Genomic DNA, 121896 nt, shown 5'->3' with positions numbered 1-121896 from the left:
CACTCTCTCCCCTGCGGGGTCCTCTCCCTGACCGGGGGTCCAGGAGGGCCGACCGCCAAAAGGCCATCTGGCCACTTAGACTGGGGTCACATTCCTATCAGCTTGGACTTCTCCCTTCCTCAGTTTCTCTCCACCTGACAGAGGAGGACAGTCCGTAGAGCTACCTTAAGATTTCAGGGGTATCCACTAGGCTCCCTTGTGACGCAGACGCCAGGCCCAGGTGGTTTCAATGCCCAGAAGTGCTTTATTGGTAAGTGCAGCTCAGAGTTAAGGCACGACGTGGCTGCCTCCAGGAACCGGAGGGACAGGCGTGGAGCCAAGCAGCAAGCCCTCCGTGGGGCCGGGCTTGCCGGCCGCTGTCTGGGCCTGGGGCTGGCCCTCAGACCCCACCCCTAGCAGCCCTAAGGCTGTGTTGAAGAGGTTGATGGGCGTGGAGCCATCGGTGATGAGGGCCGACTTCAGGCCCAGGCTCTGGAGCAGTTTTACCTGGAAGCGCAAGAGGGGAGCGGGAGGGGGACTCAGGCCCTTGTCCCTTCTCTGCCCTCGGCCCCACCCACATCCCTCTGCCACCAGGGCTGCCACCCAAGCCAGCCTCCCAGGAGGAGTCTGGGGTAAGGGGCGAGGAGGGGGAGCGGGGAACCTGAGGTTTCTTCCTGGGGCGTAGGAGGCCGAGAAGACCCAGCCACCCCTGTCCTGCCTTCAGCCTCTCACCGCTCACCCTGGGTTACGGCCATGTGGTCCTTTCGGGTCCTAAACACACTGGGTTTTGTCCTCTGGGTCTCTGTCCTTGGACGGTCTCCCAGGAGGCTCCCATCAACTCTACACTGACCTCAAGTACCCCCTCCTCAGAGCCGCTCTCCCTAAGCCATCCAGCAGCACCCACCTGACTTCCTTCAAAGCACTGACCACAGACTGGTGGCTCAGCTGCTTCCTGTCCATCCCGGACGGAGCTAGTGCAGTGCCCAACAGAGGACACCGGGCATGGGTATAGGCCTGTCCCATCTCCGCCTCCCCCAACCCCCCTGCCCCCAGCGCTGCCTTCTGGGTTCCAAGTATGGTCCCGAGTGACACACACTCTCCTGCTCCCTCCTCAGTCTCACCTGCATCTCTGGCCCGGCCACTGCAAGATCCCGGATGGTGCTGGGGCCCAGGGCCTCGGTCATCTGCTTGAATTTATTCACCTCCACCTCAGCCAGCTGCTGCGCCTTGCTCACCTCCAGCTCCAGCTGGGACCGGGCGTAGGCTAGTTCCAGCTCTCGCACTTTCTGCACCCGCTGGAGCTCAGCCTCCTGGAAGAGAGGGAGACGCAGCATTCTTTCCCTTGTGGGGCCCCTGGGACCGGTCCAGCAAGTCCCCCTAAGCAGCAGGCCTGATGGACCAGAGGCCAAGGGCTGGAACTGCAAACTGCTGTCGACTAGCTATGGATCCTGGCTGGGCTACCTTTTAAGCTAGTGAGCAGCGGGAGTCCTTAATCTAAGCCGTGGTTTCCTCATCTGTCCTATGGATATACTACCTACCCCTTAGTGGGATTTCAAGCATTAAGTAAGACCATGTGTGTAAGACAATGCAAAGGTTGTCACAAAAATGGCCAACATTTGCACGAGTGTGAAGGACTTCATAAACCACGCAATATTTAAACAGGGCTTTCAGAGGGGCGCCTGGGTGGCTCAGGTGGTTAAGCATCTGACTCTCTCTTTCAGCTCAGGTCATGATCTCTGGGTTGTGAGATCAAGCCCTGTGTGGGGCTCCAAGCCAGGCCTGGAGCCTGCTTGTTAAGCTTCTCTCTCTTTTTCTCTGAGGATGAGCTAGAGGCGAAGAGGGGAAGAGAAGAAAGAGAAAACGAAAGCAGAGAGGCGACAACCCATAAGAGAAACCAACTGAGGGGTGCTGGGGTGCAGTGATGGGGAACCCCAAGTCCCTGCCCTCCCACGGGCATCGCCCCCACTCACCGTCTCAATGGCCAAGGCCTCCGCTTTCAGCTTGGCCTGCAGCACGGAGCCCTCCCCCTCGATGCGCAGGGCCTCTGCGCGGGACTCAGCCTCTGCCTTGGCGGTCCCCGTGCTCTCCACGGCGGTGCTAGGGGTGTGGGGAGGGCGGGGAGGAGTCAGGGGACACCCCGGAGAACGCCCGGCCCGGCCCGGCCCGGCCCTCCCCAGCCCTGACTTCCGCCAGAGCAGTGTCCCTCGCGCCCACCCCGCTCCCGCCGCTGCCGCAGAGGCCCAGCCTTCTCGCCTCCAGTCCTCAACCCACCTCAGAGCCTCCAGCTCCAAGAGCTCCCTGCGAGCCTTCTCAGCCTCCGACTGGTCCAGGATCTTCTGTCTCTCGAGCCGGCCGCGGGCTTCTTGCTCAAGCCTCTGAGCCTCGTGCCTGGACGGGAGAGGGGACAGGGCCAGGGAAGCCGCTGGCATGGGCCCGAGCTCCCGCCGAACGCCACAGGCAGGGCCCACGGACGTGCGGGGCCCACGGACGTGCGGGGCGCGCGGGCGGCACTCCGCACGCCAACAGAAGCCGGCTGCGCACGGGCCAGCCTGGCGCGATTCTAAGCACGGGGGATGCGGCCGCGACCGAGGCCCTTGCTCCCAGGCAACTGACCCTCCAGGCAGGAGAACCAAATGAATGTGGGTGATTTCTGACAGCGACAAGTTCCCTGAAAACGGGTTTAGTGGCAGCAGGGCCAGGCAGAGAGGGTGCTTTTCAGAAGAAAGAGGCCGTCCAAGGAGCGCTCTAGGGTGGAAAAGCATCGCAGGCCCAGGGAACAGCCAGGGCAGAGGGCCCTACCGTGGGAACCCCGCTGCGCCCTCAAGGGGCAGAAAGGAGCGGGAGGGGTGGGGATCCGAGCCCGTGAGCCGGGGAGAGGCCGGAAGTGGATTTTGGGTTCTAGCCCAAGCAAGACAGGACGCCACTGGCGCAGGTCGGCACAGGGTCGTACTTGAAGTGGCCCACGCTATCTGCCAAGGGGGCCGGCCGGCCGACTGGGGCGGGGATGCCCCGTCTCCCAGGTCCTGGCCGAGGGCTGAGGGCGAGGGAGGAGCGTGGACAGGTCCAGCGCACGGCGGGCAGTGTCAGCAGCGGGCGCCCCTCCCCCAGGCCGCACTCACTTCGCAGCCGCCTCCTGGGAGTTGGTGGTGATCTCGATGGCCAGCTGGACGCTGCGCTGCAGGGCATCCCGGGTCCGCTGGTCCACGGGCTCCACCGACTGCACGTCCACGCTGCTGACCACCAGTCCGTTCTGGGGGAAGACCGCCCGGTCCCGGGGCTGGGGCAGGCTCCTTCCCTCGGGCCCCTTGGTTTCCAGGGTCTCAAAGCCGAAGACAGCCGTGCGGATGATGCGGGCGGAGTTCTTGTGGAAGTCGTCGAAGGTGACGGAGGCCACGGCCCCCCGCACCCGGGACGCGATGGCCTTGCAGGCGTCACCCACGAAGTCAGGCACCGAGAAGAGCTTGGTTGTCTCTTTAGGGTCCTTCCGGTCACTCACCTCGAAGTGCCTGTGAGCAAAGAGGCCCAGAATGGGGACATTGTTTTCTTCCAGGACACAGCAAGGGTCTCGTCTCTGAAAGGGACTCGGACGTCCACCCTCTATGACCGGCCAGGGTCTCTCAATGGAGAGGGTGAGCTCCTGCCTGCCACGCGCCCAGGTGGGTCCCACCTCATTCTCTCAGCCACCCTAGGAGGCAGGGATGGGCATCATTCCCTCCCACAGACGAGGAAATAGAGGCTCAGGGAGGTCAAGGGACAGGCCCGAAGTCACAGGGTTGCGGCACGGTGGAGAGCTGAACTCGGGGAGCGGGACTCTGGTCTGCGCTCTTAGCGGTCACGCTCCCAAGACGGCCACACCCATCTGCCCCGTCACAGTCCTGGCCAAGAGGGGGTGGAGGTGGAGCCCAGCTTCCAGATGGGACCCCCGCCCCTGCGCCCCAGCTCCAGGCGCTGCTACTAACTACATGTGGGGTGTGGGGCGCTGCTCTGGTCCTCACAACAGCCCCGGGAGGTGGACGGTGGCCGTTCTCATTTTATGGATCGGGAAACTGAGGAAAGTGCCGAGTCCCTTGCCCACGTCCACAGCTAGCAGGCAGCAGGGCTGGGACCCAGGCAGCGAGCCCCTGAGTGTGTGCTTGTGACAACGGCCCACACAGGTCCCCTCCGATGGGAACCTTGCCCTTCCGTGGTTGGCTGGACACCTCTAGCTGGGGAGGTTCCCCCCAACCACGTCCACCAAATGCTACTCCTGGGAGGGGGAGCCTGCACCTTCCCGTCACCCGCCTTGGGCATCGGGCTGGGTTTCCTTCTCGGCCACGGCATGGAGTTGGGCGTCCTGCCCCACGGCGAGCGCGGCACCACAGACCGCGCGCTCCCTCCCTGCCGCTCACCAGTTGTAGGCGAGCTGGAGCTGCAGCCTCGCGTGGTCTGCGGTCTCGATGGTGATGACATCTGTGAAGAAGTCAGGCCCGAGCAGCAGGCAGAGCGCACGGCGAGCGTGGGGACGCTTAGGCCTCCCGGCCGAGAGGGACAACACGGTGAACTGCTCTTCAGGACCCAGCGACACCAGCTCGGGCCCAAAGACCACACTGGAGAAGGAGCATGGAGTCAGACACACGGAGAACCCCTCCCCCTCCCCCCGCCAGTCCCCTTACCCCCCATCCCCCAGCCAGCCCCTCCCCCCAGTCACCGGTCCCACCTCGCCACCAGCCCCCCGCGGCCCGCCCGCCCCCCCACCGAGTCACCCGTACCACTTCGCCCCCCCACTCCCCAGCCGGCCCCTCACCGAGCCTTCTTCTCCCTGTAGTCATACACCTGCACAGCCGCATTGTGGGGGACCCGGTAGCTGACCACACGGGTCTTGTTCCGGACAGCAGCGGGCTGAGGGGTCTTGGACGTCTCCCTCTCCCCCCTGTCGGCCAGAGGGTCCTGCCCCTTGTTCAGCAGCTCCTCCACCCCGGGGGGCAGCTCCTTCTCCCACAGGACCTCGTCCTGGGTCAGCATGTAGGTGCTTCCGATCACAGCACGTACCTTGACAGAGGAGGACACGGCGGGGGCGTCACGTGGGAGTCCCATGGGAGGGTGAGAGGGGGAAGGACCCAGCCAGCTGCCCCGAAATAGAGCCGGTCTCGGGGCAGCAGAGCGCGGCGGCTGGGTTCAGTCTCCGCAGCGGCTCTGCCCGCGCCGTCACCGGGGGCAAACAGCCAGGCTTTAGGTCTCCGTCCCCAGAACGGACCCGCCCCCGGCCACCTCCCTGGGTCGAGGAATGCAGGACCTCGCCCAGGTCTAGTGCTGAGAACCGGGTCTGTGGTAAGGGTTTGATCTGGTTTCTTCTGGAACTTTCCTTCTCGGGGCAACTTGGAGGGCATCCTGGGGACAGAGGCAGTCCATCCTAGGAAACCGGTCACATCCACTAATGTTCCCTGGGATTCTGAGCTCTACTTCCAGGTTGGACTCTTAGGGAAAGAGGTTGGAGATGCGGTTCTAAGTCAAACCAAGGTCAAGGCTTCCGATGAGGGGGCGAAAAGGAAGGCTTCCCCCAGGATGAGCACATGGGAGAGGGTTCTTCATGGGTTCTTGGTGCTCCTAGGCCACTCCCCAGTCAGACCTTTATCCTGGGACCAGAGTCCCCATCCTAAAACCTGGCTCTTCACCTCCCTTGGGGGGTTTCGTCACACTTAAAGTGAGCTGTTTAATACGGTGCCCGGGTGGCTCAGTCAGTTAAGCATCGGACTCCTGATTCTGCCTCAGGTCACATGAGATTGAGCGGCACTGGGCTCTGCACTGGGCTCGGCCCTGGGCGTGGAGCCGAAGATTCTCTCTCCCCTTCTCCCTCTGCCCCTCCGCACTCCCGCTCTAAAAAGAAAGAGGGGAGGCAAACACTCCCCAGAACGCCCTCACGCCTCCCAGCCAGCCAGCTCAGATGCCACCGTCAAGGCTGTCGAAGTCCCCCGCCCGCCCCCCACCGCGCACCTGTCCCGGCAGCCCACGCAAGCCATCTCCATGGCCACGGAGCGGTGCAGGCCCCCATCCCCAGCTGTTACCCTTCCAGTCTTGACGTCCTGCACGTAGATGCCTTCATTCTCGTCCAGAGGGATGGCCTGACGCTCCTCCACCACCTCCACCTTGGCAGACGGCACGTACTCCAGGGGCCCGCGGATAAGCCAGCGGTCCCCAGCCTGGTGGGACACCTTCTCGCCTTCTTCTCCCTCCTCCAGGGGCTGCAGGGCCCTCAGCAGCAGCCCCTGCTGCTCCGACAGCACATACACATCCTGGATGCCTCGCTCCAGCCGCTCTCCGGGCTGAAGGAAAAAGGACTTTTCGCCCTGGGGGAGAGACGGGGGGTTAGGAGCGGGCGCTGCGCACGGCTGCGTCCCTGACTTGCACCCCGGACAGCCCTTCCTGCGGCCACAGGCTTGAGAACAGGAGCCCCCGAAGCTCCCCCCACACACTCCTGCCGTAATACAGTGAGGCACTGTCTGGACCGGGGGACTCTACAAATGCCTGCAGACCTCACGTGGGCCAAACCACCCTTGACAAATTCTGTTCACGGTCATGAGCGGGACCTTCGCAGGCTTGACAATTCGGAAGAAAGCTTCTGTTGCCGATTCGCCCATGCCTTGTCTCCTTGGGATGGTGTAGTCTGGGCACTGGCGGACCCTGTCATCGGGCCAAACCTGGCTTTTTTTTTTTAATTATAAGTTTGAGATATAATCTATAGGCTATAAAATTTGTTCGTTTAAAGTATACAATTCAGGGGCGCCTGGGTGGCTTAGTCGTTGGGCGTCTGCCTTCAGCTTGGGTCATGATCCCAGAGTCCTGGGATTAAGTCCCGCATGGGGAATCTCTGCTCAGCAGGGAGACTGCTTCTCCCTCTTCCATTCCTCCTGCTTGTGCTCCCTCTCTCGCTGTCTCTATCAAATAAATAAAATTTATAAAAAGCAGAACTAAATTATAGTCACTGCTTAGCATAAATAAAGGATACAATTCAAATTACTGACCTCTACCTCTGAAACCTGTAATACCTTAGATGTTAATTGAAACTGAAATTTTCAAAAAGGGGAAAAAATAAAATATACAGTTCACGGGTGCCTGGAGGGGCTCAGTCAGTTAAGAGTCTGCATTTGTTTCAGGTTATGATCCCAGAGTCCTGGGATCAAGTCCTGCATCAGGCTCCCTGCTTAGCAGGGGACAGGAGAACTAGTAGTAGTAGTAGGGAGCCTACTTCTCCCTCTGCCTGCTGTTTCCCCTGCTTGTGCACTTGAGCGCTCTTGCTGACAAATAAAATCTTAAAAAAAAAATATATATATATACATATATACACACACACACACACACACACACACACACAATTCAGAGGTGCCAGGCTGGCTCGCTCAGTGGAACATGCAACCCTCAATCTTGGGGTTTTGAGTTTGAGCCCCATGTTAGGTGTAGAGATTACTTAGAAATAAAACCTTAAAAATAAGTAAATAAGGTATGCAGGTTAGCTATTCTGGGCTGTCCACAGAGTTGTCCAATCACCACTGTGCTCTAACCCCAGGATATTTTCATCACCTCAAAAAGTCCATTCCTACTTGCTATAAACGATCATCTATCTATGGATTTACCTATCTGGGACATTTTACATAAATGGAATCATGCAATATGTGGTCTTTCTATGCGTGGCCTCTTCTGCTTAGAATGTTTGTTTATCCGTGGAGCAGCAGGTGTGAGTACATGCTGATCATTAGTACACGAGCATCAGTACACACTCGTTTCTTTTTATAGCTAAAGGATATTCCACTGTGTGGAGAGGCCACAATTTGTTACCCATTCATCCACTGACACACATCCGCGCTGTTTCTGGAAGCAAAATGTTACAGGGACGCAGAGACACTCTTTCCTTTACAAGCTGTCTGTGCTTTCGCTCCAGGGACACGGTTAAGTGATTGCAAGAGAAGCACACCACTCCCAAAGCCTAGAATATCTGTGGTCTGGAGCCTCGCAGCAGATCCCTGCCAATCCCTGGCAGGCCAGTGTCTCGTTAAGGGAAGGGTGAGGCAGCAGGTGGGGAGAAGTACAAACCAAGAGGTCTGTTTTGTGCAGGACAAGGGCAAAGTTTCCAGGATGGCAGGCACGGACGGGCCCCAGGAGGGGCCTGCAGCGGAGACTCCGTGTAAACGGAGGTTGGGGGACACGGGGAGATCCATAGGACAAGTGTCTCGAAAGACAGAACTCGGTGTGCAAGTGCACCAAGGGAGCCAGAACAAGCTTGATGCTTCTAGAAAGGGGACCTGGGGTGGGAGGAGGGAAGGGAGGGGTCCCAGGGCCTCACACCCCTCAAGGGCGTCCAGCCTTCCCGGAGAGCTGGAGGCCTTTACCTTGACCACACGCTTTTGCCCCAGCTGGTTCTTGCCGTCCAGTCCAACTGGGTCGAGGATCACACAGTAGTTGTGGGGGCCCAGCGTGGTGATGGGCACGATCCCTAGCACCTCCTCGTAGACGTCTGGCACGTGGGCCTCCGTGTCCTGCACTGTCACCAACCACTCCTCCCCGGTACGGCGGCTCACTCCTCGCAAGTCTCGGAAGTTCTGCCGAGCCCGGAGGTGCAGGGCCGTCTGCAGAACAAGACATCAGGGCACTGGAGCAAACCGACCTCCGGTTTCCTCAGGGGAGGGAGACCCACCGGCCACCGAGTGCTCGCGCGCCAGAATGCCAGTCTCTACCAGCCCAGGAGGACCTTTTAACCCTCAGAGGACCCAGGATGCTCCTCGGGGAGCTGACCTCCACATTTTTCTGCGAGTGGCCCCAGAAATATTGCCTCTCATCTACTGTCACGTTCTTTGGCCACTAGGAGTGAGGCCTACTCCAGGGTCCCTTCATCCCCAGAGCACAGACCTTTTCTGTGAGGATCACAGCATCCACCAAATCCAGAACCTCCTCGAACACTGCTGGGAGATAGGCGCCCACTGTACGGACCAGCCATTCTTCTCCTGGGCCAAGGGTGGAGAGGAGAGGGTCAAAGGTCACCCGGCCTGCTCCCCAGCTGCCCCATCCCGCAGCCCAGACAACAGGCGAGATGCCATGGCCTCAGCTGCCAGAGCCTGACAAGAGTGCCCACTTTAATTCTTTTCTGAGGCCAGAGGAAAATCCAACCCTGACCCTGGACAACAGGCAAAGCCACCTAAGGGCTCACAAAGGCTGCCATGCCTTCTCTGAGCTCCAAAGACGAACTCTGGGGCAGCACTGCCCCTAAGAGAGGGGGAGAGACGGTCTCGTTTCTAGAAGGAGTAAGAGCGCCCTTGCTCACCATAAAGCCCGGGAAGGAACCTCACTTCCGGGCCTCAGTGAGGTCACAGGAAGAAGGGGACTCCCAGGGCCTTGAGGTGGCTCAGGGCTACATGAGTTCCCATTTGTAGAGCATTCTGAACCACACCTGGCACAGACGGGGAACATCCCAAGGGCCAAATACGATTGCTAGTTGTATACCAACGCCCACTTTGCGGATCTAGAGAGGGGCGCCGACTGCTGCCCCCCGGCCCGTGGTAAAGGGGAGGGGGAAGGAAAAGCCAGGTCAGCACGTTCATGGGAACAGGGTCAGGGCAGAGGGGACAGGACGCTGAGTGGGAGAAAGCAGCCACGGGCAGCCCCCAGAAGCCTCTAAGACATAGCAGGCAAGCTCTTCCTCCCAGGCTGAAAGGGGCCATCCCCACACCCACAGGCAAGACAAGGCCCGGCCACCCCCGTCCGCACCGCTCCGTCGACCCCACCTGTCACCCTCTCCTTGCCCTCCCGGTCCCAGCACTCCTTGCGGGCCCTCAGCCGCAGGGCCTGGTTCTGCTTGATGACTGTGGCCTGAATGATCTCCAAGACCTCCACCTCCTTCCGGGGGATGTAGGTGCCTGGGAAGGGAAGGGGGTGCAGAGCGTGAAGTCCGGCGGGATCAAAGCCATCATGGAAATGCAGGGAGCCTCAGACCCAGACGCTGGCCACGCAAGGCACTTACCAGGTCCTTCAAACAGCCACTCGTCTCCGGCCACCACCTTGTCTCCGCTCTTATCCACAAAATCCAGCAACGCCTTAAGATGGAGGGCAGTGTTGGGCAGAACCACCTGTAGGGGCGTGATGTCCTGACGGGGGAAGAAGGGAGGTCATGGGACATTCAGTACTGTGGCCCCTGGAGTCAGACCCATTTCCTGGAGGTCAGAGGCCACAGTGTCGATCTTTCCATGTCCCCAGACAAACCCCCAAGTGGAATATGCAAGCTAGGGGTGGTCCCAAAGCCATCTGGTCTGAAGAACAAAGACCGGTGACAGAGCAAGCGGACCCACGGCCAGTGAGCCAAGGACACGTTCCTCCAAAGGAAGCGCTCAGAAGTGGTTCTGAGCTACAAATCTAGGCGGGAAACCCCTCTGCGCCTCATGTGCACCAGGGCCCTCTGGGGAGCATTAAGGAAGTGGGAAGCCTGAACAGCTGTAACAGACACACTTTGGGCACGTGGCTTTGCTGGCAGTGTTGCTTCATGGTCACAAAACAGCTGCTGCCCTGGAGACATCACATCTCCCTTTGTCAGGAAGGGGCACCTGGCAACAAGTACCCAGACCTTTTAGAAGTTTCTAGAAAGATTTCTAAGAGTAGGACTTCACTTGGTCTTTGGTTTGAGGGAAGCAGGAAAGCAAGCAAAGAGAGCCAAAGAGAGGCTAAGAGACACGCTCAAGGTTACCCAACTTGTAAGGAACAGGAAAAGGACTTGAACCGCCGTCTTCCTGAAGCCTGCCTGCCCGCCTGACTCTGCCCAGAGTGGCCCTGAGGTGGAGGAGGTCAGGTAACTCCACTCTCCCCACTGGCCACACATGGGGATGGAGGCAGAGCTGGAGGCTCACCAGGCAGGCAAGCCCTTCCTTGAGGCCTTCCGTGTACACGCCCCAAAGCTGGCCCGTGGCAGCAGGAGGTGGGGGAGGGGTAGGGCACAGGCTAGCCCCGGCTTCATGGATTGCAAGTTCCAGCAGGTGACAAGACAGATACAGACCTTTCTCTTCAAGAAGACCGTGGATGGTGTCAGCGGGAAGAGACAGAGGCAGCAAAAGCCCAAAGGAAGTTAGGAAAGGCCCTTCAGAAGTGGCATCTGAGCTGGGGTTCAAAGGAAGAGCGGGCTTCGGATGCCAAGGCGTGGGAGGAGGAAATGGGGCGCATTCTGGAAGGAACATAGAGACCAGCAGGTCTGTCCCCTCCCAAATCTACTCTGCCATCACTTCCTGCCTGGTCCATCACCAGCTGCGTCCGCCTTTATCCACCGCTGCCATTTCCCTCGCCTAAGCTGCCGACGCCTCTCACCCGAAGGATGGAAAGTTCTCACTGACTGGTCTCCACCCGCCCCTTGTCTCCTTCCGGTTCCTTCCCCACGTCACTGCGGGCTTCCAACTCGGGTGACTGGTACCCAGGGAGATCATCACATAAAACTGGGAATGAGGGGGAACAACAGACAGGGCGGGGGGGCGGGGGAGAAGGGCCCTCAGGCTGCAGGGAGGCGGCCTTGGGGCTTTGCCAGAGTGCGCGAGTGGAGGTGAGGGCAAGGACCAGACCCAGGGGCTTACGAGGAAATGAGGCCGAGGACATCAAGTATCAGAGTATGTAAGCAAGGAAAGAAAAGGCAGTGAATAGCTAGAAATCAAATTTATAGGCCACTCCTAAAGGTTCACACTTTTAGATTTGGTGTACATATCCTGGGATCTGGCAATTCTTAGTAGTTTCTACCCTTTTTTTTTTTTTAATTTTAAGTAAGCTCCATGCCCAACGCAGGACTTGAACTTATGACGCTGAGATCAAGGTCAAGTCACTTTGGCTGAGCCGTCCAGGCCCTCCCATATTTTCTACTCTCAAGAAAGGCAGCAAACTTCAGCGTGCACCACAGACAAGTACATTTGTGGCAAAATTTTTCCCTATAAACTGGAAACACCCTAAAATATACTCAAGAGGAGAATGGCTGAGCTCATGCAGATCATATGGAATTACGTATTGCAAACCAGACTTATGCACCGAAGTGCAGAAGTTCATTCAAACTACACTGGCAGGGGCACCTGGGTGGCTCAGTTGGTTGAGCGTCTGGCTTCGGTTCAGGTCATGATCTCAGGGTCCTGGGAAGGAGTCCAGCTCTTGAAAGAGCTGTAGTGATCAGAACAGTATGGTACCCACACCAAAATAGACACGTAGATCAATGACACAGGACAGAGAGCCCAGAAATAAAGCCTTGACTGTACGGTCAATTAATCTTCGAGAAAGGAGGCAAGATTATGCAATGGGGAAAAAAGTGTTTTCAACAGATGGTGCTGGGAAAACTGGACAGCTCCATGCAAAAGAATGAAACTGCACCACTTTCTTACACAAAAATTAACTCAAAGTAAATTAAGGAGCTAAATGTGAGATCTGAAACCATAACAACCCTAGAAGACAGCAGAGACAGTCATGCCTCTGACATTGGCTATAGCAACGTTTTTCTAGATAGGTCTCTTGAGGCAAGAGGAAAAAAAAAAGAAGCAAAAATAACCTATTGGGACTACATCAAAATAAAAAGTCTCTGCATAGCAAAGAAAACAACCAACAAAACTAAAAGACAACCTACAGAATGGGAGAAGATAATTGCCAATGATATCTCCGACATCCAAAATACATGAAGAATTTATACAAACTCAACACCAAAAAGTAATCCAATTAAAACTGGGCAGAAGACATGAATAGACACTTCTCCAAAGACCTCCAGATGGCCAAAAGACACACGAAAAGATGCTCAATATCACTCATCAGGGGGATGCAAATCAAAACCATAATGAGCGATCACTTCACACCTGTCAGAATGGCTAAAACCAAAACCACAAGAAACAGTGTTGGCGAAGATGTGGAGAAAAAGGAATTCTTGTGAGCTGTTGGTGAGAAGGCAAGCTGGGGCAGCCACTCTGGGAACAGTATGGATGGTCCTCAAAAAATTAAAAAGAGGGGCGCCTGGGTGGCTCAGCTGGTTAAGCATCTGCCTTCAGCTTGGGTCATGATCCCAGGGTCCTGGGATCGAGCCCCACACCGGGCTCCCTGCTCAGTGGCTCCCTCTTCCTCTGCTGGCTCTGCCTGGTTGCGCTCTCTCCCTCTGTCAAATAAATAAAAATCTTTAAAAAAATTAAAAATAGAATGGCTCCACAATCCAGTAATCAAACTATTGGGTATTTACCCAAAGAATATGAAAACACTCATTTGAAAGGATACATGCACCCCAATGCTTACTGCAGCATTATCGACAATAGCCAAATTATAGAGAAAGTTCAAGTGTCCATCAGTAAAGGAATAGATGAGGGATACACATATGATAGGACAGGACTCGGCCATAAAAAAAGAATGAAAACTTAGGGCGCCTGGGTGGCTCAGTCAGTTAAGCCTCTGCCTTCGGCTCAGGTCATGATCTCAGGGTCCTGGGATCGAGCCCCGCCTTATCCTAGGACTCGCTGCTCAGCGGGGGGTCTGCCTCTCCTTCCCCGCTCACGCGTGCTCGCTCACTCTCTCTCAAGAAATAAATAAAATCTTGAGAAAACAGGAGAGTGGAACATGGTAAGTATGTAGAGGCAGGCAGAGAGAAGGAGAGAGCGAGCTGGTTAGGAAGGAAGAACCGCTGAACAGGGCCTGGTTTGGAATGAACCGTTCAACGCATCAGCTACTTGTTGTATTCCTGTCATCTCAGTGACTCTGTCCCCACAGCCAGGAAACCGCTCTGGAGTCTGAGAACAGAAAGGACAGGTGAAGGGTCACACCGAGCCAGGACCAGGCTTTGCCGTGAGTCCGGCACACGAGAGACTTAAAATGGTAAGCTTTTGTTGGAGTAGGACAGACCGACCAGGAAGAGGACCTGAGGGACGGGAGAGAAGACAGAATGAGGAGCCCTGGGGAGCCCTGGGGACGCAGGAGGCCCAGGAAAGGGAGGCGGACGGTGAGGAGCTGGGGCTGAATTTCCCAGGTAGGCCAAGCGGGAGTAATACCAAGTCCTCACTGGACACGGGGGCCGGAGGGGCTGAAGCAGAAGGAAAAGAGGCAACGGTTAGGATTGAGGGCAAGAAGGCCAAGCCAGGGGTGCCTGCGTGGCTCGGTCGGTTAAAGCCTCTGCCTCTGGCTCAGGTCATGGTCTCGGGGTCCTGGGATCGAGTCCCGCGTGGGGCTCTCTGCTTGGCGGGGAGCCTGTATTCACCCCCATCCCCGCCTGCTGCTCTGCCTACTTGTGATCTCTGTCTCTCTGTTAAATAAGTAAGTAAAATCTTAAAAAAAAAAAAAAAAAGGCCAAGTCATTGACAGGGTTATTGCAAGGACATTAGTGAGGTTCCCGGGGGTCAAGAGTGGAGGAGGGAAGACAGAGCACCCCGTCAGCGAAGCCGAGGAAAGCAGCCCCGGGCGCCGAGGGGCGAGAGCAGGGGGTGGGTGTGAAGGGAGCATCTCCTTGATGCCGGGCTGTGCGGAGGGAGGAGGAAGAGCCGCTGCCCTCCTGGCCTGGAGAATGGTGGTGGGCGGGGGATCCGAGGGAAATTCAGACACTGGGGCTGAAGACCACCCCCAACACACACACACACACACACACACACACACACACACACACACACCCCTCCCCACCCACAGGGCAACGGAGCTGATCTGACCTGAGGTCAGACCTGGGTATGGAGGATTTGTGGCTTTTGATAGTTTCAGACTTACACGGAAGTGGCCAGAATAGTAGAAGGAATTCCCGGAGATTCCTCAAGGGTTAACATTCTAATTACCCGTCAGCACTTTCTATCCGGACACGAACACAATTTTCTCCCCAAGAGGCTGCCACTAAGTAGGCAGGAAGGTCTCAAAGCTCCCCGGGGTGGGGGGTGGGGGGCGTGGCAGTGCCTGGAGTCTTCCGGGATCAAGAGGCACCGGTGAGTAGAGGCGCCCAGAGCAAACCAGTATGAACTGGCGAGGAGGAGAAGGCAGATGGACATCAAGGCAGATGCCCGTTTGCTTGGGGCCCAGGGCCTGAGGACAACATGCACAAGGGCCGGGCCAGGAGCACAGGCCAGTGACGCCTTCTGGCGGGGCAGTCCCCGGGGTCGGAGCCCGGACCACGACGCGTCCACCACTGTGGGCACCACCCACCAGTGTCTGGCACCATTTGAACGAATGCCCACTCTTGGCAAAGCCATTCTGCACCACACTGGTCAGGAGCTTCCAGCAGTATCTGGAGCCTGGAAGGTCAGGTGGGGAGATGGGCGGCCAGCTCTCAAAGGAGGGCAAGGGTGGGGGCCAGAGGCAGGTGAAGGAAGCAAGGATCGGTCTTTGGTGAGAACCAGCAGATGCCCCCCCGCCCCCTCTCCCCGCCCCCGCTTGTGTCCCTCCGAAGGCCACGCAGAGCCCTGAGACAAGGACGCATGGTCACGGAGGAAGCCAAGTCAGGTACCTTTTCCAACACCTCCCCTGGATACAGGGGGAAGGGGTCCTGGGTCAGCCGGATCTCTAGGTCGGCATGGCGGAGCCGCACTTGCCCTGTGACGTCGAACAGCACGGCGCCCTGGGGGTCCCGGGACACAGGATTGGCCACCGTGCAGTAGTGGCGTGGAGGGACAGTCACCATGCGCAAGGGGGCAAACAGGATCCTGTTGAAGGGTGAGAAGCAGTGTGAGGACCCAGGGGGCTTCTGTTCCCACTTCTGAGAGGGACAACGAACGGGGAGAAAGCTCCAAAGTCCCCAACATATCCCTTGGAGTCACACAAAGGGAACAAAGTTTGCTAGGGGACTCCAAGTCTTATCTTCTGAGACTGGTCAGAAGACTACCCTGCCTGGGGACAGGAAGGAGACGGATGATCCTATCAGCCAGATGAACAGATGCCCCACGGCCAGGTCCCAGCACCCACCTCTCATTGTCCTGCCGGATGTAAGTCTTGGGTCCGACCTCCACGCGGGACACGTTGCTGTTCTGGTCCAGCACGTGGATGTAGTGGTACGGGGGAATGCGAATGATGGACTCTTCGGTTGCCATGGCGACTCTGGAGACCAGGGCAGCAGGCTGACAGGGGGGAAGCAGAGACAAGATGAGCACAGGGGTGGGGTGGGAAGTGCCTGGCAACTGGCAGCACCAAGCCTCATGCCCAGCTGGGGATGGGGGAGGGGCCCTTCCTCCCCCCGCCACCGCCCCCCCCCCACCCCGCAGTTCCTGTCATTTCGCCCTGTACCGTGCCAAGCCGGGCATCGTAGCCCATGCAGACCCCTGCTGAGAACTGCTGGACACAGAACCACAGAGGCCCAGGGGTCTCTGCCTGTTCCTTTCCTTTCCCACACTGCTTGCCGCACTGGAAGGGGCTTTAGATCAAAACTCTGGAGCTGCGGGTTTGGACACCCTATCCCTTGGAGTCCCGTAAGGGGAACGAAGTTTGCTAGGAGACTCACACTCTTATCTTCTGAGACTTCGGTCAGATGTTTTGGAAGCCACCACCAGAAAGGAAGGCCACCTCCTCCACTCCGCAGTTCACCCTTCCAAACTGAGAGGAGGAAAGGGGAGAGGAGAGGGTGTGGCTTCCCCAGGAGAACCCGGCGGAGGCCACGGAATCACAGAACAGAGGCGAGGCCCAGGAGTTCTGCTTCATTTACACAATCTGTACGTTTCTGTTGCTGCTGTTGAACAATTATGAGTTTCCAGACTCTTGCAGAAGCCCCATACCCGCTGCCCCCACCTAGCAGAACCCGCCAGAGCCAGCCAGGTCGCACCTGCTCCCTTTGGACGGGACACGAGCCTCCCTGCTTACCACAGTCCCCACCTGCTGTCCCCACTGTCCCACACCTGGGCCACCGCACACACATGACCTGCCAGGCTCCTGCTTAAAACCCTGTAACCTCAGCACCATCCAACAGAACTTTCTCTGATGATGGACCTCTTCTGAAGTCATGCTCTTTGGGCTGCCCACGTGTCACTACTGAATACCGGTGAGGTGACTGGTGTAACTGAGGAATGCAATATTACACTTTAATGAAGGTAGCCAAACGAGGCTGGTCGATCCCAGATTACAGTGTCACTCAAAGTGGCGGAGTCCCACATAGGGACTCTGAATCATTCCAGGCCACCCCGCAAGTCAGGGGTACCACTGGGAAGAGAGTCCTGAGGGAATGGCTGGTCCCATCTCTCTCCGGGGGCAGCATGGACAGTGGTTCGGGGCCTGGAGTCCGCCAGACCGCGCCCGCTTACAGTTCCAATTTCCTGCCTTACACCGTTTCCGTAATGTCTTACCTCATTCTGAAAGGTTATGGCTTTGATCACTTTCCTGGTACACTTTTCAGCCCTAAAGGAATGTTCTCTCTCTCTCTCTCAACTTTTTTTTTTTTTTTTTAAAGATTTTATTTATTTATTTGACAGACAGAGATCACAAGTAGGCAGAGGCAGAGAGAGAGAGAGGGAAGCAGGCTCCCTGCTGAGCAGAGAGCCCGATGCGGGACTCGATCCCAGGACTCCGAGATCATGACCTGAGCCGAAGGCAGCGGCTTAACCCACTGAGCCACCCAGGCGTCCCTCTCTCTCTCAACTTTGTATGGGATTTGACCTTGATACTTTCCTGTGGCTACTTTTTATGGGACGTTCCCGTAACCAGTAGGAATGGCTTTTCTAACATCAGAGCTCCCCTTCTGTTGTGTTCAGGTCATGTCTGAAAATCAAGGGGAAGGCTTTCGGCTTTCCGGGATGGGTTCTCGTTCTCACTCTCACCTGGACCTTCCGGTTCCTCTCTTCGGCCCAGCCCCTCCCAACTATGGTTCTGAAGCTGCTCCCTGGTGAAGCCCCTGAACAGCGCCCAGGGTCCCTTCCTGGTTGGGGTCACCTCAGACAATCCCCTTTCCTGGGCCTGTAAACGGAGAACGGATGGGGCATCTACTCGAGTTCTGTGATTGAGGTCATCACAAAGTATTTGGAACAGAGCCCGGCTCTTCATGTGGCTTCCTGCCTGAGCTCCAGCTCTCTTAATCAGGGGGTGCGGCCTGGCACCAGAGGGTCCCCCCCACTGACTGGTCAGAGAGACGGCAAGTCTCCTGTCACCCCAGCTGTGGGGCTAGGAGAGCAGCAAAGAAGCGGCACGTGACAGCCAAGTAAAGCCTTTTCCAGCTGCTCCCTGCCAAGTTCTCCGCGGGGTGGAAGCCTGGCCAGGAAGCCAGATGGGGAGCCGAAGGGCTAAGGGCTATAAACGGAGGTGTGGACAGGGCTCCATGAGGCACCCCCCCAGGGAAGTGCTTAACAGTAGAAGGCCAGGCAGGCCTGGGAAGCAGGCCCCAGGAAGAGCCTCCAATGAGTGCTTTTTGGACAATCCTCCACTCCCTATGGCTGAGGCCTCTCCACCATCTGTCACCCCAGCTGGGCCCAGTCAGGGGGGCTGAGAGCCTCGCCCAGCCCAGTGAGTCAGCTGCGAGTCCTTCTAGCTGACCTGCCTGTGCTTCCGCCTTGTTCCAAAGCCAAGGCCCTGTCTCAGTACCAGGACCTTCTCAGTACCAGGACCGGGTCTTAACCCACCACGCCCTCCAGCTGGGCCTCCCACCTAGACCACCGGCTCTTCACCCACGAACAGTGGGTTCTTGCTCTTTAACTCTGATCATCTGCAGAAGGGAGCCTTGAGATAAGGCCTCTCCAGGGAACCAGGGAAACGACCTGACTCAGGCACCATGTCTGTCACAAGGCCCAGATTGAGACTTCTGTGGTTTACCAGACACCTACAGTCAGAACATTTTCTTCCCAATGTATGAGGACCCTCAAAAAACAAGAGTCAAGAACTGTGTTGACCTTGGGAAGCTCCTGGGCACTACACGGGTTTGACCCCCGTGACTCCAAACCCACGTAGGCCTCCCTTGGGCGCCTGCTTCCAGGATCCGCCCCCTTGCCCTGGGCCATCTCTGCTAGACTACACGTCCCTCAAGGGTCATGAGACTCCTGCAAGAGCCAGCCAACTTTTGCCCAAAGCCTCCGGCACAGCACCACCCCCGTGACGAAAACAGGAAAGTAATGGGTGGTCGGGCAGAGAACGAAACATGCTACGAGCAGGGGTTCAACCTTGAGTGAAGAGGTGGTTCTTGACCAGCGTCTTGGCTCAAAAGGGAACCGAACACTATGGTTTTCAGGAGTTTCTTTGGTCACTACCGGTCAGCTACCTTCAGGATCAACTGTGAGCACCTGGCAGTGACTCCATGGGCAGGTGTCTCGGGGACCAGCTCATTTCTTACTGCGTGCTGCTCTGCGTCGGGTGGGGTCCACCTCGCCTGAAGCTTGTTAGCGAGGGGACTTCTTGGGCCACAAGAGTTGCAGAGTCGGCTGGCATTTTAACTACATTCCTTTCGATCTGGGCGTACCTTAAAGTCCCAGCAGCTCTGGCCTCAAAGAGCCACTCTCTGCCCTGGAGGTCTTTGAAAACCACTGATCTCTGCAGATTCTCACGTCAGGGCTGTGGGGGGCAAGCACTGCCTCTCCCACTCCCCTACCCCCCCACCCCCGCTGTAGGCTCTACACCCAGCGTGGAGCCCAATACAGGGCTTGAACTCACGACCTTAAGATCAACACCTGGGCTGAGATCAAGAGCTGGATGCCAGGGGCACCTGGGCGGGTTAGCAGCCGACTCTGGATTTCAGCTCCGCTCAGGATGTCAGGGCCATGAGACGGGGCAGTGCGTTAGGCTCAATGCTCAGCGCGGAGTCTGCTTGGGATTCTCTCTCTTCCTCTGCCCCTAACTCCATCCGCTCCCCGCCCCCCAACCACCTCCAGCCTCCCCCGCAAGCGCTCTCGCTCTAAAATAAATAGAGCTTAAAAAAAAAGGAGTTGGATGCTTGACAGACTGAGCCACCCAGGCACCCAAAGCGCTGCTGTATTTAAAAGCTCTCGCGCTGACTGTAATACCCAACAAGGAGGAGCAGTCATGATCTTGGGCCACTTGCTAGCTCGGAGTCGGAGCCTCCCAGACTGAAGTGGAAGAGGAGGAACCATTTCCTGGGGCTGAAGAGATCAGCGGCCACAGGAGGTCTCCAGTGCAGGGCAGCTCAGAGGGTGGCTGGGGGGAGGGAGGATCAGGAAGAGCGCAGATGAGAAACTGTTGGGGGGGGGGGTCGGCCTTTGCTTATTCTCCTCCAGCCCCCTAGCCAACACACGCCCCCGGCCCCAAGCAGGCTGAAGGTGCAGGGGAGGCCCACGGCCGTCACCCGGGTTTAGGACAATGAACATGACATTTGGCGTAAACAGGGTCTCCTCTTTGCAATTCCCTGACTGTAAACATTCTAAGTTTCGGAGAAACCAAGAGTACCAGGACTCAGGGACTGCACAGAAGCGGCTTACACACTGGCTTGGTTTAAGGAAATTATTTCCAGCTTTAGGGGACCAGAGTGGACGTTTAGGACACTTTATCTCCCAGCAATGATGTTTAAGAGCAAAGTTTTAGGACCTTCTCCTCCTAGGAAAGAGGAAGCAGTCCTTCCTTCCGAGCTCCACAACGACCTCGTGGGAGAGCAGCTCGGCGGCCTCGCTGGGGACAACTCTGCCAGCTCAGGATGCGGCTTCTAGCCTCCTCCTACCTCCCGGAGGCTCCCGATTAACACTCGTTCCTGGAGAAGACTGCCTAGTGGAGAAGTGACCCAAGAACCAGGCTTTAGAACCCCGGACCCAGATCAAGGTTTTCTAAACTCGTTTCATCACAGGACCCAGCCCAAGAGTGTGGCTCTGACTCACGCGGATTCCCAGGCCTGACCCAGACCTGCTGCACCAGATTCTGGGGGAAGAGACCCCAGAACCTGGGTCTTTGGCAAGAGCCCCCAGAGAACAGCTCCCACTTACTAAGGACTTAGACTGTGCCACGTGTTAACTGCCCTTAACTGATTCATCTAATCCTAGAAGTTAAGCAACACGGCTCAGGGTCACCCAGTGTTCGAAGAACAGGCTCGGAATTCAGCCCTTAGGCTGGAAGAGAGCTCGCAAACCAGGAAGTGGCCAGGCTTTTCCTGAAGAAAGGTTCTAAACACAAGCGGACTCTGGACCTGGGTCGGGCGGAGTATTCTCAAGAGACCAGCCTTTTACAGGCCAGCATTTTCTGCTTCAAGGGCAGTGGGTGGTGGAGGGCAGTCTCCATCCGACCTGGAAGGCGAAGTTACCTACGAGACCTCAGGCGGTCCCCGGAGCCATCCACACAAGGTGGCTGCTCCACCCAGAAAGCCTCACCCTGGGGCAGGCTGGGAGCCCTGGGTGCCAAAGGTGGAAACAGGCAGGAGCTCCCAGGGAGCGCCTTCTAAACAACCAGCTTTCTCCTCACAACCCAGGGTCCGCCCGGGGGCCGTCTGCCTCAGTGGACCACCATCCTCACCTTCCGAGGTCGAGGGGGCTTTGATATCTCCACAGGCACATGTTGGCAATCGAGGAGTTTGGCATTCCTTCCTTTCACCCTCCCAAAGAGAGAAAGAGCCTCGCTCACCAACCTCCAGGCCTTCTAGAAGTCAAGCCTACCCCAGGATGGCTTTGCCAAGTACTTCCCACAGGATCTGCAAGGCCCACGGCTGGCGTAACCTTAAGCGAGGCCAATGGGAAAGCCTCAACATGTGGCAGAGATGAAGGATGTGGGGCGGCGGGTAGGGACAGGAATCCCAGTCGGAAAGCTCAAGAGGACAGGGCAGAGCCCAGATGCCCGGTGGGGGTGGGGGGTGGTAGAGGCTGGCAGCAGGACCAAGTTTCTTCTGCCCTTCCTTCTGATGTGGGAGCCTGGAGTTAACTGCCCTTAACGGATTCATCTAATCCTAGAAGTTGAGCAACACGGCTCAGGGTCACCCAGTGTTCGAAGAACAGGCTCGGAATTCAGCCCTTAGCCTGGAAGAGCTCGCAACCAGGAAGTGGCCAGGCTTTTCCCGAAGAAAGGTTCTAGACACAAGAGGAGGGCTCTGGAAGTCGAGAGGCCTGAGATTTGGGGGGGGGGGGTAGGGGTGTCGGCAAGGTAGTCCGTCCACCTACCTTTACTTCGAAGGGCAGGGGAAAAAGTCCAACACGAAAAGCCAAACCGCCCCAGGCTGAGCGCGCACCCGCCCTCTCCCAGGCTGAGAAGTCTTACCTGCCCAGCGGCCGCCGCGCGAGGAGGCGGGACGGGGCTCTCCCCGCAGACACGGCCGCACCCTGCCTGGGCTGGGGCCGGTCGGGAGCACAGCGGAAGCGCGCAGGCCGCCGCAGACCGCCCCGCACTTTGGATGGGGAAGCGCGGCCCAGCCCCCGGGATCACTTCCCGGCAGGGCAGCCGCCCAGGGGAGGGGCTTGGCCATTTAAAGGGCCCTCGCAGCTGGGCCTCCGCGCGTCTCCCGCAGCTGAGGGCGCTGCCGCTCGGGCCTCGGGAGGCCCCCGCCGCGCAGCCAGCTGCGAAGGGCCAGGGGGCCCGACCCGGGGCGGAGGGGGACAGGTGCTGCCGGAGGGGGACAGGTGCTGCCGGAGGGGGACAGGTGCTGCCGGGGTTCGCCTCCGCCCCACGTGGCTTGAATTTCAACTTCCCCGTCGGGTGGCCCGGACCCGCCCCTCCGCGACGGACCGCGCTTCCGCAGCAGCCCACCCCGAAGAGAAGATCACTTAGCGTTTTTTTAATGTTGGATTCAGAAAATTCAGTTCAGGTCTCGGAAGAGAGGTTTCACAGAAAGCACGTTAATAGGCGCACACGCGTTCTCTTTCTGGCACGGGGCCGTGCTGGGGGCGTGGAAGGCTCTCCTCTCTCCTCCTCTCTCTCTCCTGGCCCAGTGTCCAGCGCCCGGGGTTAGGGAAGGACCCCAGACGGCAAACGCTGTGCACCCTAAAGGCGGCGGCAGCACTCAGTATTTCCGCTGCCGGGGGAACAGCGTGCTCCCGGAGGACCGGAGTGGGGGGCTGGTGGGGCTGGGGTCCTCGGAGTCCAGGCTGAACACGTCCCTGCCAGTACGAAGGATCTGCTCCTCCAGCTTCTTGTGTCGCTTCATGTCTGAGAGAACCTTGTCCAGGCGGGCCTCCCGTTTCTGGCTCCGGGCAGAGCTTCCTGGAGAAAAGGAAGGTAGGAAGTGTGGATGGGAGTGAGGCGCTGTGCGTCAGACCTGCCTAAATGTTACTACTTGGGGAGCTCATTAAACATACAGATTTCCTGGCCTCTGTCATGGAGGCCCTGAGGTTTGGGGCTGGGCCTCAGATGAGGTAGGAAGTGAAGGTCTGAACTATGAACTATGAGAAGAGGCTCGTAATGTGAAGACCAGGGTAAAGACATCCAGGCAGGCCGACAAGCAAGTGCAAAGGCCCTGAGGCAGGAACAGAGAGGTCTGTTCCAAGAAGAGTATAGGGAACTAGGGGGTAGCGGGAAGACAGAAATATAGAGTTAAAGAAATGACTTAGAGGGCGCCTGGGTGGCTCAGTGGGTTGAACCGCTGCCTTGGGCTCAGGTCATGATCTCAGGGTCCTGGGATCAAGTCCCGCATTGGGCTCTCTGCTCAGCCGGGGGGCCTGCTTCTTCCTCGCTCTCTGCCTACTTGTGATCTCTCTCTGTGTCAAATAAATAAATAGTCTTAAAAAAAAGAAAGAAAGAAAGGACTTAGAGACCATGATGAGAGGTTTGGATCTCTTAGTTTAAATGGAAATAAATGTCTCTGGAAACCCTGGGGGGCTGGACAGTCAGGGGAAGTAGTGGTGTTTGGATTCTCTTGACATGATACTTCCCCCAACAACGGAATCCTTTGGAGGGTTTTAAACAGAGAAGCGTCGTGATTTATATTTTCAAAGGATCATTCTGGTTGCTGAGAATGGAAGCAGGGAGACTAGTTAGGTGCCACCACAAATATCCAGGCAAAAGAGATGGCTTGGGGCGCCTAGGTGACTCAGTCGGTGGGCTTCCAACTTTTGATTTCGGCTCCAGTCGTGACCTTGGGGTCGTGAGATTGAGCCTCAAGTTGGGCTCTGTGCTGGGAGTGGAGTCTGCTTGTGCTTAAGATTCTCTGCCCTCTGCCTCCCCGCCCCGCCCCCCAATCAGATGCACAGGTATGGCTTCCGTAAAAAATAAGTAAGTGAATGAATAAATGAGAGAGAGAAATAATGGCTTGGATGAGGGTGTGGGGTGGAAGGTGGAGAGCAGCAGCTGAGCTTGGAAACGTGGAGGCAGAACGAACAGGATTCGCTACTACTGGATGTTGGGATGAGAGAAAAAGAAATCAAGAACGGCTCCAGGGTAGCTTCCAGGAAGGCCGTTGGGTCCCCCAACAATATGGGAATGAGGATCTAAATAATAAGGAATGACCAGGAAGACTTGACCTTCTAGGGGAGATGAAGATGAAAGCAATGGGAAGCCTGACAGGGTCACCTGTGCAAGTCTCGGACAGGAAGACAGGGGACCGCTCCAAGCTGGTACCATGGCACCACTGGGGGATGCTCTCTGCTACCACCACAAGCTGCGCAGCTCCCAAAGCACCAAGCACAGGCCTCTTTTAGGGAGTCACCTTCAGTCAGTGGGATTAGAGGTCCTTCACCGCCCCCCCCCCCGCCTCTCCCCCATGTCTGTACCTGGGGTGCGTCTGCGGTCAATCAGGGAGTCCTTCGGGGTCATTGGCTCATCGTCAAAGTCAAATTCCGTAGGCATGTGCGGTCTGGGACGGGTGGACAGAAATGGAAGGCTGAAGGTGGTTTCCCCAAACACCCCAGCCCGCGGGTCTCCCCGCCCCCTTCCAGCCCTTCACTTTCCATGCTCCAGGGGCCCACCTCCCCTCCCCATTTATCTCTGGCACCAAGGGAGCGAGCCCAGGAACGGGGTGCAAGGGTGCGCCCTCACTTCTCCTCCTCCTCCTCTTTGGCCTCGGGCTCCTCATCGGATCTCTCCTCTTCGCTCTGGGCCTCAGGGGTGGGTGGCCGGCGGGGCAGGATTTCCGCCTGCAGCTCCAGGGTCCCGTGGGCAGCCAGAAGTTCGTAGAGCCGCTGGATCTCTGAGGGCGGAGGCATCCAGGCCTGCCCGTCGGCGGGGAGCTCCACCTCCTCATCGCTGCAGGGCACGCACCAGTCCTCGGGTTCTCCCGGGGCGGGCGCCTCCCCTTCCGCGCCGGGGGCTGCTCCCGGCATCTCCTCCGCCCCGGACCCCGCATGCTCCGTCTCCGCCCGGCCTCCGTCCCCCTCTTCCTCGGCTTTCCTGGCCGGAGCCGAGGAGCCTCCAGGATCCTCCACGGCCAGAGCCTGGAGGCCGGAGGTCACTTCCCCTTCTTCAGACAGAGGCACCGCCGCGGTGGCCGACACGTCTCCATGACCACGAACGAGGGACATAGGCTACTGGGGAGGGGCCCTGCGATGACAGGATACGCAGGAGGACAAGCTGGGGGGGTCCCCCGTGCCCCTCCCCCCGGGATGGGGCTCCCCAGAAGCTCAGGGAGCGTCTGCAACCAAGCAGGCTCCAGCAGCCGCCCCAGCGACGAGGCCGCCGGCCCCCAGGAGGTGGCGCTGAGTCCCCTCCCAGGGAGCAGCGGACACCGCTTTCCGGGCCGGAGAGGGGCGGGGCCGCTCCTCTCGCCGTCCCCCTGCCCCTCTCCGCCCCTGCACCGGGCGCCCTAGCCCGCACCTCGCCGTTCGGCCGCCCCAGCCGCCGTCCGCACCTGGAGCGAAGACCCGCCTCCCGCGCTGCGCAGGGTCACAGTGCGCAAGCGCACAGAGAGGGCGCGGAAGGCTCCGCTCCAGCCGAAGCTACTTGGAAAAAGGAAGCGTGGGGAAGATTGCACATGCGCAGGTAGGCTCGGACGCAACGGGCTTCGGCCCACAGTAAAGATGGCCACCGGGAGGGCGCATGCGCATACACCCAGTCGAGTCCGCCCGAAAGAGGGCAGGACCGCGGGACCCGGCGGCGGACAGACGGAAGGACCAACTGAGGCAGGAGGCGAGTCTCATGCAGTCTCCGTTTATTGGTGTTTCAGACTCATGCAGCATCCGGCATACAAAAAGGGATAATCTGTTTGATGTATCCTTTTTTTTTTTAAAGACTTTTAGGTTTTTTTTTCCCTCCCCACGCCTTTTTTTTTTCTTTCTCTTTTTAAATTTTTTTAATTTATTTATTTTTATTTTTTAGAAAACAAAACCCGCCAACTCCGAGCCGCGTCGTAGCTCAGTCCCCGCCTCCCTAGCGGACTGTCGCGTGCAACAAATCTCCCTCACATCTCCCTCGTCCTCTGGGAAAATAATTAGAGAGTTCCCCGCCCCTCACTCGCTCCCTGCATGCGGGAGCTTTGGTCCTATTTCGGGGTTCTTTCGTTACAAAGCACGTCAATGACCCCAGCCCCGACGCCTTTAAGAAACTCGCTGAGCCGGTTTAAAAGCCCAAGTGGGGCAGGTCGGCTCGGGCTAATCAGAAAGGGTCAACAGCCGCGCCCCTGCGCCCCTTCCTCCTCCCCGGTGCATGCCCTCAACAGCTAGCCACCGGGCGCGACACCCCGCCCAAGTCCCCAGACAAGGCCTGGCTTGCCAGCTCTGCGACCCAGAGGCGCCCTGGGGGCGTCAGGACCTGGGTGGTCCCAGCAGAAAATAGTTGGAAGCGGGCTGAGGAGCCCTCCCCTGACATCGCCCCCTCCCCATCCTGATCTAGTAAGTGCTGGAGTTTTTGCAGAGAGATCGGTGGCGGGAGGGAGGAGGAGAGGATGCTGAGGCTCCAGAGAAGGCAGGAAGAGGAAGGGGGCAGAGGGTGTGGAGGGGGAAGGGGAGATGATAAAGGGGAGAAGGAAGAAAGGAATGGGGGGGAAGGTGCCCAGACAGTGAAAGTTGAAAGGGGGCCACCGGGGCTGGGGCGCAGGGATTGGGGAAGTCGGGAGGAGTGCAGGAAGGCTGCGAGCAGAGAGTCCGGGAGATGTTCAGGTCAGGGCGGTTTCCAGAAGTGCAGGGATAGGGAGGCCACGAGGCTGGGGGGGTGCAGGCAGAAGTGCAGGGAGAAGAGAGGCCTACGGTTGGCACAGGAGCCTGGCAGGATGCAGGAGCAGGAAAGGAGCTGTAAACAAGGCCGCTCAGGCTCTCTTGGTCCCTATGGGTGCGGGCCTGGGCCATCCATTGGGCTCCCCCCAGGGGAGGATGGGCCCAAGGCAGCTCCCAACAGGAAGAAAAGTCTTGGAATGCGGGCAGAGCCCCTCACTTATACACTGTGGGAGAGGAGAGGGAGGGACAGACAGACGGTGGGGGTAGAACAAGGACAGACAAAGGAGAAGTAGGGAGCACAGACAGGAGAGAGCAGGGGCAGGGGTTAGTAAGGCTGCCCCTGCCCACCTTCCATTCCTCCCGGCCGGTCCCAGACCCCCACTCACCGCCCAAGTTGATGACGCAGGAGGCGATGATGATGAGGACCCCCCCTACCAGCGCCACGATGCTTAAGAGCTTGGCCACGCGGCCCAGACGCTGGGCCCCATCCACGTCCCCCTGCTGCAGGCTGTTCCGGGACTGGGGTGCGGGTGAGGGGTGCGGCACCATGGGCCCAGGTCAGGAGACGGCAGCCCAGCAGGGTTCAGGTGAAAGAGTTGTCCCAAGGAGACAGGCAGGCCCCATGGACAGTGGTTCGAGGGGGGAAAGAGGGTTGGAGAGGCAAGTGGGGGGAGGGCACAGGTCAGCAAGGCGGCGTGAAACCTGTCCTGCCCGCCCTCCCACCTGATGGGCTAGGGCAGCGGTGGCTCCGAAGGGAAGGTCCCAGGGGGAGGCCAGAAAAGACCCCATACTTGGGAAGGGAGATCCATGCAGAGAAGAGAGGGAAAGCAAGGTACTACTCCTGGGGTGCAGTCCCAGTGGTGGCAGGAAACTGGCAGCCACAGCAGACCTGGGCCGGGGTCCCAGGGGGCTCACCATAACAGCATAAGCGAAGGCCACGATGTTGACAGGCCACATGGGGCAGAAGCAGGACAAGATGGCGAGGATGATGTAGTCCCGAGGTTTCTGGGTGCCTTCGCCCCCCTCCACCCCAGACCCTGCCAGCTGGGAGCTGGGGTGGCGGCTCAGGCTACCTCGGGGAGATCCGGGATGCCCACTGTGAGCCCTTCCTAGTCGGTCCTCCTCCACCAACTGCTGTAGCACTCGGGGAGGAGCCCCGTTGGCTGGATGGGTTTTGGTGGAGGGTGGCGAGTGAGGCTGCGGGGCTGGGCCCTCTTCCCCGCCACCAGCCTGCAGGGGAACCACTGCCCCGTTCTCCTGCTTTTCCCCCGCGTACTCAGTCAGGACCTCAGGGGTGGGGTCCTCCTGGGTAGGGGGCTCTGGCTGAAGAGCTGACTTGGGGGTGGGCTGGGAACCTGGCTGGCAGTCTGGCTGAAGGTCTGACTGCGGGTCCGACTGGGGAGCAGGCTCCGAGGCTGGCTCAGGTGGGGCTCCGGACCCCAGATCGGACCCCTGGTCTGCAGTGACCTCTTTATTCTCTTCTAACGGTTTGGGTGCTGGCTCTTGGCATGCTTCTTCGGGGCTGGGGTTGGCATCTGGCTCCCCTCCTGGACTCGAGCTGAGGTCTTTGGCCTGGGCTGTTTCTGGGGCCCCAGCTGGGGTCTCTGTGGTTGCTGGAGCCAGCCCAGCTTTGGCTTCTGAGTCCACAGGGGCCCCCGCGATGTCTGGGCCTGGCTGCAGGGCCTCTGGCTCATCTGGGACCCCAGCTGGGGCCTGGAGAGGGCCAGTTTTGCCTTCAGAATGGCCAGGCCCTTCTCCTTGGGTTTGGGGACCCTCTTCTACCCCCTTCACCTCCGAGCCCTCAGAACCGCTGGCTGCCATCTTGAGAGGGGAGAGGGGACAGGGGAGAGGACCTCGATGGAGCGGCTGGAGCAGCGGAGACCGCAGAATCCTGAAAGAGGAGGAGACAGGTGTGGTGAGGAGGAAAGCCGTGGCGCCCGTCACTGCAGCTGGAGACGGATCTGCTCCTGTCTTAGGGCCAGCGTTGGGCTGCCTCTGGGGAGAGGAAGAAAAGTTGGGGTTTCCTTTGCCTTGGGGTGGGACATCCCTGGGGAGGAGTGCCCTGCTCAAAGTCTTCTGCTCCGAGAGCCCTGGGAAGATTAACCCTTTTGTAAACAGGACTCTCCCAGGCTCTCTCCCTGGGCCCGCCCGGCAAGATCCAGACTCCGAGATCCCAGCAGATGCCCCAGCACCCCGAAATCAACAAGCCGTGCAGGCGCTCGCACACTCCCGCAGGCAGGCAGGCTCACTGGGCAGAGGCCCGGTACGCACGTCCCACTCCCTCTGCGTCCTCCCTTCCTCCCGGGGCGCCCCGCCGGTGCAGCATTCCCACTGCGCGTCTGGGGCGCAGCGCCCCCGCCCCGCCCCGCCCCGCCCAGGGCACCTGGGCTCGTCCCTCCGAGCCCCTTCTCAGCCCCTCGCGCAGGGATTCCCTCGCCCCCGGGGGAAGGAGGAGGCGCCTCCTCCTCGCATTGGCGTGGCGCGCCCGGCACCAGCACCCGGTCCGCCGGGCGCCCGCATTCCGGTGCAGCCCTCCCGGCGTCCGCCGTCCGTCCGCGCACAGTCCTGCCCGCAGCCTCGGTCCATCCCCGTCTCACCTCGACGCCGGCCTCCAGACTGCTCCCGCGGCTGCCGCCACCGCCGCCCCGCTGCAGCAGCCGCAGCCCGGGAGGGAGCGAGTCCGCGAGCGGAGGGAGGCGGCGGGGCTCCCCTCCCCTCTGCGCGTCCCCTCCCCTACGCTCCGCTGCCGCCACGCACCGCCCCCGCCCCTCGCTCGCCTCCCGCCCCCCCGGCCAGCCCGAGGGAGCCCACGCGTGCCAGGCCCCGCGTTACCCGGGCAACCGGCCGGGTAACCACTCGCGCCACCTCCCTGCCCCTTCCCACGCGCGCTTCTTGGGGGTGCCCCCTTCCCAAGCCCCGCGCCCCTCCCGCCAACGGTCACCGGGGTTCCTGGCCGAGGCAGGGGGCTGGGGGCAACGGAGAGGGGTCTACGGGGAGACCGGACCTGTGAGACGGGCGGGACCCCTACAAGCAGAGAGAGGGGAAGGGGAATGAGGCAAAACTTGGGGAGGCTGCTCCGGAGCAGGGTGGGGCTGGGAGAACGGGGAGCCTGCAGTACAGGAAGCCCCTCGCCCCTCGAGGAAGCAGCAGCACAAACGGGCGCTGGAAGGCTCCCGGGTCCCTGGAGCAGGACTCAAAAGGGAATTCCAGGGCAGAGGCTGCAGGGGCCGTCCGGAGCAGGAGGGGGCTGGGCCCGGCCCGGACGCGCTCCATGGACCACACCAAGAGTGGAGGGGACAGGCGAGGGGACAAGCGCGGTTTTTCTCGGCCACCCTCTCCGCTCCCGGTCCTCGGGCTGACGTCCGCGCCCTTTCTGCGGCTCCCTCGCCCACTGTCAGCCCCCAGGGCCTTAAGGGTGTGCAGGTACTGGGCAGAGGTCTGCGTCGCAGGCAGTGGGTGTGAGCAGAAGAGCAGCACGCGTCTCCTGCTGGGGTTTTTAACCCAGGCCTCTTCAACCCTCCAGTGGCTATTCTGGGCCTGCCTGGGTATTCCCGGGAGCCCTGGGAGTCCTGGAACCTGCTCTCCAGCCACTGGAGCCTCGGCCCCACCCTGAATCTGGGCTGCAGCAGGGGTTGAGGGAGGAGCCAGAGCCCGGGAGCCACACAGGCCCGAGCAAGGCTGGGACACCAGGCCCAGAAGTAATGCCTTGGGGGGTGGGGACTGGGGCTCTGGGGAGAGCAATCCAACCACTCCAAAGTCAGAGACAGGTTTTTATTTAAAATTTATTGTAATGGGGTCCGCGCAAAAGGAGGGGGGTGAAGGGTGGGGAACATGCAGGGGACACAGGAACACGATGACATGGCCAGGGCCACTGCTTCTGTCGTGGGGGAGAGGGATGAAAAGAAAAGGCCAGGGCTGGAGCTGGGGTGGAAGAGGGCGGGGGGAGACACCGTGACCGCATCCCCCCCCCCCAGGAAGCACCTCTAGTCCCTGGATCCCCCATTCACCCTGGTACCCTAGAATTCCGTCTCTTCTCCTGCCTCTGGCCCTAGTGGCTCCTTCTTTTGCTCCCCTTGACTTGTTTTCCCCTGACAGGTTCTCAAGTAGGACAATGTTTAGGGCCTGACCCCAAACAACCCCTCCTCGTGAAGGTACTACCGCCGGCCCTGCTCCGGCCCCTTCTCCAGTCTCGCCTCTTCCCCCTCTCTGGGACAGAATCTGGATCCCCCTCCTTCCTCTCCTCCCTCCCCCTGGAAAAAAAATTAAGAGAAAAAAAAAAAAAAAAAAGCACCAACTCCCCAGGGAGGGGCAGCAGACAGTATGGGGGGGTGAGGACCGTGGAGGAGAAGGCTCACAGATCCCTGTAAGGGCAGGGCAGGGGGTCACAGAGAGGAGAAGGGGTGAGGGCAGTGGCCGCTCCTGTCCGCTGCCACCCCTGCCCACTGTCCAGGGGGCTTCAACACAACCGAGGGGACAAGTGTGTGTGGGGTCAGGTCTGATGGGGAGGAGACAGGAGCAGGAGAAACAAATCGTTAAAACCTAGCGAATTCCCCTAAGAAACACCTCTTCCTCCTTTCCTTCCGGAGGCTCCTTGGCTGGTGGGGAAGAAGTGAGGAGTCGGCAGGAAGAGGGGGTCAGAGGAGGCGGTACCAAGGGACTTCCCTCCACTTTCCACGCTCCCGACCACCAACCTGGAGCTCACCAGGGCTGGGAGGGAAGGGGCTGGGAGCTCACAGGCACCCCCTCAGCCCCCGAGAGGGAGCCCACAGCTGTGGGGGGGGCTGCCACTGCTGCCGCCGCCGCTGCCGCCGCCGCCGCCGCTGCCGCCATAGGACAGACCTCACCGGTACCTGCGTGGGCACAAATGCCAGGAGATCACAGCGCAATCCGATAGGCAAGAGCCTGGTCCCTCACCCCAGCCTGGTTCCCAGACTCCCTCCCCTGGGACACAGCCGTTGCTCACTTCCTGTCTGGCCCCCGGAGGCTCTCCCAGTTCTCCTGAAGGGCCCTCCCTGTCCCCAGAAGTCTCCCTAGCTCCAGTGGTACGCGGGCATCCCTGGCCTGCCTGAGACCCCCTACTGGGCCCTTTGAGCCCCCTCGTCCCACACCCCCCCACCCCCCCTAGCCATACCCCACGCCTTGCCTGGTGGGTGCGGGGGTCCCCCTCAGCAGGTGGGCTGTGGCTGGGGGGCGTCACCCGGGACAGGGGGGGCGGCCCCCCCCAGATGGGTCTGCATGTGGCCGGCCAGCTGGGCAGGGGTCTTGCAGTGCACGCTGCACAGCTTGCACAGGATGCGGTCAGCCCGCGGGGCCTGGAGCCCGTGGTCCTTCACCGCGTGGATGCGCAGGTATGCTGCTGTGGTGAAGCCTATTGGGGGGGTGGATTGGGATGGGGGGGATGGGGTCAGCCAGGCGGAGACCCCAGAGACGGGGCTGTTCTCCTAAGGCCGGGGACGCCCTCCTCAGATAGCCCTGTCCTCCTCCCACCGCATCCTTGGGAACCTGGGGCCAGCGACTCTGGTGGGGCTGGTGGGGCACAGCCCCTCCCTCAGCTTGGGGCCTGGGTGCATGGTGCCACAGCTTCTCAGCCTGGGTACCCACAGAACCTATTCTCTGTGGCTAGGGGAACCTCTCCCCGGGTGACAGGACACTGATCTCTAGCCACCTGAAAGAGTTGACCCTCAGCAGAGACGGCTGTGTCCCCTCCCTCCAGGGCCCCAATCAGTCTCAGCCCCGTTACTCATTACTCGGTGAATCGGTGAAGCTGTTTAAAAGCAGCTTCCTCTGCGGCTGGGGCATGGCCCCAGCAGGCCGTTAAGCCCCTGCGGTCGGACTCCACCTGCCCCAGAGCAGGAGGGCACGGCGCGGGCGGTCCAAACCCTGCCTTCCAACCCTTGGGCACTGGCTCTCTGGACCGCTCCTTCCCCAGAGCAACCCACCCCCAGAGGCTGCTTCTTCCTGGCAGCTGAGCCTCCAGCCCAGACCTCTTAGAACCTAACGAGGCTCAGGCGACCCGCCTTTGCTCCATTTGCTTCCTAAAGGGCTCTAGAGCCCTGGGCGACAGCACCTGGAAGCCTCATCCGTGGAAGGGCCTCTGGCTCGGTCCCACCCTTGGTCCCCACCCCTTGTCCCCGGCCCGCCCAGCGTCCCCCAGCATGTACCTTTGTTGCAGAGCTCACAGACATGGTGAGGGCCCTGGCTGTGCACCTTCATGTGGTCCGAAATGTAAGCCGAGCTCAGCATCTTGCCACACACGTGACACGGCACCTTCTCCTCGTGTCGCACTGTGTGCGCCCGCAGTCGGTCCTTCGTGGCAAACGCTGCCTCACATTTCTGGGGAGGGGGAGGGCCGTGGGGTGTCAGGAGAGTTAAAGCTTCAGGGAGCGGGGAGGGGGCCAGAGGTTAAAGGAATCCGAGCCTCGGGGGTCTTGGGTCTGGAGGAGGCGGGAGAGGCGGCAAGGTCTTGAAGAAGGGACGGGAAGGCGGGAGCGAAAGAGCAAACAGGAGAGAGAGAAAAAGGGGTCTGAGAGGCCGAACTCAGCCACCGGGAGGATCAAAACCGTGAAAACCGGGACAGGAGGCGGCGGCGGGCTTCCTACCTCGCACTTGAAGGGCCGTTCTGTCGAGTGCACTTGTCTGACGTGACTGTTGAGGTGATCCGGCCTGGGAATACGTTGGGGTCGGGGTTAGGGCCCTGCGGCGGGGGCGCGCTGCCCGGGCTAACTTCTCAGCCCGCCCGGCCGAGCCCGAGACGCCCGCCTCCCCGCCCCGGCCCCCGGCCCCGGAGCCCCCGGGCGGCGGGAACCCCCTCCCTGCGGCGGGGCGGGCCGGCCCTCCGCCCCCGCCGAGCCTGCTCCCACCCGGAGGGCCCACCTCCTCGGCGAAGCACCACCCCCTGCTCCCTGGTAACCGGGCGAGGCTTCCCTCCCTCCTCCCGGGGAGTGGCTCCCGGTCCCCGGCCCCAGACGCCGCCTCCCGCCCCGGCAGCCGAGGCCGGGCCGCCGCCAGCGCCGTCCGCCCGCCCTCCCCGCCCGCCCCGCGGGCGGCCGCGGCCCCGTGCACACCGGGAGAAGCTCTTGCCACAGTGGGAGCAGTTGTAGGGCTTGTGCACAGCGCCGTCATGTGAGCGCACGTGGTAGCTCATGCGGTCCTTGCGCTTGAAGCGCTGCTGGCACACCGGGCACTGGTAGGGCTTCTCGTCCGAGTGCGACAGCTTGTGCCGGTTCAGGTGGTAGACGTCGCGGAAGGCCTTGCCGCACATCTCGCAGGCGTGGTTCTTCCGGATGCGCTTGCCCGAGGCGGTGGTGGTGACCACGCCGCCCGCGGCCACGGCGGCCGCCCCGCCGCCCGCGCCCGCTTCGCCCCCGCCCCCGCCGGCGCCGCTCAGCTGGGGCACGCTCAGGAGGCTCAGGGGCACCATGGTGGGCATCTTCATAGCCCCCGAGGGGACCCGGCCGGCCTTGGCGCCCGTGTGGATGGCCTCGTGCCTCCGGAGGTTGTAGCCGTTCTTGAACTCCTTGGCGCACAGAGCGCAGATGTAGGGCCCCTTGCTCTTTGTCTTCTTCTCCAAGGCAGAGGCGACCGGGGCCACGGCGACCGTCGAGGTTGGGGCTACGACGGCGGTGGCCGCGGCTGCGGCGATGGTGGCGGCAGAAACAGGGGGCGCGGCCTCGGCCGCGGGCGCCGACACCGGCGGGGGCGGCGGCGGGGGCGCCGGCGGCTGCTTTAGAGCCGCTGTGTCCACTGTGGAGGCGGCGGCCGGGGCCGGGGGCGCAGCAGCGACGGCGGCCGCGGCGGCGGCAGCGGCGGCGGCGGCCGCGGCGGCGGCGGACTCCTGGGCGGCGGCGAGAACCGGGAGCAAGTCCACCTGGAGGGGCTCGGCCGCCGGGGGCTGGGGCGTGGGCGGGGGCGCCGGCGCGGCCTGCGAAGACAAGGCGCCGTGTGGGCCGCGGCCGCGGGTCGGCGCCCTCCCGGCGCGGCCCGCCACGGCCGGCCCCTACTCACCTGGAATGGACTCTGGGCGCAGCCCTGGGAGGCAAAGAAGCGGGACTGGAGCTCAGCCCCGACCTGCAGGGGGTTCTGGGCGTGACCCTGAGGTGGCGGGAAGGAGTTCATGAGGCCGCCCACCCCCCGGGAGTCCAGGCCCAGCACGGGGAAGGGGGGGGCCAGCAGCGTGCAAGGGAACACGGGGAACATGGCCTCGGCCACGGCGGGGCCCCCGGGGCTCAGCGGGGGCCGGGGGCGCGGGCCGCGCGGGGCCCGGGCTCGGGGCGCCGCCCCCGGCCGGCCGGGCTGGGCCGCGCCGAACGCATGGCCCGCGGGCCGCCCCGCCGCCCGCACACCCCGGCCGGCGGGAGGGAGGGAAGGAGGGCGCCTGGCGGGCCGCGGAGCGCGGCGGCGGCGACGGCGGCGGCGACGCCCCCTGGGTGGGGGCGGGAGGCCCCGCGGGGCCGGGGGCCGGGGGCGGGGGGCGGGGGCCCGGGCGGCGGCGGCGGCGGCGGCAGCGGCGGCGGTTGGAGCCTGGCGGGGCGGGGTGGGGGGAGCGAGGGAGCAGCCTCGGCCCCCGCCGCGCGCGCGCCCAGCCGGCGCCTCGGGGAGGGCGGGGGAGGGCGCGAGGGAGGGAGGGGGACAGCTGCGCGCGCACCGGGCGCGCGGAGGGGGGGGTGGGACGGGAGGGAGGGAGGGCGGGCGGGAGGGGGTGTGAGAAGGGGGGGTGGGGGGGCGGGGGGAGGGGGGGGGGGTTGTTACCTGGAAGATGAAGCTGCTCCAGTTGCCGGGATCCATGGCGGAGGGAGGGAGGGAGGTGGCTCGCGCTCACCCTGGGGCGGGAGGAGGAGGAGGCGGTAGTGGGGGAGGGGGAACCCAGGGAGGAGGCGCGCGGGGCGGGCGGGAGGGGGGAAGGAGGAGGAGGGTGGGGGGAGCGGAGCACACGGCGCGCGGGGAGGGCGGGCGGGGGGCGCGAGGACACACAAGAGGCTGGAGCGGGCGCGAGCGCGAGCGCGCGCGAGGCCAGCGGGAGGGGGAGGTACGAGAGGGACTCTGGCGGGAGGAGGGACGGGGGAGCCACCCAGCAGCCCGAGTCGCCCCGAGCGCGAGACCCCTGAGACGGCCGCTGATTGGCTGACGATGGCGCAGGTGGTGGGCGCGCGGAAGACAGGGCGGCTTCTCTCTTCCCCCCCCTTCAAAGATTCCACCCCCCTCCTCTCTCCGCCAGCGGCCGTTATTTCGCGCGCACGCGCATAAAACCGCTGTCGTTGCTGAGCGGGAGAACAGGGGAGCGCGCGCCGGGGGTACGGATGGGGCGGGGCTAAACTCGAGGCGCGCGCCCGCCTAACGGTCGTCGGCCTCCGGCTTTCGCGTTACTTTTTTGTTTCCTTTCGGCCACCGTCCCTCCCCCTCCCCACTCCAGCGGTCTATTTACAATCCTGCCCGGCTTCATTCCTGCTCTTCCCAAAGATGGCGCCCGAGGAAGTTCGGCGGCGGAGCTTGCGGCCCAGCCCAAGGGCAGTTCTGCCCCCGGCCCCGCCCCCGCAGTCCCAAGAATCAGGCTGAAACACCAGAGTAGAAACTGTATTTACACGACACGCAGTTATACGAGGATTTGAAAAACAAAACAAAAACATGGCACAGGAAGGACAGGAGCTGGCGGTCGGGGGGCCTCAGCGCTGGCTCGCGGCGAGACCCAGGATGTTCGCCTGCACGACAGGAGGGCAGGGGAGAGCAGCGTTAAAGCTGGGGGCAGCGCCCGGGCCGGGGAGGAGGGGCCACGCCGGGCTCACCTTCAGGAACGACTCCATCTGCTTCCCGGATATGCCCTCCACGCGTTCCAGGTCCTCCACCTGGAGGGACGGCAGCGGTGGGACGGGGCTTCTCCCCGCCCGCCCCCACCCCAGGTCCTTTCCAGGGCCACCCTCCCTGGGCCATTACCTGGCTGAAGGGGCCGTGGAGCTCCCTCCAGCCCACGATGAGCTGGGCCTTCTTCTGGCCAATGCGCTGCAGGCTGCGCAGATCCCGGGCAGAGCCTTCATTCAGCAGATCTAGTATTTTTTGGCGCCCGTGAGCCAGTAGCTCCGGGCTGATCTGGAGCTCCCAGCAGTCCTCAGCCTTCTCCTCTGGCTCTGAAGCATCCAGGGACTCCAGCTATGAGGCAGGGGAGGTGAGTGACAGAACCAGAGTTTGCTGTTCAGCCCATGGCAGCAAACCGCTTTAGACTCCTCTGCCAAAGACAGGAGCCTAACAGCAGCTCTCTCCCCGCCTCCCTAGCCTCTTCGCCTCAAGTGTCTGTCCACAAACCCTGGTCTCCAGTCACTCACTGGGCGGACTCTCATTTTGCCCAGTGTGTGAAAGAGTCTTGTGAAGGTCAGATGGGTTAAGGAACGTCAAGCATATAGTAAGCTCTTAAATCCGCCGCATCTCTAACAAGGAACGAGTAAGCTCTCTTTCATTCCCAGGAAGGCACACAGCCACGCCCCCACCCCATTCTCTCAGTTTTTAGGTAATTCTTCCAGTGTTGTTTCATTTCTTGAGTGCTTAGGTCACGTTTCCCCGGGTGGACTCTTCAGTTTGTGGAGGAGGACTCAGGCTACTGTACCTAGTAAGTGGCTGCTGAGGGTGAGAGCCACCAGCGAGAAAGGGAAGTAACGGTGACTGATACCCTCTCTGCTACTCATGGGAAATGCCCTGAGAGGTATCTCCTCCACATTCCAAGGGTAAGCAACTTGCAAACAGCTGGTGTTTTAACTCCATGGCCAGTGCTCTTCCCCTTAGAGCTCACTACCCTCATTTCTCCACTCCAGCTGTGGCTCCAGCTGCCAGCTGCACTCACCTTTCTCTTCCGGCCTTTCTTCTTCAGGATGTGGATCTCAGCATTTGGGGATGCTGCCTGCTCCTGAACTAAAGGCAAGAATTGTGACCCGGAATCATGGCAGAGGTTACTTTTTGCCCTCCCTTACTTGGGTCTTCTATTCCTGATTCCCCGGTTCCCCTCCAGCCCAAGTGAACCTCTTCTTTTGTGGTTCCCACAGAACTTCTCTCACACCTGTATCCGCCGGTAGTCTCGGTTGTTACTGCATGGTACTCAGTCACGGCCCGGTCAGTCAGCCCTGACCGTACTAAGTGCCTGAGCACATAGCACCAGAGCTGGATTTCAGATGGTCCTCACCACCACCCACTGCCTTCCCCAGGGTTGCAGTATGGTGGGAGTACACGAATGACATGATGAAAGCTGCTCTGAACACCTCCCACCTTTCCAGGATCTGTCATCGGGGCCCTCCTGGCCCCCACAGCCAAACTTACTCAGTTGTAAGGGCATCACCACAGCCTTTTTGAGGGGCTTTGCTACAGTGACTGTGCGGCGAGCAAGCGGTCGGAGCATTGTGGGAGACGAGTTCTCTTTTTCCTTTGGGTCCACAGCCTCCTGGGCCAGAACCTTGGCTTCCAGTTCTTTTTGCTTTATCTTAAGCCTCTGTTGGAAAGGATCAGAGAGACATGTGACCCAGAACAAACTTTCGGGCAGCTTCAAGGAGGTGGGTTAGGAAAGTGAGTGCAGGGTTCTGAGCCCCTTGCCGGCAGGGTGAGGACAAAGGAGAGACGCTACCAGGAGACAACTGGAGCCCAGTATGATTAAGGGCTTTCGGATGGTCAGGGATGCTCCAAAGTGGAACAGGACCCTTTGTGAAACACTGAAGGGAAAGGACTATTCAGGCAAAAAGTCCTAACTTAATTTGAACTGGGTTTTGGGAAATGACAAGACCTAACATTAGCTCCTTTCGCGGGGATGTCCACCCCTCACCTCCTCAGAGCTGACCTCAGTTGTTTTTCAAAGTCCCACCACATTAAGGACATTCAAGCAGAAGCCGGGGACAAGGGGTTCCAGTGTTAGGCTAAAAACTAAATGCTGGTCCAGGCTTCTGCTGCCTTTCCCTGCCTGAAGATGCTCAGATGGCTTCTTAGGCCCGTAGGAACCCCAGCCCCCATATCCCTCACACTTACCTCAATCTCCAAATCCTTCTCCTCCATTGTCTTCATGAGCACCATCCGCTCTCGCCTTGGGGTGTTCAGCCCGTGGGTCCCCTGGCTCCCCTGGGAGCCCAGCAGACGGTCCAAACTTAGGAGGCGCTCCAGCACAGCGGGGTCCATGCTGCTTAGCTTCTGTAGGGGGCTGAGCAGACAAAGGTCACTCTGCACCTGGCTCATCTCTCATCACCCTCTCTGCAGTAGCAGGATTCCCCTCATGATGCCTTCTACTGCTGTATTCCGGGGGTCCACACTCTGGTGTAGACTTGCTGGGCAACCCCGAGCAAGTCAACCAGACTGTCTAGGTGCACGGCTTCAGCAGGTGAATGCGGCTCCATCACTACTTGCCACGTCACCTCTCAGAGTGCCAGGAGATCTGACAGGAATAAGCGCTTTGTGCACACCCGAGTTCCAAGCCTTCAGGCTCCAAGACACTGCCCCACCCTGGCCTGCAGGCACTCCCTGTCATCACAGAAGGCAGAGACTGGGAGGTGACAGCAAGGATTGTGCATCGGTTTCTTTGAAAGAGCCAGAGCCGTTGGGGAAAGATTCACAGTGGAGGTCATCTTCAGCAGGGCTTTGAAAGCCACTGGGGACCAAATGCCAAGCCTTCTTCCCATGGGCAGTAGGAAAGGCCTCTTGGAGCGGAGTCCTGACTTAATCTGAGCATGACAATGCCTAACATTTGTTCTTTCTGTCTAGAATTGTTTCTCTCCCAGTTATCACTAAGTCAATTGGACACCACCTTTCCCATGAAACCCAACTTGACTATGTATCTTCCTTCCTGTACCGTGAAGCTCCTCAAGGACAGAGGCTGCCCTGTTCCTTGGGCCCAAGGGTCTAAGAAGAGCAGGATCAGAAGATCTGGGTGAACACCAGAGGTCCTTCCTTCCTGGCTCTCACAGCAGCAGCAAGTCCTTCCTGATCGCACCCTATCCCACCTACTCTGCATCATCTGATGTTCCCCTCTTCTCTCGTTTCCTGAAACCTGAGCCCCTGAGGTCAGGGTCTGACCAGGGCTGATGGGCCCCGTCTTTGGGCTTACCCGGGGTACCTGTCTGGCAGAGACTTTGCCTGTTCACATGTAACACACATATCTGCAAGGATGCATGTTTCTCTGAATTTATGCACATAGGACACGGGACTGCTGACAGGTAGCTTGAGAGGACAAGACTGAGACGGGGTTCTAAGCAAACACCCTTTCCCGTAGGCCATCCAGCCTCAACTGTAGCAGCTCCGCCACCCCACCCCTGCCATTCTAGGGAGGCAACTGCAGTCTTACTTTTGCTGGGTTTCGACCCAAGCCCAAATAAAGTCTCTCTAAACTGTCTTAAGTCTGAAGACTAGTGAACAGAGGTGACCTCAGGAGGTCAAGGATTAGTACCTACTCTGCCCCCAACTGCTCTGGTAGCCACAGAAAGAAAGCAAGACCCCAAATAGCAGTGACCTACGGATTCGTGCAACCTGGGCCATGCGGTGGGGCCATCAGAACCAGAGAGAGAGGCGACACACACACACACAGAAAGGTCTAAGTTTAGAGACTTTGGATAGAGGTTAGAAGCAAAGTTAGGACAGCAACGGGTTCCTTGCAGAGTCCTGGAGACGCTGGACTCCAATGCACAGACTGAGCGGTCTCAGGGAGACAGAGCTCTTCATCCCTTTTCTCTCTGCTTTGCTCTTATCCTCTAGACAGAAGAGGCCTGATCCAGATTACTCCTTGAGCCAGAAGTTAAAGTGCTCATCCTTGAAACAGCGGCTTCCAAATGTGAGGTTTTGCTGATTGCCTGAAGGGGTTGGAAAGTGGAAAGGGAGGGGCCGGGAGCCCCAGGAGGAGGCTTCCTTCAGGCCCCTGACGGACCGCAGCACCAAGGCTAGAGACAGCTCGGCACTTCCAGTGAATTCAGCAGAATAGGGCTTGGGGTGAATTCGAGGAGAGAGGAACAAGTTCACAGCACAAGGATCTGACTACTCTCTGCATCTAACCCACACGCGACAGCAAGGGGACATCCCCTAGGCTCCCAGCCTTTGCTCACCTGAGTTCCTGGGAGGCTGAGGCTGGAGCTGCTGGGGGCTCAGGACTCCCAGTCTCCTCTTCCTCAGGGCCACGGGCTCTCTTTGCCTCTGACGGGCCAAGCAGTTCTTTCTGGGACAGTTTAACGGGTGCCAAGACTAGGAAAGATGTGGGGCAGGTCAGCCTCTGTGCTGATGCTGGGCAGCTTCAGCACACTCTCCGGTTGTCCAGATCTGCCCTTTGCACTCTGGCCAGCCCCCGTCCTCACCACGAAGCTGTAGACTCTCATTGGTAAAAGGCCGGTTGATCACCTCCTTGGACCTGGCAGCAAAGTTGAGCGCAGAGACTGTGTCTAGGTAGAAGCGTCTCTCGGGGGCGATGTTGGCGATAAGGATGCTGTGGGCTGAGCCGCCCAGAGAGTCCTGAGGGACAGGGATTGGGCAGGATAGGCAGAGATCAGAAGCCCCACGTTTCCATTCCTTGACTGAAGTTCCCCAGCCCCCCAGCACACCTGAGAACCTTCTTCTCCAGCCCCTTGTCACCCCAAGATGGGTGGCCTGACCTGCAATAGGCGAGTCAGCTTGCTGTCTCGGTAAGGCACGCGAGGGAGGCCCTGGTTCAGCGCGTCCACCACCTTGCCCAGTACGAAGAGGGAGGAATTGATGGCTCCGCTTTCCTTCAGCCGCAGACCCTTGTTACCTGTGCGCCGGTTGTCCTCGGAGCCAGCCAAGTCAATCAGGTAGAGTTTACCCTCCCGCTGGCGAAACGGGGCCAGACGCTCCCGCTGCTCCACCTGGGGTAAAGAGCAAGGGCCCCCAAACTTAATTCACCCTCTAGGGGCTTCCCATGTCCTCCCCCTGTAACCGGGCCTCACCTTAACCAGGAGCACAGCGTGACTGCGGGAGGAGCGCTGGTTGAGCCGCGTGGCTCCCACGGTCCGATTTCTACTGGCTGGCAGGAAGTGCTGCTCAAACTCAGCAAAGCTAGTGATGGGCTTCTGCGTGAGGCCCGGAATCAGGATGTTTCCCCGACAGTCTTCTCGGATCACGAGGTCTCCCGATGCAGGGTCCAAGAGGTCTAATACCTGTTGGAGCAGGGAGAGGTAGGGCCAGTTCTCCAGACACAGGCTGCTTACTGCCTGGGCATCAGTCCCCTCCTTCTGCTGGCCTGTCGGACGTGTACCACCGGCTAACCCAACCTCTGTCTCTCCAGGTCTCGCGTTGTTGCTAGGGCAGAGCTTCATCATCAAGAACTGGATCTTATTCTCTTTGACCTTTGTCTCTCCCCACACCAAGCAGAATGGGGCCTCACCTTTTCCTGGTAGATCTCTAAGTAGGACATAGTGACCGAGAGCGCCCATGGCCGGCCCTCGCCGCCCTCCTCCCTCGTGAGCTGTAGGAGGTCCATGAGAGCCCGGGGAATCACTCCCGGTTGCTCGGGGCTGCCCAGCATTGTGTGCGTCTTCCCTGGGGAAAGAGTGAAGATTGCTGTGAGATCTTCCTGCTCTCGAGCCCTCTCAGCCCCAAAGCCGCTCTCTACCTGGCTCCCTCACCTGCCCCCGTGGGCCCATAGGCAAGCACACTGGCGTTCTGCCCTTCCAGCAAGTGCCTGAGGATGGGCTGCACTGATCCCGCGTAGATGTCCTGCTGAGAGCTCTTCTCCCCGTAGAAGGCATCAAACCTGCAGGCACGAAAGAAAGGGGGAATGACTGGAGGGTTCCATCCTGCCCCAGACTTAGAGGGCAATACTGGCCTCGGATTTAAGAGTCTCTGTCGCTTTTCTTACATAAAGACCCTAGAAAGCACCACTGAACACCTGTTGTGCCCCAGTCCCCGTGCCAGTGTTAGGAATACAGAGATAAGTCTAACGTCCAGAACCCTGGGGAGTTCTGCAGTCTGGTGGGACAGAAAGAAACCCATACATGGCTGTGATTCAGGGAGTGAAGAGGAGGACACACTAGAAAGAGTAACTGATTCTGCTTGAGGAAAGAGGATTTTGCCAGAGAGAGAGGAGAAAGATATTCCAGGTTTCCAAAATAGCAAGCAGACAAGGCATGGGGTGAAACGGCAGGGCTTCCTGATCTTTTTCCCCGAGACAGCACCCACGGCAAGGATTATCTGTACATCAGAACGGAGCAGAGGTTCTTCCCGATGAAAGGGGAGACCCCCCCACACCGGCGATCCATGCTCTGGACTCTGGAGAAGCCGGGGCTGAGGCCACAGCCGAGATGCGGTTTTAACGGGGACTGTGTTGGGGGCATGAGCCTGAAAATAAGTCACGTTGCCAAGGGGCTAGAATGAGGTTGTCAAACGTTTTCTAGGAGGAGCCAGAGAGTAAATATTTTCGGCTCCATGAGCCATAGGATTCCCTTTGGCAGCGATTTACTGCCATCATTAGAGTCGGAAAGCAGCCACAGACAGTATGTAAATGAACAACTGTTCCAATAAAGCTTTTATTACAAAAAAGACTCCTGGTCAGATTGGACCTGCAGGCCATAGTTTGCCACTCCCAGCCTCCAACGAGGAGCCAAAGAGTCTGAACTTTCACTCGCCAGCGGAGTTTCAGCGTAGTGGTTGCGCCTGGGAGCGCTTTCCCCAAATCTGGGTGGTCTTCTCTCCTGCCGCCCAGCTGCAGCCTGGGTCGGCTGTGGCTGGTCTGTGCCCCCCGCCAAGCCCTTCCTACACGTCCCTGACCCTAGTCGGGCTCCCCTGCTCACCGCCGCTACTCCTGCCCTTTCCCTCTCTGTGCCCATTTCCCCCACCAGAGAACAGTAATGGGTTTGGTTCAGCCCTCGGCCTTCCCCCAAGGATCCCCCAGAGGACCTGTCAGAGTGGGCACTCAGGAACGCATCGGAAAGACCAGACGAAGGTGTGAGGAACAAAGCTGTGCTGAGGAGGGAACAAGGATCCTGAAGAAACTTCTGAGAAACCGTGTGGGCAGTGTGATGTGAACAGGCCTAGGAGAGAGGAGAGGGGCCGGAGGGCACAGTGGCCTGAATCTTACTGGTATTTGAGAGTCTCCTGGTGGTTCCTCCAGTTGGCAATCTCCAGGGAACAGCTGTCCAGGCCGCGCACACAAGGGGGACCCCCTGCTCCATCTGTCCCGTCCACAAACGGCCGCAGCCGCACAGCCACCCTAACTCGAGCTGGAGGCGGGCGCCGGCCAGCCCCCACCTTGCTTAGCCGACAGCGACCAGCACCTAGAGGACAGAAGGGAAGTTTTCAGGCGTGACATACAGCAGAGTCTTGCAGGAAGAGCTGCTTGACACAGCTGAGCTCTGAAGGATGAACGGCCGCTTCCCCGGAGTACGGCCGGAAGTTGGGGAAGAGAGCTTCTCCGCCAACCATGTCACGTACGTAGCAAACATTAACATTAGTAAGCGCCGACTACATGCCAGACATGCTTTAATCTTCACTGTGTCGCTGAGGTAGGTTCTACTCAGGCCATTTTGCCAATGAAGAAGCCCACGGAGGGGCAGCAGCTCTTCTGAACACCGCAGTATGTTATGCCTAGGGCCTGTGCCCATTACAACTTGGGTGATGGCCCACATTTTGTCTTTTTGCTCCTCAAAAGAAGCAGAGCCTAAAAACAAAACCAAATCCCAGCATCTTGAGTAGATTAGAGACTTTCTTTACCCTGACAGAGGGCAGGGAAGACGGACTGGAGGTGGGCGCTGAGGTCCTGGAGACACCACGGGAAGGCCCAAGGCCCCTAGTTCATTTCAGGGAAATTCTTTCCACCCTGGCTGTACCGTGGGTGGCGGCCCCAGTTCCTTCCTGGCTCTACGAGTAGGTCCAGTGGGGTGTAGACTGTCAGGTTTACAAAAATGACCCGGAAGATCTTGTTAAAATGCAGATGAAGATTCTGCATTTCTAACGAACTGCCAGGTGATGTGGATGCTGCTGGTGAAACATGCTTTGGGGTGCAAAGGTGTTGTAGACCAGCATCGTCTGGGGTTGTTGTAAAGATTAAGAGTTGGGGTGCCTGGGTGACTCAGCTGTTAAGCATCTGCCTTCAGCTCAGGTCATGATCCCCAGGTACTGGGATCGAGCCCCATGTCCGGCTCCCTGCTCTGTGGGAAGCCTGCTTCTCCCTCTCCCACTCCCCCTGCTTGTGTTCCCTCTCTCTCTGTCTCTCTCTCCATCAAATAAATAAAATCTTAAAAAATAAATGAGTTGACATTAGCCCCCACCCAAACCATTAATGAACTGCCTTTCTGTGCTTCTATTTCCCACCTGAGGTTTATAACATATAATTATATTTAAGTGTATATACACATAAAACTTAATGACAGTTTTTCTCTTGATGGGGATTATGTGGGCTTCTTTTTTATGTTACACAGTTCTGTAATGCTGTAATGTTTGCATTAAAATAAATAACACCGTGGACATCTTCATTTCAGAGAAACAAGGTTGAGAGGCAGCCCCTAGTCTCTTTTGTCCCAGCTCAGGGTGCAAAAGGCATGAACACGCAATCCTTCCCTAGTGTAAGCTTTCTGTTTGGTTTGCTTCCAATTATTAAATCTAAGTCACTAAGAAAAAGATTATGAATATTTTATCAGAAAACACAAGATAAAACTTTGATAAAAAAGCCTGTTTGGTTGGAGCACCTGGGTGGCTCAGTGGGCTGAGCCTCTGCCTTCGGCTTAGGTCGTGATCTCGGGGTCCTGGGATCAAGCCCCACGTCAGGCTCCCTGCTCTATGGGAAGCCTGCTTCTCCCTCTCCTACTTCCTGTGCTTGTGTTCCCTCTCTTGCGCTCTCTCTCTGTCAAATAAATAAAATCTTATTTTTTATTTTAAGATTTTATTTATTTATCAGAGAGAGAGAGAGCGAGCGAGAGTGAGCACAGGCAGACAGAGAGGCAGGCAGAGTCAGAGGGAGAAGCAGGCTCCCCGCGGAGCAAGGAGCCCGATGTGGGACTCGATCCCAGGACGCCAGGATCATGACCTGAGCCGAAGGCAGATGCTTAACCAACTGAGCCACCCAGGCGTCCCCAAATAAATAAAATCTTAAAAAAAAAAAAATGTTAACAACAATCCTCTTTATTTTCATAAAGACTGAATGAGCTGAAAATATCTTATGAGGAAAATATTTCTTTGTTTTATGTTGGCGGATTGGCGGATACCACACTATAGTTCACAGCTAACAGTAGAATTCTTTTATTGTTGTTGTTTTAAACATTTATTTATTCATTTGAGAGAGAGAGAGAGAGAGAGTAAGTGAGCAAGAGGGAGAGAGAAAAAAAATCTCAAAGACTCTGCACTAAGCACAGGGCCCGAAGCAGGACTTGATCCACAACCACCAGATCATGACTTGAGCCGAAACCCAAGAACTGGGACACTCAACCAAGTGTTAGGCTGCCCTAACAGCAGAATTCCAACCTAGATCTCTTGGCCTCCAAAAATATGGTTTCAGTGCTGATGCCATCTAGCCTGTTATGTACGACCTGGGGAAGTTCCTGGCAGCTCTGACTCTGTCATTTTTGCGGGTGGTCGCAGCTGGTTGTCAGGGCCTCGTAGAAGGCACGAGGCTGGTATCGGGGGCCAGCACAGAAACAGCACGACTCCAAGGTGCACAGATGGCTCTGCTAAGAACCTTACACACAGTAAGCATCCCCATAAGCAGAGGGCCTACAAGCAGTGGGCCTCTGCTTCTTCGCCTGACGGACGAAGCCAAGGACTCCGCGTCACGGCTACAAGGCACTTGGGCATCTAGTTCTCCTTTGATCCTCATGAACCCTGAAAGTCAGCAGCCGGTCAGCAGAGACCTGTGGACGTACCCGCGCAGATGGGAAAATTAAGGTGCAAAGAGGTTCACTGACTTGTCAAAAATGCGTGCAGGGGCTTCTCCTTGTCTCTCTTGCCCAGGGTTCTTGGAAGAACAGAGAAAGGGCAGATATAGAAGCATGTACGGAAGTTTTTTTGTTTTTGTTTTTCTAAAGATTTTATTTATTTGACAGACATGGATCACAAGTAGGCAGAGAGGCAGGCAGAGAGAGAGGAGGAAGCAGGCTCCCCGCTGAGCAGAGAGCCCGATGCCGGGCTCCATCCAAGGACCCCGGGACCACGAGCCAAAGGCAGAGGCTTTAACCCGCTGAGCCACCCAGGTGCCCCGCATTTACAGAAGTTTAAAGGGAAGGGGAAGTCTGTGGTGATGTAGAAAGAGCATAGCCATGGGTCAGACAAGTGAATCTAATTTCCAGCTCTAACACTTATTAGATTGTGACCTTGGGCAAATGACTTAACATCCATGTGCCATGGTTTCTTTGTCTGTAAAATGGGGTGAGGTGGGCCTTGCAAAGGCTTAACGAGAATGAAAAGAAGTAACATGTAAACTAGCCTACAGTGAGTTAGGTTCATTACTCCAGGTAGGATGGCCTGCGTTCAAATCCCAGCTCTACCACTTACAACTAACTGAATAAACTGGGGGTCTATTCCTGTGCCTCAATTTCCACACCTGTAAAGTGCGAATAAACGAAAACCCGTACTCACTGGGTTGTTAAGGCGGTAAATAAGGTAACTGATGTAAAAGTGCCCAGAATAACATTCGGCACATCGGTAAAAGCTCAGTAAGTGTTTTAGTTTATTTTGTATTCATCTTTCACTTTCCAAATGTGGAAGCCTCAGTATAGAGGTCAGGTAATTTGCCTATGGCCAACAGCTACCTAGTGACAGAGCTTCCAATGAAGGTCTAACTCCAAAGTTCATCATATGGGCCCCCAGTCCTCCTCGCCCCCCTTCCCGTATGGAACCCCATAGGCCTTGGAGTCAAACGACAAGTTCTACCTACCAGCTGTGTGACCTTGGGAAGGCTTCTTAACCTCTCTGAACTTCAGTTTCTCTTTATAATAGTATCTACCCTCATAAGATTGTAAGAAGCCACAGAAAGAATGTACACACGATGTTTGGCCCCGCGGCCGGCGCTCAGTAATCGTGAGCGATTGTTCTTACACTCCTCACTCTGGCTACTCACTCCTTCAGGCAGCACCAGCTCACGTCTGCCCTCACCATTCTGCAGGGACACCAATGACCTCCGTACCTGCTAAATCCAGTAGACATGCCTGCCCCTCATCCCATTGGACTTCCCAGCAAGAACCAACGCCCTTGATCTGCCTTCCCTTGAGAAAGACTTTCCCCTCAGTTTCCAGGCCTGAGAACGGAGGGAAACAGCTCTCTGTTCTCCCCATCTAAGTTTCCACCAATCTTAAACGTTTTTTCCTAGGCTCCTTCTATCATCTCTCCAGCACAGGGTTGCTCAATGTGGGCACTAGGACTTTGGGCTGGACAATCCTTTGTAATAAGGTGTTCCTGTGTGTTGTAGGACGTTTAGCACACATATGCTGGACACATATGACAGTGGCATTCCATGGGCCACCCCCCTCATAACAACCAAAAAAAGTCCCCAGATGTCACGGATGTCCCCACAGGGAACAACACTGCCCCTCGTTGAGAACTGCTACTCGGATTCATTTCATGGATATGGTCCCAGGCTTTCTTAGCTTCACTTACTGTCTTAAAGCTGATGACTCCTAATCCCTACAGAGCAAGCAAAGGCAGACGCCCAACTGACTCAGCCACCCAGCGGTCCCTAACTCTGCCTTTATTGATGAGAAAACTAAGCCACAGACATGGTCTGTCATTGGCCTCTGTATACATCATAAATAAGAAATCACTTGAGAGGGTGCCTGGGTGGCTCAGTCATCCATCGGCCTTCAGCTCAGGTCTGAACCTTGGGTCCTGGGATCGAGCCCCACATCAGGCTCCCTGCTCAGTGGGGAGCCTGCTTCTCCCTCTCCCTGTGCCTGCCGCTCCCCCCTGCTTGTGCTGTCAAATAAATAAAGAAACTCTTAAAAAAAAAAAAAATCACTCGGTGGTCTTCTCATCCAGCCAAGGCCTCGTAAAGTGCCATCCAACCTTCGAACCCGCTTCCAGTATCACTTCCTTAAATCAAATCCTCCCGGAGTATCCAAGGGTTTACTTACTTCAGATTTTGTACTCTCTGCAGCGGTTTATACATATCTATCATGGCTTTCCGTGATCGTATGTATTGCTAGGATCATCGATTGAACAGAGTGAAAGCTCGTCTGGGGAAGGGTCACTATTCTCTCAAGCACTTTTATGATATTTACTGTGCAGCAGACACAGGGCGTCTTGACAAGGCGAGGGGCGGTGGCCTTCCAGAGCAACCATGTCAGATGCTCGGGCATCAGGGTAAGAGGCTCTAGAGTGAGTCTGCCTGAGCGCAGCTCCAGACCCCAGTCTTCCCTAGGCGTGTCAACTCTGAGCAAGCGACTGAACCGGCGATGTCTCCGTCTCCTCCTCTGCAGAACAGGGACAGTAACAACCAAGCACCTCCCGGTATTGTGCGACTAAATGATTCATCGCCGCGCAGGGCTCACCCCTGCGCCGGGGACCCAGCAAGGGCTCACCCTGCGTCGGACATTCTGCCCAAAAGCTCGGTTTCTCGGCAGGGCCTGGCCAACACACGGCGCCCCCATCAAGGGCCGCGGGGCCCGCACGGTCACTGACCGGAACGCAGAGACGTGTGCGGACAAACAACGCACGGGACTGCGCGTCCACGGGCCGCCGGGGCTCGGGCGGCGGCCGCAGCCCCCCTGAAGCTCCGCCGGCCCGCCGCGCCCCCAGGGCTCTCCCCGGGCCCTTCCCGCCGCGCGCCGCTCCTGCCGGCCGGTGCGTACCGGGCGGGGTCCGCCTCCTTCCGCCCGCCCGCCCGCCGTCCCCTCTCGACGCAGGAACCCGAGCTCCCGCAGGAGCAGAGCGCGAGTGTGGGCCGAGGCTCTCGGAACTCGGCGCAGCGGCCCGCGCACAGGCCGGCAGAAGCCGGGGCGGCCCCGCTCCCCACCCGTCCCCGGCCCGGCGCGGCCTCTCCCCGACGACCCGCGGCGCCGGCACCGGACTCCGGCGCGCTCCCCCACCAGGCTCCGGGCTCCGGCGTCCCGCCCAGGCCGGGCTCGCGTACCTGAGGTCGCCGAGGCCATCCCGCGTCGCCTCAGCGGCCCCCGACGCCCCGCGTCCATTCCACGCCCTCCGTTGGCCCGCCTCTGCCATTCGAATTTCCCGGTGCCCCGCCCCCTGCCAAGGGCTCCACCAATCACGCCTACTCGCCGCCGGAAGTCCCTGTTGGAGGCGCTCGGCTATTGCGCCCTCTAGGGTTCGCCTCCGGGACCTGCAAGAAAAAGTTTCCGCGGGCGGAGGACGCATGCGCGCAGGTTGACCGTGGGAGGCACCGCGGCGCCGCGCTTGAACTCTGGCGCGGGAGGCCGGCCGTGGGAGGAGCTGCTGGGCGCGGCCGGGCCCCGGGCTCCCGGGACCTTCTGGCTTTCGGGTTTCCAGGCGTAGATAGGCGGGAGTGTAGACGGGCCGCCTCGTGTTTCCCCCTCAGCCGTGAATTTTGGTACGAATCAAGCACGGATCGAAGGCACTCCATCGACTTACCCCCAAAGTTCCCTGCGTGGAATTCAGTTTTCGCTATATTGGCGGCAGAAGGGGGGATTATATGAAAGAGGAAGAGGGAAACACGGGTCATTCTAAGAGCTTCATTTTCTGAGGTTTCTTGCCTCGGGTTGTTTCGCGGCCTGTGGGGTGGAGGGGGGTCTTTTTTGTGGATTCCGGGACTTGAACTCAGGGCCAGTCAATGGTACTTGACCTTCTGGTCACTTCTGTCACTGCTGGAGGTCTGGACCACGCTCTCTGCATGTGGACACTCATGACGGCGCACTCACCTCTGGCTGAGCCCAGATGCGCCAGGTGACGTCTGTGTCCTCTTAGGTCAGAGCGGAGCGCAGGAGACCGGCGCAGATGTTACTTTGTAACTCAGCACATCCGAGTGAGAGTTAAAGACGTGTGCGGTCTTGTAGCTTGTGGTTTTCACCGCGGTTCCACCCACTCGACGTCCTGGGGTGCACTGGTCTGCGAAGTAGCTACCTGTTCCTTCTGGAAGCTTAACCAGAGATGAATATCCATCTTTGAGCTCCTGGTAGGGTTCTGGCTTAGAAAGTAGGTCCAACCTATTAAAAAAAAGTAAGAGACGCCTGGGTGGCTCAGTCGGTTAAGCGGAGCCCTTGGGCTAGGGTCATGATCCCCATATCCTGGAATCGAGTCCCACATCGGGCTCCTTGCTCGACGGCGAGCCTGCTTCTCCCGCTGCCTCTGCCTGCCACTCTGCCTGCCTGTGCGCTCTCTCTCTCTGACAAATAAATAAAAATGAAATCTTAAAAAAAAAAGTGTTAGATCAGTGGTTCCCAAGTTTTTTGGCCTTGGAATCCTTTTACATTCTTAAAAAATGAGGCACCAGGGGTGCCTGACTGGCCCAGTTGGCGGACATGCATCTCTTGATCTCGAGATTACTTAAAAAATAATTTATAGATTTTTAAAAACATTTTATTTATTTATTTTGACAGAGATCACAAGTAGGCAGAGAGGCAGGCAGGGGTGGGGAGGGGGGAAAGCTTCCCGCTGAGCAGGGAGCCTGATGGGGTCTGGATCCCAGGACCCTGAGATCATGACCTGAACCAAAGGCAGAGGCTTAACCCACTGAACTATCCAGGTGCCCACAATTTACAGATCTTAAAAACAATAAAAATTGAAACCCCAAAGATCTTTTGTTTATATGGGTTGTGTCTATTCCATAGTAACTGTATTAGAACTTAAAACAAATTAAAAATATTTATTCACGCACTTCAAAACTGCAGTAACAAATCCATAGAGACAGAAAGTAGATCAGGGCTTTGGTGAAAGGGTGAATTATGACTATCGCCATTAGGTATGGAGTTTCTTTTTGGGTGATAGAAATGTTCTGGAATTAGTGTGATAGTTGTACAACATAGTGAATATACTGAAAACCACTGAAGTGTACACTTAAAAATGGTAAGTTTTATGTTGTGTGAATTCTATCTCCATTTACTTTTTTTTTTTTAAGATTTTATTTATTTGTCTGAGAGCAAGAGGGGGGGAGCAGCAGTCAGAGAAGGCTCCCTGCTGAACAAGGAGCAGAATTTGGGACCAAGTCTCAGGGCCCTGGGGTCATGACCTGGGCCAAAGGCAGCCCCTTAACCAACTGAGCTATGCAGTCCCTTTATCTCCATTTAAAAATCTGCTCGAGTGGCTCAGTTATTAAGCATCTGCCTTCAGGTCAGGTCACGATCCCAAAGTCCTGGGATCGAGCCCCACATTGGGCTCCCCGCTCAGCAGGAAGCCTGCTTCTCCCTCTCCCACTCACCCTGCTTGTGTTCCCTCTCTTGCTATGTCTCTCTCTGTCAAATAAACAAAATCTTTTTTTAAAAAAACTTACAAAAACAAATAAAAGTCTGGGGTGCCTGGGTGGCTCAGTGGGTTAAAGCCTCTGCCTTCGTTCGGCTCATGTCGTGATCTCAGGGTCCTGGGATCAAGCCCCACATTGGGCTTTCTGCTCAGCGGGGAGCCTGCCCCCCACCTTGTGATCTCTGTCTGTCAAATAAATAAATAAAATCTTTAAAAAATAGGGGCACCTGGGTGGCTCAGTGGTTTGGGCTGCTGCCTTGGGCTCGGGTCATGATCTCAGGGTCCTGGGATCGAGCCCACATCGGGCTCTCTGCTCAGCAGGGAGCCTGCTTCCTCCTCTCTATCTCTGCCTGCCTCTCTGCCTACTTGTAATCTCTCTCTGTCAAATAAATAAATAAAATCTTAAAAATAAAATAAAAAATCTTTAAAAAAGATATAAGTAACATTTTAATTTTAAAAGTAACTTTTTCAAAGGAAAGGAAAAAAATAGAAGAATGGCAGTGTTTTACATTTTTAGAAATACAATGCGTGGCTTTAAAGAAAATAGCTGTATTCTGCTATCTGCTTGTGCATTCAGGATGTTGTGAGTCCAGTTTGTCATATAGTTTCTTGAAAACTCCACCGCATTCTCAAGAAAGGATGCAAGGGAAGAGGCAGATGGCATCCTAGTTCTATTATGAAAATAGCTTTGGCCTCGATGTGCGCGCACACACACGCACACGCGCGCACGCACACACACACACACACACACACACACGCACACACACAGGTGCCTCAGGGGCCTCCAGAATTTCCTGGACCACACTTCGGAAACCACTGACATAAAACTTTCCGCACTTTGATTTTCCCCACCCTTCAGGAAGGGCTCTTCAGGTTTTCATAGCCGATGCCGGTCCCCAGATATTTGGTGAGACACCTGCCAGAAAAGAGGTCAGGGGACTGGGACTCCAGAGGTTGGATAAGTGGCTTAGGTACAGACCCAGGGTAAAGTTTCCTCAGGTGCTAGAAGGGAATAAAGGTGGAATCTGCTTCCTTGGGTTGTCTTAATTGAGTTGAGAAATCGAGTCCTTAAATACCTGGCAGGCAAGCAGGAGAAGAGAAAGAAGCAGTGGATTTTTTTTTTAACTTTTTTTTTTTTCCCTTTTTTAACTAGGCCCTTAGGAAGCCAAGGAGAGCAGAGCAAAGTCATGTAGCATTTACACCATTACAACAGGAAGGAGACTAGTGAGCCAGGCAGACGGGTCTGTTCTGCAGTCCTCAGAATCCTAAGTGAGGCAAAGCAGCCGTGACTGAGAAGGGAATTGGCGCTGGAAAAAAAGGACCAGATCTGGGGGGCCGGGTGGGGAAGGAGAACTCCTGAGAGGGATAATAGAGCCCCTCGGGTGGCCAGGAAGCCTTGCCAGCCTGCCCCGGGTGGCGAAGCTTTGAAGGCTGCTGTGCCTGGGCCAGTTTGATGTACTTGCTGGAATGAGGCTGGCCCAGGAAGGATTCCAGCTTTGAGAACACAAAACAGAGTAGTATATTAACATTTCAAACAAAACAAAATATTGTAATCCCTAGAGCAAGGACTCTCAAAATGTGGTCTGGGGACCCCTGGCCGCCTCAGAGTTAAAATGATTTTCATGATAATACTGAAGTCATTTGCCTTTTCACTCATTTCCTCTGGGGTATACGGTGAGTTTTCCAAAAGCTCCGTGCAATGGCAGTTTGAATGCAGAACAGGCTTCACTAGTTGGTGGCGAAAAGTCACGAAAGATGGGTTGCCTTTTGGGAGTTGGGGACAGGAAGTGACAGGGAAGGACCCAGAAGGAATTTGGGGGGGGGTGATATCCTATGTATCTTGATAGAAGGGTTTGGGTTCAACAGGTATATGCATTTGACAGAAATCATGTGCAGAATCTTGTAAGGTTTTGTTTCTAAGGTGTTTGAAAATCACGGACATGTGGAAAATGCCCAGATTTTCGCGTCAGAAAGACCCGAGTTTGACCCTGACCTTGATCCCGCCGGCTGCTGTGTTTGTGACTTGGAACGTGATACAGCAGTTAGCGGAGTGCCTGAAGCTTCACGGGCACCTAATAAGTATTTGCAGTATGAGCGAAGGAAGCCATGTAATCTTTCAGAGTCTAGTTTGTGCTAAGTCTGAGAACACCCACTTCGTTTTGCCCAACTAAGCTTTAGAGGGTTTCCGGGTGACTTTTCTTTGATGGCACACTGATGCAGAAAAGAGGGGAAAAACCAGGGTTTGCTCGGTTATTACCTATGGGGGAATGAGCACGAGTTGAAGGCTTGGAGGGGTGGAGACACAGTGACCCTCGGCACGTGCCACTGTAACTCTCAAACCTACAAACGCAACTGATTTCAGTCTTGGTGACATCACTGGTGATGTCATCCGAAACTGAGACTACGCTTACTACTTTCCAACAGGATCTTTGTCACAATTAAATGAAGTACTTTGACAGAGTGCCTGGACTCCTAACGCATGATGCAAAGTAAGTGTACGTTCCCCTTTTCCGTGTTCCGTCTCGCCCTGCTGTTTTCTTCTGTATTTGCTGTCCTGCCGCAGCGCACACAAGTCTGCGTGCTAACACTAAGGATCGCCTCCTCTCAGTGGCCGGCCTTGAAGTTATGGGGCGCAAAACTTTCTTGAAACCCGCAAGCTGTAGGCCGAGGGGAGTCTTCGGTTTCTTGGAGAGTCGGGTTCGGTTGGTGGTTGTCGTTCACGGATTTGACCTTGGCTGTCTCCTGGGTGACTGCGTCAGCAGGGCGGATTGAGGTTTCTCTGCTCCCGGGAATGCGCAAGACGCCTGGCACGGTCTTTACTGAAAATGGCTCTTTGCCCCCGACCCTCTGCAGTGGGAGCTGGAGGACTCAATTCCAGCCGCTGTGGAGTTCCGGATGATCCAAAGGAGGAAACAGCCATAGTTACATTATCACCCAGTTAATTTGGCTTATTTGTGACCTGCTGTAGGGAGGAACTTTTTTGTTTTGTTTTTCTATATTTTATTTTATTCATTTATTTTAGATTTTGTTTATTTGAGAGAGAAAGAGAGAGGGAGAGTACAGAGGGAGAGTGGGAAGGAGAAGCAGACTCCCTGCTGAGCACGGAGCCCCATGAAAGGCTCTGTCCCAGGACCCTGGGATCTTGACCTCAACTGAAGGCAGACGCCCAGTCGACTGAGCCACCCAGGAGCCCCTCAAGATTTTACTTCTTCTTTTTTTTAATTTTTTTCATTTGTTTGACAGGCAGAGATCACAAGTAGGCAGAGAGAGAGAGAGAAGGGGAAGCCGGCTCCCTGTTGAGCAGAGAGCCCGATGCGGGACTCGATCCCAGAACCCTGGGATCATGACCTGAGCTGAAGACAGAGGCTCCAACCCACTGAGCCACCCAGGCGCCCCTCAAGATTTTATTTTTAATAATTTCTACACCTAATATGAGGCTCGACCTTAACAACCCTGAGATCAAGAGTCCCATGCTGTACCAACTGAGCCCACAAGGCGCCCGTAGCTGGCCGAGGGGGACAAGGTGATGAGGTGTGGGGAGAGGCGCCGTGTTGAGAGGGTGCCTTTCAGCTCCAGGTTGCCATCAGAGGAGCCGTGGGCTCTCTTTGTAGCTTGTGGGCCTTGGCGACCTTCGTTCCGGGCATGCTCCCGAGGACTCCCTACTTGGGGGGAGCTCAGCTGTGCCCTTGCTCCAGGCCATCTCCTTCATACACACACACAGCTCGGTTATCCCTCGATGGCGTTCAACCAGTGCACAATGAGGCCAGTTGTTTTCATGTAACAATAAAGTCTTATAAATTAGATTTCTAGGATATACGAGCTCGATACATCTTAGAAAGCATGTGACCCAGAGGAGCTCATTTTACAAATAGGTGATTGAAACCCAGAGAAGTTAAGGGATTTGACTGAGGCTGTGTAGCTGTGCGGGGAGGTAGGACTTAGCTTTCCCAAGTCTCTGGACATTTCTCTTGTCAACTCACTGTGACCTTTAGAAGCAAATAGCTAAGTTCCCAGCATTCCGCAGTAACCGATTTATCTGATTTCGGTCAGCAAACTCCTTCACTGCCTGCGGTTGTCCTGACTCCTCACCCCAGCCCTCCTAGGGTTGCTCAGGTGCAACAGGTAGTTCTAGTTCAGTTTGACTAGGGCTGTAGGAGGGCATTCAATCAAACTAACCTAGGTGTTGCGGTGAGGATGCTTAGAGGCAGTTACCATCTACGATCATATGACCTTAAGTAATGATCCTGGGTCAGCTGGGTGGGTCTCACCCAGTGAGCTGAGAGGCTTAAAATAAAATAAATAAAAAATAAAAGCAAAACTGGTACTGCATAGTATCACTTATGTGTGATACACGCCACGCTTGAGCTCAGGGTGGTGAGTTCAAGCCCAGCCTTCAGAGTAGAGATTACTTAAAAAAGAGAGGAGGAGGCACCTGGGTGGCTCAGTGAGCTACGTGTCTGCTTCGGCTCAGGTTGTCCTGGGATTCGGTCCCCTCTGCCATTCTTGGCTGTGCTCTCTCCCTCTCTCTCTGTCAAATAAATAAATAAAATCTTAAAAAAATAAAAGTGAAACACATAAGAAACAGTAGGATGTGGTTGCTAACAGCTGGGAAATATGGAAATGGGAAGATGTTGGTAAAAGGGCACAGACTTTCCTCCGTGTCGCACGGTGACTGTAGCGGAAAATACTGTATTAAATGACTGCAGTTTGCTAAGAGAGTAGATCTTAGGCATTCTCACCAACAAAAAAAATTTTTTTAAGGTAACTGTTGATAAAATAAGATATGGGAAGTGCCTGGGTGGCTCAGTCAGTTAAGCGTCTGCCTTTTGCTCAGGTCATGGTCCTCGGGTCCTGGGATGGAGCCCCACCTCTGGTTCCCTGCTCAGTGGGGAGTCTGCTTCTCCCATTTCCTCTGCCCCTACCCCTTGCTTGTGCATTCTCTCTTTCAAATAAATAAATAAAATTTTTTCTAAAAAAAAATAAATAAGATATGGGAATGTAATATACAATGTACGGGGTACAGTCAATGATATTATAACATTTTTTTAAGATATTACTTATTTATTTTATTATTTATCATTATTATTTGAGAGATAGAGTGAGCATGAGCAGGGGTGGGGGAGGAACAGAGGGACAAGCCGACTCTGATGACCACGGAGGGCTCCATCTCACCATCCTGAGATCACAACCCGAGCCAAAACCAAGAGTCGGATGCTTAATGGACTGCACCATCCGGACGATCCGACCACTTCATCATGTATATAAATACTGAATCACTATGTTGCACACCTGAAACTAATACAATATTGTATGTCAATTATTCTTCAATTAAAAAAAATTTTTTAAGGCAACTATGAGATGATGGGTGTGTTAATGAGCTTGACTGTGGGAGTCCTTTCCATGTCCATGTATCAAACTATCACATTGTATACTTCAAAAATATTAGAATTCTATTTGTCAATTATACTTCAGCAAAGCTGGGAAAAAATTTAAGAAAATTAAGTTACTAAATGTGTAAATTTTAATAACATAAGACATTAATTTACAAGGAAGCGAAAGAAAAAAACTGGGGTTTCCCTGAGGAAAAAGAAATTTCGCCTCTGGACCACAGCACACCCTCCTGCCCGAATTCTCAGACGGCCAGCGCACCCTCCAGATTTTAGACTTGCCTCACCCGGCTCCACATCTGGGGAGCCAGGTCTCTGCAATAAATCCTGTCATCTCTCGGGGTCACCTCTTGGGCTCAGTCGGTAGAACATGTGACTCTTAATCCTGGGGTTGTGAATCAGGCCCCGTGTCGGGCCCCATGCTGGGGATAGAGGCTGCTTCATATTCTCTCTCCGTCTTCCTCTGCCCCTGCCACCCTAAAAATTAATACATTTTATTTTATTTTATTTTTTTTTTGTTTTTAAATATTTTATTTATTTATCAGAGAGAGAGAGGAGGAGAGAGCGAGCACAGACAGACAGAATGGCAGGCAGAGGCAGAGGGAGAAGCAGGCTCCCTGCTGAGCAAGGAGCCTGATGTGGGACTCGATCCCAGGACGCTGGGATCATGACCTGAGCCGAAGGCAGCTGCTTAACCAACTGAGCCACCCAGGCATCCCTAAAAATTAATACATTTTAAAACAAGGCTAATTTTCCCTGTTCTCCTCATCCCAGAGAGGATCCCACTCTTCCCAGTTGCTGATACTAGACACGGCAGCTCTTCTAGTCTCTCCTCCTTCACGCACCTTTATGCGTTCATGGATCTAGTTCTCCACAGTGCACCTCTGCCGTGAATCTCTCAAACGCCCCCCCTTCTCTTCCTCACACTGTTGCCTTTCTTCTCTGATCTAGACCTATTAACGAGTACCCTGCTTCCCCTTCAATCTGTTTTCCCCACTTGTACCAGAAAAAAATGACTTTCTTATGAATCTTATCAATCCCTTGGGCGAAATTTTGGCTAAATGGCTTCCTGGAGCCCATAAAATAAACAATAGATTTAGCGCGACGTTCACGGCTCCAGCTCTCCATGACATTTCATCTTTACCCAGTTGTACTTTGCATTTTAGCTGTGCTAAACCACTTTTCATTTTTGTATGTTCATATTTCTGCATAACCTGGAGCCTGCGCCCAGGACTGGGCCCCTGTACACATGTGCACACACGTACACACACACAGAGACACACACACACACCCTCCCATCACCACGTCTTCCCCTCAACTAGAGGAAGAGAACCCAACTTTCAGTGGTCTTTGTATTCCAAAGCACCGAGCAGAGAATATTTGATAAATGATTAGCTCAGTTCAGCAATTTTCAGACTTTATAAGTAAAGAAAAATTTTCTGGAAGTCAAATCTGGTACAAAAGCCTAATATAACTAGGCAAAAGCCAGGAATCGCACTACTCCATGCCCTTCTGCTGTTTCTGCCTCTTAGCTGAGAGCGTGGTCCAACCCCTCCACCCCCCAAACCACCCCCACCCACCTCCGATGAAAGCGCTGGTTTAGAGCCCATCCTAAAATTGACCAGATAGCTGCGGTCAGACTTGGCCACACACAGGAACAAAGTACTGACGTGCTAGGACATGGATGAACCTTGCAAATATGCCCAGGGGGAGAAGCCAGACACAAAAGGCCACAGTACTGTATGCTTCCTTCTACACGAAATGTCGGGAATAGGCAAATCCATAGAGACAGAAAGTAGATGAGTGGTTCCAAGGGGCTGGGACAGAGGAATGGGGAGTGACTGCTTAACGGGCATGAGGTTTCTTTCTGAGCTGATGACAGTATCCTGGAATTCGAGATGATGGTTGCACCATCTGAATGTACTAAAAACCACCGAAATGACACACTTTAAAAGGGTGGATCTTCGGTGCTTTATATCTCAGAAAAAAAATTACAGTGACATCATTATTCCATTCTGTGGAGTTGTTTGAGAGGAAGAAAGAAATTGTTTTTTTTTTTTTTTTAAAGATTTCATCTATTTATTTGACAGAGATCACAAGTAGGCATAGAGGCAGGCAGAGACAGAGAGAGAGGAGGAAGCAGGCTCCCTGCCGAGCAGAGAGCCCGATGCGGGGCCTGATCCCAGGACCCTGAGATCATGACCTGAGCCGAAGGCAGAGGCTTAACCCACTGAGCCACCCAGGTGCCCCGAAGAAAGAAATTGTTAAAAAAAAAAACAAGCTAGATACGAGTTTGCTTCTGTAATGTTAACATTTCTTTTCTTTCTTTCTTTCTTTTTTTAAAATAACATTTCTTTCTAAAATTACATGTAGGGATGTCTGGGTGGTTCAGGCAGTGAAGCTGATGCCTTCAGCTCAGGTCATGATCCCAGGGTCCTGGGATCGAGTCTCACATCAGCTTCCTTGCTCCGCGGGGAGCCTGCTTCTGCCTCTGCCTGCCTCTCCCCCTGCTTGTGCTCTCTCTCTGTGTCTCTCTCCGACAAATAAATAAACAAAATCTTTAAAAAAACAAAACTAAAATTACGTGGACATACTTGTCATCTTTGTCTCACTGGAAAGAAATGATCCCCCTGAGGTCGATCAATCTTTTGGGAGCACTGAGTGACTTCCCCCAGCCCCAACCACCACACAGAAAGAAGAAACTAAAAACTGTTCACAGTCTTAGGACTGGCAACTAGAGTCCGAAGAATTCTCTTCGAAGTAACTTTATATCCTCGCTGTATCTATGTAGCCAACAGCAACCCTCCTGTCCCTGAAAAGCCACGATGGAAAGCCACCCTTCTGATCATGCCCTTTCTTGAGGATAGTATTGGCCGAGTACAAGGCATTGGGAAGGTGATGGCTTCTTCGGGAAGGAAGCCCAGTTCTTCATGAGCTAAGCTAAGCAAGGACACCGGTGCTGCTGGGCACAGGTGGGGGGCAGCTAGGCAGGGGTAACGTAGGCCAAGCTTCAGGAGTCAGGTGGCCCAGGCCACAGACAGCAAGTCAGTCAAGGTCAAAGGCCTTTTGGTGGAAAGGCTTTATCTCCAGCGGCGAGGAGGGCTAGAGGGTGGAACATCTGGGACTTGGGTGATAAGACACAGCTAGTCTTTACCCTCCGCCTCAGAACCCCAGTGTGGGTAAACAGTCCCAGAAGCTCTCCTTGAAAACGAGTTGGTACAAGCTGGAATCTTATCTCCTCTGATTACGAAGAAAAGCCCAAGACTCTTACACCTCTCTCTCCCTCTCCCTCTCTCTCTCTCTCTCTCTTCCCCAGAGCGACGTCCCACAAACAGCCAGACACAAGACCTGCACCTCCGGAGCCCAAGCCGGGAGGCGGGTCCCAGTGCACACACCCACAGACACAAGCGGCCGCTATGTCCTTTTATTTTTTTTTTATGGAGCCACGTGGATGAGGTTAGTGGTAGAGACGGTCTCCCACCCCCACCGCAGTGCCCGGCCTGGGACGAGCCTGGGGTTCAGCAACTGCCACAGTCACTGGGGTAGCTGTCCCAGTGCAAGCCGATGGCATTGATGAGGGAACCCGAGCGGCCGCTGATGAACCGGAGGACGGTGTTGGGGTACAGGGGGGCGGCGTTGAAACTCGTGCCTGTGTCCTTCCCGAAAGGCAGGTAACGGCCCTTGTCAGTCACGAAGACCAGCTTCCTCAGGTAATACTTGTACTTGCCAGACACCTGGATCACGGACTCCCCGGGGTGCAGGAAGATCTCCTCCAGGTCGCCCTGGGTGCCCCCCACGTAGTCGCTCCACACCTTGCCGTAGCGGACCTGGAGACTAGGGGCCGGGCGGGGAGGGGAGGAAGACGCACACTGAGCGGGCTGACCAGGATGCAGGACCTCTTGGCGTACCCTCCAAGACCCGCAAACCGGGGACAGGGGGGACAAGTTCCTGCCAGTCCCACGGCGTGGGAGGGATGAGGGAGCCCTTGAGATCGTATGGGGAACTTCAACTCATTTTGCCAAAACACACACAGGCTCAGAAAGGAAAAGTAACTTAGCCAGAGTCAGCCAGACCAGACCAGTGCAGGAGCTTGATTTGGGGAACTCTAGATTCCCGCTGTGCCGACCACCACATGCCCCCCACCCCCCGCCACCCCATGCGAAAGGAGCAGAAGGAATATTCTGGAAGCCTCTCATGAGGGCAGAGACTTTGTTGTCCCAGGATGTAGTCCAGGCTCAGAAGATGCATATTTCGGGGGAGAAGCATCAGCAAAGAGGGAGAAATGCCTGAGGGGGCTTATGCCTCCGGTGGGGGGGGGGGTTGGGCACCAAACCAGCCAGCTTCTAGGCCCCCCAGCAGCCATGCTAGAAGATTTGCCCAAGGTCACGTGTGCTGGGGGCTGGAGGGCTGGTTGTGGCAGCGCTGGCCTCAGATCTCTTTCACATACATATTATCCCTGGGACTTTGACTGGAACAGACGTGACCCCAAGTAGACTGAGAGCTTCCCAGTTCACCAAGATCAAAGGATCCTCAAACCAGAGAAACGCAGAGAATCTTACCCTACGATGTAGTATCTGTTGACGCGGACGCGGATGGCGGTGATGGGGCCTTCCAGCTGGTAGCCAGAATGAGAGAAGCGCTCTCCTCCACCGCCCCCATACTCTCCATTGTAGGAGGAGGCCCTCGCCTGAACTGGAGGGGACAGGAGGAGTCAGAGAAGAAACCTCAGGAGCTGAGTTTCTCCCCACCACCACAATACCTCCCACAACTCAGTGCCCACCACTCCAAGCCAGCCTCTGAAATTGAGCCGTGGCCATCAGCATTGCAGAAGGCTGCCTTCCCATGATGCTAGTGCTGGGCTCCTGGCTTCTTTCTCACTTACTGGCCTTGGCCGAGGCTGATGCACAGAGAAGGGCCAGAAGAGCGATGGCCAACATTCTGGGGCTGAAGTGGAAAGAAAGCAGAAAGTCAAGGCTTAGCCTTTTTCCTTTGGACTTCATCCTAGCCAGGCATCCCTGACCTCCAGCTGAGACTCCACCTTCTTTATCCTTCAACTCAGACCTAACTGACCTAGTCTTGGGCTTGGAAAGGATTGTCTCTAATCTCTGGTCCTGCTCCTGGAAGACTATCTACTGTGTCCGTAACCCCTCTGTGCTCCCTGGTCTGGAGGTAGCCAACACCCTTCTTCTATCCCAGGTCAGAAGATCAATCCTAACCTTCTATCTGGGCCAAGCTGTGTTACGTCCTGTTCCCTCCCAGCACGAAGCAGGAAGAGAGTCTGCAAAGAAGTGGAGACCGTCTCCAGATCTTAGGGACGGTTGAGTTTTCCAACCAAGAGTCTGAGCATGACCAACTGAAATCTGCCTGTGATGCACTGGCCTGGCTCGGGGGACATCCTGGGCAGAGGTAAAATTCTTAGCTTCATGCTGGTCTCAGATCAGAAGGAAAGGAGCATTTTAGAGCTGTGTCTGTGTCACCCGGGGAGCAGAGGTGATGAGAGACGAGACTGTGCCACCATGAGCATCAGAATAGTTCAGGCAGAGGTGGACACACTGAGAGATTGCAGGGGGAGTTTGGACCGGCTCAAGATAATAGATTTCAGGGGCGCCTGGCGGGCTCAGTTGGTTAAGCCTCTGCCTATGGCTTAGGTCATGATCCCGGGGTCCTGGGATCGAGCCCCTCATCAGGCTCTCTGCTCAGCAGGGAGCCTGCTTCCCTCTCTCTCTCTGCCTCTCTGCCTACTTGTGATCTCTGTCAAATAAATAAAATCTTTAAAAAGAAAAAAAAGACAACAGATTTCGGACGCCTGCTCCACGTATCATCCTTCTTTCCTCACTAACACAAATCTGGCCACATCAATGCTCCCGAGCACCCCAGGCATCCCCAGTCCTTCCACAGAGACCCGGATATCTTAGCACCCCATTCAGCCGCAGACGTCCCAGCCTCGCTGACAACACAGGTGTCCTCTGCCACTCAGTCCGGGCAGGTTCCTGCCCAGCTCAGCTTGAATTCCCCGCAACTCAACCCCGCCATCCCTGTCACCCCTTTGCTCAGGCCTCGGTCACCCCTCACCTGGCTGATTCAAGTGCAAAGTAACCCCCTGACGCTTTCAGATCTTTTATACCAGGTCCAAGCCCTCCCCCTGCTGTTTATCGTGTGAACCTCACCTCCTGTGCAAATACGGTCAATCTGTTAGGGTGAGTCGTCAGGCCGAGTCCTGAATTTCTTATCCTGCCTCTCCCCGGCACGGGTTCTAGATCACAGGGTGGGGTTCGCTTGGGGCCAAGGCCCAGATCTCAGGACTCCCAGAACGCACTTGAGAAAACTTCAACCGAAGGGGCGGCAGCTTTGGGTGGGAGAAGTTACTGATCACTGCTGGGTGTGGTCTAAGTCTCTCTCTCCCCTCTTTGGGTGTCCGCAGGTGTGATCCCCCGTAGGCTGTCATCTTTCAGGATAAACACTGTCCTCGTAGGGCATTTGAAACATAGATCCTGCTGCAAAGGGATTCTAGTCCCCACGTCCTGTACTTAGGAGCGCCTACTATCTTCCAGACAACTGTTTCTCTGGCTTCCCTGTTACTATATATATATCCAAACATAAACAAAAATGAAACGAATTACACAGTGACACCCGTATAGCCCATGTGCCCTAGTTACTATTTCGCTGTACTTGCTCCCCATCCCCACGCCCGCCCATCTGTCTATCCTCCACCTGCCAGATGGTTCACAAACCTTTTCTGAGAAGGGTAACATGGTGCTGCAGGTGAACACTGAACACCTGTAGATCCCCTCCTGGGGACAGACAGTCCGGCCAGAGGGCCAAGTGGGAAGCTAAGGAAGTAGACCGGTCCTCCTTTGGGGGCAGATCGGGGCTCAGGACCTTAAGACTTCTGGGAGCCACAGCTGAATCTTTTGCGGGTTACGCCCACACACAACCATCCTCCCCGGTCCTGTCCCCAGTGCCCCACGTGCCAGCCCCAAGGTCTGAAACCTCCCCGGGGCTGACCTCATAGATTTCTTCTCTTCGGAGGCCCTTCCGTTCCCTGTAAGTCCCTAGGATGGACTCCTGAGTCCTACTTGGACTCGTCTAGGGTTGGCTCTTTGACCCTCTGCGTCAGCTGATCCTCCCGAGCAGAGGGAAGGAGGGAGCCCAGGGAGGGGCTGGAGTCATTAGCCTCTTAGTGCTGACCTGGAGCCGGACACACAGAGCACCCCCCCCCCATCACCGGCTCTCCGTCCGGGAGTGCGGACTCCTCCCCAGAAAGCAAGGCAGCCCCACCTGAAGGAGCCGGAGATAGCACAGGGCTCCTCCCCCGGCGGTTCCAGAATAAGGAGGGCAGCCGAGGATGTGTCGTCTGACCTCTCTTCTCCAAGGTCAAAACAAGCCTGTCCTGCTGACCTAACTTCTCCTTCATTCCAGATATTTTGTTCTGTCTCTGGTCCTCTCCGTTTCCCGGTTCTCTCCTTGTCTTGATCTTAAACCCCGCCGCGCATCTCCCGCCCTGAGGATTTTTCTTTCTTTCTTTTTTTTTTTTTTTTAAATTTTACTTATTTATTTGAGAGAGAGACAGTGAGAGAGAGCATGAGAGGCGAGAAGGTCAGAGAGAGAAGCAGACTCCCCATGGAGCTGGGAGCCCGATGCGGGACTCGATCCTGGGACTCCGGGACCGTGACCTGAGCCGAAAGCAGTTGCTTAACCAACCGAGCCACCCAGGCGCCCGAGGATTTTTCTTTAAACTCCTTCTCTCGGTGCCTTTTTCCTGCTGCTGCTGTTCTTTGTCCCCCCCCCCCCCCCCCCCCAGTCCCTCTCTCTTCTCTCATTACTGTTGGTCTCTCTCCTCTTCCTTCTTAGGAGTAGATCCCACAGGACGGAACCGAACACCGAGTATTAAAGACGGCAGCTCAGAGAGGTCTGAGACCTCGGGAGAATGCCCGGGTCTTTCCACACATGACAGACCTGGGACCCTCAGGACAGGGGCTCCCGTGCTTGTCATAGCTTCACTCTGATGCGCGGACCCCGCCTACGAGGAGAGCCGGAGTGTCTCCTATGCCTGCAGCTGGTCCCAGGCTTCCCCACAGCAGGCCTCCAGCCCCTCTCCAGAGGGCAAGAGAGGCCTTTCTTCCCGTGGAAGGGGTCTCCAGGCTCATCCTCTGTCTGTCCCGGAGACCAGATGGGCCCTTGTGCCCCGAATGTGGGGACGTCCGGCAAACACTCTGAGTCGGTGCCTGAAGAGCCCGGAGGAAGATGACGGAGGCAGGGGGACACCAGGCCCCCCTCCGCTTCCACTTCATTGGCTCCGGTTTGAACGTTCCGCAATGTACCCGTGTGTCTGCCGGGGGCCTACCTTAGTCCTACAGGCCGTGTGGGTCACCCCGCCCCAGTCCTAGAGGGAGCGGGAGTCACCGGATGCCCAGCCTACATTCCCCCTTCCACAGGCTGTAAAAGTCCAAAGCCTCCCCAGGCTTTCTGCGGCTGGGGCAGCTTGCATTCTGTCTGTCTGTCTGTCTTCGCTGCCCTCTTGGCAAAGCAACTGACTGAATACATTGAAGGAGCATCTGCGTGTTGGAGGTGCCCAGACACCGGACAGCCCGCCCCAGGGGAGTCACCGAACCCGCAGAAGCTGTCACTCCACGGAGCATCAGACAACCAGTGCACTGACAGCACAAGATGGACAGTGAGAAAATACAGCGGGGCGCCTGGCTGGCTCGTGGGCTGAGCCTCTACCTTGCGCTCAGGTCGTGATCTCAGGGCCCTGGGATGGAGCCTGGCATCTGCCTCTCCGCTCAGCAGGAGCCTGCTTCCCCCCACCCCCACCTCTCTCTGCCTGCCTCTCTGCCTACTTGTGATCTCTCTCTCTCTGTCAAATAAGTAAATAAAATCTTAAAAAAAAAAAAAAAAAGGAAGAAAGAAAAGAAAAGAAAGAGTGAACCAAAAGCAAGGCTGTGGAAGCTGTTCCCTCTGCCTGGGAGGCCACCCTCCTTGAGTAATATTCCTAAAGACCTGACGGAAGCAATGGACAGAGGACAGATGATGTTCGGGTGAAGACTGGGCCTGGCGAAGGCACGGCTACCAATGCCCAGAGCACGGAGGGTGCGGGCTGTGTGCAGGGGCAAAGGGAGGCTCTGGGCAGCCCCTGTGGTCAGGAGTTTGGATTCCTCTGATGGTAAGGGGAGCCACTGAGGGGTTTTGCCTTTATTTTTATATTTTTAAAGATTTACTTATTTATTTGACAGAGACAGAGACACACAGCAAGAGAGGGAACAGAAACAGGGGGAGTGGACGAGGGAGAAGGAGGCTTCCCTTGGAACAGGGAGCCCGATGCAGGGCTCGGTCCCAGAACCCTGGGATCAGGACCCCCCCCCCCACCCGGAAGGTAGACGCTAAGACTGAGCCACCCAGGTGCCCTGGGTTTTGCCTTTTAAAAGTGGCAAGTGGAGGGGACGCCTGGGTGGCTCAGTGGGTTAAGCCTCTGCTTTCCGCTCAGGTCATGATCTCAGGGTCCTGGGATGGAGCCCCACATCGGGCTCTCTGCTCAGCAGGGAGCCTGCTTCCCTCTCTCTCTCTGCTGCCTCTCTGCCTGCTTGTGATCTCTCTCAGTCAAATAAATAAATAAAATCTTAAAAAACAAATAAGTAAGAGTGGCGAGTGGCAGGGCGTCTGGGTGGCTCAGTCCATTGAGCTGGACTCTTGGTTCTGCTCACAGGTGATCTCCCGAGGTGGGGTGAGCCCACCTCAGGTCCCCCCCCCCCCACCCCAGTCGGCTTGTCCCTCTCCTTTCCCCTCAGTCCTAGGCTGGCTGGGTCTTTCAAGAAAATAAACTATATATGTGTGTGTGTGTATATATATATATGTATATGTATATATATATGTATATGTATATATATATTTTTTTTTACAGGTTTCATGCTTTTATTTATTTATTTTAGAGGGAGAGCACACGCAGGGGGAGCACCAGGGGGAGCGGGAGAAGAGGACCCCCCGCTGAGGCCGGAGCCCCATGCCGGGATCGATCCCAGGGTGCAGGGATCATGACCTGAGCCCAACGCAGACGCTTAACGGACTGAGCTACTAGCCAGGCGCCCCAATTAAAAAAAAAGATTTTTTTTCAATAAAAAAGTAAACGTGGAGACCGGAGCTCGGCAGGGGTGGTGGGTGGTACCAGTGCAGGCGGCGCCCACAGCGGTAGCCCCGGGCGCTCTCCCCCACCCACCCCAGCGACCCCCCGCCCCGCCCCGCCCCGCCCCCCCCTGCTGGGCGCCCGGGAACTACTTCCTCTCCCAGACAAAGCGGCTTAAGTGCTGGTGCAAATTCAGACCCTGGGGCAGGAGACGGAGGGCTGGAGAGGGGGCGGGGGCGGCGGTGAGAATCCGCCCCTCGCCCAGATCACGGATTTTCCAAAACGTATTTCCAAGCGATGGCAACTCCGTGTCCCGCTGGGGAAGCCGATTCTTTCTGTCCCCCGTAAGCCCTCGGTCTCCCTGGCTTCTTCGGAACCAAGGGCTGTACGACAACTGCAAAACGAACTTTTCTTTCTCTGTTCATCCTTCACGGTCCCAGTGAGGAAACTGAGGTCGCGAGAGACGCGACCCTACCAAGGCGCAGAGGACAGTCCCTCCGTTCTCCCCTCCTGTCCCCAGGGCCCCACGTGCGACAATGACCCGCAGTCCGCTTCGGCCACTCCTGCTGCCTCCGTGTTCTCCGCCTTCTGCCCTCCTAGTATCTTCGACCCTCGAGACGTTCAGCCCTACCATCACCCCTCCGCCTGCACCCACCCCCCCTGCACCCCTCACCAAGCCTTCAGTCACAGCTGTCCCCTCCCCAGCCCGCCCCCTCCCCCCACTTCAAACAATTCCTTTCCTCGGCCTCCGGCTGTGCTTCCTGCAGCCCCAGCCCCGCTCTGATTACCCTGCGCTGCAATCTATCTGTTTACACGGAACCCGACCTGGCGCCCGCTCCGAGGTGGGGACCGTGTGTTCCCCACCTCTGAGTTCCCCGCTCCTACTCCCCACCTGGCACCGAGCAGGCGCCCCAGTAATGACGGTCAGACGCCCTGGCTGCTGGTGAGAATTCTGTTAAATGCCCCTCCTTGGTCTTTTCCTGTCTGTCTCTCTTTCTGGCAGAGTCGTATTTGAGTTTTCTTCTTATGTCTGAATCTTAGGGTGAAATTCTGTATTTGGCAGATTCCTGGATATAAAGATAGAATTTCGGGTTGAGGTCCTCCATCCAACACTCATGAGCTGGGTGAATGCAATGCAGTCACTTTATCAGGTGTCTGGGTAGCTCCGCGGGTTAAGTGTCTGCCTTCGCTCGGGTCCTGATCCTGGAATCCTGGGATGGAGTCTGGCATCCACGGGGAGTCTGCTTCTCCCTCTGACTCTGTCTCTCTCTCAAATAAATAAATAAAATATTTTTTAAAAATTATTTATTTACTTGACAGAGACAGACAGCCAGAGAGGGAACACAGCAGGGGAAGTGAGACAGGGAGAAGCGGGCCCCGCACTGAGCAAGAAGCCGGATGATGCCACGTGGGGCTCATTCAGGGATTCCGGGATCGGGACCTGAGCCCAAGGCAGGCGCTGAACCAGCTGAGCCACCCAGGTGTCCCGTGGCCTTTATTTTTTATATATCTTTCAGATAAAGTTGATGAGGGCAGCAGCCCTTGTCTTTCTTATCTGTAGGTAGCTTTATTTGATCGTTTAGCTTAGTCAGATCCTGGAGATTTTAATCAAGTGCATCACGAGACTTGAAGAAAGACTTTTTTTTTTAATTTATTTTTTTAGTCATCACTACATCCTATACGAGGCTTGAACTCATGATCCCGAAATCAAGAATCGAATGCTCTTCCGACTGAGACAGATAGGTGAGGTGCCCCTCAAAGAAAGAATTTTCTGCAAGTTGATTTGTACATCTCCAATTAAAGTCACTTGGGGATCTGGTTTTAATTTCCTTTTATCGAGCTATGATGACATGGTCATTCTTTTTGTAATCTGTGTGTATGCATTTTGTTTTTTGTTTTTAAGACATTTTTAGGGGCTCCTGGGTGGCTCAGTGGGTTAACGTTTGCTTTGGCTCGGGTCATGATCTCAGATCTCAGGGTCCTGGGATGGACCCGTGCATCCAGCTCTCTGCTGAGCAGGGAGCCTGCGTCCCCTCTCTGCCTGCTGCTCTGCCTACTTGTGTTCTCTCTCTCTCCCTCTCTCTCTCTCTGTCAAACAAATAAATAAAATCTTAAAAATTTTTTTTATTTTTATTTTTAAGGGGACTCTGGGTGGCTCAGTTGGTTGAAAGTCCAACTCGGTTTCAGCGCAGTTCACGATCTCACGGTTATGGATTGAGCGCTAAGTCCGGCTCCACGCGGGGCATGGAGCCTGCTTGGTTTCCCTCTGTGCCTTTCCCTCTGCCCCTCCTTTGCTCTCCCTTTCTCTTTTAAAAACGTAAAATAATAATAATAATCATCATCATCATCATCATCATCATATATTTTTTAAAAACCCAATGAATATTTTTAAAAATTTTATTTTTAAATACTGTCTACATCCAGTGTGGGGTTCGAACTTACAACCCTGAGATCAATTCAAGCCATCCAGGAGCCACGAACCTCTGTGTTTTTGCCTTCAGCCTCCATTCCTCTTACTGAAAGGCTTGATCAGTTGCCAGCTCTTTGTGTTTTCCTTTGTTTCCTATATTTGTTTAACTCCTCACCAAGAATAATCACCCTCCAGAACATATAACATTGTAACAATATCAAATATTGATACAACGATATCAGTGGGAATGAGGTGAGGTCATTCCACCAGGATGTGATCATTCTTGCTGTGTCAGGAAGAATTCATCTGACAATATGAGCGGATTTCATTTCCCCCATACATCACATGAAGCTTGGTCTTCTGCTTGAGCCCTTGATGTGTTCTGCAAACGCATGAAATCGGGCAGTGCAGTGTGCCCCGGACGGGCTGGGACGGGCTTGCCCCCTCCAAAGCCTGGTGCCTAGGGCGAGTTATTTTACTTCTCTCTGCTTCTGTTTTCTCATCTGAAAAAACAAACACAGACAAAAAAGACCGATGATAATCTTGCAGGGTTGCTGTGGTTCTGAAATAGTTTATGTAGGTAAAGCTCCAGAACACTGCCTGATGCAAGCAGAATGCCGAGGAAGAGTGCTGCTGTTTCTCTCTCTGTCCTGTGCAAGTGAGAAAATTGTAAAATTCTTAATTATTCCGCACACGTGTCTACCTGCCTGCGTTTCTTTTTTCTTCCTTCCTTCCTTTTTCTTTTCTTTCTCTTTATTTTTACCGCTCGTGATTTAGTTATAAACCTAAATCGTATATTGCTAGCCTCCCATTCATACACTTTAATCTTGTTCTTTTCTTTCCCTGATTCGATACTTCAATACACTGCAGGCAGACTGGAGCCCCAAAGCCCCCTGCTAGTCTGCCTGAGGCCAGACTCACTGATTTTACTGCGTCCCAACTCGGGTCCTTTCCCATCAAAGTTATGAGAAGTCACGTCTCTGCTACCATCATCTCATTTTCCTGTCTACTCAGCTGATAGAAGAATAAAGGGGGGGGGGCGCCTGGGTGGCTCAGTTGGTTGAGTGTCTGCCTTCAGCTCAGGTCATGATCTCAGGGTCGTGGGATCGAGCCCCACATCGGGCTCTCTGCTTAGCGGGGAGTCTGTTTCTCCCCTTCCCTTCCCACTCCTGCTCACGTGCTCATGCTCTCTCTTTCTCACTCTCTCTCTCTCAAAAAGAAGAAGAAGAAGAAGAAAAAGAAGAAGGCAAAATGGTCAAGGCCAAGATAGCTTGAACTGAACATCATCAAAAGCATTTACTAAGCATGCGGAGGAAATGGAAATGAAGGGTCGTGCTCTGTAAGGTCCTCTTCCCTAGTGAGGACCAAACCCAATCAGACCTGTCTTTGGAAGGCCATGAATCACCATAGCCTGACACACAAGGATTCGCTCAAGCACAGCTGAGGGGACGGCCAGAATGGCAGAGTAAAAGCAGAGAAGCCGGCTGAGGTCTGGTTCTACCCCTTTCCTTGGGCAAATTACTTAAAAGTCTCAGAATCTCAGTGTCCTTGTTAGAGAAGGAAGGATAAGAACCACCGCCGGGGTTATTTGAGAGGATGAAATGAGACATACAGGGGTGCCTGGCGGGCTGTGACTTCGAGAGCTATCTCGGGGCTGTGACTTCGAGCCTCACACTGCGTGCTGAGATTACTTGAAAAGAAATGTTCTTGGTAAATTACTAGGCATGTAGAAGGGTCACAGGCCAGGAGCAGGGACACTGGAGGAGTGGAGACACTGAAACAAAGTAGGAGAACGAGCGCAGGGGACAGAGTGGTTCACAGTGTCCTTCACCGTGGGAAGGAAGCATCTGGGCAGACCCGGCTCACAGGGACAGGAGGAACCAGTAAGAATCCCCAGGCAAGCCATGAACAGAGCCACGAACGAGCATGGTGTTCGTGATTGCTAATCCATCATTTTGGGGTGGGGATAAGGAGCCAAAGGGACCAGCCCCAGTCTCGGAGGCTGAAAGTGAACCAGGAAGTGAGCCAGAGCTCCCGCTTGAAGGCATCACCTTTCGGCACAAGAGAGAGAAAGCGGATCTGCTGATGGCGAGAGTTGAGGCTTAGCCCCTAAGGCAAAGCTCCGTAGGGAAGCTGTGAGAGGTCTGGAAGAGCTCCTGGACGGAAGGGAAAGAAAGAGCATCATCGCCCAGATCCACGTGACATCGCGGCTGAGGGGACCAGCTGGAGTTAGGGGTACGACCTGCGGTGAGTTGTGTGATTGTGTCCCATGGGGCTCACCAACCCTGCAACAGAACCAAAGGAAAGTGGTTCTAGGGGTCCACGGCAGAAGATTTATGAAGAAGGTCGGTGGGGAGGACAAGGCTGGCAGGTGCCCGAGACAGGGCGGTTGGAGCAATACACAGAGTCGACGGTGCGGGGGAAGCGGGCTGGGATAAGAGGGGCTCCAGGACGTGCGCTCCGAAAACGGGGTATCAGTCAGGTGCACCAGCGGTGGGTGTGGGGATGTGGAGACTCAGAGTCTGGGGAATCTGCTGGTCCCTGTAGAGCAACCCTGAGTGGTAACGAGATTTAAGGTCGGTCTCTGATGCGAAGGGACGGATCCTTCATGGTCTTTCAGAGATGGGAAGCGGTGCTGGGTCGAGATGGAAAGGCACAGAACGGCCGAACGCCTGCTTTCCAAGGTGCCTTATACAAACTATCTGCTGTTGCCCCCTCATAGCCCCTCGGGTTGGGAATTTTTGAAAAATGGAAACCAAATAGATGGTCTCATAGCTGTTGAGCCAGGAATCTCAGATTTAATCCCGGGGCTGACTGGTTCCAAGACCCAGATTTCCCCAGATCTCCCCAAAGAGGTGGCCTTTGAGACCTTTGTAAATCATTTTTATCATTTTCTAAAAATATTTATTTATTTATTTGAGAGAGAGAGAGCACGAACAGGGGGAGGAGCAGAGGGAGAGGGAGAAGCAGGCTCACCACTGAGCGGGGAGCCCAATACGGGGCTCGATCCCAGGACCCAGAGATCATGACCTGAGCCGAAGGCAGATGCTTAACCCACTGAGCCACCCAGGTGCCCTCTCAAAGGTTTTGAAGGAGGAAGGTGATAAGTTCAGAAATGTCTTTTTTAAAATGACCCTGGAGGGGCGTGCCTGGGTGGCTCAGTGGGTTAAAGCCTCTGCCTTCGGCTCAAATCATGATCTCAGGGTCCTGGGATCGAGCCCCGCATCGGGCTCTCTGCTCAGCGGGGAGACTGCTTGCTCCTCTCTCTCTGCCTGCCTCTCTGCCTCTCTGCCTACTTGTGATCTCTTTCTGTCAAATAAATAAATAAAATCTTTAAAAAAAAAAAAAAAGGCTGTTGAGACAGACAGGTCACTGACACTAAGGGGTGGCTGTGGGGGTGGAGAGGAGTGTCACATTTGCAGGGTATCTTCGGTATAAAATCGCTCGGACCAGTTGATGCTGTTGAAGGGGCTGAGGAAGAGGAAAGATTTCAGGATAATGCAAACATTATCACAGGCTGACCCTGATCACTCCGACAGCTATAAAGGAGACTAAACTCAGAGGGAGGAGATGGTAGATTTTAAAAGGCTTTATATTATGAAATACTACACAACCATAGAAAGGTAAAAAAAAAAATAAAAAAGAGGAAACATGCTGTATAATAATAATGAAGGCATTTTTTACTTATTACCTTTGAGTTACCTGTGGACTCTAGCTGGAAGTTCTGTTCTAGAACAGAGTTCACAGGTGTAAGATTATGTAAATGAGCACTTTTTGGTCTCAAGTCACAGATACACCACCCACACAAAGGGAAATGTATTATAAGGACCCAAGAACCCAAGGACAGGAGTGAAGCTGGGCGTCAGGGAGGAACTAGAACCAGGGACTCCTGGCATCAGAAATGGTCTCTCCATTGCTCCGTCTGCAGGCTGGTGCCTCCACTTCTCTGGTCCATGTGATGGGAGTGGGGTCACAGAGAGTTCCTCACTTTTACATCTAACAGGTGCAATCGCCCCGGCAGTCATTCCCTCTCAGACCTGAAGTTCTGAGGGAGAGAACTGCCTGGTCCAGCGGGCAGGAAGTGTTGGCCCAGTAACTCACGGCTAGGAGCCGGGTGACATGGTAGGAACCACTCAGAAAAGGTGCTTCCCCCCATGGTCCTGCTCCTGGGAGAACCCAGCAAGTGCCCACAACAGGGCAGAAGTGGCTGGACTCCCCCGAGGACAGAGGAGAGCAGCGGTTCTGAACCTGGGCTGCATGTTGGAATCACCCAGAAAGCCCTAAGAAGACTGCCTGGGCCCCACCTCCTGGGAGGCTCTGACGGTCTCCATCTGGGGTGTGGCTACATCGTCAAACGTTTATTCTCCTCTCTCTCTCTTTTTTAAAAAAAAGATATTGTTCATTTTTGCGAGAGAGAGTGAGAATGCACAAGCAGGGGGAGAGGGACAAGCAGACTCCCCGCTGAGCAGGGCACAGGATCCCAGGATCTTGGGATCATGACCCCCTCTGAAGGCAGACGCTTAACTGGCTGAGCCACCCAGAGACCCTACAGCGTTGAGCTTTTTTTTTTTTTTTTTTTTTTTTTTTTAAAAAAAAAAGACCTTCCCTTGGGACGCCTGGGTGGCTCAGTTGGTTGGACGACTGCCTTCGGCTCAGGTCATGATCCTGGAGTCCCGGGATCGAGTCCCGCATCGGGCTCCCAGCTCCATGGGGAGTCTGCTTCGCTCTCTGACCTTCTCCTCGTTCATGCTCTCTCTCACTGTCTCTCTCTCAAATAAATAAATAAAATCTGAAAAAAAAAAAAAAAAAAAAAAAAGACCTTCCCAGGTGCTTCTGCTGTGCCCCAAGCTTGTGAGGTTCTGCCTGCGCTGCGCTCCCCAGATCACCTGGAGTCTCTTACTGGCCAGGTTCCGGGCCGAGCCCTAGATCCCCAAGCCAAGGCACTCCCAGGAGATGCTGCCCTCCCCTGCCCTTGGATGGCTCTGGGTTCAAGTGCAGCGCAGCCCAACAGAGCTCTGTGTGGCCGGGGAACATTCTTCAGCCACGCCGCAGGGTCCGGGGGCCAGCACTGGCTGCACACGCCCACTGAGTACCTGAAATGTAACTAGTGAGACGGAAGGACTGGAGTCCTTTATTTGAATTACACTGAATTTGAAGAACCGCACGTGGCTGATGACCACTGCATAGGACAGAGCAGGTGTCCTGGGTCTCAGCTGCGGGGGGAGGGCACATCCCAATGGCTTGTGACCTTTCCTCACCAACCTCAGTGCCACTGCTGCTGCGGCTGTTTTGCCTTCCCCAGCTCAGGCCCTAAAACGGTGGAAGAGATCCGGGGTGGCGTGGGGGGAGGGTGGGGACAGAGGGATGAGGAGTGCGCGCTGGAGAAGACCCCCGGGCGATTCTGAAGCAAGTCCTTACTCATCGGAGAGCCGTCCAGTTACAAACCTCCCCAAACCTAGTGACCTGAGGCAGTGACACTGATTTCTCTTTTTTTCTTCCTTCCTTTTTTTTTTTTTTTTAAGATTTTATTTATCTATTTGATAGACAGAGATCACTAGTAGGCAGAGAGGCAGGCAGAGAGAGAGGGGGAAGCAGGCTCCTTGCTGAGCAGAGAGCCCGATGCGGGGCTCGATCCCAGGACCCTGGGATTACGACCTGAGGCGAAGACAGAGGCGTTAACCCACTGAGCCACCCAGGCGCCCCGATACTGATTTTTCTTATAAATCTGTTTTTTTTTTTCTTTTTAAGATTTTATTTACTTATTTGAGAGAATGATTGAGAGAGAGAGCATGAGCCAAGGGAGCAGCAGGCAGAGGGAGAGGGAGAAGCAGGCACCCTGCAGCACAAGAAGCCTGATGTGGGCGGGGCTCGATCCCAGGATCCTGAGATCATGACCGGAGTCGAAGGCAGACGCTGAACCCACCCAGCCACTGAGGTGCCCCAATAACTCTGTTTTCAAGAGGACTCCGTGGGGAAAGCTTGTCTCTGTTGCACTTGACGTGGTGTGGAAGCTGGGGGAGAGTCATCTGAGGAGTGGCTCACTTAAAGTGGCTGATGTTGGCTGTCATTTGGGACTGCAGCGGGGACTTGGACCAGGGCACTTGCATGCATCTTGCTTGGGCTTCCTCACACATGGCGACTGGGGTTCCAAGAGGGAGCATTGAGATATATAGCTGATAGATGACAAATGATCCATCGATAGACAGACAGCAAGTCCAAGCCATGTGGGAGCTCTGCCCCTTTAAAAATTATTTTTATTTTTTAAAATATATATATTTTAAAGATTTTATTTATTTTCAGCGTAGGCTTGGGATGTGCTGTCAGTTCTACTCTCTTCCATTCATTGGAAGTCAGTCACTAAGGCCAGCCTCTGGTCAAGAGACGGGGAGTGGGGAGGGCACGGGGCAATGGGGGAGGCGGGGGGGGGGGGCATGACAAGACCCCACCCTATGATAAAAGGAATGTCAAGGAATTTGCAGACATGTTTTAAAACCACCACATAGGGGCAGCTTGGTGGCTTAGTAGGTTAAAGCCTCTGCCTTTGCCTCAGTTCGTGGTCTCAGGGTCCCGCATCGGGCTCTCTGCTCAGCGGGGAGCCTGATTCCCCCTCTCTCCCTGCCTGCCTCTCTGCCTGCTTGTGATCTCTCTCTGTGTCAAAATAAATAAATAAATTTTTTTAAAAAAGTTTTAAAACCACCACATACACTTAAGAGGGAAGAGCCCCTTGGACAGAATTCTGCACACGGCAGCCCACAAGCCCGCCATCTAGTCTAGGAGAATTAAGTTTTCTCTTGCTGGTTCCAGGTACAATCAGGTTGCCCCCTGAACATCTACCCCCAGGAGCACCCCATCATCAACCCCGAAGACACCCCCCCCACCAAGGCTTGTTTAATAGACTTCTGACCCAGAGATTTCTCTATCGCTCACACTCCTTGAGTAACTTCCTGATTTCTGGTTTCAGAAACTCTTGAGCAGTGCAGTGGGAGGAACCTGAGGGTCAGGACATCTGGGGTTCTGATCCCTGCCATGCAGAAGGTTGTGAAAAAAAAAAAAAATTGCAGGCTGGGGAACCTGGCTGGCTTAGTCAATGGAGCATGTGACTCTTTCAGGGTTGTGAGTTTGAGCCCCACGTTTGGTGTAGAGATTACTTAAAAATAAGTCTTTTTTTAAAAAATAAAATCTTAAAAAAAAGAATGCAGGCTTATTCGGGAATGAGGCAATCGCAAGCCATAGTTTCCTTCTCTATGTTTCAATTTTCTATATTATTATTTATTATTATTTAGCGTATTTATTGTAGTAAAATACATACAACATAGATTTTTACCATGTTAATGATTTTTTTAAAAATATCTTATTTGTTTATTTGACACAGAGAAAGATCACAAGTAGGCAGAGAGAGAGGGAGAAGCAGGCTCCCCACCAAGCAGAAAGCCTGATGCGGGGCCTGATCCCAGGACCCTGAAATCATGTCCTGAGCCGAAGGGAGAGGCTTAACCCACGGAGCCACCCAGGCGCCCCCATTTTAATGATTTTTAAGTGTACAGGTCAGTACACGGCTGTGCGACCATCACCACCATCCATCCTGAGAATGTTTCGTCTTGTCAAACTGAGATTCTGTACCCACTAACGACAGCCCCCGTGCCCTTCCCCGGAGCCTCTGACAACCTCCATTCTACTTGCTTTGTCCTCGGGACTTTGCTTGCTCTGCAGAACTCGTACTAGTGGAATTCTATCGTATTTGTCCTTCTGTGACAGGCTTATTTCACTTAGCATACAGTTTTCTTTTCTTTCTTCTTCTTTTTTTTTTTTTTTTTTTACGATTTCATTTGTTAGAGAGCGTGAGTGAGCACGAGCTCACGAGAGAATCAGGTTCCCCGCTGAGCAAGGAGCCCAGTGTGGGACTCCATCCCAGGCCCCTGGGATCATGAACTGAGCTGAAGGCAGACGCTTAACCAACTGAGCCACCCAGGTGCCCCCAGCATATGGTTTTCAAGGTTCACCCATGTTGTAGCAGGTGTCAGACTGTCCTTCCTTTTTAGGGCTGAATAATAGTCCGCCGTGTCTGTGCATAGGTGGGTATGCATTCGGCCTTCTGTTTATCCTCCGTTGACAGACATTTGAGTTTTTCCCACCTGTTGGCTGCTGGGAATAACACGGCGAATCAACAGTGGTGTGCAAATACCTGTTTGACTCTGTGCTTTCAGTTCTTCTGGATATACATAGAAATATCATTGCTGGATCACCGGGTAATTCTATTTTTAATTTTTTAAGGAACTAGTTAAAAAATGTTAAGAATTTTTTTTTTTTTAAGTGATAGAATTAAAACATACAGCAGCATCTGGATGACTCAGTCAGTTAAGCATCTGACTCTTGATCTCAACTCAGGTCATGATCAGGGTCATGAGATCAAACCCCAAGTCAGCCTGCATGAGGAGCATGGAGCCTGCTTGGGATTCTGTCTGTCTTTCTCTGCACCCGCCCCGCCCCCACCCCAGCCTGCACAGGACGCAAGCCTCCAGGACGCAGCAAGGGGAGTCCGGCTGCCCTTGTGACCATCTGGTAAGACGCTTACATTTCAGTGGACATTCATATTACGTATTGTTTAGCCTTTCTTATTTGATGGCTGTCATTTTGCAAAAGAAAATATGAACCCTGAGTAAGAGTTGCGTTGTGTTTGGTTGCTTGCTGGACTAGGAATTTAGAGCTGTGCTTCTCCGGTCCCTAACACCTACATGGGCTGTGCGACCTTGGGCACGACATGGCCCTTCTGTGGGGCCTGCTCGTCATCCGTCTGCCATCGAGTCAAACTAGACCATCTCTGAAAGGACCCAAGTGGCTGAGGACTCTCCCTCATGCCCCGCCCCCAGGCTCCTCTGACCCCTGACCCCAGGAGAAAGGACCAGGGTGGCAAATGTCCAGAGCCTTGGAGATAGGCCTCAGCCCGACCGTGGGTTCTTCCCAGAGGCTTTACTCCGCTCCTACCCACGCCTCACCTCACAGATGTCTTCCGGCCAAAACGGAGACCACAAGGCCTGAAGATAAGGAGATGTCTGTTCATGAGAAGGATGGGGAAGGCTGGAGGGGGGTGTGGGCTGGGCAGCAGGAGCAGGTTTGGTGGGGTCCTATGGGCAGGCAGGGGACAGGGCAACCCCCTACGGGGGGAAGCCAGGAGCCTCGGGGCTCTGCAAACCGACCTCCTTCTCTGTCTCCGGGTGAATGTTCTGGGGCCTGGGGCCTGACTATGGGGTGAGCCGGAGTTCAGTACAACCGACCACTGCCCGGTTCGGGCCCCGCCTCTCTGCAGGAAGTGCCTCTCCACCACACTGACCACATCCCCCCAGGTCGCCTAGGAAACCCCACTGGGCCTGGAGGAGTTGGGGCACCGTCGCCCGGCAACAGGTGGTGCCCTCCCTTCCGCCCTCATGCGGGGCCGCCGCCCGGCACCCTCCTGCACAGGGAGGAGAGCTCCGAACAGAGAGCCAGGAGCCCTGGGGCTGCGCCGGGGCGAGGCCCCTGTAGGTGTGGGGCCCGGCGGGCAGAGGCAAGCCAGGGAGACGGAGTCGGTGGGGACAGCCACAGGTGCGGTGGGGACGCCTGACGCCTAGCACGACAGCAAGCGAAGCGGAGCCTGGAGAGAACAAGACCTGCTTCACGGGGAGAGTCGTGAGGCCGCAGGAACGTCCACGGGGCCAGCCTACGGCGGGTGGGTGCTCACCCAGGACGGGAGCCGGCGGGGGGCGGGGGACTCTGATTTCCTTACCCACGACTTCCTCTGAGGCTCCAGCAAGACCTAGGGCGCAGGGGTGGGCGGGTGCTAGGGCCCTTAGAGTTTTGTCTGAGGCACCCCTGGGTCGTAGAGGGAACCAGGGCTTCTGGAAGCGAGCTGGGTGGGGAGCCTGAGCAGGAGTGTTGGGCTCCCGGCCACAGAGGGGCCCTGGCTCTCCAGGCTTCTGTCTCTCTCTTGCCCTTTTGGGTCCCCTTGGCTCCTCTGTCTGCCTGGGTCTGCTTTCCAGGCCAGATACTGAGCCCCTTGGGCCTCTGCCTCTGTCCTCACTGGGGTCCGGACACTCACTGCCTCTCGCGCCCTCTAGGCCGTGCCCACCCAGTCTCGATGCCTTACTCTCCCCACCCTTGTCTCTCCAGATGCCTTCCACTCCAGAGCAGCCCTTTGGGCACACGGGGGGCCTCCCTGTGCCCGAGATGGGCTCGTGGCCCCCGCTGCCGTGCGGACCCTGCATCCCCATCATGCTGGCGCTGGCCTCCCTGGCCGCGCTCTTCCTCCTGAGCACAGCCGTGTTGGCAGAACGCCTGTTCCGCCGCTCCCAGCACGCAGACCCCAGCCACCACGCGCCCACCCTGGTCTGGCGCCCGGGAGGAGAACTGTGGATCGAGCCCAGGGGCACCCCCCGAGAGCGTTCGGAGGACTGGTACGGCTCTGCGGTCCCCCTGCTGATGGACCGGGCCCCAGACCCTCCCACCCCGGGGGGCACCTTGGAGGCCCGGGCAACAGCCCCGCCTGCCCCCTCTGCCCCCCCCACCCCGTTAGCTCCCCTCACCCCTCCCAGCTCCTTGGGCCCCCACACCCCACCCAGGGCCCCAGTCCGCAGCACCTTCTGGGGACCCCAGGCCTTGAACGAGAGGCCCTGCGCCCCAGGCTTGGTGAGCTGGGCTGAGCCGGAACACAGGCCAGAGGCCACCGTGCACTTGGGGAGCCCCCAGGCCCAGAGGCAGCAACTAGGAAGCCCTGATCTTGAGTGGGGCCCCCAGCCTCGGGTCACCCTGGAGCAGATCTCCGCTTTCTGGAGGCGCGAAAGTCGGACCAGTGTGGGGTTCTGAATCCCCACGGCCTGGGGGATTGGCCTCCCAAAGACCCCTGAGGAAGGCCCTATCTCAGGGAGTCTCTCTGAGGCCTTAAAGACCTGAAGCTGATACCCGGGGCCCCAGGAAGAATGCCCGCCAACGCGCTGCCGGCCTTTTACATCTGGATTTCAATTCCCTGGATCTGCCCCTATCCCCCAGCACAGGCTCCGTGTGGACAGAACTGGTGCTTGAGGGGAAGCTCAGAAGTGCTCCCTTTGGCTGCCTGGGGCTGCAGCCTGCCGAAAGCAGCTCGGAGAACTGGGGGTGGGGCCCACTCTGGGCCAGAAGCCACCGAAATCATGTTGCAGATTCAGAGCTCAAGGTACCAAAGAGGCAGAAAATAGCATCATCACGAGGCTTCCACCATCCTTCCCTGTGCACCTAAGATGCCAGGATCGAGTGCAGGAGTCCCATGGATGCTGAGTGTGGGTGATGAGGGTCTGTCCCACCAGCAGGAGAGGACAGGAAGCCAGCCTCCTGGAGCCACAGATCACTCCTTCAGAAAAACACACACACAGAGGTCAAGACCAGGCAAAGGAACATCTAATTACAGCTCAGCTGTGGCTTTGACCCCCAACTTGCAACAGGGACTTGGTCAGCCAAACTGGAGAGGCCCCTTCCTGGCCTACAGCTGGGACTTCGCATCGATGGCATCAGCGGCAGCCGGGGTGAGAGAGGCCAGTGGAAAGGAACCCTGCCCGAGGACAGAGCGGCTCCTGATACGTGGCTACTAGCTCCCCTCCCTCCCAGCTGTGGCTCCCCTCCCTCGCAGCTCAGCTCGCTGAATCAGTCCTGAGAGACAGATCTGCCCCCAGGCAGGCTTATTTAAAAGGCTCCACCCTGGAGAAACGGAGCCCAGAGCTGTCCTTGGCCGGAAAGTCGTCTCTCTGGGCTGACCTCCTCTCTGGGATCGGAGCCAGGAGCTGGAGAGAGGGAAGGAGTTTCCATTCCCAGGGGGTCCGACTTCCCCAGCTTCAGGCATGGACGGTTGGGATTTTTGTCCAATCGCTTTACCACCTGTCCTATTATTTACTTTATGTTTTTCTTTAAGATGACTTACTATTTGCTTAATAAACTTATTTTGAAAGGAACCTTTTTGGTATCACTTCTGCAAATGGAAAACCAGTATCACTTGACATAAATAGAAGGTCCAACAGGAGAAGAAATATATTACAAGGTAAACAAAGATATTACAAGGTAAACAAAGATACTACTTAGACCTTGTTCCCTCCGCGCTGGAAGCATTCATTGACTCAAAGATCCGTTCTTTGTTAAAAGAAAAGGGAACCAAAGGCTCAGCAAGGGTTAGGGTTAGACGTTCTGTACCATCCCGCAGCCTCCCCCAGCCCCGCCCCCAAGTACTGAAACGGACTGAGAGTCGCGCAAGGGAGGAGCCATCCTGTGCTACTTAATGGCCAGGAAACCACCACCCCCACCACCACCACCCCCATCCCCCCACCCCCCCCACCCCCCCGCTCCCGGTTCACACCCAGGAAATGCCGCTGGACAGGGGCCAAGAGTCAGCTCTTCCTTCCTGCTCAGGAGAGCCTCAGAGCTCTTGGGCCAGACCCCTGGATGCTTGAAGGAAGGAAGTGGAAGGAACACTCTGAGCCAGGCCCTGGGGCCGGAGGAGTCAGACCGAGCCCCGCTCTCCAAGAGTTCAGTCCCTCCAGTGGCAGGGTTGGGGGTTGTAAAGTTTTTTTCCGGCGAGATAAACACCACACCAGGCAAAGCGGGTGCAAGGCAAGGTTTATTAAAGGGTCTCTCCGGTGAGGTTTCAGGGCCCAGGTGAAGGGGAGCCGGGAAAGCTGCGCCGGGAGGAGGTGGGCACCCTCGGGCGAGGTCCCGCGACTCTGGAAAGCAGAGTGGGGGAAGTCGCGCCCAAGGCAGGGAGGAGGGGGCTTTTAGGGGGTCTCGGGGAAAGCTCAGGGGTCTTTTGGCAAGTTTCCCTTATTCGGATATCCCGCCGCTCATCGGGATCCCATTGGTCCACAGGAGCCCGGGGCGGGGGTCTCAGGGTCCTGCTTGGGCCTTTGTTCTCCCGTCGGAGCTCAGTCTTGTGGCGGGAACTTTCTGCCCCTTCCTGCCAGCCCAACAGGGGTTGAACGGGGTGACCTGAGACAGAGACACAGAACTGATCCAAGCCAGGGCTCAGGGCTCCCGCCCCATCTCCGTCCCTCAGGAGCTGGATAACGGTGTCACTTCTCACGGTCACGGGCAGCTGACGGGACCGGTTTGCGGGGACTCTGCCCACGGGGACCAAGGAGTCGCGCAGGGAAACACACAGACATGCGGTGCTCACCCCGCTCGCCATCTGGCTTGGCCACCCACGCACTCGGAGACTTCAGGAAAGTGGTGGTTATGTTACTGGGACTCACGCTCTTTCTTGGCCCAGGAAACTTGAAAGTTGAGCGAGATGCCCTATGCAGACTTTTCTAGCTTGACCTCTAAGCCAACAGTGACATGAAGGACAGGTGTGCACGTGCATGGATGAACGTGAGCTTCCCGCCCCCGTCGCGCCCCCTCGGCTGTCCCCAGAGTCACGTTTCTGTTCCCAGACCCAGACCAGGGGCCACCCGTTCCGGGAGCCCAAGGAAAGGGGAATGGACTGCCAGGCTGGTGGATTCAAAGGGTGTTAGATTTACCCTTTATCCTTCCTCTTTGTCTTAAACCTCTGCCTCTCGTTTTTAACCGCCTCTTGTTACTTTCTCACATTGAGTTCGTTTTAAAATTCTTCCTATAACTCTGCTGTCTGGAGTCCTAGGGTGCTTACTTTCAATCATGACAGATGGTTTCCTCTTAAGTTTCTAATTTGGGGGCTGTGAACTCAGAGTCCGCAGGGCCTTATCAGTGGGAAGCCACATGACTAGGTTTGAGGGTGTCTTTCTAGAAAGGTTCCGGGTATGCTCCCCTCAAGGATGCTTCAAGGGTATGCCCAACCCTGGACCATGTTATTTGTTCACTCTATCTGGCTTTCCATGACCCTGCAGCTGGTGTCAACTCGAACCCCAAATCTGAGCCAGGGCAAGCCTTTGGCTTGCCGGGAAAGATTTTCTATTGCCATCAGATCTCGGTGAAGCCGGCAAGGTTCTTCTGTGCCCTCTGAGCTGATGGAAATATTTTTTATTTAATTAAATTAATTAATTTATTTGACAGAGAGAGGGACACACAGCGAGAGAGGGAACACAAGCAAGAGGAGTGGGAGAGGGAGAAGCAGGCTTCCCGCAGAGCAGGGAACCGAACTCGGGGCTCCATCCTAGGACCCTGGGATCATGACCTGAGCCGAAGGCAGACATTTAAGACGGAGCCACCCAGGCTCCCTGATGGAAAGCTTTTTTTCCCAGTTAACTCTTTCACTGAGGGTGTCCCCCTCTTAGGAGGGAGGAATTTCATATAAGGGTCCCTGTTTTCAATGGCCCAGGAGAGACCTCATCTCCAATCTCTAGGTGAGGGTAGAACCCAAGTCCCTGTGTTGCCAAGATCTACAGCCTCAAAGCTCTGGTTTTTTAATTTCCTCTTTGTGGGGGGGAATCCCCTTCCTTTCTCGAAACCCAGCTGTGCGTTCTGAACGATGTTTACTTGATCTTTTGCCGAATTTCTACATGTTTCCTGGTGGAGATGAGCCAGTCAGTTTACACCGTTCACAACATCACAAGACCCAAACTATTCCCTCTATACACAAGTTCAAATCTCTTCCACCTTAAGACAACCAGCCAACCAACAACCAATTCTCTAGTTCACCACATGTGACCTTCTACTGCCTTCACGGCCAAACTTCTGGAAAGAGCTTCTCTCCTAAGAGCCTACATTTCTCCTCTCCCCTTATGCACTCACCACAATCATGAACGATGTTATTAATTAATTAATTAATTAATTAACAGAGAGAGAGAACGAGAGAGAGAAAGCACAAGCAGGGGGAGCAGCAGAGGGAGAAGAAGCCTCCCCGCTCAGCAGGGAGCCTGATGTAGGGCTCAGCCCAGGACTCTGGGATCAGGACCTGAGCCGAAGGCAGAGGCCCAATGGACTGAGCCACGCAGGCATCCCTGACCTGCACAGTTTAATTAAAGAACGCTGTATAGCCTCCTGGGTGGGCAGCATTAGACGTTTTGGTTCTTTCCTTTTCTTTTTTTAAAGATTTTATTTATTTATTTGACAGAGAGAGAGATCACAAGTAGGCAGAGAGGCAGGCAGAGAGAGAGGGGGAAGCAGGCTCTCCACAGAGCAGAGAGCCCGACTTGGGGCTCGATCCCAGGACCCTGAGACTATGACTGGAGCCAAAGGCAGAGGCTTACCCACTGAGCCGCCCAGGCGCCTCGTTTTCTTTCTTTTCTTGACCCATGCTCTTCACCTGACTTCTATGGCTCCACGCACGCCGGATTTCCCTTCCCGCTGCCGGCCGTCCTCTCGGACTTGTCTGTTCTCTGCCTTCCTCACTGGTCCGTCCTGGACGGCTTCTGCTCTCTGCGGCCACACTTCTCCTGAGCAATCTCACTGGGACCTGCTGTCTCAGACCTGACAATCCCTAAGTCTCCACTGCTACCGGCTGGCGGATATGGTCCTCCCATGCATACGCTCTGCTCTGCCGTTATTCCAAAGGAATAGTAAGAATGGGAGAGCGGGGCGCCTGGGCGGCTCAGCTGGTGAAGCAACTGCCTTTGGCTCAGGTCATGATCCCAGGGTCCTGGGATTCAGCCTTGCATTGGGCTCCCTGCTTAGTGGGGAGCCTGCTTCCTTCCTCTCTCGCTGCCTACTTGTCATCTCTCTGTCAAATAAATAAAATCTCTTAAAAAAAAAAAAAGAACTGTGCCTACCTACCAGTGATTAAAAAAAAAAAAAAAGAATGGGAGAGAAACAGGGTGACTATGAGAAGACGATCTCAGATCCGTTCCACAGCTACCGCTGGGGACAGAGTCAGCATTCCTCCCCAGGATAAAACCAGAAATAAAGAAAAGACAAGGGTCATGAATTCACATGGGTGAAGAGGTCAAGCAGGAGGCAGATGGCCAAGGGGACCAGGGGACAGAGTTGGGAAGGATCACACGCCGGTCTGTAGGGACAGCAGCCACTCAGCTCTATGAATCATGTTTGTCCCGATTTTCCAACAGAAGCTGGAAATCTGGGTTTTTAGGTAAAATCAACCAAAACGTCGGCTGCTTTATATATATGTGTGTGTATTCTAATAAAAGCCAAATGAAGGCAGTCTGTGGGTCATGTGTGGTTCATGAACCGTCAGTTGAAGGTCTTTTTTTTTTTTTTTTTTTTCCTTTTTACATAGGCTGCATGCATGGAGCCCAGCACGGGGTTTGACCTCACAACCCAAAGATCAAGACCTGAGCTGAGATCAAGAGTTGGATGTTCGGGACTCTTGGGAGGCTCAGTCATTAAGCGTCTGCCTTTGGTTCAGGTCATGATCCTGCAGTCCTGGGATCGAGCCCTGCATCTGGCTCCTTGCTCAGCAGGAAGCCTGCTTCTCCCTTTCCCTCTGCTGCTCCCCCTTCTTGTGCTCTCTCTCTCTGGCAAATAAATAAATAAAATCTTCAGAAAAAAATTTTTAAAAATTATATAGTGGTGACATTTCACCACTCTATAAAAATACTAAAAACCACTGAACTGAACACCTCAACAGGGTGAATTTTATGGTATCAAATTACCTCTCAATTTTCTGTGTCTACATTGAGAAGAGGGGATTAGATATATTATTTAAAGTTATAATGATAATCAATAGAAAGACTACCAATAAAAGGAAACTGAACACAGGCACCCAGCTGGCTCAGTCAGTAGAGCGTGGGACCCTGGCTCTCGGGGTCATGAGTTCAAGCCCCACACTGGGTGCAGATTAGTGACTCAAATATAGAGATAAAATTAAAATTTAGAAAACAATAAAACTAATAAAAATAAAGAAAAGAAAAAGTGAGCATAAGCTAAATTCTCTGTCCTTCATGTACAGAGTCGATAGAGCTTTCAAAACTATAAATCATCATCTTTTTTTTTTTTTAAGATTTTATTTATTTATTTGACAGACAGAGATCACAAGTAGGCAGAGAGAGAGGAGGAAGCAGGCTCCCTGAGAAGTGGAGAGCCTGATGCGGGGCTCGATCCCAGGACTCTGGGATCATGACCTGAGCTGAAGGCAGAGGGTTCAACCCACTGAGCCACCCAGGCGCCCCTATAAATCATCATCTTTACAATTCAAGAGAGGCCCCAGAAGAATTCGAAACAACTTCTTAAGAGTGAGTCTCTTCAGGGAATAGCAGTGAATAGAGATTTTTACTTCTTCATTTTATAACCTGATAACTAAATTAATTAACATATGAAAAATAAAGGCGAAGATAAATTAACTGTCAGAAAAGATGTATGAAGCTTTTTTTGGTTCTATCTTAATTATTCTATGCAGAGCATTACTGAATTGTTGCCACGGAACAGGTCACGGAAACAGCTCTCCTGCACCTTCTCCAGCTTCCCCGGTGTACTTTTCATCCATTGGAATTAATTAGATTGGACTTAAAAAAATGCAAGGCTTGGGGCGTTTGGGTGGCTCAGTGGGTTAAAGCCTCTGCCTTTGGCTCAGGTCATGATCCCAGAGTCCTGGGATGGAGCCCCACATTGGGCTCTCTGCTCAGCAAGGAGCCTGCTTCCTCCTCTCTGCCTGCCTCTCTGCCTACTTGTGATCTCTGTCTGTCAAATAAATAAATAAAATCTTAAAAAAAAAAAAATGCAAGGCTTACTTTAGCCCCTGAAGTCACTCGTCTATTTGGGTAGTTTACCTACTGGGGCGCCTGGGTGGCTCAGTGGGTTGAAGCCTCTGCCTTCGGCTCAGGTCATGATCCCTGGGATCGAGCCCCACATTGGGCTCTCTGCTCAGCAGGGAGCCTACTTCCCTTCCTCTCTCTCTGCCTGCCTCTCTGCCTGCTTATGATCTCTGTCAAATAAATAAGTAAAACCTTAAAAAAAAAAAGATTTTATTTACTTATTTGACGAGAGAGAGAGAGATCACAAGTAGGCAGAGAGGCAGGCAGAGAGAGAAGGGGATACAGGCTCCCCACCGGGCAGAGAGCTCCAGGAGGAGGGCTAGATGAGGGGCTCGACCAGGCGCTCAAATGAGGGGTTCAACGCGGGGCTCGATCCCAGGACCCTGAGATCATGACCTGAGCAGAAGACAGAGGCTTAACCCTCTGAGCCACCCAGAAGCCCCTAGTTTACCAAAAATATAAAACTGTGTATGGACAATCCTTTATGTAAAATGCTGTGAAACTTCAGTGAAATCCCCTTCTGGCTCATAACATTCCAAGAAAATGAAGCAAATCATGGAAAAAGAAATGATAAACTATGCTTGGTTCTTGGGGAGATTACAGCGAAGGCGCTATTATTGTTGTTTTGTAATGCGGGAAGAATTATTTTTTTATCCAGCCTCTAATAAATCAGCATCGTCCTTCACATATTGATATATTAGCCCAATAGAAATGCTTTCCTTTGGCTAAAGAACAACCAAATATCAAGAAGCAAGGGTCTTGGGGCGCCTGCATGGCTCAGTCGGTTTAGCGTCTGCTTTCAGTTCAGGTCATGATCTCAGGGTCCTGGGATGGAGCCCCGCGTTGGGTTCTCTGCTCAGTGGGGAATCCACCTCTCTCTTCCCCCTACTATGCTCTCTCTGCCTCAAATAAATAAATAAAATCTTAAAAAAAAAAAAAAAGCAAGGGGCTCGTGGGATCACTCTTCACTGGTATTGTCTCGGGCTTTGGAGTCTCTGTGCTGAATTGCTGGGAGAGAGGAAAGAGGTTCCCCAGCAACCCACCCACCCAGAGTCTGTCTCCCCCGATCGATTTCCAGGAGGGCTGTAGGAAGATTCCAGGGACCTGAAGAGCCCTCCCTACCCGAAATGCAGAAAGCCCTCATCCCCCTGCTTCAGTCCCATTAATCCAAGTGAGCAGTTGAAGACCTTATTCACAGCCTCATGGTGAGATTTCCTTTGGTACTTTGTAGTTTGGTCTTACAAGCTGCAGCACTTAGGGCCGCAGCAAGCAGGTCTTAAAATGTTACTGAGTAACTGCCAAAAAGATCTATTATTCAGGAAGTGATTGGAACAAAGTACAGAGGTACTGAAATATTTATGGAATTTTACCTACCATATTGTCTTGAAGGGCTAGCAATAAATTAATACATGTGTCCACACCACATAATACCACAGTGGGTTTTTTTTTTTAAAGATCCAAAGCTGAATTGCTTTCAGATACCAAGATTGCCTTGCCGTCCTTAAATGCTTTCCGTTTTTAACTGGGATCGGCCCGCTCCGACTCCGCGCCCACGGAGTTCACAGACTCCGTCAAGCTGGTTTGACCTCTTGCCTTCCCCGACGCTCTGGATCGGATGCCCCAGCCGGGGTGGGCGGGCGGGTACACGGAGGTCGGTGCCTGACTCTGAGCCCGGGCATCTCCGGAGCACACGGGGCCTTAAAAAGTCAGAGAGACCCGGAGCAGCTGGATGGGGACCTGGTGAGGTGATTCCGCTGGAAAGGCGGGTGGTAGAAGGAGCCTGGCCCAGCTCTCCTCGCGCTCACTCCTGAGCAGATGCCCGGGGTACACTCGCGGCCTCCCTGGCTGCGGTCTCTGGAACCCAGCAGGGAAGGCGGTGGGCTCGCGGTGCCCTCTGGTGGCCACGAGGGGACGGGGTCGTCCTAGGTACAATCATTTTTATTGTCCATTTCTTCCAACCCTGCACGCCCACGAGACTATAAAGTCCACGAGGACAGGGACTTGGGTCTGTTTACTCATTGTTGATTATCCAGTGTCTAGAATAGTGCCTGGACCATAATAGGTGTTCAATGCACATTTATTGAACGGGGCGGCTGGCAGGTTTCCAACCCTGCTCCACCACTTTGTGGAGGTAGGACGCTGAGCAGCTCTCTGAACCTCCGACGTCCTCAGTCTCCTCACGGGGAAGGAGACGCCCACCCTCACCCCTCACGAGCATGGAGGGAAAGAGACCTGCCCGGACGGAGCAGGGGTGCTCAGTCAATGGGTGTCCCCTTCTCACCCACCAGACAGCGCTGGGGAAGAATTCTATGCCGACCGCGGCACCCAGTTGGATGGGCACATTGCCATGATGAGCATGGGCCTCCGCTGGGCACGGGGCAGCTTGGGGAAATCCCCCAAACCTAATGCCAGGCTGGCCAGGGAAGAAGGAAGTGGAGCCGGCTAGGGTGCTCCAGGTAAGGTAGGAGAGTCCTCCTCTTCCGATCCCCCCCTCAACCTCTGGCCCCCACCCGCACATCCACACCCAACTCTTCCTACTGCCCTGAACCCATGGGGCTCCATCTGCCCTCTGGGCCTTTGCACACACCGCTTCCCCTGCCTGCATTCCCTCGTCTCCAGCCCCATTGCCACGACCCACACTCGAGGCTCTGAGGGGCAGCATCACCCTCATCCTGGGCTCCCTGAAGCCGCCGCGGCCCCCTCACATGCATCCTTGTGCAGTGGACTCGGTCTACACTGCAAATATGCTTATCTCACTTTCCAGCTTTAGTCCGATTGTTCTCGGAATCGAGTCCAAGTCCTCCGACCTACCATCTTGTGGTCTGGACCCAGCCCAGCTCCAAGCCATCTCGTCTCTCCTGATCCTGTCTTCAAATCTTCCACCAAACAATCCAAGCCCTTTCCTACCTCTGAGCCTTGCGGTCCCTTCTGCCTGGAAATCCACTCCCTTGCAAGGAAGCCAAGTGCTACTTTTGCCTGCCCAGGATCCCTTTCCTTTTCCTCTGATAATGGGAACCCCTCCCAGCTCTCGGATCTGGAGGTGCCCATCGGGCTGACCATTTCTGCCTTTGAGGGTGAGCTTGATCCCCAGCCTTCTAGAGTCCTTTTTCTTTTCTTTTCTTTCTTTCTTTCTTTTTTTTTTTTTAAGATTTATTTATTTATTTGAGAGAGAGGGAGTGAGAGAGGGAGAAAACACAAGCTGGGGAAGCAGCAGCAGGAGAGAGAGAAGCAGGCTCCTTGCTGAGCAGGGATCCCGATGCAGAGGCGGATCCCAGAACCCCAAGATCATGACCTTGAGCAGAAGGCAGCCGCTTAACGGGCTGAGCCACCCAGGCACCTCTAGAGTTCTTTCTCCTTTTTAACGGGGTGCTGTGGATGCAGCACATTCCCAGGTGGCTGCAGCCCACTGCTCTCCATCTTATTCCAGCTTCTCCCATTTATTTTATCTGCTTGGGTCCTGGAGGCATCTGGGTTTGAGATTCCTGGTACACCTCTCCCTTCTGCCTCTGTCAGGCTCTGGTTCCCTCCTAGATCCCAAGTGTTTTGCCTTCCCATTCCTACTATGTCCGTGAATCCTGTGTCCATGAATCCTGATTTGCTTATCTTGATGCCCAGAAGTGCCCCTGGTTCTGTGGGCATTCAGCTATGCCCCTTGGGGGCTGAGGAGCTGAGGCTCAGAGATCTAACTAAGTCCCGTGGAGCCGGGAAGTCTGTCTCACTGAGCATGACTCTTTTTCCTGGAGAAAGGACAGGAGGCCCCAGTGCGAATTAAAAGAGCACAGGTGCAGCCCCATGGGGTGTCTCTGGGCTGTGTCCTGGGAGAATGGTCCCTTCAGGTCAGGGCATCACCAAAGGCAGTGGCTCACCACTTCTACCCAGTATCTTTGCTAGATTCATCCCCACTATGTGCTCTGAGCCTGCCCACAGCCGTGGCTCACACATAATTGCTGTGTGAGGGATGGTCTTGGCTTGTTTGTGCCTTTCACATCTGAGATGAGCTCATTGCTTTCTTGATCTGCCCCATTCCTGGCAAGGGTCTGTAGGATTGAGGAAGGGGCCAAGGGATAGGTTACCTCCATTGAGGCAGACTGCGACCCGCAGCCTCCCCCTGGGAAAGGAGCTTTGTGGATGAGCTGTTTCCCTCTCCTTCTGGCAAACGGCAGAGAAGACCGTGGGTTCTGGGAGCAAAGTACCTCTCCAGACTGGAGTCTTTCCAGGAAGAGTCACCTCAGTTACCACTTGTCCTGGGGAGCTCTCCTGTCGCGTTGCCTCCCAGAGACAGCCTAGAAGGGTAGGGAGGCCAGACCGAAGAGCGAGCAAGCACTCGGTGTAGGAGAGGGGAGGCTGGATCTAGAGCCTCCGTTTAGACCCTCGAGTCCTGACTTAGCAGGAAAGGAAGTCTGGCATCTGAATGGGGAGCTCCACCTGCCGCATCACTTACTCCCTCAACTGGCCTTTGCTCTGGCCCCGCTATGCTCTGGCCTCGCTACCCTGTGCAGTATGGAACCAGAACCGAGAGAGCAGCAAATGGACGGTGCATGCTGGAGTCTGTTGGGGACCCCAGAAGCGAATGGGCAGCTTCTCACCTCCTCCCAGAGGTGAGAGGCAAAACACTTAATAACCAGTACAACACGGGCACCAGCCACGTAGAATGTTCCAGCTGAACCTCAGACCTGATGCCACGAATGCTCAAATATAAGATGACATTGACCATAAAATGTATTTCCTATCACTGGAAAAACTTGTCAGTGGAATTATGACTAATACCTGCTTGCTTGCTTGCTTGCTTTTTAAAAGGTTTTATTTAAGAGAGAGCGTAGCCACGGGCAGGGCAGGGTTCGAGGGAGAAGTCGATGACTACGGTAAGGCAGGGTACACGGGAGCGGTCCCTTCAGCAAACAGCTTGAGGGAGAAATCCAGGGCGGGGGCAGCCTGGGTCAGCATCCCCAGAGAGATGACGTCGATGTGGGGCCCGCAGAAGCGAGGCAGGTTGACCAGGGTGATGCCTCCGCTGGCCTCCACGCCCACACCCGGGAAGCGGGCCTTCAGCGCGGCGGCCGTGGGGTGCAGCTGCTGCAGGGACACAAGCCAAGGGGAAGTGGGGGTTCCCCGACGCGGCCGCTCCCCCCCCCCCGCCCCCCGGGAAGCAGAGCCTGCCTCACCTCGGGCTTGAAGTTGTCCAGCAGGACGAGGTCCGCCCCCGCCTCGGCCGCCTCCACAGCCTCCTGCAGGCTGCCGCACTCCACCTCCACCTTCAGGGCGAAGTCGGCCGCCTGCCGCGCGCCCCGCACCGCCTGCGGGGCAGAGGGGGAAGGGGACAGTGAGGACAGCGGCCAGGGGTGGACAGTGGGACCAGGCAGCCCGGCGGTTTCTCTCTGCTCGGGTGGATCAGAAAAGTGGCCAAACACCAGCCGCATCAGCAGCGGGAGGGGAGTTCGGTTTGACTCGAGAACAAGGACCCTGGAAGGGGGCTCTTTCTGCCCAGGGGTCCTGTCCTCCTGCTGTAATAAAAACGCCTTCTTGCACCGAGAACAAGACAAAAATAAATCAATAAAACTGGAAGGCGTCTTCGAGAACATTTTTACCTGGGAAACCTGTCCAGGGAGCTAGGGTGACCTGCCCAAGGTGCCAGCGCCACCAATCCCAGGGGCCCTGGCAGCAGGCCCTTCGCTTTGGAACATCAGAGCAGGTCCCCGAGCCCCGGTAGAGAAGAGACGGCCCCTCGCCCATTCGGCGGATAAAGCTCCGGGATAAGAGGGATCAAGGGGGTCCAGCGGCGCCTGGGTGGCTCAGTGGGTTAAAGCCGCTGCCTTCTGCTCAGGTCATGGTCTCAGGGTCCTGGGATCGAGTCCCGCATCGGGCTCTCTGCTCAGCAGGGAGCCTGCTTCCTCCTCCTCCTCCCTCTCTGCCTGCCTCTCTGCCTACTTGTGATCTTTGTCTGTCACATAAATAAATAAAATCTTTTTAAAAATTTTTAAAAATTTAAAAAATTTAAAACAAAAGGGGGTCCAGCAGCCCCGCCTCCCAGGCCACCACTGTTCCCCAGGGCGAGGTTGGGGGGGCGGGTCCCCAGTAGAGCCGGGCAGCGGCTGGGAGACCCGAGCGGGGCTGGGGCAGGAGCGCGGCCGCACGTACCTCTCCCACGCCGCCCGCGGCCACCACGTGGTTGTCCTTCACCATCACCAGCCCCCCTAGGTCGTAGCGGTGGGCCTTGGCGCCGCCCACCAGGAGCCCGTACTTCTCCACCAGCCGGAAGCCGGGCGTGGTCTTCCTGGTGCCCGCCACGTGCCCGGCCCAGCCCGCCTCCCTGGCGGCCTCCACGGCGGCGGCGGCGGCACTGGCCACCCCACTGCAGCGGGCCAGCGTGTTCAAGGCCACCCGCTCCCCCAGCAGCAGGCAGTGGGCGGGGCCGCGGACCTCGGCCACCCTGGCCACGGGCACCAGCTTTGAGCCCTCGGGGAGCAACCAGGAGACCTGGCAGTTGACTCGGGCGAAGATGGCATCGAAGAAGGGCCTTCCAGCCAGCACCCCGGGGGACTTGGCCCACAGGACCGCCTGCGAGGGGGCCGCCCCCGTGACCAGAGCCGCGTGGTTGAGACCCGGGCAGTCCTCTCGGAGCCAGCTGTCGGCCAGGGCGGCCAGCGTGGTGGGGGGCAGCAGCAGCGCCAGGCCTGGGGGCGAGAGACGGAGACGGGGGTCACACTTTGGCTGCCGCTCCGGGAGTCGGGGGTGGTTGTCGAAACATCTAAGGACCAGCGAAACTGGGGGCCCATCAGGGTCAGGATCCGGGGGTCCCGGGAGAGGACCCTGTGGACTGAGGTGGTCGGATTAAGTAAATAAAAACACGGGACACCGACGTAGATTTAAATTTCTGGCGAACATCAGAGGTTTTTATGTTTTTGGTTTTAAGTATAAATGATACTTAACAACATACTTACACTTAAAAGTTATCTGTTGATAACTTCTCTGAAATTCAGATTTAACGGAGTGGCCTACAGTCTGTGGTAAACCTGGACAGATAGTGACCGACGGAAGGAGAAGACCCCTGAGTCACCGGCTGCCTTTGCCGCTGGCCAGGCAGGACGCCAGTGGACAGCTGTGGACACTGAGTAAAGGCAAGCAGCCTGAGGTCACAGCAAATGGGCGGCAGAGTCTGACCCCCCGCGCTGCACGGCCGTGGCTGTGGGTTCTTCTGCCTTTGCACCGCTTGCGTGGAGCACCCCGCCCCCACACCCAATGTCTCAACGAGCGGGCCTCTCTCTAGAGATGGGGTCTGTACCAGGAACGCGCAGGGGGAACTGGGCTTGAGCCGTTGCTCTGTGAGGCACAGCTTCAGGAGCGTGGGCGAGTCCTTTCCCCGTAAGAAAAAGACTCGTGCCGGGGCGCCTGGGTGGCTCAGTGGGTTAAGCCTCTGCCTTCGGCTCAGGTCATGATCCCAGAGTCCTGGGATCGAGCCCCGCGTCTGGCTCTCTGCTTCCCCTCTTCTCTCTCTGCCTGCTGCTCCGCCTACTTGTGATCTCTCTCTTTCTGTCCCAAAAAAGAGTAGCGCCCACAGCGGTGCTTTCCGCGGCCATACAGCGGTTAACCCGCTGTTAGGTCTGTTGGACCGGCGGGTGAGCTCAGGCACGGCGCGACATCGCCATCTATCGGCCACGAGAAGACCTGCAGCCTCACGTGCTCGAGCCCTGGACGGACGCGGCGCCGCGGCAGAGGAGGGGAGATCCCTGATGGCATCAACAGGATGGCCCGTTGGGCGATTTACTGGTCCCTATGTTGGGCGGTTTTGTTTCGCTTCCTCACTTTTGCTCCAAGCTGAAGTTAAGACCAGGCGTTCTGGCTTGATCTACTCTCAGAACAGGGCTCTTCTTGCCTAACCTTTCTCCCCCAAAGCCAAGCACCCAGTTTTCACCTCCCCCAGCACCGGGGATGGTACCTGAGCCTCCTTTCCCACGTTCTGCTCCAAGTGGCTTCCATTCCTGGCCCAGAGCCAGCTGTGCCCTGGCCGCTGGGAACAGTCAGTAAAAGCCACAAAGTCGTGGTTCCTATCTCCACTGTTCATCAGCCAGCCAGGACATACAGGCCCCGGACATACAGCAGAGATGCCGAAGCTCCCACTCCATCCACACCAGGTCCAATGATGTTTGCTTTTTTTTTTTTTTTAAAGATTTTATTTATTTATTTGGCAGAGAATGAGAGAGCCGGGGAAGCAGGAGTGGGAGAAGCAGTTTCCCGCGGAGCAGGGAGCCTGATGTGGGGCTCCCTCCCAGGACCCTGGGATCATAACTTGAACTGAAGGCAGACTTCAGTGGCTGAAGTCTCAGACTTCACACTGAGCTGAAGGCTTAACCCACGGAGCCACCCAGGCGGCCCTGATGTTTGTTTTTTAAAGTGAACGTGAATCCTTCAACTGGTGAGGCCGTGAGAAACAAACCGTGGAGCACCTCCACGACGAAATTCCACTCAGCAGTAAAGGAACCAGCTACAGACATACACAATAGGGACGCGTTTCGAACGTATTTTTCTAAATCAAGAAGCCCGATTCTAAAGGCTACATGCTATTTGAGTTCGTCATCCATATGACATTCTGGAAAAGGTAAAAACACAGCAAGAGATGAGACTTGTGGTTTCCTAAGAGTGGGGGAGGGGCTGGCCCCAAGGAATGGCACCAGGGAGTCTGAGGTTGGGGCCAGACTATTCTGTATTTTGTCTGTAGTGGTGGCTACACCACTGATGTGTTTGTGAAGACCCACAGAACTATACACAGAAAAGAGTGGATTTTATTCCTTGTAATTATACCTCATTAAAACTGACCTTACAATAAGACGATAAAAACTAAATCACTCTCCCGCCTAAAACCCCACGTTCATCCCGTTAACTCCAGCTGATCCTTCTCTCCATTTTTCATTGATTCGTTAGACAAATCCTTCTTTTTTTTTTTTTAAAGATTATTTATTTATTGTGACCGAGATCACAAGTAGGCAGAGAGGCAGGCAGGCAGAGAGGAGGAAGCAGGCTCCCCGCCGAGCAGAGAGCCCGATACAGGGCTTGATCCCAGGACCCCAAGACCATGGCCTGAGCCAAAGGCAGCGGCTCCAACCCACAGAGCCCCTTGACAAATCCCTCTTGAACGTCTGCCCTGTGTCAGCTACTAATTGCTGGGGACAGAGTGGGCAGCTCTCCTTAGCTTTCAGGCCTTAGCCTATGCTGTTCCCAGGCTGTGCCTCTGCCCGAAGTTCCTTCCCTTCCCCTCACCCTGGACGCCCCCATCCACCTCCACTCCTCTCAGATACCACTGCCTTGGCAGGGGGCTCTTGGAGACTCCCATCAGGCCACGTGCTCAGTCGGCTCCTTGTTCTTCACTTATGCTCTATGCTAGGGGCCAAAATGAGTCATCCCAAGAGAGTTTTCTGCTCCATTCCGAGCGCTAACACACAGAACCACATAAATGTGCTGCTTTGATTGGTCAAGAATGGCCAAATATTGGTGACTTTGTATTGTTTTGCTTAATACTTGGTGTTCAGCGATACTTATCCAGGCAGAGAGACTGCACAGTGGAAGGAATCAGAACCCAGACTCCGGGGCCCTAGGGTCTGGGCTCGGCCACCTTCAGCTAAGTGATCTTGGGCAAGGGACTGAAAGTCTCCAGGGCTTCGAAGGTGCCTCCTTTGTGACAGGGATAAGGAAAACAATCACCTCACAGGGTTTTATTAAAATTAAATGAGTTACCATCAGCAAAGCTCTCGGGAACACCGGCGCTCGGTAGATGTGTTTGCTCAAGGATGACGGAGCCTCGGCCCAAGGGTCGAGGGAGCACAGAGGAAGAAATGACTAAGTGTCTGTGAGGAAGGAGGAGGTAGTTTTTGTGGCCTTAAAGGATGAGTAATCTTTGCCAGGCAGAGTTATGAGGTGATGGTGTGTGTGTGGGGGGATGGCATTTTGGGCTGAGAACAGGTGTTTGAGACAGAAAAGCAAGAATGTAGAGAAATGTTGTAGGCTTCTGGAGAACACTGGGATGGCCAGAGTGAGAAAAGCCTAAACTATTTAGCTGATCAACTTGGACAGATCTTAGGAGCCATCGCAGAATTTTAACCACAAGGGAATTTTTTTTTTTTTTAAGATTTTATTTTTAAGTAATCTCTACACCCAGCGTGGGGCTTGAACTTACCACCCTGAGATCAAGAGTCCCAAACTCTACCGACTGACGGTCCGAGCCAGTCAGGCACCCCAAGCAAGGGAATTACAGAATGAGGATTTATTCTGGAAGGGTCACGTTAGCCACCCACTGGGTAGGCTGGGGGGCGAGAGGAGGGGGAGGCCACTGGCCAGACAGAGACAAAGCCCTGACCTTGGGCAGGAACCGTGGGAACAGCAAGCAGGGGCAAAAGCAAGAGCTGTTTCTAAGGCAGGGTCTGCCGGAAGGAGCATCTTACGGGATGTGGAAGCTTTGGGTCTCTGCCATGGGTTTAGCTGCAAACCGCCCCACGGCACCAGTCGGGGCAGAGGATGGGGGCAGCCAGAGGCAGCAACCGGCACGCCGCTGGGGTGCCAGCCGTGGGCTCCGTGGTTCTCTCTGGTTTTCTCATCTGAAACTCACCACAGGGGATTTCTCCCATTTACAAGCACAGTAAGTGAATGTCTGGGATGCTTGTGCAGCAGGATGCAGCTGGGCAACAGCAGAGCCCGGCGGTGGGAGAGTGGGGAGGGGTGGGGAGAGACTTCGGCTCTGCAGAGGTTAGGGTTGAAACGCCAGCAGGAAAATGTGCCCTGGCCGTGCCCTGAAGGTGGGTGCTGGCGTCCGGACAGACAGTGGGCGAGGAATGGGGATCTGGAGCCACTGGCAGACACGGGTGATGACTAAGCCCGGCAGCGGGTAAGATCAGCAGGTCAGGCAAGAAGAGGAGGGTTCTGGGAAGCACCAGTGTTTAAAAAGAGAAGCAGCACCAGGACGGAGTGGGTGTCTGGAGCCGAGGGTTTCAAGAAGTAGGATGAGAGCAGACGCAAGTAGAAGGAAGGTTGCAGGTGGGCATGAGCCTTAGCAGCGGGGAAGCCCGTGCTGGAGCAGCCTTAGTGCTGTGCGGTGCAGGCAGAAGCCACAGTGTCATGGTCAAGGACTAGTACATGAGAGGTGAGGAAGTGGAGGTGGTGGGGGTGATCGCTCTTCTTGGCAGAACCGAGAAAGCAGGGATCCACCTGAGATTTTTCAGACTCTCTGCTGCTCAGGCCCAGCCCAGAGCCACTGAATCAGAATCTTTCAGGGGGTGGTTCTCAGGCATCCAAGGTTTGGGACAGTCCTCCTACCCCCGTGATTCAGATGCCCATGAGGGTTAAGAACCAATGCTCCCGGGTGCCTGGCAGGCTCAGTTGGTACAGCGTGCAACTGGTGATCTTGGGGTGGTGAGCTCGAGCCCATTGTTGGGTGTAAAGATTATTAAAAAAAAAAAAAAAAAAGAACCAGTGCTCACATGAGAAACACATATTGTGCCTCCATTTACATGAAATGTCCAGAAAAGGCAAATCAAGGAGGCAGATGTCAGAACAGTGTTTGCCCGGGGCTGGAAATTAACCTCAAATGGCATGTTGTTGTACTGGAGTGATGGAAATCATCTGTGGAGACGGGCGTGCAACTTCGCGAATTTACCAAAAATCATTAAACGGTTCACTTAGACCAAAGAAGCAAGAACCGACGAGCGGCCAGAGGCAGGAGCCATCTTGGAACACCAGGGAACCAATCAATCCAGATGCTGAGCAACAAAACTCAACGTCAAGAAGAAAGACAACCAGATACTGGGTGCTCCACCAGCACCCAGCAATGCTCTAGCCCAACCAGCTAAGCCAGAGTCGGAGGAGACATCCAGATGCCACGGCCAATTTGTAAGAAAACCAGAGGACGGAGGAACACGTTAAACTCTACCATGGGAACACAGACAGCAAAGTTCACAGCACAGGAAACTAACAGAGGACAACCTCATTTTTCCAACGAACACACTGCAAGGAAAACAAAAGATTAAAAGAATCTCAAAACAGGGGCGCCTGGCTGGCTCAGTCAGTAGAGCATGAGACTCTGGATCTAGGAGTCGTGAGTTCGAGCCCCACGCTGGGTGCAGAGATGACTTGAAAATAAAATCTTTAGGGGGCACCTGGGTGGCTCTGTTGGTTAAGCGTCTGACTTCCTTCGGTTCAGGTCATGATCTTACCCTGCTTTGGGTACCTCCCTCTGCCCAACCTCTCTGCTTGTGCACATTCTCTCTCAAATAGATAAAAATCTTTGTAAAAAATAAGTAAAAATTAAAAGAAATCTTTTTTAAAAAGAGTTATTCATTTATCTGAGAGCAAGTATGCTCAAGAGCACATAGGGGAGGGGCAGAGGGAGAGGGAGACGGAGAGGGTCTCAACCAGACACGGGGCTCCATCTCACAACCCTGAGGTCACTACCTGAGCCAAAACCAAGAGTCAGAAGCTTGACCGGCTGAGCCATCCGGTGCCACCCACCACCCCCACCCCCCCGCCTAAAGAATCTGAAGACACATGGTAACCAATCACGACATATGGATCCCATCTGGGTCCTAATTCAAACAAATTGAAACCAAATTAGAGCATTTATGAGACAACTGGAAATCTGGACACGGATTGGATGTTTAATAACATAAAGGAAATTTTTAAAAAAATTTAGATGTAGGGGCACCTGGGTGGCTCACTCGTTAGGTGTCTGCCTTCAACTCAGGTCATGATCGCAGGGTCCTGGAATGGAGCCCCGCATCGGGCTTTCCGTTCATTGGGAAGCCTGCTTCTCCCTCTCTGACTCCCCCTGCTTGTGTTCCCTCTCGCGTTGTGTGTCTCTGTGTCAAATAAATAAATAAAATATTTTTTAAAATTTTAGGTGTAAAAAAATTTAGTTGTGATCATTGTATTGTAGTTGTAACAAAAAGAAAAGTCCTAAGGGCGTCTGGGTGGCTCAGTGGGTTAAGCCGCTGCCTTCGGCTCAGGTCATGATCCCAGGGTCCTGGGATCGAGCCCCACATCGAGGTCTCTGCCCAGCAAGGAGCCTGCTTCCTCCTCTCTGCCTGCCTCTCTGCCTGCTTGTGATCTCTGTCTGTCAAATAAATAAATAAAATCGTTAAAAAAAAATTTGTCCATTTTAAAGGTTTCACATTCCTAAATTTTTCTTAAAACAGGTGTGCGCTACCATTCGTCTAGGATAGAATCTGGAAGGACACAATGTCTAATAATAATGACGGCTAACTCAGGGAGGCCTGGTGGACTCCGTCGAAGTGTGCGACTCTGGATCTTGGGGTTGTGAGTTTGAGCCTCGCACTGGGGGCGGAGGTCAGACAGATAGACAGACAGAAAGCAGCTGACACTCTCGCGGCCCTTCTGAAACCCTGTGCCAAGCATCTTGCATATATGGGCACACCTGATCCTCACAACGACCTCAAGAGGTGGGTCCCATTGCTTTCCTCATTTTACAGATGAGGAAGCTGAGACAGGGAGAGGCCACATAACATACCTGAAGTTCACAAAGTTCACACAGCTGGGAAGTGGGGGGTCAGGCCATGCACTCAGGCAGGGTGGCCCCAGAGTCCTCTCACTGACCTCACCCCTCCCCCCGCCGCCATCTAGCACTAAGTGGTTTTTTAAACTGCTATGTGCTTATCATGTCAACATTTGCAGAGTTCTGTGAGCCACACCCATGGTTCCAGGGCTCTGGCCTGGGTGTGTGGGAGCATCGGGGTCGGGAGTCAGAAACACCTGGGCTGGGGGACAGCCTGGCTGGCTCAATCAGCAGAGCATATGACTCTTGATCTCCGGGTTGCGGGTTCAAGCCCCATGATAGGTGTAGAGATTACTTAAAAAAAAGAAAAAAATCTTAAAAACAATGTTTGGGGGCGCCTGGGTGGCTCAGGTGGTTAAGCATCTGCCTTTCGCTCAGGTCATGATCGCAGGGTCCTAGGATCGAGCCCCGCATTGATTCCGGGCTCGATGGGGAGCCTGCTTCTCTCTCTCTCTCACTTTCAAATAATAAATACATAAATAATTTTTCAAAGAAAAGGAAAGGAAAGCCATCACAGGGCCACAATGAGGAGGGAAAGAAGTGACTCGCCCATGCCTAGACAGATGTCTCTAAACCCTGGTGTGTGACCCTGGCCGCCTTGGTCTTCCTGCTATTTATTTGTTGATCCATGGGGCTGGCACCAGATGGAGACAGAGGCCGGTAAGCCCTGCAGCTTCCAGCTAAAGTTCTTTCCGTATCAACCCTTCTCTCCCCAGAGAGGAGAAATGACCTCCAAATAGGGCCCGACCGGACTGCCCATCGCGCCGGTGGTAAACCGACCTACAGAATTTCAAAGCGGATTGCTTCATTGGAGGAGCGGGAGAGAGAGGGCTGAGCCACAGGAGGGGCCAGATGGGGCGGGCCCTGAATGACGGGAACACGTGAGGCCTTTGTTCAACAGGCCATGGGAAAATCTCGAAAACTTTTGGTCAGAAGTCACTTGGAGTTTCGATATTTAAACTGTGACTGATGTTCTTGAAAGATACTAGACGGGAGGCTGTCGCAATAGCCGGGCGAGGAGGAGCGGCCTGGGGAAGGGCGGGGAGGGCCCCGCTCCCAGGGCCGTCAAAGCAAGAGCACAGCACCGGCGTGCACGTGCACACACGCACACACGCGCACACACGCACACACGCGCACAAACACACGCACACGCGCACACAACCAGCCTGGCGGCACCTGCCCCGCCCCACCGACCCTTGGGCCACCTGCCTGCCATCTGCTTGGCCCCAGCTCTGCCCTCTCCCCTCCCTTGGCCCCATGTCCCCAGCTCTCCCCCCATCCCTTTGACCTGTCTGCTCCCTCCAGGGCTTAGTTCCTGTGGGGCCAGCGACCCAGTGCCGCAGGGAGTGCGCACACGGGGAAGTGCCGAGGACAGGGCCACTGTTCGGATACTGGGGTGTGAGGGAGATCGGGCCGTCAGAGACGACCCGGCGGTTTCCTGTCCACCTAGGAGGGCGCAGAGGCAGGAACAGAAGCAGAGCGGGTAGGGGCCGGTCTCCGAGTCTGACACCCCAGCGAGATGTCCCGGCTCCGACTCTGAGGTCATTTCTAATCCAAGAGCTCCTTGGAACCCCCCCTGAAAGCTGGCTGCACAGGCCAGCCGGACGTTCCAGATGTGTGGGGCCAGCAGAAGCCCCAAGCAGGGGAGGCAGGTCAGAGCTGGGGAAGCAGCAGCCCAGCGAGGGGAAAGGGAAAATGCAGAGAGCTTAGGAAGGGGCTTCCGGTCCTCCAGGCACGGCCAGATAGTTGTTTGTCCTCCCGACAGCCCTGAGAGCTGGGAACTAAAACCGTCATTTCACAGATGCACGGAGAGGGCTCTAAGAAGTCAGGTGACCTGCCCGAGGTCACACAGCAGGTTCGTGGCGGAGCCCGGGTTCAGACACAAGCCTTGTGACTCCAGACCCTGGCCCTGTCATCGCACACGGGACCTCCTCAGTGGCGCTCCCGCCCCAGGCAGCGACCCTGGGCTCAAGCCCCCTCCCCCACCGGCCGCAGCAGGGACAGGACTTTGCCTCCCTGCTCCCCGCTGCTAGCAAGGACCAAAGTCCGGCGCTGCTCCCCGGGGACAGGGGACAGGGCCTCCTCTAGACCACCCGGACCGACCGTACTTCTCCTGGGACTCAAGCCCCTTTGTCCCCAGAACTCACTGGGGACTACAGAACGAGAAGAAGCTTTCTGAAGCCAGAAGTGCTTGGGGTTCAGAGAGGTTGGAGGGTGATGGGGGCAGAGAGTAAGTGGGAAGGAAGAGAATGGGTTTTCTGGGAATGCGGGAGGGGAGTGGGGGGAGGCAGGCCGGGGGACATGGCGACACAGGCAGGGACAGGGAAGACAGCCTGGGAAGCTCTCTTACCTTCAGGGTCCATGAGGGCTGGGAGGCGCAGGGCTGGTGTGTCCACTGCTCAGATCCCGTGTCCCCAGAGGCCCAGAGTGGGGGTGGGGCTGCCAGAGGAAGGAGGAAGGGGCCGGCCCGGCCCGCCCCTCCCCAGTTCTCGGAGCTCCCTCCTGCCCACTCCCAGGACCCCTGGTGGCTGGACCTGCCGGACATACCTCCTCCTTTCGATTTCTAGGCAGCACAGGAGGAACTGGCGCTTGTCTAACTCGAAGTTCCCGCTTCCCTGAGCCAGAAGCCCAGGTCCCTCCACGCACCCGGCCTTCCAAAGGCTGTGAGGCTGCTGCTGTCCGCTGGGAAGCTTCTGGGCGCACTAAGAGACTCATGAGCCTTAGCCCTGGGTCCAGACTTTAATTCCATCGTTTTTGATCTTGAATACCTTTTTACCTTTTCTGAGCCTCAGTTTCCTTAGCTGTAAAATGGGATAATTCCTCCTTTGTTGGCTCAACAGATGATCAAATGAGAAAATTCTGTGAACGGCAGAGCAGAAAACCGACACTTCCTCTCCTTTAACTCCTCTTCCCAAGGTCCGTCTTGCATCCTGCACTTTGCGAGCCTCAGCCTATCCAGGCCTCCAGACTATTTTCTCCTCGATGCCGTTTTTACTCTGGTTTCTCTCTCTCTCTCTCTTTTCTAAGATTTCTAAAATTTATTTGACAGACAGAGATCACAAGCAGGCAGAGAGAGGGAGGGAGAGAAGCAGGGCCTGCGGGGCTTTTTCCCAGGACCCCGGGATCTCCACCCGAGCAGAAGGCAGAGGCTTTAACCCACTGAGCCCCTCAGGCGCCCCTACTCTGGCTTCTCTCGTAAAGGCTCTTTGCTGACTCTGGCAAGTCCTTCTTCCCACATCCATCCTCGCACGTCAGTGTCCCCTGGGTGAGGTGCGTCGTTTCTCTTTCCGCCTCTGCACACAGATAAACTACATTTCCCAGCCTCCTTTGCACTGAGGCCAGCACGTGGCTGAATTCTGTCCAGCGGAGTGTGAGCAAAAGTGATGCGGCCACTTCCAGACCAGGCTCTTGAACGCCTTCCCAAGATGCCGCCCTCTGTCCCCACTGGAAACCGCAGAGCCTCAAAGTAGAAGGAGCCTGGGTCCCTGATTGACCTTCTGGAAGGCTGGCTTCCAATACCAGCGCTGGACTGTCACATAAGCAAGGAAAAAAGCTTCTCCTGAGTTATACCCCTGAGACAACAGCTCGCCTGCTCCAGCTCCTAAGATTCTTGTCACGGCGCTTTTCCCATGCGGCACAGCGCAGGACATAATTTAGGCATTGATGCTGTTATTTATTTATTTATTAAAAGATTTTTATTTATTTATTTGACAGAGGTCACAAGTAGGCAGAGAGGCAGGCAGAAAGAGAGGGGGGAAGCAGGCTCCCTGCTGAGCAGAAAGCCCGACACGGGGCTCGATCCCAGGACCCCGGGATCATGACCTGAGCTGAAGGCAGAGGCTTTAAGCCACTGAGCCACCCAGGCGCCCCTGATGCTATTATTTAAATTGCTATCTAAAGTCAGGTGACTCTCAAATCTCTCTCTAGCTCTGCCTTCCCTCCCAACTTCTAAAAGTGAACTCATCATGTTCTCCCCACAAACTGCTCCTCTCTCTGCATTTCTGCGTAACGTCATCCACCTCTTCTCCACCTCCCAGGAAAGGAATCTTAAAGTCTGATCTCATTCTTCCCTCCGTCACCCCATGGCCAGTTAGTCTAAAATCTGGTTTTCTGAATAAGTGTATTTCAAACTTGACCTTCTTTTTCCCCTTAGGTCTGACCCCCCGCTATATCCAAATTGTACTGGAATAATATTCTCCCCTTGGGTTGTATTACCTTTAGGCCATCCTTCTAGATGCTAGGTTCACTCAAAAGACAGATCCGAGGGGCTCCTGTGTGGCTCAGTTGAGAGTCAGACTTTTGGTTTCAGCTCAGGTTGTGATCTCTGGGTTGTGGTACTGGGCCCTGCACTGGGCTCCTCGCTGGGCCTGGAGCCTGCCCGGGATTCTGTCTCTCCCTCTGCCCCTCCCAGCCTGAGTGCATGTGTGCTCGCTCTCTCTCTCTCTCTAAATAAAGGAATAAAATCTTTAAAAACAAAACCCAAAACAAACCCATACAGGTCTAAGCTTGCCACAAGTTTACTTAAAACCATCATTCGTTCTTTCATTAATTCCTTCATCCCTCCATTTAGGAAACACCTATTAGTGGCTACTGGGTGCAAGGCCCTGGGCCCTGGAACCACAAAAATGGGCTGTGGATTTGGAGGGGCTCCACTGTAATGAGTGAGGGACACTGTGCCATAATTACAGCCCAGTGTTGTGTGGTCACACGACGCCCTGTGGAAGAAATGCTGAGTCTAGGGATGCTCGGGTGGCTCAGTGGGTTAAAGCCTCTGCCCTCAGCTCAGGTCATGATCCCAGGGTCCTGGGATCGAGTCCCCCGTTGGGATCCCTGCTCAGCAGGGAGTCTGCTTCTCCCTCTCCCACTCCCCCTGCTCATGTTCCCTCTCTTGCTGTGTCTCTGTCAAATAAATAAATAAAATCTTAAGAAAAGGAAGTGTCTGCCGGGGTGGAAGCAGCGAGGGCGGCTTCACAAAGGCTGTGACATTTGAGCTGAATCTTGACGGTTGAGGAGTCTGGCGAGGAGTCAAGACATGTGTCCGGGGCACGCGGGGGGCTGGGCTGGCTTCGGGCAGAGGCCTACAGCGTGAGACTGAGGAAGTGCCTCTCTTCGCGGCCTACCTCCTGGGATGGGTCGGTCCGTAGTCCAGCTGGGCCATCCACAAAGTCGGCAGGCAGGCACTGAGCACCCGAGGAAACCGAGGCAGACAGACGCCCACTTGCAGCACACTGTCTGGAGCAAATAGATTGTCTTCAAAGTACCCTGGGCTGCTGCTGTCTAGTGATTCTACCCCAGATCTCCCCCAGAACCGGACAGCCGTCCCCTGCATAGCATCCTCAAGCAATACCCTCTGAGGGTTTGAAAGTTTTCTCTTGGGTGCCTGAGTGGCTCAGTGGGTTAAGCCTCTACCTTTGGGTCAGATTGTGATCCCAGAGTCCTGGGATCGAGCCCCGCATTGGGCTCTCTGCTCCATGGGGAGCCTGCTTCCCTTCCTCTCTCTCTGCCTGCCTCTCTGTCTACTTGTGATCTCTTGTCAAATCAATAAATAAAATCTTTAAAAAAAACCCCAAAAACTATACACACTCTCCTCCCCACCCCATCCCCCGCACACACCAAGAAAATAACATGGCATATTCAGGGAGTTACTAGGATTTTGATGAACCTGGAGGGCACAGTGTTTGCACTGAGGACTGACCAGGCAGGGTCCAGATCCTGAAGGGGTCTTACCCTGCAAGGTTCCATCTTGACTGCCGTAAGAGGTGCAGAGATAATCGGGACAGAGTGGCCTTTTAGAAAGCCACTTTTAGAAGGGTCATTGGGACCATCATGGGCAGAGGATGGAAGTGACTGGGGGTCAAGAAACCCACAGAGAAGACGGGGTAGGATCCAGGCAGGATGTGTTAGGGCCCGGGAGAAGGAATGGCTCCAAGGGATTATGGAAGAAGGGTCAGCGAACTCGGCACCCAAGAAGAAATGACAAGAAGGAGTTGGGGTTCGTGATGGTTCTGAAAAGCCCTGGAAAAGTCTAGAACAGACTTAGGTTTGGTGACCTCCCCACTTCTTTCAGAGCTGAACTCAAACTCCCTCACCCTTCAGAGACGCTTCAACCCGCCCTTCTAGCCTCCTCTCTGGAACCAGACCCCATCCCCTCAGGGGACACCTTCTTATTCATCTTTTTTCTAATTGTAAAAGTGAGAGGCATTCATTATATAAAACTTGGAAATACAGAAATGTATAAACAAAAAAAAATCGTTCATAAATCTCTCACCTGACGGATAAGCACAGTAACCACCTGGGATATTTCCTTCGAATTATTTATCTATAAATGTCTTGTTTTTGTATTTTATTTCCTTATTTTTTTTTTAAGATTTATTTGTTTATTTGAGACAGTGAGAGCTCGAACATACGAGGGCAGAGAGGGGCAGAGGGAGAGAGAGAATCTCAAGCAGACTCCTCACTGACTGTGGAGCCCGACACGGGGCTTGATCCCATGACCCTGAGATCGGGACCTGAGCTGAAATCAAGAGTTGGACCGACTGACTGAGCCACACAGGCGCCCCTATGTTTTTGCATTTTCATTATAAAATTATATTCATACTTATTTACAGATTAGTAACTAGCTTTCGTTCCCAGGTAATGTTATATTGTAGACATTTTTCAAAGTCATTGCATAGGTTTTTGAGAACATGGTTTTTAGCACCATTCATTCATTCAAATGAATATTTACTGAGGCCCCACCACTTGCTGGCACCATGGCCACTGGGAGCGTAGCGGTGCCTCAAAGTCCTTGAACAAGACTCTCAGCTAAGTCAGCTCTTGGGTTTTGGAGGTTCCTACCCTTCCCCCAGGAGCAGTGTCTCACTCCCCTTTTTGGGTGCTCTCGCAAAATTTTTGTCTGTACCTCTATTTGAACACTTTTCACATATCGTGTTATGTTCTGGCCTGTCAGAGCCCTTTTGAGAGCCGTACCCATCCTCCCCCGTCCCATTTCCTTCAGGATCTGCCCAAGACCCAGAAACCGGTAATAGTTCAGAAAAGTGATTGCAGGGCGCCTGGCTGGCTCAGTTGTGAAGCGTCTGCCTTCAGCTCAGGTCATGATCCCAGGGTCGTGGGATGGAGCCCCACATGGCGCTCCATCCTTGTAGGGCAGCCGGCTGCTCCTCCTCCCGCTCTCCCTGCTTGTGTTCCCTCTCTCGCTGCGTCTCTCTCTCTGTCAAATACATAAATAAAATCTTGGGCGAAAAAAGTGTATCCATTAAGAGGAGGTGGAGCTGATGGCTTTGGAGTTTGTGACAGTATTTTCTAGACCTGAAATCGGGGCGCTTGGTTGGGCAAATCGGAAACAACAGTTGCGGTGTGTCTAAGGGACTCGGGGAACTCGCCCCTGCTGCTGGGGCTAAGGCCTGTCCGCATAGCTCCCAGCCAACAGCTGCGAAAAGGCACTCAGCCCCTCGTGGCCGGGCTTGGCTGGTAAGGGCTGCACTTCGTCCCAGCTCAGCCTGTCCCCAGACCAACCACAGGGCGCACAGACCATGGTGGCTGTGTGGACCCATGGCCACCATTCTGTCCCTCCATGCCCCTCCCCTCCACCCCCACTTGGGAACAGACGCACCCAGGCTGTTTCCAGATCCCTGGCCCTCCGGTCCGGCATGGGGGAGGGACCTCTCTTATTGTAGGTCAACCTGTCCCTCAGCCCCCGAGCCCCTCTGAGTCAACAACTTCCTCTTTGTAAATTTCCTCATTGTCCTGGGGAAGTGCCTGTGGGCCCCCAGGCTCTGGCCAGGGGTGGGGTCTTGTCCCTCTGCGTCCCCCACTGCATCCCACCCCAGAGCCACACGGGGAGCTCCTGGTTCTGGGGACCTGCCAGTGTCACCGACTGCCCTTGAAGGAGCTCGCCCCCTCCCTGGGGAAGATGAGGTACAAACACAGTACCTGGGTAACAGTGACCTCCCCGTCTTCAGCCCTGCTCTCCCCGTCCCTGGAGAGCAAGCAGGCAGGGGCGGGGGAGGCTGCGCAGGACGGACGGAGCAGCAGCCTGAGCCGAAGAAGCACACTTGGGTCACACACGTGGGCTTTCTCTCAGGCCCCACCGTCTTTATTGGCTGCAGACAAGTACATCTGCTCCCCCAGCCCACCTGAGCAAAGACGAGGCCCGATGTTCTTAGCGGTTCCTCGGGGTGGCCCCTCGGACAGCCCGTCCTGCGCTCTTCCCCACCCCTCCTCACGCCGCTGGACTCACCCCCACAACTTCACACAGAGAGCCAAGGCCCGGCCTCTTGCACACCAACTGCACCCATGCCTGGACCCACGCAGGCGCCGGGGTTTCTGAGAACTTGACCTGCCCGGAAACCCTTCTCACCCTCGCCCTTGGGAGGAGTAGCCTCTGGCCGCCTCTGGCCGCAGGTGTTGGGAGGGCGGCGGCTGAGCCAAGGGCGCACCTGGGGGCACAGCTGGGTGACTCCAGGGGGCCCCCCACAGAGCACCGCACGCCGTTAAAGGAGGGTCCTGGCCTGACCCAGCAGGACTGTCCTAATCGATGGGGCCGCAAAGTACTTTTCAGTTTGCTCCCACCCCTTCCTACACTCTGGGGGCCCTGGGGAGTCCCCCGAGAAATCACCATCTCAGAAGGTCATTACCGTGGAGACTCAGCAGGACTAAACACGGGGAGGGCGGTGGGGAGGTCAGAGCTGACGGATTCCATCTGGAAGCGTCCCGTGGGTCTAGGGCCCTGGGCACCGAGGTGGGTGCTGGCGGGAAGGCCCCCGCGGTTCGGAAGCTGGAGGGGTTCAGATGAACACGCTGGCGACAAGGCGACGGGAAGAAGGTGGGAACTGGCCTCCGCTCTTGGTCCTCACAAGCCCTGAGGGGCCGCGGCCCCCCCAGCCCCCGGGCCCTCCGCAGCCTCATCATCGTTGCGGCCCACCAGCGGCTCCTCCTCCCCCTGCAGGCGCGGGCCCGAGCCGGCCTTCAGCTCCCCCAGCTCCAGGCAGCCCTGCTGAGACTTGCGCCTGTCGAAGAAGGTGGTGAGGGTGGGCTGCCGGCCCCCGCCGGCCCCCACAGATGCCCCCAGGCTCTTCTCGCCCCCAGAGCCTCCTGTGGGGCCCACCGTCAGGGCCTCCTCGTCGGGCGCCGGGGCCGGCCCAGCCCAGGCATCCACCACCCCATTGCGCTTGCCACCCCCACTTAGCGTCAGGGCGCCCGTCCTCCTCTTCTGCCGCTGGCGCCACAGTAGGAGCAGGGCCACGAGGACAAGGACCACCAGCAGGGCCACAAGCACGGCCACCAGCAGGGTGCCCTTTGTCCCCTGACCTGGAAGCTGGGTGCTTCTTGTGTCTTTGAGGGACGCTGACGTAGTGGCAGCGAGTATTTCTACCGTGGAAATGGGGGAGCTGTGGGTCTCCTTGGGGATCCGCGGAGAGCCGGTTGCCATGGTGACAGGGGGTCCATTGGTTACATCAAAGGTCTCCAAAGTGCCAGTTGCTATGGTGACAGGGGGTCCACCAGTTACATCAAAGGTCTCCAAAGTGCCAGTTGCTATGGTGACAGGGGGTCCACCAGTTACATCAAAGGTCTCCAGAGAGCCGGTTGCCATGGTGACAGGGGGTCCACCAGTTACATCAAAGGTCTCCAAAGTGCCAGTTGCTATGGTGACAGGGGGTCCACCAGTTACATCAAAGGTCTCCAGAGAGCCGGTTGCCATGGTGACAGGGGGTCCACCAGTTACATCAAAGGTCTCCAGAGAGCTGGTTGCCATGGTGACAGGGGGTCCGCCGGCTCCGTCAGAGGTCTCCAGAGAGCCAGGTGTCACGGTTCCATCAGTCACAACGTGGAGTGCCAGAGAGTTTCTTGGTGTTTCAGCAGGGTTACCGGTCGCATTAATTTCCAGGCTTGTTGACTCCTGGGTGGAAACTTTCCAAGAGGTTGTTGGGTCGGATACGTGGAGGTCACTGGTAGCAGCAGTGGAAGCCTCAGGAAAGGACCCCTCCTTGGTTGTGCGGAGGTCTGAGGAAGGTGAGGAGACCTGGTGCCCGGTGCTGTTGCCCTCCTCGGGGACCTTTGTTGTCACAGGGCTGGGGGTCGCTAAGTCGAGGTTCTGGGCCTCAAAGAAAGTTGAGGCTGGAGAAACAGAGGACCCTCCCAGTACAGGCTCCTTTGAAGTGGCTGTGATGTCCTGAGGCTCTGGAATCACCTCTTGAGTCCAGAAGCCCCCAAGGAGGAGGAGAAACAGGCTCACCCTCATGGCAGCGGGCACGGGCAGGAGCGGGCACTGACGGCGGGCGAGCTGGAGAAATACACACACGGAAAGAGCTGAGGGGGAGAACCTGGCCAGGCCCTCCCCTCTGCCCACTTCCCTGCTAACTGCCAGGCCTAACTTGTGGTTTAACGGCTTTTTCCACCCTTGCTTTTACTATTATCAGCAAGAACAAGGGGGCAGACGCTGGCGGCTCTGCCATTCCCTCAGACCCACAGGCCCCTCAGGCCTGGGCTGCTTGTGCTCCAGCAGTGGCCACCCTTCCCGCCCCTTCCCCGACCCTAGTCGGCCCCGATGGCTGCTGGTCCTCTCTTCCCCTCATCTACAAGGGTCTTTCCAAGCCGTAGCATATTCCCAGGTCCGCAAAGGCCCCTGCCCCCAGGTTGGACCCCTTACCAGCTCACTCAGGGAGGGCACAAGGCTGGGGCCAGGCCAGCTCCAACTCCTCCTGAAGCAGGAGCAGGACTGGGCCGATGGGCCCCAGGGGGAAAGGAAGTGGCCCCGGCTCCACCCGCCCCACCCCAGCATCCTGCCCCGCCCTCGGTGCTCCCACAGCTGCCGAGATGATGCCTCCATCACTTGCTCTTTCTAGGTCTGAGACGGGGCGGGGGAAGGGTGCTCAGGGGTCTCAGCCGAGGCAAGAGGGGTTGGTGGCGGGTGGATCTGGAACGGGTACTTGGCGGGGAACTGGGATGGCCAGGGGTGAAGCGGGGTAGGGATGAGGGTCAGAGCTGCGGTGATGCGGAGGCTTGACAACCACGGGGTGCGGAGGAGGAGGGAAGGGAAGGTGGTTTCGTTTGCGTCTGTGGTCCCCAAGCTGTTAGGCCCAAAGCCAGGGTAGCACCGTTTCCTGCCCCGAGAGCTCCCAGAAAGTACCAGGGCAAAAACAGTCAGTGACTCTGGCTGGGGGACAGCGAAAGCCTTCGTAGACTGGTGATCCCTGGTGGGCTCAAGAAGCTGTCACCACCATGGCCCCCCGTCACCCCAGTGGGGTGCTTAACAAGACCAAGGTGGTTACTAAGCTCTCATTAGGTTTCAATTTTATTTTTATGGAAGACTAATAAAGATATAGGACTCTATATGGAAAACAGTCTGGAAAATTATCTATTGGGGCATTAATCTAAGTTTCTTTAGACAAGTGTGAATGGGCTTCTTTATTTTCTTCTTTGGAAGGCCGCTTTCATCCAAATTCAGATGGATTCTGAATTTCCTTTAAATTTTTTTCTCCTCCTTCTCCTTTTTTTGGGTATGTATGTGTATATATATATATTTATTTCTTTTTTCTTTCTTTTTATTTTTAAAAAATATTTTATTTGTGGGCAGCTGGGTGGCTCAGCTGGGTAAGCATCTGACTTCGGCTCAGGTGATCCCAAGGTTCTGGGATCAAGTCCCACGTGGGGCTCCCTGCTCTGCGGGGAGTCTGCTTCTCCCGCGGCCCCTCCCCCAACTCGTTTTCTCAATCCCTCTTTCTCTCTCTCGCTCTTTGTCTCAAAGAAATAATTAAAATCTTTAAAAAATATACACATCTTATTTATTTATTTGAGAGAGAGAATGTGCGTGTGCGTTTGAGAGGAGGAACAGAGGGTGAGGGAATCCCAAGCAGACTCCATGCTGCGCACAGAGCCCAGTGCAGGGCTTGGTCTTACCACCCCGAGATCATGACCTGAGCCAAAGTCAAAAATCCGATGTTCGACCAGCGGTGCCACCCGGGCAGCCCTCTTTTTAATTTAATTTAATTTTTTTCTCTTCTGATTTTTTAAAAAGATTTTATTTATTTATTTATTTATTTATTTATTTATTTATTTTTAAAGAGAGAGAGTGAGCATAAGCAGGGGAAGAAACAGAGGGACCTTGCTGAGCAGGGAGCCCAATGCTAGGCTCTATTCCAGGACCCTGGGATCTTGACCTGAGCTGAAGGTAGACCTTTAACGTACTGAACCCCTGCTCTCTTCTGGTGTGCAAGCTTTGACTTTCTGTATATGGCCAGTTTTGCTTTGTTTTGCCTTTCTTTTTAAAAAACCAACACCGATTTTTGTGTTCTAAAGGCAATAGTATATGTATTTGATAAGTGATTGAACAGGCTCCTCTCAGGGCCCGGGGTTATACCCTGCTCTCAAGCTAAAGAGTTAGTCTGACGCAGGTACATGAGACCCCTGTGTCTGAGACAGAGGAACCTATTACTCACTGCAGAGCAAACAGCAGGAGCATAATATTTGCATCAGTTCTCCTTTCCCTCAAGTCCCAAGGGAGTGACGCAGAGAAGGTTGCAGCTGAGGAACACTGAGCTGGGGGCATTCGCCTCGACTTGAGCAGGTGGAGAGCTAGCCCGCGTCCCTCAGAGTTACTCACCACAAACACAGCCCTGAGAAATGGCTGCGAGGGAGAATGGCCGGACCTGGCGGTCTGGGCGCGCTCTCAGGAGGGCGCAGGGATGCTCGGGGCTTCGGGGATTGCCTCTCCTGACAGTCAGGATGGACTAAGAGGAAAACCTCCGAACCCTGCCGCGGGAGGAGCCTTCATAGAAAAGTCGTGTTTGGTGTCTGTGTTTACGCAGACATACATGCTTGTCATCTGTCACATTAAGTCTTTGGCACGTCCTGTTCTGTACTTTTCTGAACAAAAGAAAGAAGAAAAGAAGAAAGAAAGGGAAAAAGGAAGGAAAGAAACCACTCCATTGTCAGACACTTGGGCTATTTCAACATCTTGCTGTGGTGAACAGAAAAGTACAAATAATTGGCTGGAAAATAATTGAAGGTTAGATTTCTTTTTAAATTCTAAAAAGTCAACAAAAATATTTGTAAGACTACACAAAGATTCCCAATTTCTCAATCTTCAAAAAATTACTAAGGTTGGGGGTGGGGAGCCTGGCTGGTTCATAGAGGGGCATGGGGCTCTTGATCTCGGGGTTGGGGGTTCGAGCTCTGCATTGGGCAGAGATTACTTAAATAAACAAATAAAATAAAATACAAAGAAAGAAAGAAAGGAAAAAAACCCAAAAAGCTCAGAGGAAAAGACATTTAAAAAATAATTTAAAAAATAAGAAAATGGGGCGCCTGGGTGGCTCAGTGGGTTAAGCCACTGCCTTCGGCTCGGGTCATGATCTCAGGGTCCTGCTCAGCAGGGAGCCTGCTTCCTCCTCTCTCTCTCTGCCTGCCTCTCTGCCTACTTGTGATCTCTCTCTGTCAAGTGAATAAATAAAATCTTAAAAAAAAAAAAAGAAAATTACTGTAGCAAAAAGCATTTAAAAAAAAAATTTAAGAGGCACCTGGGTGGCTCAATGGGTTAAAGCCTCTGCCTTCAGCTCAGGTCATGATCCCAGGGTCCTGGGATCAAGCCCTGAATCGGGCTCTTTGCTCAGCAGGGAGCCTGCTTCCTCCTCTCTCCCTGCCTGCCTCTCTGCCTACTTGTGATCTGTCAAATAAATAAATAAAATCTTTAAAAAAAATAAAAAAATAAAAAGGACAAATCTAGAGCCACCACATAATTGACTCAAGTAAGAACGAGTGTTAGAGTTGTTGAGTAAAACTGAGACAGCAGTGCGTGTGTATGTTTAAGTAATCTCCACAGCAGGCCTGAACTCACAGCCCTGAGATCGAGAGTTGCACGCTCTACCAACTGAGCCAGCTGGGCGTCCCAAACAAGCGATCAAACTTAACATCACCAGTAGTGGGGCCGGCCACCATCAGGGGACTCTAGACATGAAGCACCCAGAAGGATACAACGTACTCCTGTGACAGCCCCAGGAACAATGCAGATCCAAACTGAGGGTCATTTTACAAAAATAACTGGCCTGGACTCTCCAAAAATGGCAGTGTCAGAAGGACAAAGAAAGCCCCGAGACATTCTTCCACATCTTTCTTTAAATTTAATTTTATTACTTTTTATTTTATTGTGTGGGTTTTTTTTTTTAAGATTTTATTTATTTATTTGACAGAGAGCACGAGCTGGCAGAGCAGCAGGCAGAGAGAGAAGGAGTCTAATGCAGGGCTCGACCCCAGGACCCTGGGATCATGACCTGAGCCGAAGGCAGAGGCTTTAACCCACTGAGCCACCCAGGCGCCCCATTTCCCTCATTTCTTTAGCATCTGACCTGAAATTTGAGAAGAGCTCAACTCTGGAATAAATAAGCAAGAATAAATGTCTTCCAGATCTTAATTCTCTTCTCAGCTGCTCATTAAAAAGAAAGAAAGAAAATAAGAAAAAAAGAAATAAAGAAAGAAAGAGAAAAGAAAAGAAAAGAAAAAGGCTTTAATTAGGGGCCTTTAACAAAAATGCTGGGTGGGGTCATCACGGGTCCCTGAATTCAAGAACAAAGAAGACCCAGAAGGGGCTTCTGAGAACCACAGAGTTTTAAAGATGTACCCAAATGCCATACTGAAAATTCTATCACCAAACTGTCATTTGCTTAGGCATACAGCAGGGAACATGTTTTTAAAAAAAAAAAATAAATAAAATAAAATATAAAAGAAACTGGTAGTAAAGCCATGCAGAAGGTAGATGGGTGTTTTATTCTTGCACCTTTTCTGAGTTTGAACGTTTTCAAAATAAAACAGCATAGAAAGATCCAGAATCTGGCTAGTCTTGCTCACATTCACTGCTGCCTCCCTGGGCCAATCTCACTGCTGCTCCAGAGCCCAGTCCTCCCAACGGTCCGCCGGACCACCCCCTCCCTCTCCCACCAGGATTCTCTCTGCTCCTGCCACCCATTCTGGCTTCTGAAGAATGTCAGCCTTGGGGTCTTGGGACCGTAGTGGCCCCACTTGGAAGGCTCTTCACCCAAGTAGCTGGACGGCTCCCTTTCTCGCAAGTTTTGGCTCAAATGTTACCTTGTCTGGATGGCTTCACCCTGTTTAAAATTCTGCACCCCCCACGGCCTCAACCTCCGCTCCAGCCCTGCTTTCGCTCCGCCACACTGCACGCCCTGTCATTTGCTGTATCTACCTTCGTCTTCTTTTTTTTTTTTTTAAGATTTCATTTATTTATTTGACGGACAGAGATCACCAGTAGGCAGAGAGGCAGAGAGAGAGGGGGAGGCAGGGTCCTTGCTGAGCAGAGAGCCCGATGCAGGGCTCGATCCCAGGACCCTGAGATCAGGACCTGAGCCCAAGGCAAGGGCTTTGTCAAGGGCAGAGGCTTGAACCCACTGAGCCGCCAGGTGCCCCGCTGTATCCACCTTCTTATCTTGTTTCTGCCTTTCTGCCCCCAGGACGTAAGGTTCGTGGCAGGACAAGCCCAGGCTGTGCCCGTGGCCCCTGGAAAGTGCTTCTCCACAGCAGGTGCTGGGGATGGGGATGGGCAGTTGCCAGGCTGAGAGAAGGAGCGGGCATCCAGCGGGCCAGAGGGGGCCGAGGAAGGGGTGCAGCGGTGCGAGCGGCGGGAACCGGAGCTGGAGGAGGTGGGGTGCGGGCTGTGGTTTGAAGGCCCTGCCCAGCGCGCACCCCGACTTCTGCAGGCTATCCCGGCTGCTCGAAGGCTGTAGAGCTTCGAAGCGCGGCACCACTTGTGCTCTACAACGATGTCTGCCCCACCCGCACCTCCACCCACTGTCCCTCACCAGGGTCTGGACGTGCAGCTATGACCTTCAGCAGGTCCTTGAAGAGCCATTTCCTGCCAGACACCGCAGCAGATGGGAGTTGGCGCAGCACAGCCTGTCCCCCCTTGCTTCGAAGTGGGGTGCCAGGAAAGCCACAGGAGAGGGGACCGGGGCACCTGAGCTGTGTCACCTCCTCTCTGTGTGGCCTAGGCTCAGTCATTTCACCCCTCTGCCTCAGTTTCCTCATCTGTAAAATAGGGATAATAATGCTATTTTTCCAAAATTTTGGGGAGGATTCAATTAAGTTAGCGTGGGGCCCTTGGTGAGAACTTATCATCTAATAGCTGATGTAATAAGAACCGAATTGATAAGTCCGATTGTGATCTTCCAGGTTGAGGGGGGGTTGTCCAGGGCGCCAGGATGTGGGTTTGCTTTGGGGCCCTGGGGTCTTTCTTTGCATCCATAACCCTGTCCAGGGACAGGCAGGCCTTGTTCTCCGGGGAATTTCCATGTGGCCGGAGCTGTCTATGCACTGGTTTATTCACTGGACAAAATTGTTTGGTATTTTTAAATCAAAGTAATGATATTATAAATACAGAGGATTTATCACCAATGACCAGTCTCCTCCCCAAGTCATGGTCTGGGGGGAAAAATGTTTTTAGGGGCGCCTGGGTGGCTCAGTGGGTTAAGCCGCTGCCTTCAGCTCAGGTCATGATCTCAGGGTCCTGGGATCGAGTCCCGCATCGGGCTCTCTGCTCAGCGGGGAGCCTGCTTCCTCCTCTCTCTCTGCCTGCCTCTCTGCCTACTTGTGATCTCTGTCTGTCAAATAAATAAATAAAATCTTTAAAAAAAATTAAAAAAAATGTTTTTAACTTATTCTAGTCTCAGTTCTTCCGATGAGTCCATATCCCTAAACAGGCTGCTAATTCAGCTAGTTCTTCCCATGCCCCCACTCTGCCTGCCATAATCTACCAGCTTCCTCCTCAGTGGCTGGACCCTTGGCCCACTGGCCTTGTCCCACTTCTCAGGTCAGCTACATCCCTTTTTAAGGCTTTGCATCTGTAAATAAAGTTGTGTTATTTTATTTTATTATTTTTAAATATTTTATTTATTTATTTGACAGAGAGACACAGCAAGAGGGAACACAAGCAGGGGGAGTAGGAGAGAGAGAAGCAGCCTTCTCACTAAGCAGGGAGCCTGATGCGGGGCTCGATCCCGGGACCCTGGGATCATAACCTGAGACGAAGGGAGACACTTAACGACCGAGCCACCCAGGTGCCTCTAAAGTTGTGTTATTTCAGATAGTAGCCCTGGCTGTGGCCATCTGGTCAAGCTCCACGGCACAGTGGTTAAGGAAGTGGACTCTGGGGCCAGAGTTTCCGAGAATGTGTGATCCTGGGCACCGACGCGGCCTTCCTGTGTCTGCCGTTGCTCACTCACGAGAAGAGGCTGAGCCGGGCAGTATCTGCCAGGCTGCCCTGTCCCGAGGGCTGAATGAGCTCGGACGTGGGCGGTGGTCGGAGCAGTGCCAGCGCTGTGCACGTGGGCTGGAACGAAGCCGCCATCGTCACTTCGCAGCTTCCCTTCCCTTAGCTCTCTTCTGTCCAAGATCTGTTAAGTGTCTGTTTGCCTTTATAGGGCTCTGGGTAGACAGTACTCGCGTTCTCTTCTGGTAGTGTCTAGAGCTGTCCTACCCCAAACAGCAGTGACTAGCCACATGGGGTTATTTTAATTTAGATCAGTGAAAATTAAATAAGATTTTAAAATTCAGTTCCTCTGTTGCAAGTAACCGGCTACATTTCAAGTACTTGAAAACCACGTGTGGCCAGTGGTTACCTGACTGGATACAACCCAGTAACCTATTTGCAACCCAGTAACATATTTGCTGCATCTCACTGGCTGGTCCAGAATTTCAGTCTAACGATAAAAAACCATTAATTGTCTTTCCTTTTAAAGGTTATATAATTTGGGAAGCATCTGAGTGGCTCAGTTGGTTAAGCATCTGCCTTTGGCTCAGGTCATGGTCCCAGGGTCCTGGGATGGAGCCCTGTGTCAGTCTGGGGAGTCTGCTTCTCTCTCTCCCTTGCCCTTCCCCTTGCTTATGTTTTTTTCTCTCTCTCAAATAAATAAATAAATAAATGAAATCTCTTATTTAAAAAAGTTAATACTTTTTTCTGTGCACAGCCAATACTTTACTATGATTATCCTGAATTATACATCTTTCCATTTTTCCTTGTGTTTCTTCTTCTTTGTTTTTTTTTTTAAGATTTATTTATTTATTTATTTGACACAGAGAGAGAGATCACAAGCAGGCAGAGAGGCAGGCAGAGAGGAGGAAGCAGGTCCCCTCTGAGCAGAGAGGATGCGGGGCTCGATCCCAGGACCCTGAGATCATGACCTGAACCGAAGGCAGAGGCTTAACCTACTGAGCCACCCAGGCGCCCTTTTCCTGGAGTTTCTCATTGCTTTTCATAATTCCTTGCTCCAAGAGGAGGCCTCCCTACCCCTGCCTCTTCCTGTTGCTACACAACTTTATCCTAGAACCAGTGGTTGTTTCTCTCCCCGGTGGGATCCCCCAGTTCCTGTGCCTAACATCCTCTTCTTTCAAAGGCTTAACCTCCCATTTTAATTGTTATTGTATTTGTTCATTTATTTAAAGTAAGCTCCACGGCCAGGTGGGGATTGAACTCATAGCCCTGAGATCAAAAGTTGCATCCAGGCACCCTCTTATTTTTGCTAGAGCACATCCTCAAATCATTTCTTAATGAAGAGACCTTCCTAAGAAGAAGATAAACTTTTTGATTAATCTTTCCCCTAGATATGTCTTTATTTTATTCCTACACTTGCCTGATATAGAATTCTAAGTTAAAAATTATTTATTTTATAGTAGGATCCGAACACTTGATTTTACTGAGGAATAGTTTGGTGTTAATGCAAGAGTTTTTCTTAAAAATAAAAAGAGTGGGGGCACCTGGGTGGCTCAGTGGGTTAAAGCCTCTGCCTTCGGCTCAGGTCATGATCCCAGGGTCCCAGGATCAAGCCCTGCATCAGGCTCTCTGCTCGGTGGGGAGCCTGTTTCCCCCTCTCTCTCTGTCTGTCTCTCTGCCTACTGTGATCTCTCTCTCTCTGTGTCAAGTAAATAAATAAAATCTTTAAAAAAAAAAAAGAAATAGCATGCAAGATTGAATTCTTAGAAATTAAAACTGTGATACTGAATTAATAAAAGTATTAGAATATAAAATCAAGAAACCATCCCCCAAAACAGAACCCTCCAAAAGTGGAAAGTGGGGGAGAAAATATGAAAGACAATATATAAGACCAAATTATTTCAGACAAAACTTTGTGTTATAGCAAAGAGGTGGCCAAAAGAACAAAGTAGATCATTTGTCCTTAATGTAAACAAGTCCAAGTGAAGTGGTGGTGCTGGTGAGGCAGCTCTGTATCTCACATCACTCAGAGACCAGACCACTTCCTCCTCACTTTTATACCATCCACTGGTGCTTAGATAAATCTACTATCTTGAGTTTTAACTGGCAGGAAGAAAAGAGAGTGTGGAGCAGGCATGCCTTGCCCACCTTCTTAGATGTATGTCTAGAAGTCTTTGTTTTTAAAGATTTATTTATTTAAGTAATCTCTACACCCAACATGGGGCTTGAACTCATGACCCTGAGATCAAGAGTCACATGCTCTACTAAGCCAGCCAGGGGCCCCTGTTTGCCTGAAAGTCTTAAACATCAATTTCAAAACATTCTGTTGCTGAAAACGTAGTCAGATGATCACGCCTAACTGCAAGGGAGGCTGGGAAATGAGGCACAGCCACGTCAGCAGTGGGAGAGCGGATGATTGGATTTTGGCAGAAAATGAGTAGTGCTCACCACAGAGAGACAGAAGGTCAGTTCAAGAGGCTCGAGCCAACCATACCAGGAGGAGAGCACACACACACACACACACACACACACACACACACACAAGGAAGAAGGTTAATTATCAGAGAAATAACATCAGACACTCACTCAGCTGAAAACGCACTTTCAGACAGATCCCAATAAAAGACTCCTTGGCTATATTTATTTCTATGTATTTTATTTTATTTTTTTTAGAAGAATTGGTAGAAAGTCATTTATTTATTTATTTATTTATTTGAGAGACAGAGAAAGGGCATGCTGAGGGGCAAAGGGAGAGGGAAAGAGAGAATCTTTAAGGAGGTTCCACACCCAGTGTGGAGCCCAACATGGGCTCTATCTCATGACCTGGAGACCCATGACCTGAGCTGAAATCAAGAGTTGGATGCATAACTGACTGAGTCACCCAGTTGCCCCTTCTTATATATTTTAAATTTTTTGATGCAATTTGTTCTTTTTTTTTTTTAAGATTTTATTTATTTATTTGACAAACAGAGATCACAAGTAGGCAGGGAGGCAGGCAGAGAGAGAGAGAAGCAGAAGCAGGTTCCCTGCCAAACAGAAAGTCCGATGCTGGGCTTCATCCCAGGACTCCGGGATCATGACCTGGGCTGAAGGCAGAGGTTTTAACCCACTGAACCACCCAGGCACCCCACAACTTGTTCTTTTTGATGGAGATTGAAACATTTGCCCAATAGAAGAAGACTCATGCCCAGACACTTCACAATTCCCAAAGATGCCAATTATGACTTCCATCTTTCTGAAGGCATAGAAGGCACCTGAGTCCAAAAAACACAGGATGAAATCAGAAATGAAAAAAGAGACATTACAACTGATAATACAGAAATACAAAGGATCTTGAGAGACTACGATGAACAATTACATGCCAACAAACTGGACAGCCTAGAAGAAAGGGATAAACTCCTAGAAACCTACAACCTACCAAGACTGAACTGTGAAGAAATAAA

The 121896-nt window shown here is 54.8% G+C and overlaps 9 protein-coding genes and 1 long non-coding RNA gene across 18 annotated transcripts; 1 reads left to right on the top strand and 9 right to left on the bottom strand.

The window, feature by feature from the left end:
* Positions 1-224: 224 nt before the first annotated feature.
* LOC101671020 (major vault protein) lies at positions 225-22218 on the bottom strand. Of its 2 annotated transcripts, none has more exons than XM_004773905.3 (16): positions 22048-22218; positions 16391-16482; positions 15859-16010; positions 15404-15599; positions 9965-10088; positions 9729-9860; positions 8857-8951; positions 8340-8576; positions 6021-6302; positions 4763-5007; positions 4368-4565; positions 3099-3485; positions 2251-2367; positions 1950-2076; positions 1101-1289; positions 225-486 (listed from the first exon to the last, which is right to left on the bottom strand). In XM_004773905.3, exons 3-16 carry the CDS (start codon positions 15981-15983, stop codon positions 268-270), a joined length of 2673 nt encoding a protein of 890 aa, XP_004773962.2. In that variant the 5' UTR covers positions 15984-16010; positions 16391-16482; positions 22048-22218; the 3' UTR covers positions 225-267. The 2 variants fall into 2 exon arrangements, with proteins under 2 accessions (XP_004773962.2, XP_004773963.2); XM_004773906.3 differs by lacking the exon at positions 22048-22218 and adding an exon at positions 21951-22018.
* A 328-nt stretch (positions 22219-22546) lies between these two features.
* PAGR1 (PAXIP1 associated glutamate rich protein 1) lies at positions 22547-25673 on the bottom strand. 2 transcript variants are annotated; one of them, XM_004773908.3, is made up of 4 exons: positions 25565-25673; positions 24757-25257; positions 24492-24574; positions 22547-22986 (listed from the first exon to the last, which is right to left on the bottom strand). In XM_004773908.3, exons 2-4 carry the CDS (start codon positions 25236-25238, stop codon positions 22787-22789), a joined length of 765 nt encoding a protein of 254 aa, XP_004773965.1. In that variant the 5' UTR covers positions 25239-25257; positions 25565-25673; the 3' UTR covers positions 22547-22786. The 2 variants fall into 2 exon arrangements, with proteins under 2 accessions (XP_004773965.1, XP_004773966.1); XM_004773909.3 differs by having other exon boundaries at positions 25531-25668.
* Positions 25674-25842: 169 nt separating this feature from the next.
* PRRT2 (proline rich transmembrane protein 2) lies at positions 25843-29569 on the bottom strand. The gene is made up of 4 exons (XM_004773903.2): positions 29462-29569; positions 27780-28755; positions 27251-27383; positions 25843-27088 (listed from the first exon to the last, which is right to left on the bottom strand). The coding sequence occupies exons 2-4, from the start codon at positions 28683-28685 to the stop codon at positions 27078-27080; spliced, it is 1050 nt and encodes a 349-aa protein (XP_004773960.1). The 5' UTR covers positions 28686-28755; positions 29462-29569; the 3' UTR covers positions 25843-27077.
* Positions 29570-30628: 1059 nt separating this feature from the next.
* Positions 30629-35738, bottom strand: MAZ (MYC associated zinc finger protein). Of its 5 annotated transcripts, XM_045072601.1 has the most exons (7): positions 35613-35733; positions 34869-34955; positions 33929-34785; positions 33464-33527; positions 33026-33197; positions 32008-32232; positions 31581-31714 (listed from the first exon to the last, which is right to left on the bottom strand). In XM_045072601.1, the coding sequence occupies exons 1-6, from the start codon at positions 35646-35648 to the stop codon at positions 32030-32032; spliced, it is 1419 nt and encodes a 472-aa protein (XP_044928536.1). In that variant the 5' UTR covers positions 35649-35733; the 3' UTR covers positions 31581-31714; positions 32008-32029. The 5 variants fall into 5 exon arrangements, with proteins under 5 accessions (XP_044928537.1, XP_044928540.1, XP_044928536.1 ...); XM_045072602.1 differs by lacking the exon at positions 32008-32232 and having other exon boundaries at positions 30629-31714; positions 35613-35738; XM_045072604.1 differs by lacking the exon at positions 35613-35733 and having other exon boundaries at positions 34869-35151.
* A 682-nt stretch (positions 35739-36420) lies between these two features.
* On the bottom strand, positions 36421-49971 carry KIF22 (kinesin family member 22). Of its 2 annotated transcripts, XM_004773899.3 has the most exons (14): positions 49870-49971; positions 43894-44089; positions 42443-42570; positions 42202-42356; positions 41765-41974; positions 41453-41683; positions 41159-41312; positions 40913-41048; positions 38856-39024; positions 38160-38328; positions 37690-37757; positions 36792-37004; positions 36644-36703; positions 36421-36559 (listed from the first exon to the last, which is right to left on the bottom strand). In XM_004773899.3, exons 1-14 carry the CDS (start codon positions 49925-49927, stop codon positions 36524-36526), a joined length of 1983 nt encoding a protein of 660 aa, XP_004773956.1. In that variant the 5' UTR covers positions 49928-49971; the 3' UTR covers positions 36421-36523. The 2 variants fall into 2 exon arrangements, with proteins under 2 accessions (XP_004773956.1, XP_004773955.1); XM_004773898.3 differs by having other exon boundaries at positions 36421-36703.
* A 10994-nt stretch (positions 49972-60965) lies between these two features.
* ZG16 (zymogen granule protein 16) lies at positions 60966-62568 on the bottom strand. The gene is made up of 3 exons (XM_004773897.3): positions 62439-62568; positions 62116-62248; positions 60966-61390 (listed from the first exon to the last, which is right to left on the bottom strand). The coding sequence occupies exons 1-3, from the start codon at positions 62554-62556 to the stop codon at positions 61075-61077; spliced, it is 567 nt and encodes a 188-aa protein (XP_004773954.3). The 5' UTR covers positions 62557-62568; the 3' UTR covers positions 60966-61074.
* Positions 62569-70058: 7490 nt separating this feature from the next.
* On the bottom strand, positions 70059-79206 carry LOC123389841. The gene is made up of 2 exons (XR_006604478.1): positions 79077-79206; positions 70059-70586 (listed from the first exon to the last, which is right to left on the bottom strand). It is a non-coding gene; the product is annotated as an uncharacterized LOC123389841 (long non-coding RNA).
* A 443-nt stretch (positions 79207-79649) lies between these two features.
* CUNH16orf54 (chromosome unknown C16orf54 homolog) lies at positions 79650-82034 on the top strand. The gene is made up of 2 exons (XM_004773895.3): positions 79650-79786; positions 80227-82034. Exon 2 carries the CDS (start codon positions 80227-80229, stop codon positions 80917-80919), a length of 693 nt encoding a protein of 230 aa, XP_004773952.1. The 5' UTR covers positions 79650-79786; the 3' UTR covers positions 80920-82034.
* Positions 82035-92475: 10441 nt separating this feature from the next.
* Positions 92476-103725, bottom strand: QPRT (quinolinate phosphoribosyltransferase). Of its 2 annotated transcripts, none has more exons than XM_045072587.1 (4): positions 103592-103725; positions 93828-94363; positions 92855-92986; positions 92476-92765 (listed from the first exon to the last, which is right to left on the bottom strand). In XM_045072587.1, the coding sequence occupies exons 1-4, from the start codon at positions 103602-103604 to the stop codon at positions 92550-92552; spliced, it is 897 nt and encodes a 298-aa protein (XP_044928522.1). In that variant the 5' UTR covers positions 103605-103725; the 3' UTR covers positions 92476-92549. The 2 variants fall into 2 exon arrangements, with proteins under 2 accessions (XP_044928522.1, XP_044928523.1); XM_045072588.1 differs by having other exon boundaries at positions 92476-92762.
* A 5575-nt stretch (positions 103726-109300) lies between these two features.
* On the bottom strand, positions 109301-112084 carry SPN (sialophorin). Its single transcript, XM_045072550.1, has 2 exons — positions 111890-112084; positions 109301-111523 (listed from the first exon to the last, which is right to left on the bottom strand). The coding sequence occupies exons 1-2, from the start codon at positions 112067-112069 to the stop codon at positions 110093-110095; spliced, it is 1611 nt and encodes a 536-aa protein (XP_044928485.1). The 5' UTR covers positions 112070-112084; the 3' UTR covers positions 109301-110092.
* Between the last annotated feature and the right edge of the window lie 9812 nt (positions 112085-121896).

This window comes from Mustela putorius, unplaced genomic scaffold, assembly GCF_011764305.1.
Source record: "Mustela putorius furo isolate JIRA1106 unplaced genomic scaffold, ASM1176430v1.1 tig00004039_pilon_pilon_pilon, whole genome shotgun sequence".
Classification (NCBI taxonomy): Eukaryota; Metazoa; Chordata; class Mammalia; order Carnivora; family Mustelidae; genus Mustela; species Mustela putorius.
Note: the sequence above shows the minus strand (reverse complement) of the source record. Positions and strands in the feature narration are given on the sequence as shown.

Coding starts and splice junctions, on each gene's coding strand:
- LOC101671020 (XM_004773905.3), bottom strand. CDS start 15,983: ATGGCAACCGAAGAGTCCATCATTCGCATTCCCCCGTACCACTACATC. Junction 10,089..15,403: donor CAGGGGAGGTGTTGGAAAAG/GTACCTGACTTG, acceptor TTCCCCCGTCAG/GACATCACGCCCCTACAGGT. Junction 2,368..3,098: donor TCCCAGGAGGCGGCTGCGAA/GTGAGTGCGGCC, acceptor TCTCCCGTCCAG/GCACGAGGCTCAGAGGCTTG.
- PAGR1 (XM_004773908.3), bottom strand. CDS start 25,238: ATGTCCCTCGTTCGTGGTCATGGAGACGTGTCGGCCACCGCGGCGGTG. Junction 24,575..24,756: donor AAAGAGGAGGAGGAGGAGAA/GTGAGGGCGCAC, acceptor CACCCGTCCCAG/ACCGCACATGCCTACGGAAT. Junction 22,987..24,491: donor TGACCGCAGACGCACCCCAG/GTACAGACATGG, acceptor CCTTTTCTCCAG/GAAGCTCTGCCCGGAGCCAG.
- PRRT2 (XM_004773903.2), bottom strand. CDS start 28,685: ATGGCAGCCAGCGGTTCTGAGGGCTCGGAGGTGAAGGGGGTAGAAGAG. Junction 27,384..27,779: donor CCTTCGCTTATGCTGTTATG/GTGAGCCCCCTG, acceptor CCCGCACCCCAG/TCCCGGAACAGCCTGCAGCA.
- MAZ (XM_045072604.1), bottom strand. CDS start 35,060: ATGTTCCCCGTGTTCCCTTGCACGCTGCTGGCCCCCCCCTTCCCCGTG. Junction 34,786..34,868: donor GCGCCCAGAGTCCATTCCAG/GTGAGTAGGGGC, acceptor TTGTCTTCGCAG/GCCGCGCCGGCGCCCCCGCC. Junction 33,528..33,928: donor TGTGGCAAGAGCTTCTCCCG/GTGTGCACGGGG, acceptor ACGTATTCCCAG/GCCGGATCACCTCAACAGTC.
- KIF22 (XM_004773898.3), bottom strand. CDS start 49,927: ATGGACGCGGGGCGTCGGGGGCCGCTGAGGCGACGCGGGATGGCCTCG. Junction 39,025..40,912: donor TCAGCCTCCCAGGAACTCAG/GTGAGCAAAGGC, acceptor TTGTCTGCTCAG/CCCCCTACAGAAGCTAAGCA. Junction 38,329..38,855: donor AGAAGGATTTGGAGATTGAG/GTAAGTGTGAGG, acceptor CCTTTCCAACAG/AGGCTTAAGATAAAGCAAAA.
- ZG16 (XM_004773897.3), bottom strand. CDS start 62,556: ATGAAGTCCAAAGGAAAAAGGCTAAGCCTTGACTTTCTGCTTTCTTTC. Junction 62,249..62,438: donor ATCAGCCTCGGCCAAGGCCA/GTAAGTGAGAAA, acceptor TGTCCCCTCCAG/TTCAGGCGAGGGCCTCCTCC. Junction 61,391..62,115: donor AACAGATACTACATCGTAGG/GTAAGATTCTCT, acceptor CCCGGCCCCTAG/TCTCCAGGTCCGCTACGGCA.
- CUNH16orf54 (XM_004773895.3), top strand. CDS start 80,227: ATGCCTTCCACTCCAGAGCAGCCCTTTGGGCACACGGGGGGCCTCCCT.
- QPRT (XM_045072587.1), bottom strand. Junction 92,987..93,827: donor CCGCGGGCGGCGTGGGAGAG/GTACGTGCGGCC, acceptor TCTGCCCCGCAG/GCGGTGCGGGGCGCGCGGCA. Junction 92,766..92,854: donor TGGACAACTTCAAGCCCGAG/GTGAGGCAGGCT, acceptor GTGTCCCTGCAG/CAGCTGCACCCCACGGCCGC.
- SPN (XM_045072550.1), bottom strand. CDS start 112,069: ATGGAGGCATCATCTCGGCAGCTGTGGGAGCACCGAGGGCGGGGCAGG. Junction 111,524..111,889: donor TGCCCTCCCTGAGTGAGCTG/GTAAGGGGTCCA, acceptor GTATTTCTCCAG/CTCGCCCGCCGTCAGTGCCC.